At 45.2% G+C, this 144,179-nt stretch overlaps 2 protein-coding genes across 5 annotated transcripts; one reads left to right on the forward strand and one right to left on the reverse strand.

The window, feature by feature from the left end:
- Nucleotides 1-21,132: 21,132 nt before the first annotated feature.
- PAPLN (papilin, proteoglycan like sulfated glycoprotein) lies at nt 21,133-49,182 on the forward strand (the record flags this gene model as incomplete). The annotated part of the gene is made up of 27 exons (XM_080707423.1): nt 21,133-21,186; nt 28,705-28,820; nt 29,579-29,639; nt 29,725-29,827; nt 32,380-32,510; nt 33,662-33,785; nt 34,250-34,330; nt 34,419-34,591; nt 34,696-34,819; nt 35,186-35,312; nt 35,549-35,614; nt 36,021-36,228; nt 36,609-36,794; nt 36,961-37,102; nt 39,524-39,595; nt 39,768-40,029; nt 40,912-41,032; nt 41,318-41,456; nt 42,281-42,716; nt 43,060-43,197; nt 43,292-43,401; nt 43,523-43,676; nt 44,225-44,362; nt 44,554-44,681; nt 44,780-44,888; nt 46,864-47,030; nt 49,007-49,182. The coding sequence occupies 27 exons, from the start codon at nt 21,133-21,135 to the stop codon at nt 49,180-49,182; spliced, it is 3,846 nt and encodes a 1,281-aa protein (XP_080563549.1).
- A 3,691-nt stretch (nt 49,183-52,873) lies between these two features.
- On the reverse strand, nt 52,874-108,345 carry NUMB (NUMB endocytic adaptor protein; the record flags this gene model as incomplete). 4 transcript variants are annotated; one of them, XM_080707360.1, is made up of 10 exons in its annotated part: nt 108,131-108,345; nt 95,617-95,691; nt 89,199-89,231; nt 73,089-73,163; nt 68,028-68,168; nt 62,292-62,496; nt 60,757-61,050; nt 58,489-58,638; nt 55,526-55,672; nt 52,874-53,601 (listed from the first exon to the last, which is right to left on the reverse strand). In XM_080707360.1, exons 1-10 carry the CDS (start codon nt 108,254-108,256, stop codon nt 52,874-52,876), a joined length of 1,974 nt encoding a protein of 657 aa, XP_080563486.1. In that variant the 5' UTR covers nt 108,257-108,345. The 4 variants fall into 4 exon arrangements, with proteins under 4 accessions (XP_080563486.1, XP_080563487.1, XP_080563488.1 ...); XM_080707361.1 differs by lacking the exon at nt 89,199-89,231; XM_080707362.1 differs by lacking the exon at nt 55,526-55,672.
- Nucleotides 108,346-144,179: the final 35,834 nt, after the last annotated feature.

Consider the following 144,179-nt stretch of genomic DNA (forward strand, 5'->3'; position numbering starts at 1 on the left):
TTGCCTTTGATTTTAAAAGAATGTGCACAAAAATGGGCCCTAACACAGCTGGCTGGGATCCCAGAAAGAAGTTCTGTTCTGGCACGCCTTTATAACTTAGGGGTTCTTTTCCATTTCTTATTAGTGTATTAGTAAAAAATATCAGTGTTCCAAAATAAACATTTTTATTTTAAAAAATGCTTGAAAAGAAATAGGGCCAAGGGAGAGAAAAAGAACCAAACTGTTTATAGACACACATAAGCAAACTGAAAGGAAACCAAAACAGAGTGCTGGCAAAAAGAATTAAGCCAGATGTGCAGCTCAAACCCAGATTTTATTTATTTATTTATTTATTTATTTTTTTTTTTTTTGGTGGTACTGGGGGCGGAACCCAGAAGCTTTCTACCTCCGGGCTATACTCCCAGACCTTTTTTATATTTTATTTGGAAACAGGGTCTCACTAAGTTGCTGAGAGCCTCACTGAGTAGCTGAGGCTGGCTTCGAACCTGTGCGATCCTCCTGTCTCAGCCTCCCAAGCGCGGGGATTACAAGCGTGCGCCACCACGCCCGGCCAAACCCAGATTTTAAACCAGGTGCTCAAAACCAAAAGAGAATTCCTGAGAAAAGACACCAACCAGGACTTCAGAGAACATGTCAGTTCTGTACAGAGCAGCGTGCCTCCAGGGGATGGCGTCCTGCACCAGAAAGGACTCCCTAGAAAGGCCTTTTACAGTCCAAGAGGGACAGGAGGTTCTTTATTAAGGCGATCTTATAATCAGACTAGACACAAATGCGGACAAATGAACCCAGCAGGTCAGAAAAGGGCAGCCCTGAAGGCAGAGAGCTCACGGCCGCTTGCACCTGGATCCACCTCCCCACAGGCACTTCAGCCCCCTGCTTTGCTTTCCTTCCCTTCCCTCCCTTCCTCCTTTCCCTCTTTCTCTTCGTTTTAGAACTTGGATTGAACCCAGGGACATTCTACCTCTGAGCTACACCCCCCAGCCCTACTTTATTTTTTATTTTGAAACAGGGCCTCACTGAGTTGCAGAGGGCCTCTCAAACTGCTGAGGCTGGCTGAAACCCCGATCCCCCTGTCACAGCCTCCCAGGTACTGGAATTTCGTAGGTCTGTGCCACTACATCCAGCTAAAAGACAGGATTTTTTTTTTTCTTGCGGCCCTGGGAATGGAACCCAGGGACATTCTATCTCCAAGCAACACCCCCAGCCCTATTTCTTATTCTTTATTCTTTTTTTTTTTTTTTTTTTTTGTGGTACTGGGAGTGGAACCCAGAGGCTTTCTACCTCCGGGCTATACTCCCAGACCTATTTTATATTTTGTTTGGAAACAGGGTCTCACTAAGTTGCTGAGAGCCTCACTCAGTAGCTGAGGCTGGCTTTGAACCTGTGCGATCCTCCTGTCTCAGCCTCCCAAGCGCGGGGATTACAAGCGTGCACCACCACGCCTGGCTTATTCTTTATCTTGAAACAGGGTCTCACTGAGTTGCAAAGAGCCTCACTAAACAGCTGAGGCTGTCCACAAACTGCGATCCTCCTATCTCAGCCTCCCAAATGCTGGGATTACAAGCGTGTGCCACTACGCCTGGCTCTAAAAGACAAGATATTAAAAGATAAAATCAGAAGGTTACATAGGTTGTTTTAAGCAATTACTCTTGACCACAAAGATCAGTAAGAAGGTTGGTATCAGTCTGTAGTTGAGCAGGTTGCCGGGCGTGGTATAATCCCAGTACTACGGAGGCTGAAACAAAAGGATTGCAGATTTGAGCCCAGCCTGAGAAACCTTGAGAGACCCTGTTTCAAAAAATAATAATAATAAAATTTAAAGGACCAGGGGTATAGCTTGGAGGTAGACTACCGTTGGTTCAATCTCCTAGTGCATGTTAAGCACGCTCTACCACTGAGCGGCACCCATGGCCACGGCATCTGAATTTCACCCCTCTGTGCAGTGGCTCCCTCAGGGACGGCGCACGGCCTCTCGGATCTCTGAATAGGAAACTGTACCCAGGTTTGCAGAGATTTTGTGCGCTAAGAAACTTGACTTGCCAGGTTATGGTTGGTTTTTCTGTTCACTAACTGGAGTTATCTTCTTCTGGTTTTCCATTTGAGGGAGATAGTGAAGTGATGGGAATAGAGAGGTTGTAAATTAATGACTTTGAAGTTTTTTCAAACAATAGATTTGAATTTCTAAATGATGGCATAGATCAGGTTTAACTGTATTGATTTTGAATTCAAGCTAATACAAATCTGAAAGATTTCTAAAAATTTCCTTTCATCTGTCATAAAACAGCACCGACCTTGCTTGCCTAGTGGGCTGACCTGTTTAGCTGGTGTGGGCTGGTCAGACGTGACGTGACCTCCTCAGGTGCTGGCATGGCTGGCGTCTTCAGGGCCTCCTTCCGCCTAGTGGGAGCCTTGCTTATCACGCTTCCCACGACACCTGGCTGGAGGTCAGCAGGCTCCTGCCGGGCTGTGCAGTGCCCCAGGGAGAGGGGCAGGCCTCGCTCTGCCCTGGGGAGCCTGCACAGGCCCCGCAGTCTGGGGTCCTGGGAGGGGCATCTGCTTCGCTCTGCTCTGGGCAGAGCTGGGCCAGGGCCTCACATTTTGTCTGTGGCTTCTCTGGTTCTCGGGTTGCTTCCGTGGCTTCCAGACACCAATTCCATGGATAGATGTTAAGGGTCTTCAGCCTTTGTAGCTGATGGTGAAGTCGGCCTGCCTGGGCTAATGCGCTGGGCTAAGGGCTCAGGCCTTTTGCACTGGCCATGCAGGGCACTGCCCTCTAGCCAGGACTCCCTTTCCATGTCAGATAGGTGCAGAGGCGCCTGCCCGGAAGCAGACAGGGACGTGGGGCCTCTGCCCGTCTCCATGTGCCAATTATCCTTTGAAGTACAGTTTTCTTTTTCTTTTCTTTTTCATTTTTCTTTTTTCTCTTCCTTCCTTCCTTCTTTCCTTCCTTCCTTCCTTCCTTCTTTTCTTTCTTCTTTCTTCTTTCTTCATTTCAGTACTGGGAGTGGAACCCAGGGGCATTCGACCTCCGAGCTACACACCAGCCCTATTTTTTTATTCTTTACTTTGAAACAGGGTTTCACTGAGTTGCAGAGGGCCTAAGTAGCTGAGGCTGTCAGCGAACCGCGATCCTCCTGTCTCAGCCTCCTAAATGCTGGGATTACAAGCGTGCGCCACCATGCTCGGCTGAAGGACAGTTTTCTAGCTGGCAAGAATTAGAAATCCCCCTTTCCCTTCTTGTACTACACAGACATGTTATGACTGTATGACTTTTACCATTAAAGATTCACAATGAGACATCAGCTTCACCAAGGTGCACAGGGCAGTAGATGATTTTTATCATGAGTTAGTATTTCCCTTGATGTGTGTGTGTGTGTGTGTGTGTGTGTGTGTGTGTGTGTGATGGTGAATGTTGTTGTTGTTGTTGTTGTTGTTGTTTTGGTGGTACTGGGGTTCCTGGAAGCCTTTCTACCTCCGGGCTACACTCCCTGACCTATTTTTACATTTTTATTTAGAAACAGGGTCTCCTAAGCCAGCGCTCGTGGCTGGCTTCAAACCTACGCGATCCTCCTGTCTCTGCCTCCCAAGCGCGGGGATTACAAGCGTGCGCCAACACGCCCGGCATGTGACGGTGAATATTGAACCCAGGACCTTGCACATGTGAGGCAAGAGCTGCATCCCCAGTTTACATAAATTGATTTTTTTTTGTGTGTGTGGTACTGGGGATGGAACCCAGGGGTATTCTACCTCTGAGCTACACCCCAGCCCTATTTTTATTTTTTATTTTGAAACAGGATCTCACTGAGTTGCAGAGGGCCTCACTAAGTAGCTGAGGTTGGCCATGAACCCAGCCTCCTGTCTCAGCCTCTCAAGTACTGGGATTACAAGCATGCGCCACCACACCTGGCTGATTTGTGTGTGTGTGTGTGTGTGTGTGTGTGTGTGTGTGTGTTTGGTACTGGAGGTGGAACCCAGGGGCATTTTACCTCCAAGCTACATCCTCAACCCTATTTTTTTTTTTTTTTGAAACAGGTTGTCACTAAGTTGCAGAGGACCTAGCTAAGTAGCTGAAGCTGTCACTAAACCCATGATCCTCTGTCTGAACCTCCCAAGTACTGGGATTACAAGTGTGCACACCACTGATTTTTGTTTTTAAATAGAAACAGGCTCAGCTGGGCACAGTGGCACATGCCTGTAATCCCAGTACTTGGGAGACAGAGACTGAGACAGGAGGATGACAGGTTTGAGGCCAGCCTCAGCAACTTGGGAGGCCCTCTGCAATTTAACGAGACCCTCAGTAACTTACCGAGACACCCTGTTTCAAAATCAAAAATAAAAGGGGTAGGGAGTTAGCGGGTGTGGTGGTACACACTTGTAATCCCAGGGCTTGGGAGGCTGAGACAGGAGGATTGCACAGGTTCAAAGCCAGCCTCAGCTACTTAGTGAGGCTCTCAGCAACTTAGTGAGACCCTGATTCCAAATAAAATATAAAATAGGTCTGGGAGTATAGCCCAGAGATAGAAAAGCCCCTGAGTTCCACCCCTAGTACCACAAAAAAGGGGGGACTGAGGGTGTAGCTGGGAGGTAGAATGCCCCTGGGTTCAGTCCCCAGGGTAACACACACACACACACACACACACACACACACACACACACACGCTCTTACTCAGAGAGGCCCACTCCAAGTCTTGGGTGGCACCTAGTACCAGGGTCTGGGGGCTGCACCACAGACTAGCAGGGGAGGCAACCATTCCTCTCTGAGTCTGCCAGCCCCTGGCACTGCTCCACATTCCTAGCTGTAGGTTGGAAGGGGAGGCCCCACTCCCTCCGTGGGCCGGGACCCTGGAACTGGAGACAAGTCTGGCCCCAGCTCGTCCCTGGGAACTGGGCCAACCCGAATCTTCCCGCCCCTCCCCGCAGGCCCAGCTCCAGCACAGGCTCTCACCTTCCAGACCCTTCCTCTGCCAGATCATTTCGCCCCAGAGTCGGAGCAGGGCCAGGGACCTGGCCCATGCCTCCATTTCCCTGAAGTTCAACATTCCTGCATCCCCATGCCCACCCTCAGAGAGCCTGGCCTTTGTCTGGCTCTCAGGACGGGAAGCTGGCAGAGGAAAACATCCCTTTGGTCCCAAGTGCAGGCAGACCAAGGGGTGAGCCTGCCTGGCCGCAGCCTTGGCCTTCAGAGGCCCTGTTCCGGAGGCGTGGGTGGCCCGGCCCAGCCTCCTGGGATCTGCTCCATGCTTTAATGAATGGGGGAGGGTCTGCAGGAGGGGACTTCTACGGGGAAGGTGGAAATAGCGTGGGAACAGGTTTTGAGTAAGAACAAACATTAACCGGTATGTTCCCATGTTTACAGGGCCGTGCTGGGGGATGCAGCCCGTCTCATGGAAGAGACCCTGTGTTTATAAACAGGCGGTCAGGATGGAACCCAGACAAAAGTCCTCCTGCAGGGCACAGTAGGACATCTTGAGAAATACACAGATTTGTGTCGGGTCAACGTTACTGCACTGAATACACAAAAAATTGGGGCTAATGTGATTTTTTTGTCGTCACTGGAGATGGACTCGGGCATTTTACCTCTGAGCTACACTCCCAGGCCTATTTTTATTCTTTATTTTGAAACAGGGTCTCACTAAGTTACAGAGTGTCCTCACTAAGTATCTGAGGCTGGCCAAGAACCTGCCATCTTCCTGTCTCAGCCTCCCAAGTACTGGGATTACAAGTGTATGCCACCATGCCCTGCTGCTAATGTGATTCTTAATAATACTTACCTCTCCTTGAACAAGAAAGAGCCCCAGAGGAACACCCTTGTTCCCTGAAGCTCATGTGTATTGAGCATTCACTATTAATATGTCCCTGACACTGCTAAGCCCGTCACAGTGGCCTCTCCGGTGGACCTCAGCCACCCTGTAAGTGGTGTGGTTAGACTCTTCTTTTTTTCTTTTTTGTACCAAGGATGGAACCCAGGGACATTCTACCTTTGATGTAGACCTCCCCCACCCCAGCCCTTTTATTCTTTTTCTTTTTCTTTTTTCTTTCTTTCTATCTTTCTTTCTTTCTCTTTCTTTTCTTTTCTTCTTCTTTTTTTTTTTTTTTCATGGTACTGGGGATGGAATCCAGGGGCATTCTACTTCTTTTTTTTTTTTTTTTGTGCACTGTATTCATACATCATAGTGGGATACAAACTTTTGTAGACATACATGCACACATCGCCCAGTCAGCCCCCACCCGATCCCCACCCCATTCTCTCCCCATCCCTCCCTCCCATGCTTGGCTTAGTGGTTGACATCTAGTATTATAGCAATTTATCCAAAATTAAAAATGATAATCTCACATAACAGTTTCATTTGTCTGATACCAAGCTTTTGATGACTTAAAGATGACATTTCAATATTTCTTTTTGCTTTCTTTCTTACCAGAGAATATTTTTTTTCTATTTTTTTTTAGGTGAAACTATCATATATTTATATATTTATTTTTCAGAATAAAACTCTATCCTAATATGGAATATGGACTCTAGATACCAAAAACAATCTTGAAAAAGAACAAAGCTAGAAGATATATATTTTCTGATTTCAAACCATATAAAGCTACAATAATTGAAACAGTGTAGTACTATTCTAAAGGCAGATATATAAACCATTGGAGTTAAATAAAAGCCTAGAGCTAAATTCTTCCCTATATTGTCAAGTTATTTTTGACAAGGTTTCCACGAACATTTGGTGGTAGAAATAATAATATTTTAACTAAATATTGTTGAAACATAATAATTACATGGAAAAGAATAAAGTTGGACCCTTACCTAATCCCATATACAAATATTAACTCAAAATAGATAAAAGACCTAAATATAAATCTTAAGACTATAAACTTTTAGGAGAAAATCTGGGTCATAAAACCTCACAACACTGAAATTGGCAGTGATTTCTTGGATATGATTTCAATGGCACAGGCAACAGAAGAGTATACAAACTCCCTAAAAAATAAAAAATATTGTATATCCAAAGACAATGTAAACAGAGTTAACAGTTACTAATAGAATGGGATAAAATATTTCCAAATGCTATATCTGAAGGTATATTAATATTCCAACTAGAAATCCTAAAAATTAACAACAATAAAGGCAAACAATACCATTTAGAGATAGGCAAAAGACTAACATAAGTAATGAATCTCCACAGATAACCAATCTTAGTTGACTGTTGGATGGAAAATCTTGTTTCTCTGGTTCTGGTGTGTGTTACCTATTTCTTCTTTGTAGTTAATCTCTTTGAGTATTTTCTCTAGTGCTGGTTTTGAAGACAAAAATTCCTTCAGTTTCTGTTTGTCATGGAAGCTTCTTATTTCTCCATCTAATTTGATAGAAAGTTTTGCTGGGTAGGAAATTTTTGGCTGGAAGTTGTTTTCTTTCAGAGTTTGGAATATGTTACTCCAAGCCCTTCTGGCTCTCATGACTTGGTTTGGGAAGTCTGGAGTGATTCTAATTGGCTTGCCTCTGAATGTCACTTGGCCCTTTGTTTTTGTTGCCTTTAAGATTCTCTGCTTGGCTTCCACATTGGTCATTTTGACAATTATGTGGTGTGGGGATCCTCTTCTCCGATCCTGTCTAAAGGGAGTTTTATAAGTTTCCTGGACCTGTGTATCGACCTCTTGCTCTATGTTTGGAAAATTTTCTGCTTTTACTTCCTTAAAGAGATTGTTGATCCCTTTGGTTTCACTTTCTTTTCCCTCCTCTATTCCAATTATTCTTAGGTTAGCTCTCTTAAAATGGGCCCATATTTCTTCAATGTCAGATTCCTGCTGTCGGATATTTTTTCCTAGATTAGAAACTATGCGTTTATTTTTGGAATGATCATCTTCTAAGAGCGAGATTCTGTTCTCCATGTGGTCTAATCGGTTGTTTGTGCTTTGAATTGAGTCCTTTACTTCATTAATTGCATCCTTTATCTCTTTTTGGCTCTCTCTGAGTTCTTTTCGAAGCACCTCTATTATTTCTACAGTTATTTTCCTGATTTGATCTTCTAGAAATCTCTGATTTTCTGTTTTATCGGGTTCTGATGTTGTGGGGTTGTGGGCATTCATTGCTCCAGTATTATTCCTCTTTCCCATGATTTCGGATGTTTGTGCCTTCTCTGGGTTCTTCCTTTGGGTCACTATGACTTCACTTAAGGTGTTCTGGATCTCGAGTCAGTAGTATCTCAGACTCCACTACTCCTTTACTGGGTTTTATCACAGAGTCTCCGACCCAGAGAGTCGATAGAGGCTGCTTTAGACTGTGGGGGGTGCCAGGTTGCACGTTCTCCTATGGTGTGATATCTCTGCCACCGCCCCTCCCCCACCGGGTCAAGTCCCAGGGAGTACAGTACTGGGATTTCTCCTCTGTGGCCCGCAATTTGACTCACTGTTCTTGAGTACACAGATGTAGCTATACTGGATTCGGTGAATTCTCTGCTGCTGCCGCCGGTGGCAATATGGCGCTGCTGCCACGCCCTCGGCCGTGAGACTGGCGTATTTCTTCTTGGTTTTGATTTCCACTCTGAATCCCTGTAACGTGTGCTGAGCTCAGCCACTGGGAGCTTTAGATTTTACCTGCGGCGAGAAATCCCGCCTGGCTGTTCTACAGCGGCTCACCTCGGCTTGCTGTAGCCGTCCGGTGAAGTCGCCGCTGCCGCCGGCAGTATGGCGCTGCTGCTGCGTCCTCGGGCGTGAGGCCGGTTATCTCCTCTGTGGCTCTGAGCTCTGTTCTCAGTCCGCTTTCTCTCTGGAGCCTGGTGATTTTTTTGTTTCTCTGGTGATGGTGTTTTCTGGCTATGAAAGGCGCTGATTTTGTGGTAATGGAGATTGGTTGTTAGCGGGGCTCTTAAGCCCCGCTTTTCTCGGTCGCCATCTTCCCGGAAGTCCGGCATTCTACTTCTGAGCTACACCCCAGCCTTATTTTTTATTCTTTCTTTTGTGTGTGTGTGTGTGTGTGTGTGTGTGTGTGTGTGTGTGGTACTGGGGGTGGAACCCAGAGGCTTTCTACCTCCGGGCTATACTCCCAGCCCTATTTTTTTATATTTTATTTGAAAACAGGGCATCACTAAGCAGCTGAGGCTGGCTTCGAACCTGCGCGATCCTCCTGTCTCAGCCTCCCAAACACAGGGATTACAAGCGTGCGCCACCACGCCCGGCTTTTCTTTATTTTGAAACAGGGTCTCACTAAGTTACAGAGGGCCTCACTAAGTAGCTGAGGCTGGCTGCAAACCTGCTGTCCTGTCTGAGCCTCCCCAGCACTGGGATTACAGGGTGTGCCACCATGCCCAGCTCAGTTTAGTAACTTCTGATATGTGAAAATTTTTCTGTCCTGAAACACACTTGGCCCCAAGAGTTTCTGATGAGAGGTCAGGATCTGGATACAGTCATTCCCCCTTATTTAAGGAGTTATGTCCAAGACCCCTCAGAGGCTGCCTGAAATCACTGATAGTTCCAAACCTTACACGTACTGTGTTTCCCCTCTACATAAAGACATAGGATGAGCCGGGTGTGGTGGTGCACGCTTGTAATCCCCGCGCTTGGAAGGCAGAGACAGGAGGATCGCGCAGGTTCGAAGCCAGCCGCGCGCGCTGGCTTAGGAGACCCTGTTTCCAAAATGAAAATGTAAAAATAGGTCTGGGAGTGTAGCCCGGAGGTAGAAGGGCTTCCAGGAACCCCAGTACCACAAAACAAAACAAAAAAAAAGACATAGGATGAAGTTTAATTAGCAATTAAAATAGATAAATTATAACAATATACTGCAATAACAGTTAACCTTTAAGCTGATGAATTATTTGTAGAATTTTCAGCACACTTGACTGCTGGTATCTGAAACTATGGAAAAGGAAGCTGAGGATAAGGGAGACTAGTATATATAATGGGAAAAATTGTAAAAATAAAGGGTTTAGACCTAGGGTTTTTTGTTTGTTTGTTTGTTTTTATTGTTGTTTTTTGTTTGTTTTGTTTGGCACTAGGGATGGAACCCAGGGGCTTTTCTACTTCCGGGCTCTACTCCCAGACCTATTTTATATTTTATTTGGAAACAGGGTCTCACTAAGTTGCTGAGAGCCTCACTCAGTAGCTGAGGCTGGCTTCGAACCCGTGCGATCCTCCTGTCTCAGCCTCCCAAGCGCGGGGATTACAAGCGTGCGCCACCACGCCCGGCTAGATCTGTGTGTGTGGTGGTGCTGTGGATGAACCTACGAGCATTCTGTCTCCAAGCCTCACTCTCAGCCTTTTTTTATTTATTTACTTTTATTTTGAGACAGAGGGTCACTAAGGTTCTGAGAGTCTTGCCTCATTCCATAGGCTGTTCTTGAACCTGAGATCCTCCCGTCTCAGCCTCCCAAGTATTGGGATTACAGGTGTGTGCCACGGCTCCAGGCGTCCCTATATTTCTAAGCGGCATTATAGTCTGAAATAGGAAATACAGGGCTGGTATATTGCTCAGTGGTAGATGCATGAGGCCCTGGGTTCTATCCCCTGCACAGCAAAAATAAATTAATTAAATAAATAAAACAGGAGCCCGAGATCACAGGCCTCAACATTACAAATGTTAAGAAAGCATCACCCCCCAAAAAAGCAACAAATTTAAAAAAACCCCATGGCATTCTTTCCTTTGGTTGAGTTGGTTTGGGAAGTCTGAGAATGGCGAGGCTCCAGGGCTGGCTCTGGTAGCCCCTCAGCCCTCGGCGCCAGGCGGGCTCACCAGGCGGACGCCTCTCAGCCTAACTGAGGTGGCAGAGTGGTGCCGGGTGGAGGAGGCAGAGACCAGGAGGAAGGGCTCCCTGGCACCAACACACAAGCCTCTCCCTGGGCCTGAGGCCGGGGTGCAGGACCCACACCAAGAGACTCTGTAACGCCTGGGGCACCGAAGCCCCAGAGCAGCCGTGGCTCTGGAGGCCGGGCACCCGCCCACCCTGAGCCCCAGACGGCCGAGCCGCACCTGTGGGCTGGCACCGGCCCCTCGCCCCGCGCCACCCCTCTTGGCTAAGGGATTCCAGGACGCAGCCTCACGGCCCGGTGGCCCAGTGTGTGCGTGTGCGAGTGTGTCTGAGTGTGTGCGTGTGCACGTGTTACGGTTTGAATGGTGGGGGTTCTTTTTCTTATTCGACTAAAGTTTGTTGAATAGAAAAATGAAAACTAACAGGCAGCTCAGTGCAGCTTTAACAAATCTTTATTACAAAATTAGCAAATAGAGCAGTAGGAAATAGAGAAGAGAAGGAAAAAGCAGCATGCTGACCCGCATGCTGGGGAGCCCGAAAATGGAACTCCAGCCCCTTTTGGGGACCCCAACCTTTAAACAGATTTTGTGTCGGTATCTTTCTCATCAGCATTACCAAGGCAGTGGGCTAGTTACTTATTCCTCAGCCAGGTGGTGCCTCTTTGTCTCTGGACAGTGCACTTACTAAGTGCAAGTATCAAGAATCTACCTGGCCCTCGGCTCTATTGTATTGGGCAGTATTAGTTGCTCATCAACTAGGGTGCTTTGAAGCCGCACACAAAGTTTGCCTTTCCTATGCCCAGGCCGGATCACAGAGGAGAGGAGGTAAACAGAGGCACTGGTTCCCTCTATTGTAGTTTTAGAGCTAAAGGCTTCCATTGACTCTAAGGCCTTTACTATAGGTTAATCATTAGAAGGAAGGGCAAGGACTGAGAGGAACTCTGCACTGTAATAGCTGCAGCCCCCTCCTGGCCTGAGCACCTGCACAGCACCTAGGCTCTGGAAATTATCAAAGCAGTTTTCCAGTACCGGCACATTAACACATTTTGATGCCTCTTCCCAATACTTCCTCCCCCGTGGAAGGAAAGGCGTCACTCTGGGGGGGAGCCCGTCAGCATGGTGTCAGGAGAGCGCCTCGCCCTCACAGCCTCCCAGGGCAGCCTCGGGCCTCCACTGCCCTCCAGCAGCCTCGCCTCCTCCTGGTGCCCTCTCCTGGGATCTGAATTGAAGCGGGGCAGAAGGGGTAGGTCCACACGAGGTCCAAGGTCACGGAGGGGCCATCCCAGGCATCCTGTTCTTTCTCTCTGGCTGGCCCTCTTGTCTGTGGGAAGGAGAGTGACATTTCTGTGTCGGCTTCGAGGCTAAAACTCCCCTCCAAAAGTTGGGTGGTTGATTTTATGATAGTCATTTGCCAGACATACTGAGCACTGAGCAGATGTGGTGGTCCACACTTATAATTCCAGTACTTGAGAGGCTGAGATAAGAGAATCCCAGGTTTGAGACCAGCCTCAGAAACTTAGCGACATCCTCAGCAACTTAGGGAGACCCTGTTTCAACATAAAAACATTTAAAAAGTGCTGAGGATTGGGCATGGCGGTGCACGCTTGTATTCCCAGCATTTGGGAGGCTGAGACAAGAGGATCGCAGTTCATGGACACCCTCAGGTACTACTTACTGAGGCCCTTTGCAACTCAGTGAGACCCTGTTTCAAAATAAAAAATAGGGCTTGGGGTGTTGTTCAGAGCTAGAAAGCCCTGGGTTCCATCCCCAACACCAAAAAGAAAAAAGAAGAAAAAGAAAAAGAAAGAAAGAAAGAAAAGTGCTGAGGCGGAATAAGGGTCAAAGTAGCAACCAGCCGAGGGCAGAGCTGCCCCTCCAGTTCCTTCCCCAGCTTCTTTCTTTCTTTTCTTTCCTTGTTTCTTTCTCTCTTTCTTTTGTAGTTCTAGGGATTGACCTAAGGTAGTACTAAGGACGTTCTGCCTCCAAGCCACACCCCCAGCCCTATTTTATCTATTATGGTTTTTTGGGGGTCTTTTGTGTATGTGGTACTGGGGTTCCTGGAAACCCTTCTTCCTCTGGGCTACACTCCCAGACCTATTTTATATATATATATATATTTTTTTTTTCTTTTCTTTTCATAAATATTTATTGCACATATTACAGACATGCAGTTTATGTCACAGAGAAGAAATTTTAAGACTTATTTTAGGTAAAAGTTTAAGACATTTATGGTAAATAAGAATGCAGACTATTAGGACAATTTTTCATTATTTTCCCCAGAGGAGCTCTCAGCCTTTATTGTAAAATTATTTCCAGAAAGATATCATGTTATTAATAGGGAAATTTAATTATAGAACTTAAAATTGCTGGAAGGTATTAATCTCTATGATTTTTTTTTTTTTTTTTTTTTTTTGGTGGTACTGGGATTCCTGGAAACCCTTCTACTTCCGGGCTACACTCCCAGACCTATTTTTTTTTATACTTTTAAAATTTGGAAACAGGGTCTCTTAAGCCGACATGGCTGGATTCGAACTTGTGCAATCCTCTTGTTTCTGCCTCCCAAGTGCAGGGATTACAGCGTGGGCCACCACGCCCAGCAATCTCCATGATTTTTATTTCAACATAGAAAGCCATAATAATCGAATAGGAATATGACTCAACAATGAATTGATCAATTTCTTGAAAATATACGTTTTGAATGCTGCACAGGGGCAGATCAACACTTGTGTTGAACACAAACAGTGAACAGTAACTTTAGTTGGTCAAATCCAAAATTAGTTTTCCAGCGACACATAAAGTTAGTTGAGAGTAGCCAGTATTCGGCCACACAGTGAGGTGTGTGTGCTCCATCCGCTTCTGTTACTATGGCCTGTCTGCAAACCAGGCGCACAAAACATGCCGAGGAAGTTAAGTCGGCTTGCCAATAACTAATGGAGGTGTTTGGAGAAAGTCAAAGCAGTAGCAATATATTTTCCTAGAGAGTGTTAGAATGTTTTCTTGAATCTAAAGCAGGATATATATATATATATATATATATATATATATATATATATATTTTTTTTTTTTTTTTTTTTTAAATTTGGAAACAGGGTCTCTTAAGCTAGCGCGGCTGGCTTCGAACCAGTGCAGTCCTCCTGTCTCCACCTCCCAGCGCGGGGATTACAAGGGTGCGCCACCACGCCCGGCTATTTTCTCTATTTTGAAACAGGGTCTCACTTGGTTGCTGAGCGTCTCACTACTTGCTGAGGCTGTCTCCCAGTGTGCGATTCTCCTGTACCGGATGACAGGCGCGGCGTCCCCCCTTGCCCGGCCTTCCTTCTCCAGCTTCCGAGTGACTGCACAAAGTCGCTGCTCAGTCTATGCTGGGATTACCCTTTGTAAATCAGAAACAGTGTAAGTGGGGAATGCATGTCACACCCCAGCCTCAGCCATGGTGCACCGTGCAGCGGCTGCTCCCGGCAACACATCCTAGCCAGGGCAAAGACCCAAATTCAAAGTGCTTTTTTTTACTGAATTCGTCTCTATTGCTTTCACATTTTACATCATTATAAGGTTGAAAAATTCTAAGTTGAACCATGGTAAATTGGGAATCATCTGTATTATGGGAAACTGAGATATCTCACAGGAGGGACATTTGAATATTCAGATTACAAAACTGGGTTTGGGCTGAATTAACACGTAGGCAGGACTGCAAGCCCTTACCAAAGTGGAAACTCTCCCAGGAGGCGATGATCTGGGAGAGGCAGGTGCCTGGTCACCGGCCTTTGCCTCCATCAGACCTGCCCTCCCCAGCAGTGCCTTCTCCAGAGCGGGCTGTTAAACAGTCATCGCCACCACAGAGCGGGCACTCAGATGTCAAGAAGCGAGTGCACGGATGACCACCACCGCAAAAAGAAGGAAGCAGCGAAGTCCATTTCAATGAGGTTCTGTAATCCAGTACTTGGGAGGCTGAGATAGGAGGATCACAGGTTTGAGGACAAGGACAGCCTCAGCGAGCACTGAGACTTTCACTTGGCGAGACCCTGTTTCAAAATAAGGGCTGGGGTGTAGTTTGGAGGTAAAACCCCCCTGGGTTCAACCCCAGTACCAAACAAGCAAAACAAGAGTTCAAAAGCCGGGCATGGCGGAGCATGCTTGTAATCCCAGCATTCAGTAGGCTAAGACAGGAGGATCGTGGTTCGCGGACAGCCTCAGCTACTTAGGCCCTTTGCAACTCAGTGAGACCTGGTTTCAAAATAAAGAATAAAATATAGGGCAGGGGGTGTAGTTTGGAGGTCAAATGCCCCTAGGTTTGATCCCTAGACCCGCAAAACAAAAACAAAACAAAACAAAAAAAACAAGAGTTCAACAAATATCACGTGCTGGGCACCGCAGGGAAATAGCGGGCCTTCGTTTTTTCGGGGTAGCCCGGCCTCTGAACTTCCCACTGGAGAAACCTGCCAATTCTTGTTTCTCTGGGTCTGGCCATGGCTGGTGGGCCTGGCTGGGGACCTAGGCTGCCCCGGGGCCCTGCCTGCATGCTCTGCCTCCTGGCAGACTTGAGACGCTCACAGGCAAACGTGCTCTGTGAGGTTTGGGTCTACAAAGATCAAGGTTTTTCCTGGGAATGGCATGGGTCAACATTTCCTAAAAGTGATGGCGGCAGTAGCCCAGTATCCAGTAGAAACCAGAACTGTTCCTGGCTATAACATAGCCAGGAGATCCGGTCCATTCATTTCCCTGCTCAATCCTCCCGCCTTCCCGTGTATTCTGGGAGCCACCGAGGTCCTTCCTCCAAGCAACTTTTCTGTTTAAGTTCACTAGTTTGCAACTAAGAACGCTGTGGGTCAGTTCAAGTCCTTTGAGCAGCAGATGCTAAGACGGGATGAGATGTGCCCGAGACGGAGAGGGAGGAAGCCCAGGAAGATAATCACAGAGGGGACTGTGCAGGGAGCCTGGGGCTGTGAAGAGAGCCAGGACCGGTGGGCTGCCCCCAGTGCTCTCCAGAGCCACACTGTAAACCTCTAGCACAGGATCTAACAACAGAAAAAACAGATTGCTGCCCTGGCAAACTTCAGGTTTAGAGGGAGAAAGAGAGACCAATGAGTGACATGAGGCCAAGCCCTGGCCCCGGGGGAGCTCAGAGGCAGAGGTAAGGGAAGGCTTCCTGGAGGAGGTGCATCTGGGAGCCCTGGGGTTTTCTCTCTCTCCCCCTTCCTGAGCCTTCCATCCCAACCCAACTGAGCAAAGACATCTGGCCTTTATTTATTAGCCTTGTCCCTTGGTCTGCAGACATGTAGAGAGTTAGTGGAAACATGGAGCAGAGAGAACTAGCTTTAATGTCAGGTGTGGTGGCGCATGCTTGTAATTCCAGCATTTGGGAGGCTGAGACCAGAGGATCACGGTTCATGGACAGCCTCAGCTACTTAGTGAGGCCCTCTGCAACCAGTGAGGCCCTGTTTCAAAATAAAGAATAAAAAACAGGGCTAAGGGCTTAGCTTGGAGGTAGAATGCCCCTGGGTTCCATCCCCAGTACCCCCCAAAAAAAGAACTAGCCTTAATTCAGCACCTAGTAGGAGCTTTATGGAAGCCCACCCTCTGTGTGAGGCTCATTTGCACAAGTTGTGTCTTAAGGAGCTGGCAAGTTCACACACAGTAAGAAGCAGAGCAGGTGTCCATCCCAGGCCTTTCTGCCTCCCAGGCAGCCCCAGCTCCCAAATGGAAGGGGTCTCTGGTGCTGCCAGGGAGTGGCGGAGCCAGTGCAGAGGGGAATTACAGCAGGAAGGAAGGCTTTACATGTTCTTCTGAAATCTTTCCAAAATGACCACATTTTTGTGCTCCAATTGTGCACTGGGCTCTGTGCACCTCGTGTCTGTCTGGAGGGGGCAGAGAACAGGGGGAATTCTTGCCCAAACCAGTGATTTCCGCCTGCCTGCCCCTCAGCCCTGCCTGCGGGTTCTGCCCCCCAATCTCAGGGCCTGGCAGCTGGGAGGGGAGTGAGAAGACAGGATGGACGGCAGAACTGAGCAGACCCACAGGATGAACTGAGCCGGAGCTCCCCGGCCCTGCAGTGGGAGCAGCATTTTCCAAGCTCAAAAAAGTCCAAGTGCGAGTTGGCGGGTGCTTGTAATCCCAGTATGCCCGATCGCGGTTTGCGACAGCCTCAGCTACTTAGTGAGGCCCGTTGCAACTCGGTGGAACCCCTAAAAATAGGGCTGAAAGCCGGGCGTGGTGGCGCACGCTTGTAATCCCAGCATTCGGGAGGCTGAAACCCGGAGGATTGGGGTTCGCGGATAGCCTCAGCTACTTAGTGAAGCCCTCTGCAACTCAGTGAGACCTGGTTTCTAAATAAAGAATTATAAAAAAAAAAAGGGCAGGGGGTGTAGGTCGGAGGTAGAATGCCCCTGAGTTCCATCCCCAACCCCCCACACACATACACACACACACACACACACACACACACACACACACACACAAAATTGGGCTGAGGGTGTGGCTCAGAGGTAGAATGCCCCTGGGTTCCATCCACAGTACCGAAAAAAAAAAAAAAGTACCAGCTTAGGGGTGCAGGGAAGGGAGGAGGACTCTTTGAACGCAAGAGACCGCTTTTATTTTCTGGAGAGGCTCTGGATAACCGAGGCACTTTCTCTGCCGAGCACTCACAGGGCTCCGTTCGCGCTGCCTTCCTCGGGCGAAGGGCAGGAAAGGGCCTGGGCAAAGAGCTTTACTTTTTCTTGAGCCCGAGTTAGTCTGCGCGAGGGGCCCGGCTGCGAGCCGCTAGACTTTCCCCCCAGCCCTTCAGCAAAGAGCAGAGGGCAGAGGAGGAGGAGGAGGGACCGGCTTCGTGAGCTCCCCACCTCCCACCTGCCCAGGGCCATTCACCTAGGGAAGGTGAATTCCTATTTCAGAAAGGGAATGGCGGGCCAGGAGTGCCTTGGTTGAGAAAAAGGACAACCAGGAAAGAACTGAAATTTACCACCTTTTTTTGAGTCTCTACCTTGATGTGGGCAGGTACCCTGGGCACAGGGGATGGGGAGGCTGGTGTTACCTTGACGGCTGGGTCAGGGCGAGAGTCCCACTGTGCGTGCGAGGTGCCCCAGAGCTACAGCGGAAAGGGACGGAGACGGGGGAGCGGGGCGGGGGCGAGACTGCTTGGGGTGGTGTGCGCAAGGATTCAAATTAAAAAATAGCGCTGGCTGGGGTGTAGCTTGGAGGGAGATTTCCTCCGGGTGCAATCCCTGCCACACAGTGTGTGTAAATGGTGAGCTCTGACCAGGGTTTTGAGAGGTGAGCCGCGGGTTAGGTCTGGGAGGCTGCCTTCGAGGCTGGGCGGGGTGGAGCCCAGAGGCCGGGGGGGGGGCGCGGGGGCGGGGCAGCGAGGGGCCGAGGCCAGGCCGGGCCGGGCAGGGGCGTGGGATCGCGGGGCGGAGGGCGAGCCCCGCCTGGGCAGGGACCCGGTGGGCGGGGGCTCGGCGTCGCGGGCCTCCCGGGCCTCCCGGCGCCGTGGGCGGGGAGGAGCCGGGCCGGGCGCGCAGCCCGGCGAGCTCGGGCGCGGGGACCTCGGCGGGCCGGGAGACAGGTAGGCAGGTGGGTCTGCGGTGGCCGGGGCCGGGCGTCTTGCTCGGCCCTCCCTCCTTCCCCGCGGGTCCCCTCGGGCTCGGGCGCTTGGGGGGGGGCGAGGGCGCGTGGGGTCGGGGCGCCGAGCACCCGTGGGCGCTGGGGAGGTCGAGGAGCAGCGGGGTGGCCAGACCCGGTGCCCGAGTCCACGATCGCTCATCACCACCAGGAGAAAAGGCACTTTCGGGCTCCTGGGACTTCGGAATTGCAGGTGTGGGGGTCGCCGCCCGACGTAGTCGCGCAGCGGGGCCGGCAGGGCAGCGTTAGAAGTCGGACTCGTCCTGTCCGCTCACCTGCCCGCTGCGCTCGCGGCCCGGGCTCCAGGGAGCACCCGCTGCAGGGAGCACCCGCTGCAGGGAGCTCGCGGCCCGGGCTCCAGGGAGCACCCGATGCAGGGAGGACCGGCTGCACGGAGCTCGCGGCCCGGGCTCCAGGGAGAACCCGCTGCAGGGAGCTCGCGGCCGGGACCCCAGGGAGCACCCGATGCAGGGAGCTCGCGGCCCGGGCTCCAGGGAGCACCGGATGCAGGGAGCATCGGCTGCACGGAGCTCGCGGCCCGGGCTCCAGGGAGCATCGGCTGCAGGGAGCACCCGCTGCAGGGAGCTCGCGGCCCGGGCTCCAGGGAGCACCCGCTGCAGGGAGCTCGCGGCCCGGGCTCCAGGGAGCACCCGATGCAGGGAGCATCGCGACCCGGGCTCCAGGGAGCACCCGCTGCAGGGAGCACCCGCTGCAGGGAGCATCGCGCCGCCCGCAGCCCCAGAAGGAGGCATCCCCGGAGCCCAGGCGGCGCCAGCCACCGCCTCCCCGCCAGCCTCAGGAATCTCGGATTTGATTATGAAAATAATGACTAGGTGAATCAAGGTGCCAAATTAACAAGCACCTGCGGCGATAACTGCGCTCGGGTGAATGTTGCCAAGCTTGGCTCAAGTATGCTGGTTTTTATCCAAAACTGAAGTCATTTTATATTTTAAAATAAAGAACATTGGTAGAATTACAGACTTTAAAATTCAAACATATAAGCCAGGACTTGTTTAATGATGTGTAGCAACCAGCACACATGGTTTAAGTCATTCCCTGACTCCGTGGGCCTACACATGAGCGTGCACACCGGACATATCTGCCACACGGCACACGCCAGGCTGTCCTGCACACGCATACACCGCACAGGCCGGGCCACATGATGTGTACTGTGCGTATGCACCCCAGCACTCACCGTGCAAACCTCACTGGGGACTCTCGTGTGTGCATGTGGGTAATTGAAACTGCAGAGAAAGGCTCATCTGGATTTAAAATAGGGTTCGGTTTCCTTTAGGGGGTGCTGGGGATTGAACCCAGGACCTTGCACATGCTAAGCAACCCCCTACTACTGAACTACATCCCAGGCCCTACTAGTTTGAAAGTTGTTGAATTGTAGAACTATATTCAGAGACTTTTTAAAAATCTATTTTTAGTGATTAAAAAACTGATTTACAGGACTGGGATGTAGCTCAGTGGCAAAGCGCTTGCCTGTCAAGTGCACCACTCTGGGTTCGATCCCCAGTCCAGAAAGAAAGAAAAAAGCCCCTTTAAAAAAACTGATGTACAAATCTACTAATTTTTATCAGTTGTTTTTAAATTACCAGTGTACTTGCTTTTTTTTTTTTTTTTTTTTTGCGGGTCTGGGGATGGAACCCAGGGGCATTCGACCTCCAAGCTACACCCCCTGCCCTATTTTTTATTCTTTATTTTGAAACAGGGTCTTACTAAGTTGCAGAGGGCCTCACTAAGTAGCTGAGGCTGTTCATGAACTGTGATCCTCTGGTCTCAGCCTCCTGAATCCAGGCATTACAAGCGTGCGCCGCCACGCCCGGCGAGTGCTTGCATTTTAAAAAGGAATCTCTTGCTGAATTTAGAAGTGAGCTTCTGCCGAGCACGCTGATGCTCACCTGCAATCCCAGGACTTGGGAGGCTGAAGCAGGATTGCAGATGAAAGGACAGCCCCAGCAAGTAGTGAGACTCATCAATCTACAAGACTGTTTCAAAAAAATAAAAATAAGCCGGGCGTGGTGGTGCACGCTTGTAATTTGGAGGCTGAGACTGGAGGATCATGGTTGGCGGACAGCCTCAGCTCCTTAGTGAGGCCTTCTGCAACTTAGTGAGATCCTGTTTAAAAATAAAGAATAAAAAATAGGGCAGGGGGTATAGCTGGGAGGTCAACTACCCCTGGGTTTCATCCCCAGACCCGCAAAAAATAAAATAAAATAAAATAAAATAAAATAGGGCTGGGGGTGTAGCTTGGATCTAGAATGCCCTTGGGCTCGATCTCTAGCACTGAAAAAAAAAAAAAGAGTGATTACTTCTATTCTGAATTTCCTGTTTTTCAACATAGCAGTATATTTATTTATTTATTTATTTATTTATTTATTTATTTATTTTTGTGGGTGTGGGGATGGAACCCAGGGGCATTCGACCTCCGAGCTACACCCCCTGCCCTATTTTTTAGTTCTTTATTTTGAAACCGGGTCTCACTGAGTTGCAGAGGGCCTCACTTAGTAGCTGAGGCTGTCTGCGAACCGTGATCCTCCGGTCTCAGCCTCCCAAATGCTGGGATTACAAGCGTGCGCCACCACTCCCGGCTTCTATAGCAGTATTTTTAATTGCCTTGTTTTTTCTGTGGAAACCTGAAACAAGCTGTTCCTGAACATGTCCCGTTGCTGGCGCCTTCTCCCCAGCCTGTGTGCTGGTTACCTGGCGCAGGGGCAGGTCGCCTGGTCACCCAGGGCCACCGGCTCTGACCTGCTCTGACCTCTGTGCAGGTGGAGATGCGGCTGCTCCTACTCCTGCCCCTGCTGCTGGCCCTGGAGCCTGGGTGGTCGGTGAGTGCCCACACTGTCCCGGAGGACCCTGCCCTGGGGGGAAGGAGGGCTGGAGCTCAGGGTGACAGTGACATCCCCAGGAGAGGGAGCCGGCTGGGGAAGCTGGGATAAGAGGAGCCCGCTTCCCCTCTGCCCCACCCTCAGCACCCTCATAAGGGGCTGGGACTTAGGAACTCCTGGCCAGGCTGTCAGGTAAAGGATGCAGGCCTGGCAGCTGGCCGCCTACCCCTCCTCTCAGAGGTCGTGGGCCCTCACTGATGCCAGGAAGGTCCGCCCGGGTGGAGTTCCAGGGCAGGAAGGCAGGCAGGGACAATGCTGGGGTCACAGGTGGGGGCAAGATGACTCAGCCCACAGGACACCTGCCCACCGGAACCCAGGCTGCTCGCCCCGCGCCGCCACTTGGCTCGGAGGTTTGGGTGACTGCTGCGTCCTTTCCCTTTGGTTAGCTCCTAAGCAGGATGTTCCACTGGAACCTTCTGGGCAGATGTTTGGTACCTGAAAGATGCTGTGTCTCTGCTGTCCAGTAGGTCCGTTGTGGCTACTGAATCCTTGAAATGTGGCCAATCCTACCGAGGAACTTTGGGATTCGATTTGATTTTTTTTTATTATGATTATCATTATTTTGCAACACTGGGGATTGCGCCCAGGGGCTTTCTACCACTGAGCTACACTCCAGCACCTTTTTTGTGGTACTAGGGATGGAACCCAGGGGATTTCTACCTCCAGGCTACATTCCCAGACCTATTTTTTTTTTTTTTAATTTGGAAACTAAGTTGCTGAGAGCCTCACTCAGTAGCTGAGGCTGGCTTTGAACCTGTGTGATCCTCCTGTCTTAGCCTCCCAAATGCGGGGATTACAACCATGTGCCACCACGCCTGGCTTTCTAGCCCCTTTTTAACTGTGATTTTAAAAAAAATTGTGTGGTACTGGAGATGGAACCCAGGGGCAACCTACCTCTGAGCTATACCCCCAGCCCTGATTTTTATTCTTTATTTTGAATCAGGGTCTCACTGAGTTGCAGAGGGCCTCACTAAATCTGATACTGTCCGTGAACCACACGATCCTCCTGTCTCAGCCTCCCAAATGCTGGGATTACAAGCATGTGCCAACATGCCTGGCCAATTTTTAAAATTTTTATTTTTGTACTGGGGATTGAACCCGGGGACATCCTACCTCCAAGATATACCCCCAGCACTTTTAACAATTTTTATTTTAAAACATGGTCTCAGTGGTGGTGCACGCTTGTAATCCCCACGCTTGGGAGGCTGAGACAGGAGGATCGCACGGGTTTGAAGCCAGCCTCAGCTACTTAGTGAGGCTCTCAGCAACTTAGTGAGACCCTGTTTCAAAAAAAAAAAAGGTCTGGGAGTATAGCCCAGAGGTAGAAAGCCTCTGGGTTCCACCCCCAGTACCACCAAAAACATGGTCTCAGTAACTTGCTGAGGCTGGCCTCAAGCCTGTGATCCTCCTGTCTTAATCTCCCAAGTACTAAAATTACAGATGTGCGCCGTTATACCTGGCTTGATTTTTATTAATTTTAGTAGCCACATGTGAGCTGGGTATGTTGGCACACACCTGTAATCTCAGTACTTGGGAGGTTGAGACAGGAGGATCACAGGTTCAAGGACGGTGTCAGTAATTTAGCAAGATTCTCAGCAACCTAGTGAGACCTTGTTTGAAAATAAAAAAGTACTGGAGCTATAGCTAGGAGATATAACACTCCTGGCTTCAATCCCTAGTAACACACACACACACACACACACACACACACACAGCCCTAGTGGCTAGTGACTATAGTATTAGACCATACAAACTTAAGAGAGTGGATACAGAGCCAGGTGTGGTGGTGCACGTTTGTAATCCCAGCATTCGGGAGGCTGAGACAGGAGGATCTCAGTTCGCGGACAACCTCAGCTACTTAGTAAGGCCTTCTGCAACTTAGTGAGGCCCTTTGCAACTCAGAATGTTTCAAAATAAAGAATAAAAATTAGGGCTGGGGGTGTAGCTCAGAGGTAGAATGTCCCTGAATTCTATTCCTGGTACTGCAAAGTATGTGTGTGTGTGTGTGTGTGTGTGTGTGTGTGTGTGTGTGTGTGTAAGAGAGAGAGAGAGAGAGAGAGAGAGAGAGAGAGAGAGAGAGGGAATATAGGAAGCTGACTGGCTGTCAGCTTGTCAGCTGTTTCATTAACAGGGGCCCCAGGACAGGGTTCACTGGAGAACATACTTGGGTCCTAAGGAAGTGCAGGGACCATCTAGATGCAGGCCCTACTGTTGCGGGGAAGAAGGTCTGCAGAGAGCTGGGTGCTGCCCTGGCTTGGTGCCAGGCAGAAGAGCAGCCCAGGCAGCCTGGAGACCACAGCCCTACCTCCCTGGTGAGGAGGAGGCACACAGAGAAATGAGGACCCCAGGAGAGGACCAAAGCTGCTGACTGGGGGGCTGCCGCCTCCACGGGACTGTGGGGGAGGTGGGAAGGGCAGACCTCCCAGAGCAGTGGGCAGCCACGGCCAGACGTCCTCATGTCCTGTCACCCCGCCAGCTTCCCATGTCACCTCTGCCGCCCTGTGGCCCAAACAAAACCCAGCGCCCAGGTTCCTCGGGGCACCTGGAGGCGTCTTCTGCTTCCTCCTGCTCCCTTGTGTCAGTCCTAAATGGGGCCGGGCTGGGAGCCCTTCTCCCCAGCCCTCTCCCTGTATGCTGGAGGGGCGTGGGCCAGGCTAGGGGTCCACTGTCCCCAGCACCCTGTGGGATCACGCTCAGTGCCACAGGATGAATGGACAAGTCAGGGCATGGGCCCATTCGCACCTCTCTCTCCGCCTCTCCCTTGCCCACGCGCCCTCGCGCACAGCCCATCAGAAGGCTCCTGAGCTCCAGGTGGCAGGTGCTGGGAGGCAGGAGGGGACGGGCCAGGTGAGGTGCGGTGCATCGGTTCCCCTGGCTTCACTCCCTCTGTACCCTGTGCTTGGGTGGCCACAGGAGCAAACGTGCCTAGGCCGGGGCTTTTCAGTGGCACCGTCGGTGGCGAGGGATGTGGATACAGCTACCAGGTTGGACACAGCATGCAGGCGGGTGTGTGCAAGGCGCCTCTCCAGCCCCCACTTCTCCTTGCTGGCCGCGAGGCGGCCCCCATGGCTGCACCAGCCTTTCCCAGGAAGGGTGGAAGTGGACATGGAGGCTCAAGTCGCCAGGCTAAGGAACTAGGACAGATGGCCACGGAGGCCTTGGGCAGACCAGGCCCAAGCCAGCCATTTCCTGACCTCACCTCTGGGGTGGTGAGGCTTGGAGTGTATGAGGGAAGATGTGGGGTCCCAGCCTGCACTGCCGGTCACCCCTGGAAAGCCGCCCCCACTGCACTGCACAAAAGCTTGCCTCTCTCTCTCTCTCTCTCCTTTCTTTGGTGATACTGGGATCGAACCTAGGGGCATTCTACCTCCAAGTTCACCCCTAACCCCTATTTTTTATTCTTTATTTTTTTTAGTGGTACTGGGGTTCCTGGAAGCCCTTCTACCTCCGGGCTACACTCCCATGGGCTACACTCCCAGACCTATTTTTTACCCTTTTTTTTTTTATATATGTGGAAACAGGGTCTCTTAAGCCAGCAAGGCTGGCTCCGAACCAGCGTGATCCTCCTGTCTCCGCCTCCCAAGCATGGGGATTACAAGTGTGCGCCACTGCGCCTGGCTGTTTTTTAATTTTTTTTTGAAGGGTCTCGCTAAGTTGCTGAAGGTCTCCACTGGCCTCGATCCTCCTGTCTCAGCCTCCCAAGCGCTAGGATGACAGGCGTGTGCCACCACACCAGGCAATTCTTTCTTTCTTTCTTTATTTTTTTGGTGGTACTGGGGTGGAACCCAGAGGCTTTCTACCTCTGGGCTATACTCCCAGACCTATTTATACTTTATTTGGAAACAGGGTCTCACTAAGTTGCTGAGAGCCTCACTAAGTAGCTGAGGCTGGCTTCGAACCTGTGAGATGCTCCTGTCTCAGCCTCCCAAGCGCGGGGATTACAAGTGTGCGCCACCACGCCTGGCCAATTCTTTACTTTGAAACAGGGTCTCACTGAGTTGCAAAGGGCTTCATTAAGTAGCTGAGGCTGGCCACCAACTGCTATCCTCCTGTCTCAGCCTCCCAAATACTTTCTTTTTGTTGGTACTGGAATGGAACCCAGAGGCATTCTACATCTGAGCTACACCCTCAGCCAGACTTTATTCTTTTATTTGAAATATGATTTCACTAGGTTGCAGCAGACCTCATTAAATTGCTGAAGCTGGCTGCAAAACTGAGATCCTCCTGTCTCAGCCTCCCACGCGGGCACCACCATGCTGGACTATAATAGCTTCCCTTTCAAAATAGAAACTGGATCAAGTAAAATCCATTTAAACTTCATTGAGAGACTGCTCTGATATTTTGGTTCACTGGTCTTAAAAGCTTGGAGGTCTTGTCTCAGCTGGAACTGAAGGAGTAGAGGTTTGACAGAGTGGAACGCAGACCTTTGGCCTAGCCAGCCCCCCTCTTGGTTTGGCGTGTGATTCAAGTTTAGTGTCATTTGCTCTGCTTCAGAGCTTTGGTCTGTTATAAAACAAGGGAACAGCGTTGGCACACGCGTATAATCCCAGGACTTGTGAGGCCGAAAAGGGAAGAGAGCAGGTTTGAGACCAGCCTCAGCAATGTAGTGAGACCCTGTTTCAAAATAAAATAAAGTTTAAAAAAGGGATAGGGATGTACCTTGATGGTAGAATGACCCTTGAGTCAATCCTCAGTACAAAAAACAAAAACAACAAAACAAAACAAAAACAACAACAAAAAAAAAACCCAAATAAACCTCCCTCCTCAGCTGTCCCCTTCCCCATGACACTGAAGGAGCCTCCAGCAGGAGGAAGAAGAGCTTGTTTTTCCATGTTACCAAATGCTTTCTTAAGGAAATGGGGTACTTCACCAGGTGTGGTGGTTACCTTTATAATCCCAGCATTTGGAGGGCTGAGACAGGAGGATTATGTTTTCAAGGCCAGCTTGAGCAATTTAGTAAGACCCTTTTTCAAAAGAAAATAAAAAATACAAAGGGTTGAGGGTGTAGCTTGGAGGTAGAATACTCTTGGATTCAATCCCCAGTACTAAAAAAAAAAAAAAAAAAAAAAAAAAGATTGGGGTGTATCCCCTTAAAGACTCTTACGTGGCGATGCTCTAAAATAAAGCCCTCTTCCCGCAAGTGGATCATGTACACCATCTGCGAAGCCAGGCTGAACCCCTGCCCGGCTCCTAACATCTGGTTTGGTTGTCCGCACAGAACCCCAGAGAGCAGAGCCTGGCGGGAGGGCCTGGAGGTGAGCAGCTGCTCCTCTGTGGCCAGCCGCAGTCCCCTCACTTTTCTTATGCAACGGGGATGAACTGGGTCATTCTGAGGATTAAGTGGGTATAGCTTGTGGACTTTTGATACCAGCTGCAAAATGTTAGATCTTTCTAGTGGGAACCCTTGTTTGATTATGTTACATTGTGTAGTCTCAGATGCCAGTCCTTCAGCAAGACAGACTCCCTCCCTCTCTCTACAAACACCTGGGGCTGTTCCTCCTTCTGTCTTTGCTTCCTTGTTTGAAGCCTCTATCCCCAAGATCCTTCACAGACTAAAAGGCTCCTGCACCTCCACCCAGCACATCTGTTTTCCAGCTGGCAGGAAGCAGAAAATGACAAACACACATGCAAGCTACCTCTTAAAGAGCTCATTGCTTGCACGGCACTGATGAGAACGCCTTGATAGTAGCTAAGCTGAGAGCACCGGGCCCAGCGTCAAGATTTCCCCAGATTCTTTTACAATGGGAGAAGGAGGAGGGGGGATTTTATCAGCTTGTCTGTCATTGCTACTAAAATGCTTGACAAGCACAACTTAGAGCAAGAAAAGTTCATTGGGCTCACGGTTAGAGAGGTTTCAACCTATGGCTGCCAGGCACCAAGGCAGGAACCACAGTGGAAAGAACAGCGGAGGAGCCAGTTCAGCTCGTGGTGGGGGAAGCGGGGGCGGGAAAGAGCTCCCAAGGCCACCCCCATCCACCTCCTCCAGCCCTGGTGACACAGGAGCTTCTCCGAGGAGACATTTTACATCTAAACCATGACGGGGCCGGGGTAGAGGCTGAGGTGCTCTTGGGAGGCTCTGCCACAGAGCAGCTGGAAGAGACTGCAGCCTCCCTGTCCCCCATACACAGAGGATTAGGTAAATCCCTAGTTTACTAGCCTGGAGATAGAGAAACTTGTGCAGTTGAGATCACCACACAGGGCAGAAGCAGGCGCCACAAGGGTTGCTGTGGCTCTTTTACTCAGGACCCTGGCAAAGCGCTTCACTGCCTAGGGCTGACTCTCCCCGCACAGCCGGATCCCCACCTGCTGGATATGCCAAGTTCTTCCTGCACTACTACCACTACCACTACCAACCTCCTCCTCCTCTTCCTCCTCCTCCTCCTCCACCGTCCTCCTTCTCCTTCTTCTCCTTCTCCTCCTTCTTCTTCTATACTGGGGGTGGAACCCAGAGGCTTTCTACCTCCAGGCTATACTCCCAGACCTATTTTATATTTTATTTGGAAACGGTCTCACTAAGTTGCTGAGAGCCTCACTCAGTAGCTGAGGCTGGCTTCGAACCTGTGCAATCCTCCCGTCTCAGCCTCCCAATCGCGGGGATTACAAGCGTGCGCCACCACGTCCAGCCTTCCTGCCCTTCTATATGTCCGTCTTAGATGGGTTCGCTCTCGTGACCCAGGGGCTCACTCAAGGGCATGTTTGTGGACATCTTGGCTCTCAACCCAGGCTTGCACTGCCAGGGTGTATCATCATCAGAGGAGAAAGCCCCCGACCCCCTCCTAAGGGTTCCCCACCACTGGGGGAAAACAGCAGGAGCTCAAGGGATGCCATAGGGCCAGGTGCAGTGGCGCAAGCCTGTAATCCCAGTACTTGGGAGGCTGAGGCAGGAGAATGGTGGGCTGGAGGCCAGCCTCAGTAATTTAGTGAGAGTCTGTTTCAAAATTAAAAAAAAAAAAATCAAAAGGGCTGGGGATGTAGCTCAGAGGTAGAATGCCCCTGAGTTTAACCCCCACCAGGGGTGGGGAAGAGAGAGAAAGAAAAAAGAGGCCGCCAGAGGTAGCTTTGCCAGATGAGAAAACTGCAGCTGGGGGAGCTTAAAGGTCTGTCCCCAAGCCATGCAGTTGTGTGCTCCTGGCCTCTGTCGGCTCCTTTCTACTCCTTTAGGGCCCCCTTCTCACATCACTGGCGCTGCTTCCCCCCTCCCGGGGGCGGGGGGGCCTCTTCCTTGCCACCCCATCCTCCCGGCACTCCTCTCCCACCCCCAGCTCCCAGCTCTTTATGGTGAAAGCTGGTTAGTTTGATAAGTGAGCACGGTGGGGCCCCTGGCAGTGTTGCTGTGTCCGGACGGGGGAGCTCTGGAAGGGAGAACCTTCCAGTGTTTCAGGGGGCCCTCGTGGGGGCTCCCAGCTCAGGCCCCAAGTGGGTGGCACTGCCTCACACAGCCCAGCGTGTCGTTTGCAGGCTCCCAAGGTGAGGCGGCAGAGTGCTACCTGGGGCCCCTGGGGCGAGTGGAGCCCCTGCAGCCGGACCTGCGGAACGGGCATCAGCTCCCGGGAGCGCCGCTGCTACTCCCAGAGGTAGGGAGGCTGGAGCGGGAGGCTGGCTGCTCTATGTGGGGCTAGGCCTCACGCCGCGGAGCGGCAGGTTCACTCTGGATGCAGTAATTTCCCACCTACTTACACTGATTCCAACCCTGAGCCCTGGTTTGCAGGAGCTGGAGCGGGTCTGCCTCCCCCACCCCTGAGCCTCCGGCCTGGCACGCAGTGCCCGGCGCGTGGCAGACGCCGTGGATTTGGGGGAAATGAATGAGTAATCTTCAACATGCAGTTCCTAATTTCCTGTGGTTTTCTTGCCCTCAGCTGCTTTTGTCAAAAGTTGATGGTCACGGTGTTGGGTGATTTATTCAACACTGCCTATGTGCCCGGCATGGGTTCTGTGGAGGGGATGGGGCAGGAGAGAAGGGGCATCTCCCACCACCCCTGGTTTGTGAACTCTCCTGAGAGCCTGCAGAGAGAGAGAGAGAGAGAGAGAGAGAGAGAGAGAGAGAGAGAGAGAGAGAGAGAACGAACTGGAGACAGACAGACAGACAGGGGACACAGACAGGTTCTATTGCTCCTCTCATTGCAGACCACCTGCACAGGCGGGTAAATTGCACCCACTGCCAAGGGCAGAAACCAGGTCTTCTCTGGGCATTTGCTTAAGAGGCTGGGCTGTCCCGATCACGCCCGCCCGAGGGGACCGTGCCGAGGCCCCCCGCCCCCCCCCGGGGAGCCCCAGGGGAGCGGGGCCCGCAGGGAGGAGGGGTGTGGGTCTTCCCGGCGCTCTTGCCCCGCAGGAGAGACGGCGGCGCCCGCTGCGTGGGCCCGGCCCGGAGCCACCGCACTTGCCGCACGGAGGTAAGGGCCCAGCGCGGCCCGCCGGGGCTCGGTCGTGGGGGGCGGGACCCCGCGGACCCCCGACCCGCCTTTCCTCCGCCCGCAGAGCTGCCCCGACGGCGCGCGGGACTTCAGGGCGGAGCAGTGCGCGGAGCTGGACGGCGCCGAGGTCCGCGGCCGGCGCCTGCGGTGGCTGCCCTACTACGCGGGTGAGCTCGGCCGGCCGCGGTGTAGACCCCAAGGCCCTCGCAGCGGCGCGGGGATGTCTCGAGGTCGTCGCCGCCTCCCCCACTGCACTTTCCTCAGTCCCAAAGCTACGGCCCAGGCCTGGAATCCCAGTACTTGGGAGGCAGAGACAGGACGGTCAGCGGTTCGAAGCCAGCCTCAGCAACTTAGTGAACCCCCCCAGTGACTTAGTGAGAACCTGTTTCAATATAAATAAGCCGGAGCCGGGCGCGGTGGCGCACGCCTGTAATCCAGCATTCGGGAGGCTGAGGCCGGAGGATCGCGGTTCGCGGACAGCCTCCGCTACTTAGTGAGACCCTCTGCAGCTCAGTGAGACCCGGTTCCAAAATAAAGAATAAAAAATTGGGTAGGGGGTGTAGCTTGAAGGTCGAATGCCTCTGGGTCCCATTCCCAGAACCGCAAAAATAAATAAATAAATAAATAAATAAATAAATAAAAATAGGGCTGGGGATATAGCTCGGAGTTAGAATGCTCCTGGGTTCCATCTCCAGGACTGCCAAAAAAAAAAAAAAATAGTAAAAAAAGTAAATCGGGCTTGGGGTGCACCTGTGAGGTAGACTGCCTCTGTGTTTAATCCCTAGCAAAAATTAATAATAACAACAACAACAACAATAATTTTTATATGTCCACATCATAGAAAAACTGGAGCACAGATAAAAGGCTAAAAAATGTGGTTTTGGGGGGACTTACCTTGTGGATAGTTGATTATGATCCTGTTAGCATTTCTGGGCTGTTTAAATAATGTGTACATAATATCTAGATATTAAGTACAATGAGAAGCCGGATGTGATGCTGCACTCCTATAATGCTTACATTTTTATTAGGAATCAATCCTGGGGCGATTTCTCAATACCAGGGCAGTATACTTGAGAGGCTGGGATAGGAGGACTGCAGGCTTAAGGACAGCCTCACCAAGTAGTGAGATTCTCATCAACCTAACGAGATCCTGTTTTCAAAATAAAAATAAAATAGGGCTGGGACTGTAGCTCAGAGGTAGAATGCCCCTGAGTTCAAATAAATACAAGAAAGAAGCCACCTCCCCACCCCTCTCACGGGCTCACTGTGAGCTCTTCATCCTCAGCCTTTCCACATTTTTCTGTGTGTACATATCTGTAAATATTACATAGTAACTCCCATTTAACTTTTTTCTTTGGGAATACTGGACCGAACCCAGGGCCTCGCACATGCCAGGCAAGCGCTGTATCACTCAGCTATATCCCAGCCCTTTTTATTCTTTTTTTTTTTTTTTTTTTTTTTTTTTTTTGGTGATACTGGGGATAGAACCCTTCTACCTCCGGGCTACACTCCCAGGCCATTTTTAAAATATATTTTTTATTTGGAAACAGGGTTTCTTAAGCCTGCGAGGCTGACTTCGAACCTGCAGGATCCTCCTGTCTCCGCCTCCCAAGCGTGGGGATTACAAGCGTGCGCCACCACGCCTGGCCGTCTATTGTGTGTGTGTGTGTGTGTGTGTGTGTGTGTGTGTGTGTGGTGGCACTGGGGATGGAACCCAGGGGCCTTCTACCTCCGGGATACACTCCCAGACCTATTTTATATTTTATTTGGAAACAGGGTCTCTTAAACCAGCTGAGGCTGGCTTTGAACCTGTGTGATCCTCCTGTCTCAGCCTCCCAAGCGCGGGGATTACAAGCGTGCACCACCACGCCTGGCTTTTTTTTTTTTTTTTTTTTTTTTAATGGTACTGGAGTAGGAACCCAGAGGCTTTCTACCTCCGGGCTATACTCCCAGACCTATTTTTAATATATTTTATTTGGAAACAGGGTCTTACTAAGTTGCTGAGAGCCTCACTAAATAGCTGAGGCTGGCTTCGAACCTGTGCGATCCTCCTGTCTCAGCCTCCCAAGTGCAGGGATTACAAATGTGCGCCACCACACCCGGCTCTATTTTTTTATCCTTTTATTTTTGAAACAGGGTCTCACTGAGTTGCAAACGGCCTCACTAAGTAGCTGAGGCTGTCTGCGAACCACGACCCTCATGTCTCAGCCTCCTAAATGCTGGGATTACAAGCGTGCACCACCACGCCCGACCTTTTTATTATATTTTGAGACAGGGTTGGTGAGACAGGATGGCATCCAACTTGCAATCCTTTTTGCCTCCGCCTCCCAAACAGCTGGGATTATAGGTGTGCACCACGGACCATGCCTGACTCCTAATCATCATTTTAACTGCATGGTTAACATGCTTGATGCTCTCCTGATAATTCAGAGTAGACTATTTTGAGTATAAATGAAACTGGGGTAGGCCTGGTCAAGTGTTCATCCCTCTCTCCCTTTATTCGGGGCTTCTCTTTGACTTGGTCCCCAGAGACTGGCAGCAGCTTCATGGAGAATGTGCCTTCTCCCTGGGATGGGGGTGGGGCTCTGTGCCACTGGGGGTGGGGGCTGCAGATAGGGCTTCTCTCCCAGCCACACCCCTGCTTCTGGCCCCTGCCTGTGCTTCCTGCTGCCCAGCTAGGCCTTGGCCTGGATCTCAGCTTTGCCTCCCCCACCCCCAGCCCCAAACAAGTGTGAGCTGAACTGCATTCCCAAGGGGGAGAACTTCTACTACAAGCACCGGGAAGCCGTGATAGATGGGACGCCCTGCGAGCCGGGCAAACAGGACGTCTGTGTGGAGGGCAGCTGCCGGGTGAGTTCTGACCCGCCCCTACCTCCCAGCCAGCTACAGGGGTCTCCCTGCCGCCTACCAGCAGCGCCAGGTGGCTGTCGGGAGCTTGATGTCCTCCCAAGTTACCAAGACACCAAACCCAGCTTCTGCAGTGCGACACAGCTGCCTCGGCTGCCTTCTGACCCTTACCTTTGATCTTTGAGAAGGCTCGCCTCATCAAATTCTAGGCTGCATGTTACAGGAACCCAGCTAAAACTGATTTACAGAGCCTGGCATGGTGGTGCACGCTTGTAATCCCAGCGTTCGGGAGGCTGAGACAGGAGGATCGCGGTTCATGAGCCTCAGCTACTTAGCGAGGCCCTCCGCAACTTAGTGAGACCCTGTTTCAAAATAAAGAATAAAAAATAGGGCTGGGATGTAGCTCAGAGGTCCAATGCCCCTGGGTTCCATCCTAGTACCACAAAACAACAACAACTAAACTGACTTAAACACCAATCCAAGCCCAGTGTGTGGTGTGTACTTGTGATTCCAGTACTTGGGAGGCTGAGATTGTGGATTGTAAATTCACTGACAGCCTCAGCAACCTAGTGAGGCCCTCCTTCAAAATAAAAAATAGAAAAAATAGGGCTGAGAGTGTAACTCAGAGGTAGAATGCTCCTGGGTCCAATCCCCAGTAACACACACACACACACACACACACACACACACACACACACACACTCCAGACATTAAGGGCAGGTGCGTAAGCCACAGGTGCTGCAGAGGGGCTGCTGGAAGCCTCTTCCATCTTCTTTCCAGTCCTTGGGTGCTGACCAGGATCAGGCAGGCTCTTCCCGCGAGGTGTGAAGAGGTGGCCCCGGCACCCCCAGGCCTCTGCTGTGCCACCTGCGAACCCTGATCCACTTGGAGGAAGGGGGCTAACCCCCCGAATTGCCCAATCCATGTCCGGGGTGCTCTTTCCAAACTCTGTGGGGATCGCTGGCCTCCAGGGGAAGGCCGATGTGGCAACCAGGGAGGGGCAGGCGCTGCGCCATCCATCCGAGGTGTGCCTGGCCACCTCTGGCTGCATACGGAGCGGTGGGCAGGGCAGGCCAGCGAGGGGTCCCGGGCGTCCCTGTCTCCCTCTGCTCTCACCTGTCTCACCTCATCTTTTTCTTATCCCTCCCTGGCAGACTGTTGGCTGTGACCACCAACTAGACTCATCCCAGCAGGAGGACAAGTGTCTGCAGTGTGGGGGTGACGGCACCACCTGCTACCCTGTTACAGGCACCTTTGATGCTAGTGACCTCGGCAGAGGTGGGGGCCCGGAGGGGGCTGCAGACAGCTCGGGCAGGGGGCTGTCCTTCCTGGGTGCTTACCTGTCTCCCTCTCTCGCCCTCGAGGCGCCCAGTGGGCCCACTGGCAGGGTCCTGTCTAATGGCTCCTCACAGGGGCCCTGTACCCGCACCAGTGAGGACCCTGGGCCACTTGTCCAGTCTAACCTCACACTGCGGCCTCCTGGATCCCTCCTGTCCCTCCCCGTCTCTTCCTGTCTCTCCTCCTCGCTCCTCCCTTGCGCTGGCTGCAAAGCCTCCCTGGGCCTCTGGCCTTCCTAAGCTTTGCCCTCAGCCAGGAACGCAGATCCCCAAGTAGCCTGGCCCTGCCCCTTCTGTGCTTGGTGGTGGGATTTAGGACCCCCAGGGACAGCTCCTTCCTGTGGTTGAGTGGCACTGGGGGGAGTAGTCTGCACACCCACACATCTGCCTTTCTGCCCCCATAAGGCTACCACCAGATCTTCATTGTCCCAGTGGGAGCCACCAGCATCCGCATCGAGGAGGCTGCTGCCAGTAGGAACTTCCTGGGTGAGGCAAGGGTTGGGGCACCTGGGGCCTGGGGTGCCGGGCAGGTGCCCCCTGCCTCCCGACTGACTAGGGCAGGTGTCCTGAGCAGCGGTAAAGAGTGTCCGCGGGGAGTACTACCTCAACGGGCACTGGACCATCGAGGCGGCCCAGGCCCTGCCGGTGGCCAGCACCATCCTGCATTACGAGCGGGGTGCAGAAGGGGATCTTGCCCCTGAGCGGCTGCAGGCCCGGGGCCCCACCTCGGAGCCGCTGGTCATCGAGGTGAGCAGGGTCCGGAGCACAGGGGTCGGGAAGCCCCCGAGCCCAAGGCTGGCTGGAGACATTGGGCGCGAGGCCTCACCCCAGCAAGGACCCTCTTCCCGCAGCTCCTCAGCCAAGAGCCCAACCCTGGAGTGCACTACGAGTACTACCTGCCCCTGGGCGGCCCCAGACTCGGCTTCAGCTGGAGCCACAGCTCCTGGAGCGACTGTAGCGCCCCGTGTGGCGGAGGTGAGCCAGGCGGCCCCGCGGGGCGGGGGGGGGGGGGCATGTGCCAACCACAGCCCTCTCCCCGCCATAACCCTGAAGGAGAAATCCCCCGTCATGGGGTCATTTTGGAGACAAGTGGGAATCTGGGGGACCCCACAAAGGACCTCGAACCTAAGCTAAGAGGGAGGACTTTCTGGAAGGCTGGCATCTCCTAGGAGACGGTATTCCATTGGGAGTGGAGGCTAAGGACCAGGGCTCTGACACTCACAGCTAAAATTCTTTGAGCCTCAGTTTCCTTGTCTGTAAATTGGGAGTGATGATAACACCTAGCCCGGAGGGTCGTTTGAGTCCTAATCGGGTTGACTGCCCTCCCCGCGCCCTGCGCAGGCCAGCAGACTCGCCAGGTGTTCTGCAGCATCGACAACGAGGTCTACCCAGACCACATGTGCCAGCGCCAGCCCCAGCCGGCTGCCCGCCGCTCCTGCAACCCTCACCCTTGCCCGGAGACCAAGCGGTGAGGCCCCGGCCAGTCCCCCTCCCTCGCCATGGGGAGGCCCAGAGCTTGGGTGGGAAGGGCGGGGTCTCCACGGTACTATAGGGCCCACCCAGCGCTCAGGAGGTCCAGGATGGGGGGATCCCCAAGGGCCCTGCCTGGGCCGGTGCAGGCTTGGCTCTGCGTCTGCAGAGGGATGAGGCAGGGTCTGGCCAAAGGGCCTGTGCGCATTGGCAATCCTTTGTTCGTGCACAAAGGATCTCTTACCTGCACCAGCCCGGAGAGTGGCGCCGAGCTGGGGCCCAGCGTGTGTGTGGGAACAGGTAACCCGGGCCTCGGGCCACACCCCACGTGCCTGGCCTTGGTGGCAGCTAGCCCACAAGACGGTGGCAGGCTTGGCTTCGCATGGGGTGTGGGGCTGCCCTTTCCTTTGGTCCTTCAACCCGGGCAACAGGCAGGGCCCTTCTGTGCATGGGGGAGCACAGCCTATAAAGAGATTCCCCACTTAAGCTTGGGTCCAGAGAGTGGAGTCTGTTTGGGGTGACTGGGTCAGAAGGCAACAGGAGCTTTGGGTGAGGACAGAAGCGCTGGGTGGTCTTCCTGTAGAACTCTGGCCCACCTGCACAGGCGGCTGCTGGGGGCCGTCGTGGGGTAGGGTGCCCAGTCTGCTGGGGTCTGTGAGGGCTGCTGCCGCAGGGCCAGCCTTACCCGGTTCCCACTCCTCTCCAGCTGGAAGGCAGGGCCGTGGACACCCTGCTCGGCCTCCTGCGGGGGCGGCTCCCAGTCCCGCTCAGTCTACTGTGTCTCCTCGGATGGGGCTGGAGGCGAGGAGGCTGCGGAGGAGGCTGCGTGCTTGGGCTTGCCTGCGAAGCCCCCTGCCACCCAGGCTTGCAACCTGCAGCGCTGCACGGGCTGGAACACGGAGCCCTGGGGAGAGGTTAGGCCTGGGCAGGGGGGCGGGCGGGCTGGGAGGCTCGGTGTCTGCTGTAGCGAGGGTCAGGAGCCTCACAGGTTGTCCTGGAAGCTGTGGCCAGGGCTGGGACTAGAAACAGGTTCTGCTAGAATCCCAAGGTGGGGCAGGAAAGACTTGGAGCATGTTTGGGGACAAGGGTGGGGCTGGCAGGGCTGAGCTGCTGGTTGCTTTCAGCACCTACATTGCTCAGGCTGCAAGGTCAGCTGTGTGACCCCAGAGGCTGACTCAGCCTCTCTGGGCCTGGGAGCCGGACACAGAGCAGGGTGCAGTCGGGCCTGCACACCAGGTTGGCAGGCCGGCCGCTGTCCTGCCCGCGGGGTCCTCTGACCTGCCTGTCCTTGCAGTGTTCTGTCACCTGCGGGGCCGGCATCCGGAGGCGCAGCGTTACTTGCCGGAGCAGCAACGAGGGGTCTCTGCTCAGCGCCTCCGCGTGCTCCATGGAGGACCGGCCAGCCCTCACTGAGCCCTGTGTGCGGGAGGCCTGCCCGCTCCTCGGTGACCAGGCCTGGCTTGTGGGTGCCTGGGGCCTAGTGAGTGCTGTTCCCCGTGTCCACTGCCTGCCCTGGCATCTTGGGCCCTGGCTCATGGCCGCCGTCCTGACCTGGGATCTGCAGTGCATGCCCCGCTGGCACCTTCCCTCCCCACGCACCCCATGCCCGCCTCGGCCTTAGGGGCCCTCTCCCCACTCCCCCCCAGTGCTCCAAGAGCTGCAGCTCGGGCACCCGGAGGCGACAGGTCATCTGTGCCCTCGGGCCACCCAGCCACTGCGAGCACCTGCAGCTGTCCAAGCCCGCGGAGGCCGAGTCCTGCAACACGCAGTCCTGCCATCTGCCCCCGGGTGAGCACGGGCGCCAGGGGACCCTCTCCCCCACTCCCGCAAAGCCTCCAGCCTGGGCCCTCTGCGGGTGCCAGCCCCCAGGCCCTTCCCCCGAAGCCTTTGCCAGCCCCACCTTCCTCCGTGAGAAGCAGGAGCGCCTCCCCCTGGAGCCTGGCCCCAGAATGTCGTCATGTCTGCGGTCCTCGGCTTACTTTTCTTGTGCTGTCAGGGTTGTGGACGGCTTGTTAGTCCTACTAGCTCTAAGCTTGTTGAGGGCTGGCTCCGTGTCCTCTTTACTCCTCCCTGTGCCCCGCTCAGAATGTACCTAGCACCAGGTAGGGACTCGGTGCTTGCGTGTTGAACGACTGACTGAGCCCCAGGGAAGTCTGTCCTCCACACTGCTGCAGCCTTTGCCGACCCCCTTCTTTTCATCCCCATCCTGCTGGAAAAGGAGCCTCCCAGGCATGAGGCCCTGCGGAAGGGAGGCCCGGAGGCCAGCATTTCCTGGCGTGTGCGTGTGAGCTGAGGAAGGCAGAGGCCATGGCTGAGCTCAGGGCGGGAGGAGGCAGCCTTCTGGTACTGCAGAAGTGCTAAGTGCTGAGACTCTATGAGTCTCTAAATTCTGGGATCCCTAGGTGGGGACAGCAGGACTCTGATGGAGGCATTTGTCGGGGGCTAAGAACCAGTGCCTCAGGCTGGGCAATCCCAGTACTTGGGACAATCCCAGTACTTGGGAGGCCGAGACCGGAGGATTGCAGGTTGCTGAGGGGTGCTGGGGTAGCTAGGTGGTAGAGTGCTTGCCTAGCGTGCATGAGGCCCTGGCTTCAGTCTCCAGTACTACACACACACACACACACACACACACACACACACACATCTGGCCAGCTGTGTGGCCCTCAGCACTGCTGTCCTCCGAGGTTGCCTGCCCATCTGCAGGGTTAATCACGGGAGAGCTAGAGTGACACCCTAAAAGCTGTTAGGGAGGACCAATTTGGCCCCTATCCTGAGGATCCTGGAAAAGTGGAGACAGATGGGATGCAGGGTCTGCGGGAGTGGACTGCAGCAGGAATTCCCCGTGCTAGGAAGGGCGGTGGGACCCGGCAAGCACGAGGCCCTGGGTTCCATCCCCAGCACACACACAAAAAGGGCCTTGAGAATGAAGGGCGGCGCTAGCCTGTGGGGGCTGCTGTCCAGGGCCCACGCTGAGCTGAAAATGTGGGAGGGAAGAGGCATGCCAGGGGGAGCCCACGGGCAGGACCAGCCAGCAGCCATGCCTTTAGATTTGAGGAGATCTAGGGATCTGGGAGAGCCAGCAGACATTCTCAGGCTGGGGACTGAGCACAGGGCCAGAGAGAATGTGGTGCTTCTCTGTGGGACAAGGCAGATCTGGGGAGATTTTTTTTTTTTTTTTTTCAGTACTGGGGATGGAACCCAGGGGCATTCTACCTCTGAGCTGCACCACCAGCCCTATTTTTTTTTTTTTTTTTGGTGGTACTGGGGTTCCTGGAAACCCTTCTACTTCTGGGCTACACTCCCAGACCTATTTTTATACATTTTTTATTTGGAAATAGGGTCTCAAGCCAGTGAGGCTGGCTTTGAACCTGCGCGATCCTCCTGTCTCCGCCTCCCAAGCGCGGGGATTACAAGCGTGCGCCACCACGCCCGGCCACCAGCCCTATTTTTTATTATTTTGAAACAGGGTCTCACTGAGTTATGAAGGGCCTCACTAAGTAGCTGAGGCTGGCTGTGAACCACAATCCGCCTGTCTCTTGGGAGGCTAAGACAGAGGGATCACAGGCTTGAGGCCAGCCTGAGTAATCTAGTGAAACCTTGATTCAAAATAAAGCCAGACCTCCCCTCCTTTGTGCCTGCATGGTGGTGCACACCTGTAATCCCAGTACTTGGGAGATTGAGACAGGAAGATCTCAGGTTCAAGAATAGCCTCAGCAACTTAGCCTTGTTTCAAAATAAAAAAATTTAAAAAATTAAATATGGTTGAGAGTATAGCTTCATGGGAGAGCACTTTGCCTAGCAGGGAGGAGGCCCTGAATTCAATCCCCAGCACTGGGAAGGAAAAAAAAATACTGTGGTGAACAGCCACTTGCCCGCAACTTAAATGCTATAATTAATGGGCTGCTCTTTTTCTTTTCTTTTCTTTCCGTTCTTTCTTGTACCAGGGATTGAATCCCCCCCTCTTACACACACACACACACACACACACACACACACACACACACACACACACACACACACACAAGAGGCTTAGGGATCTAACTCAGAGGTAGAGTGCCCCTGGGTTCAATCCCTAGTACAGTAAATAAATAAATAAATAAATAAATAAATAAATAAAACTATGTGGCATGTTTTTGGGGGATGCTAATTTTCTGTCTGGTCCTTTTTTCGCTGGACTCTCCTCCACACCCGTTGCCCTGTCCCCTGCAGAGGTCCCCAGTGTGCAGGACTCGCATACCCGCCCCAGGGACGCCCAGATGCCTTTGCGGGCCCCCGCCTCAGGTGAGAAGCTGGGCATCAGCCTCCCCTCCTTTGTGCCTGCATGGTGTCTGGAGATGGAGGGCAGAGGTGGGGCGGCCTATGGCCAAGGGCCCAGGGGAGTGGGGGATGTGCACACAGGTGGAGGAGAGGAGCCAGGTGGACGCAGCAGCGTGGCTTTGCCTTCCTTTTCCAGGCTCTAGAGACCAGCAGTGGGCTGCTCAGGAGCGACCCGGGGCCCGGAGCACCCCCAGGGGGGACCAGGTCTTACCCCTGTCAGCTCTGGGCCCGGCTCCCTCTCCACAGCAGTCCCCACCCTGGCTGTCCCCGCGGTCTGGCTCTGGGCCTCCTGACTGCAGACACAGCACCCACGGGTGCTGCCCCGATGGCCGCACCACGTCCCTTGGGCCTCGGTGGCAAGGCTGTCCCAGGGCCGGAGCCTCATGTCAGCAGAGCAGGTGGGTGCTGGAGGCGGCGCTTCTTCCTCCCCAGGTGTGGGGACAGGCTGGCAGCGCTCAGGGTTAGGACTTCTGAGGTTCTTCTCTGAGGCCCATGCGCCATCCAGCTGGGCTTCCTGCGCAGCCAGGACACCACTGCCTTCCCTGCAGTGTGTGGAGAGGTACCCGAGGCTCTGAGCAGGCATGAGGGGTGATTCTAGCTCTCAGCTCCAAAAGCTGGCAGTCCTCAGCAATCTCCTAACAATCCCATGCGCTCCAGCCTTGGGGAAAGGGCCGAGTCAGCCCCCAACGCACCCCTCCAGATCTCCTGCAGGGATGGGGGTGCCAAGTGCCCAGGATTTGGGGCCAGCAGCCTGGGGATGATTCCCAGCTCAGCCACCTATGAGCTAGCTGCATGACGGGCGACTGCAGCCCTCTGCTCTGTGATGACCGTGGGGTGGGCTCACAGGAGAGGCACAGGGAAGGGGCTTCGATCTCTTCCTCTTTTCACCTGGTGGCGGAGGAGAGGGAATGGCGGGCTCCCTTTGCTGCCTCCTCTCCCATCTCATTATTTTGCAAACGTTCCTGGGAACCTACTATGTGGGCGGCTCAGGTCGTGTCCCCTTCGGGTCTGGGGTGTGACGTGTAAGTCCAGCTGCAGTGTCCAGGGCTGCAGCCTCTGCTCACTGTAGCCGTCCCTGGCAGCTGCTACCTGGTGGTGGACGTGGGCAGAGACTGGTGCACACAGAAGGGCATGTCCCTGCAGGATGTGCCCTCTCCCACCTGGGGTCCCACCGGGTCAGCCCCAGGGCGGGGAGCCTCAGTCTGTCTCACTGCTAGAGGCTGGGGTCCTGGAAGGGGCTGGGGCTGGGCAGGGAGGAACGCCGTGTGTTGTCTGCCTAGGTACGGGTGCTGCCCTGATGGGGTGTCTGTGGCCGAGGGGCCCCAGCAGGCTGGCTGCGCAGCATCTCACAGCGGTGTTGGCACTGGGAGCAGGCCGGGGTCGCGGGCGGTGCCTTCCAGGGTAGGTGTCTGCTCAGTGCCCTTGACCCTGCAAGCCTGCTGGCCTGGGCCACCCTCTCTGGGACACGTGGCTTCAGGGGTGAGCTTGGCTCGAGGTTGGGGCTTCACCCCACCTCCTCCTGGCCTCCGATCTGCATCTGCACACGGGTTGTGCACCTCAAACTCTGCTGGGTCCCTCCCTGTTCATGCTGTCCTTCCCAGGCAGCCTGGGGGCTCCACCAAGAGCTAGGCCCATCCCCAACTTCCCAATCCTGGGCTTCCTCTCCAGGACCCCAAGGCCCAGCAGGCCCAACAGGCCCAGCAGGCCCAGGCCCAGCAGAACGAGCCCAGTGAGTGCCGGGGCTCCCAGTTCGGCTGTTGCTATGACAACGTGGCCTCGGCAGCTGGCCCACTGGGGGAAGGCTGTGTGGGCCAGCCGGGCTATGGTGAGCGCATACCCACTTTCATCCTCCCTGGAGGGTGGACTGTGGTTCCCACCCAGAGCCAGAGGCCTTCTGGTTGGCTCACGCGTTCATCTCTCCCACAATTGCCAAGTGCCTAGTAGATTACCGAGGCTAGAGGACGGTGCAGGGTTGTGCTGGTAGCCTACTGCTTGTGCCTCAGGCTTCCTGGCTGCTTTGGGTATTAGAAAAGGTTACAAGTAGGATCCCAAGAAAAAAGAAGGCCCATCCTGTGCCTGGGAGTCAGTCCCCCCGAAGCAGGCAGTGCCAGAGTAAGCGGTGCGGGGAGAGGCAAGAGTGTCCGGGCCCTGACTGGGATGTGGGTGGTCAGCGGGAGCAGAGTCCCGGGAGGCCCCTGAGGCTGGAGCAGAGGTGCACGGCTGGACCTGTGAGGAACCATCCTGGGGAGGTGAAGAGCCAGGCAGGCGGGTGGCCAGGACTCTGAAGAAGGCTGGGCACCTGGACAGGTAGCCATGGTTGCCCTGGAGCACAGAGATGGGCATCCGTGCTAGCCTGGAGGGCTGTTAGAAGTGGGGCCTGGAGGGGGTTTCAGAGGCGGGTGCAGGGTCCTGGGGACATGGTGGGCCCTAGCTGGGCATCCTCGCAGGCCCTTGGGGATGGGCGCAGCAAGGTCAAGCACTGGCTGCGGCGTGCGTGCGCCCAGGGAGCCCTAGGACCCTCCTGTGGGTGGCGGCTGCTGTGACCCCAGCCTGGGCAAGTCAGGACAGTGGACAGCCTCTGTGTCCTGTGGGGTCCAGGCAGGGCTGTAGCCGCCCTCCACAGCCTTGTGACGTGTCCCTCTCCCCCAGCCTACCCCGTGCGGTGCCTGCTGCCCAGTGCCCATGGCTCCTGTGCAGACTGGGCTGCCCGCTGGTACTTCATCGCCTCTGTGGGCCGGTGTAACCGCTTCTGGTATGGTGGCTGTCATGGCAATGCCAATAACTTTGCCTCGGAGCAGGAGTGCATGAGTAGCTGCCAGGAGTTCCAGCATGGGCCCCGCCGTCCCGAGCCTGGGGCCTCTGGCCAGAGCACTCACACGGGCGGTGGTGACAGCAGCTCTGGAGGCCAGCAGGAGGCTGCAGCCCCAAAGCCGCCTGCGCCTTCCGGTGGCCTCTGGTGGAGGGGGCGAGAGCCTGGGCCTGGGGAGGCCCCCCACATCCAGGTCTCTGAAGAACAGCCCAGGGGTCCTGAGCTGGCCCCCCGACTGGACGGAGACGCCCGACGGCCAGTGCCGCCCTACCACAGGTGACGCCCACTTCCTCCAGCCCAGGCCAGACTGGTCAGCTCGCTTTATTTCTTGCCCCTAACTTCTACTACCTGGACGGCCCTGCCTGGAGGGCCTGCTACCTTCATTCTGAGGGTGGGGAAGCTGAGGGTTCAGACAGGGAAATATTAATAAGGGATTTGGGAAAATTGAAAACAAAATTAAAAAGCCAAAATTTACAGGCCACAGGGGTCAAGTGTAGCTTGGGCTGGCATGAATGTGGCGTGCGGTCCCTCCCAGCAGGCAGGGAGGGAGACTGGGTGGACAAGCCCGTGACAAGGCCTCTGTCAGGTGCTGGAAGGTCCTCCCCTCCCCCCTCTGCAGGATCCACCTGGCAGGCTCAGGGCCCTCCCTGGTGCAGGTGGCCCCAGGGCAGCTGGTGCAGCTCTTCTGTCCCAGTGACACCTCCCTGGACCCCCAGGTTGGGTGGCAGAAGGATGGCCGGCCCATCTCCTCTGACAGGTGTGTGTAACAATGGGAGTCCTGTACATGGTACGTGGGCTCGGGAGTCGTGACCCTCAGGAGCCCAGAGCCCATGGCCCCTCCTCCCACTCAGGCACCAGCTGCAGTCAGATGGCTCCCTGGTTATCAGCCCCCTGCTGGCCGAGGACGCTGGCACCTACAGCTGTGGCCGGGACAACCAGCAGCTCCACCTGCGCATCGCAGGTCGTGGCCCGGTGGGCGGTGTGGGCCAGCTCCTCTGTGGCAGGACTGCCTGTGGCTCTGTCCCCCTCCATCCACTCCCCTCTCCCGCAGCTCACCCTGTGCTTCTCCTGGCTCGTGACAGGGGGAGACTTGGCGGTGCTGCCCGAGACTCAGCCGAGGCATTCTCCTCAGGCCGGGGACCCAGGCCGGGGCCACGGTCCTCGGGACCCTGGCCTAGGGGAGGAAGTCAGGGGGCTGGGGGCCGTCACCCCCTCACGCCCATGGCCTGCAACCAGGTAACAGCCTCTCCCACCCGAGGGCCGGCTGGGCCATGTCTGGGTGAGAGGAGGGCAGGGTGAGCAGGCCCCAGAGGAGAAGGTTAGAGCGGCATGGCCCCCAGCAATGCTGGGGATGGAGGGGACCCCTCCTGCCGCAGCTGGGAGCACAGGTCCACAGGCTGGGACTTGGGACTGGGGCAGGGAAGGGGCCCACTACTCCAGGCTCTGAGCCTGTGTCCTGGCAGAGGAGGGCCTCCAGCTGGCCTTGAGGAATGGTTGTCTACGGTGGGGATGTCTACAGCGGGGCTCAGGGCGTGCCCAGTGCAGAGCAGAGGGGTGGCAGATGGAGATGCTGGGGGTGGCGCTTAGTCGGCCATGAGGGAAAGAGCCTTGGGGTGGCTTTTAGACTTTACCCCCTTGTTGTTGGTGTCCTAAGCAGAACAGAGAGGTCATTCTAGAAAGCTGAATCCTGCTGGAGAGGGAAAGGGGGTCTATGCAGAGGTTCCCCATGGGCGTGGGAGGCAGTGGCGAGGGCCCCTCCTGGCTGTGGGTGGCTTGTTTTGCAGGCTGCGTCTGGACCGGACTCAGCCTGGGGTGGTGGACGCCAGTCCAGGCCAGCAGATCCAGTTGCCCTGCCGAGCTGAGGGCTTCCCGCACCCCACCATTGAGTGGCAGAGAGATGGGCAGCCCCTCTCCTCCCCCAGGTTCACTCAGCGCTCTGCCCTCCTGTTCTGACCCCAGGGGCTGGGGACACAGGGTTTCTGTGGTGGGTCAACATCTGGGTTTGTGGGTATGTCTGTGTGGGCTGCACGGCCTCTCACCCCAGGTCCCAGGCCCTCCCCTGTCCCCTGCTGGACCCCTGGGGCTGGAGCCAGCTGACTGTGTTGGTCCCCAGATACCAGCTGCAGCTTGATGGGTCTCTGGTCATCAGCCACGTGGCTGTGGAAGATGGCGGCTTCTACACCTGTGTTGCTTTCAACGGACAGGACCGAGACCAGCGCTGGGTCCAGCTCAGAGTTCTGGGTAAGGTGGCATTCCTGAGTGGGTCAAATGGCCTTGGAGGCCTGGCCCGCTGGGCAGGATCTGTGCGGTGTCTGACAGTGTTTCCTCCTTGTGCCCAGGGGAGCTGACAATCACAGGGTTGTCCCCTCCTGTGACCGTGCGGGAGGGTGACACGGCCAGGCTGCTGTGTGTGGTGGCAGGAGACAGTGTGAACATCAGATGGTCCAGGTAAAGCTCTGTCCCCGGCCTGACGGCCTCAGGTGCAGCTGGGCCATCTTCCTGCCAGGGATGCCATCTGCTCCCCCATGCCTTCTTCTACTCTGGCCTCCAGTCCTGGTGCTGTGGGCAGGCTGCAGCACTGGCAACTGCACACCGAGCCCCCGGCACAGCTTGCTTTCCCATTGGCTGGTTATGCCAGGGAATCTTAACCTGGGCGTCATTGATGTTTTGGACCAGTAAGTGTCAGGACTTGATTAGATTCTTGGGATTCTGGTGATGTCCCAGGAGCTTTAGAGGAGGTTTGCCCCAAGGGCGCCCCCCAGAGGAGGGTGAGGTGCTGGGGGTCTCGGGGAGTCCTGGGAGGGCAGAGGAGGTGACCTTGGCTGGGACTTAAGGGCTGAGGAGGGGAAGGAAGCCCTGGATGAGAAGCAGCACGTTCCAAAGGTGAGTGTTTTAGAGGATGTGGGGACAGGAGAGGTCAGAGGTCATCCGTCTGTGCGGCCTTGATGCAAGGGGCTTCGGTGCTCGCTCTGTGTGTCCCTGTGCGGCACAGCTGTCCACCCTGGCTGTCTCCGCCTTGGGGGCGCTGCCCTGGCCAAGGCCACCACCGGCCTCCCTGCTCCCAACACCACAGGCCGCACTCAGGCCCACGTGACCTGCAGCGGTTGCTCTGCTGACCGCTCTCTGCTGGCGTGTTCCAAGCGCTGGTCTGGTGGTCTCGCTCTGACTTCACCTTGGACAACCTTGGAGGGGTGCCCTTGCTGGGGCCCCTTGTGCTGATGCACAACTGGTTAGGACTTTAAAACCTGACACTTCCTGGCATCTCACAGGCATCCCAGATTCAAAATGACGGAACACAACCTCAGCCTTCAGCCCTCAGCCCTGCCTGGGCCTCCCTGGGTGGGAGGAGCCAAGCCGCCAAGCCTGACTGCTTCCGGCTCTCACCTCCCATCTTCTGAGCCTCACCCTGTACTTCACGGAGTCATCTCCCCTGTGTGCACCAGGTGGCAGCCGCTGCCCCTTGGTCTTCTCTAAGCCGCCCTGGTCGTCCCTGCTGCGTAGTTCAAAGCCCTCGGCCACTCCCATGGGCCAGTCCCCTGCTGGCTGGCGCCTGCCCCAGCTGGTGGACACTGCTTCCCTGGCCTTTTTTTTTTTTTGCAGGTCTGGGGATGAAACCCAAGGGCATTCTACCTCTGAGCTACAGTCCCTGCCCTATTTTTTATTCTTTATTTTGAAACCGGGTCTCACTGAGTTGCAAAGGGCCTAAGTAGCTGAGGCTGTCTGAGAAACGCGATCCTCCTGTCTCAGCCTTCCAAATGCTGGGATTACAAGCCTGTGCCTCCACGCCTGGCTCCTGGCCCTCTCTTTGTTCTGCCTGTTGCTTTCCTTCAAGCTCCAAAGTTCCCACATCCTCCCTCTCCCTTGGGTCAGGTCTCAGCTAGCCATCTTCCTTAGGGAAGACTCCCCGGAATGCCTGCAGCCCCTTCCTGGTGCTCACTGAACACGGGGCCTGGTGCCTTTGTCAGTGAAAAGCCAGAGAGGGATTCCTTTATGGACAGAGGCAAATTTTCAATTTTAATTTTAATTTTTTTGTGGTACTGGAGATTGAACCCAGGGGCATTCTTCCTTTGAGCCCCATTTTATTTTTTGTTTTGAAACAAGGACTAAGTTGCAGAGGGCCTACATTGCTGAGGCTGGCTGTGAACTGCGATCCTCCTGTCTCAGCCTCCCAAGTACTGGATTACAGGTGTGCAGCACCACACCTGGCTAATAGAGGTGAATTTACAGTGCCTCACTTGCGTTGTTTCACTCTGATAATGCCCTCTTAACTTTTTGGTGTGCCTGACCCCCTCTTCCTTGAGGAGAGGATCATCTGCCCTCAAGGGGACAGAGGGTTGGCTGTGGAATGGCCTTGTTTCCCTCCTTTCCCCATCTCCCAGCCCTCTTGGGCCTGATGGCTCTCCCAACGTCTTCCTCCCTCCAGGAACGGGCTGCCAGTGCAGGCCGACGGCCACCGCGTGCACCAGTCCCCAGACGGCACGCTCCTGATCCACAACTCGCAAGCCAGGGACGAGGGCTCCTACACATGCAGTGCCTACCGCGGGAGCCAGGCCGTCAGCCGCAGCACCGAGGTGAAGGTGGCCCCGTCAGGTAAGGCTGGAGGTGGAAGGAGGCTGCTCCGCAGTTGAGTTCAAGTCCTGATACGCTCTGCCAGTTTCTGGGACTGTGACTTGGATGAGGGACTTACGCTTCCTGAGCCCCTTCCCCTCTCAGCGAGGTGGCCCCACCCCGAGGCTGGGCCCTGGTGAAGGCTGGAGATGTGTTAAGTTCTTTCATTCAGACTTACCAATGTTATTCTGAAAACTGAGATTGGCTGGAATTTCATTATAACACTTCAGGCAGATAGACCACTAAAATTTGCCCATTCTAATCAGGGTAGCGAACACAAGTGTCTCTGACCACGTGAGCGTGTACTCCAGAACAGAGAGGGCGGCTCATCACTGGTTTACAAGTGAGACAGGTACCTAGGGAGCTTAAGGGCTGTTTCTACTGGTCAGCCAGCAAGTGAGTAGCCCAGATGGAACTAGAACCCAGGTCCTTTTGAGTGTGTGTGTGTATGGGGTACTGGGGATTGAACTCAGGAGCAGTCAGTCCACCTGTGAGCCACACCCCAGCCCTTTTTTTAATTTGGAAACAGGTTCTCACTAGGTTGTTGAGTCTCACTATATTGCTAAGGCTGTCTTTGAACCTCCAATCCTTTTTTTTGTGTGTGTGTGGTACTGGGGGTGGAACCCAGCAGCTTTTCTACCTCTGGGCTACAATCCCAGGACTATTTTATACTTTATTTGGAAACAGGGTCTCACTAAGTTGCTGAGAGTCTCAGTAGCTGAGGCTGGCTTTGAACCCGTGCGATCCTCCTGTCTCAGCCTCCCAAGCACGGGGATTATAAACATGAGTCACCAACCAAAAAAAAAAAAAAAAAAAAAAAAGTCATTGTTATGAGCAGCTCTCAGTGTTAGGGAGGTAAAGTGAGGTTTGTTCTCGAGAGGGTGCTCCAACCACCATTAGCAAGACATTTCCTGTCACCTTGTCAAATAGCATTGCTAAGCCAGGCTTGGTGGTACAGTCTTGTACTCCCAGTACTTGGGAGGCTGAGACAGGAGGATCGCAGGTTCAAGGACAGCCTCAACAAGTAGTGAGTCTTTCATCAACCTAGCAAGTCCCTGTTTCAAAATAAAAATGAAATAAAGCTGGGCGTGGTGGTGCACACTTGTAATTCCAGTACTTGGGAGGCTGAGATAGGAGGGAGGATCCATGTTTGAAGCCAGCCTCAACTACTTAGCGAAGCCCTTCACAACATAGTGAGACCCTGTTTCAAAATAAAGAATAAAAATAGGGCTGACTGGGGGTATAGCTTGGAGGTAGAATGCCCCTGGGTTCAATCCTCAGTACCATGATAAATACCCATTGCTTTCTCTGTGAGCAGAAAACTGGAAATATAGGAAACTAGGCAACTGAGACAAGCAGGGGGAAAATAAATGACATAGATATTTTATTGTTATATAGGTTTAATAACATATCCCTAATCTAATATATACGGTACATGTTGAATATTACATCATATATATCTATTATATACTCTTTGCAGGGCTAGGGACTGAACCCAGGGCCTCATACATGCTGATCAAGTAACGGAGCTATACTCTCAGCCCTAAATGAAGACACGGAAGGCCTTTGGGAGGTCGGGGACCCCGCAAAGAGAAGACAGTGCAGCTCTGCTTGGCACAAATTTTATTTAGGGCTGGTCCGACCCACTCTTCCTCCCAATCTGGAGGCCGAGCAGCTGTCATTCAGCTCTCCAGCTCTTGTTAGCGAGGGCAGGGAGAGTACAAGTACTTAGTGAAGGAGCAGTCAGTCATCCAGTTGATAAGTACTTGGGAGTCTGGGGAGGGCTGTGCACTGGGCTGAGGACACACAGCAGAATACCAGGACCACTGCCTGCTGACGAGTGGTAAAAAAAAAAACTGGGTGGAAACCAAATCCCCCGAGCTTGTCCACACAGCAGCTGAGACTGCGGCAGGCGTCCCGCACAGCTGCCTCACCCCTCACCCTGTGTTCTTTTGCAGCACCAGCAGCCCAGCCCTGGGACCCCAGCAGGGAGTGCATCGACCAGCCAGAGCTGGCCAACTGTGACCTGATCCTGCAAGCCCAGCTCTGCGGCAACGAGTACTACTCCAGCTTCTGCTGCGCCAGCTGTTCCCGAGCCCAGCCACAGGCTCAGCCCATCTGGCAGCAGGGATGAAGGCTAGCTCCAGCCCCAGCTCTGAACAGTTCTCTGTGGAGAAGGGCACGGACTCCACCTCCTCCCTCTGGCTGGCCGCGGGCCTCATCTTCTGGAGACACTGGCCCTTTCAAAACCCCAGCCAGTGTTGAGCGGCACGCAGCAGCCGCAGGCCAGCCTCCTCTGCAGTTCTCCTAGTGCCTGTCTCTGAGGTGACTGCGGCTGCTGCTGGGTTGTCAAGAGGAATCATCTTGTAGGACAAGCTTTCCTTTACAACTTCCCTTTGTGATTTCTGTTCCAGGTTGAGGATCCCTTATCTGAAATGTTTGGAACCAGAAGTGTTTGACTTTTGGAGTTTTGCAGATTTTGTAACATTTACAGACTTTACCAGTTGAGCATCCCTAATCCTGAAGTCTGAAACATTAGGCAGTAATGTAACCTGGTGATTTCATTAGGGATGTACAAAGCATCCATTCACTGCATTTTTTTTTTTTTTTAAATTTTTGGTGGTACTGGGTTCCTGGAAGCCCTTCTACCTCCGGGATACACTCTCAGACCTATTTTTTATTTTTGGAAACGGGTCTCCTAAGCCAGCATGCGCGGCTGGCTTTGAACCTGCCAATCCTCCTGTCTCCGCCTCCCAAGTGCAGGGATTACAAGCGTGAGCCACCACTTTTAAAGCGCACTCAGGGCTCTCACTTGATGTAAAGCTGGGCAGAGAGGTGCAAAATAATCTCAAAGTTAGCACCTGCCTTGCAAGGGGGATGCCGACTCCTGCCGCGTCAGGGAAGCATTCTGTGGGAGATCAGGTCTTATCTGGGGTCAAAGGGTGTCCGCTGCTCCAGCACCTCCATCTGTTTAGGTGGTACAGCACTCAGCTTCAGATGCCATTTGCACAGAGGGCCAACAGCATCACGCTCATGACAGATCTTAGCAAAGTGGAACATAAAGCTTCAGTATAGGGATTTGGGATGAGACCACAGCATTACCATCTGAGCGTGGGGGAACTGGAAAGGCTCCGTACTTCAATGGGAGCGGAGCCCCACGGCACGCCTGAGGCTGACGCAGAAACCTGGACGGGAAGGTAAAGCTGACTGGCCTCCATGAGGAGCTCCTTTTCTTTGAGTAGGAACTGGTGATGCAGAATGTCTGCTGCCAGAGAGATCAGACTATTGTTAAAAACAGCATTAGCAGGATGTAGGGCAGTGGGTGGGGTGAGGGCAATGTAGTGACAGGGAAATGTTTTCAGACATGGGTTGAGTTGGAGGAAGTCATTCTTCATCTCTCAGAATCGAATTCCTCAATGTTGAAACAAGAGGCCCGGGTTCAATGAGCTTCCACGTCCCTTCCCACTTTAAAATTCTATAAATCTCTCAGACAATTGCCTAGTAACAAAGGTTACTCTTGGGAACAGGAAAGACAGGCCTCACAAAGACCAAAGCTCTGAGAGAGAACTTTTATTACCAACACACTGGCAAACTATTGTGGGTGAGTGATACTTCTCTTTCTCTCGTTCATCAGAAGAAACATGGGCCGGGGCAGAAGTTCTCTCTTTCCAGTAAGAAAATATTGAGAAGCATTCCTTTTTACTTACCATGGCGGGTTCTGCTATAGAGATAGGAAAATAAAGTCCATATTCTTGGATTCCCAAGTTTACTATGAACCCAGAATTTAGCCCAAGTAGCATATCCACTTCAGAAGGCACACCAGGCTAGTTACTAGCTCTTTGCACTTATTCCTTCTTAGAACTAGTCACAGAACAGTGGGTAGGTTTATAGGTGAGGGTCAAACTCGTTTTAGACTTCTTCCATCTTGGGAGCTTAAAAAAAAAAAAAAAACCCAAACCCCTGAATCTACGGTTCCTCCACATCCCTCTCCCACTGAAATTTTGATTTAGTCGATCTTAAATGCTGGGCACCAGGATCTGCTTTTTTTTGGGGGGGACACTGGGGACCTCATCTATGTTAAGCAGTTTTCTATTACTGAGCTACACTCTTAGCTCTGGGCATTATGATTTTACAAACTCCCCTGGTGATTCTAATATGCAGACAAAGTTGAAGGGCACCACCCTGGCCCTGAGGTGGGCTGAGAGTGCCTCTCCAGCCAGCTCCCAAGTGAACGTCTGTGCTGCTATTCCAGACAATACTTTGCAGCAAAAATCTGACTTCGGGCTTTGATCCTGAGTACATTCCTAAAATATGAATGAAAATTGAATTTTAAGAAGATAATAGTCCCAATAAAAGATCATGTAGCAATTAAACTAGGACAGCAGATGAGTGTAGAGAGAATAAGAGCAAAAAGAATGAAAAGTAAACTCAGTTGTAAATAAGAGGGAAAAAAACAGCCCTTCATGGGCAAAAACTTCTACCACGAACATTTATTTTGTTAAAGCAGATTATAAATTCTCATCAGTACAAATATATATATATATATGTATATATAACTTACATTTGATTGTAAGGCCAACGTTCAAAAGTAAAAAATGAGATGGGATCTCATGTTGTTACCGAGGTCAAGTGGCTGCAACTGGCAATGGGATGCGCTGCTCACAGGGCGGGGCACACAAGTGATAAGCCAGAATCCCCATCCCACAACACCGTGAGGACAAAACTAACAACAACAAAACCCCACGAAGACCCACATTACACGCCAACACAGTAACCTGCGTTCCCTCCTGTGGATATGATTGTGTACTGCCACCGTAGTGTTAAAACACAGATTAACATAAGGAAATTGCAACAATATAGAAAAGATAATACATATTCTCTTTAGAGCATATTTAGATTGATTCCATTAAAATAATGACATTAGAATTTCAACATAGGTTCAAAACCAGGACAGTACTGCTCTTTCATTTCCTTATTTAAAACTACAACCTAGTGACTGTGTTGGTCGAAGGCATGATTGTGGCTGCGCTCTGCTACTCAGTGAGCGAGAGCGAGCTAGGGACCCGCCTGCAGCTCCAACCCCTCCTCTTGGCTTCAGTAGCATCGGTGATAAATCAATCTTATGTACAATTTCTTACAACTAACCTTTTTACTTTTGGCAAGATTACTTACAACTCATACAACTTTTTAATATTGAGAACTATTTAAAATATTCTAAATGCATAAAAATATTTTGGCTTTTTTGATATATATATATATATATATATATATTTACTTATAATATTTATTCTGTTACTCAAAATGGAAGCTCAACTTTACCCCCAAAATATACTCTGCTGAGCGGTTGCTGATGTGCCCTCCTGGGAATTCTGGCAGCACAGTCTGCCTCTTCCTGGCCTGGGCACACCCACTCTGCTCTGGATCATTAAGACAGGCCAGCAATGGGAGATGGAAGGTGAACGGCCTGAAAAGTAGAGGGAGACTGTTTTGCTTTTATTCGAGTAGATGTGCTTTACATACAGACTCCTGTTAGGATTCTTCTGCCTCTCTGTTGCCAGAGACTTGTAAGGGGTGGGGAGGAGGGGTTCCGGAGGACACTTCCTGACTCCTTTAGCTGAGCCGCAGGGCAGTCTTCGCTAGGAGTGGTTTCCCTGCTTCTTTACACATCACCTCTCACTGCGCTCCGTGCCTGGACTTGTTCCTTGGGACCCTCGGGGTTAGTGGAAAGTGTACTGGTCAGGAATACAAAATCCTCTTTGCTCTTTTGACCTCCAATCCCTGCCTTTACCTAAGTATAGACAAAACACATAAGCCACAGAGATTGCTTAAAGTTCTATTTCAAATGTCTTCTGTAAGTCACTGGAGAAAGGGTTGGTAGGGGAGGGATTAGTACGCTGCTTGGACTTGCTTTCTAATGCAGCCCACTGGGCTTCGAAAGGATCCACCGGGCAGGAGCCTGCAGGAACCTCTGTGTGCTTGCCTCCTGAGGCCAGCCTGCCATCATCTACACCATTGAAAGCTGCAGAACCGTTGAGGTGCTGAGCAGGAGGCTTAAAGAAGGGGCTGGCGGCAGCACTGCCTGCCTCATACTGAGGGAATGTCTGCTGTTTGACCAGGCTGGGCGACTGCTGGGGGTGCGCAGCCTGAGGCTGGCCTGCAGTGCCAAACACGTTGGCTACCATCTGGGAGGGGGTGATGCCCACTACAGGCACGTTGTGGGCTGGATAGGGCATCCCGTTGGCCACAGGGTAGGACTGGGTGGGGACAAAGGCTGGCTGCAGGGGTGGGACCACACCCACGGGCACTGGCTGAGAGGCGAGGAATGCACTCCCTTGGAAAGGAGCTGTTGACTGGGAGATGGCCGTGGGCAGAGGCGGCTGGAGAGCGGGCTGGAGAGCGGGCTGCAGAGGGGCAGCGGAGGCCTGGGGCTGCGGGGCCCGGACACTCTTGGACACTTCTTCTAGCCAGCGGTCAGCCTCGGAGGGAGTGCGCCTATGGCCAGCCTGGAAGAGACGTGGAGAAGCAGCACCGGAAGACTGGCCCCACTCAGTCCCTGGGGTGAAGAGATGGAGGGAGAGAAAAACCAAGAGTTACTGGCCTCTTTCCTTACCTTAGAACCTGGGTAATTTGATTGATTCTAATATGTGGAACAAGTGTCCCTAATGGGACATTTTGTGGTTCTCTTAGGTTGGAGGAAAGCATCTATTACTAGCTGTAAAGATGTGGTGATAGGACAGAGAACCTGGCAGACCTGCTGCTGTCTCAGCCATGAGGAGGAGCTACTTAGATGCAGCTCAAATGCAGGCACCGAGCGCTGGCTGCTGGCACAAACCCTCCCTGCTACTATGGCTCATCCATGGCCCAGAACTACCTTGCACCTGCTCTAGAGCAAAGGGCTTCGGGGAGCCATCTCTGCTCTGATAGGGCAAAAAGAACCCATCAGTGACCTGGCCAAAGCTGCTCATTCCTGACAGGTTCAGGCATATGTGGTCTTTCTGGTGAAAAATTATTACAGTTTTAAAACTTTTTTGTTTTATAGTGAATAGATGTTCATTATGAGAAACTGGTAAATATAGGAAGGCAAAGTACTTTGTGTAGGCCTGCCATAGCAGGAGGTGGGCTCCCTCTTCCTACAGGCATGTCTGCACAGGGACAACTCCTGGAGTGGGGCTCAGGAATCTGTGTGGGTTTTTTGTGGTGCTGGGGAACGAACCCAGGGGCATTATACCTCCTAGTTACACCTCAGCCCTGCTTTTTATTCTTTATTCCTTATTTTTACTTATTTTTTTGCGGTACTGGGAATGGAACCCAGAGGCAATGTACCTCCGAGCTACACTCCCAGCCCTATTTTCTAGTCTTTTTTATATTTTTTATTTTATTTTTTGCAGGTTTGAGGATGAAACCCAGGGGCATTTGACCTCTGAGCTATACCCCCTGCCCTATTTTTTATTCTTTGTTTTGAAACAGGGTCTAAGTTGCAGAGGGCCTAAGTAGCTGAGGCTGGCCATGAACCACGATCCTCTGGTCTTAGCCTCCCAAATGCCTGGCTTGTCTATTTTATTTTTTGAAACAGGGTCTCACTGAGTTGCAAGGAGCCTCGCTAAGTAGCTGAGGCTGTCTGTGAACTGTGATCCTCCAGTTTCTGCCACCCAAATGCTAGGATTACAAGCATGCACCACCATACCCAGCCTTATTCTTTATTTCTGAAATAGGGTCTCAGTACGTTGTGAAGGGCCTCGCTAAGTAGCTGAGGCTGGCTGCAAATCTGTGATCCTTCTTCTCAGCCTCCCAAGTACTGGGATTATAAGGGTTCACCACCTCACCTGGCTAGAATATATATTTTATAAAAGCTCTGTGGAGGTGCGTGTGATGATACACCCTTGTAATCCTAGTGCTTGGGAGGCTGAGACAGGAGGACTGCAGGTTTGAGGACAGCTTTGGAAGTAGTGAGACTCTCATGAGTCTAGTGAGACCCTATTAAAAAAAAAATAGGGCTGGGGGTGTGGCTCAGAGGTAGAATGTCCAGGGGCTTAATCCCCAGTACCAGTAAGTAAGTAAGTAAGTAAGTAAGTAAGTAAGTAAGTAAGTAAGTAAGTAAGTAAGTTCTGTGGGTGGTTCAGTTCTACTGTCCTAAGAACTACCAGTCTAACCTCTTTCCCCCCCTTCCTACTTCATTGTTTTTCTGTGTGTCTGTGTGGTAGTAGAGGACTGAATCCAAGGGTGGTCTACTACCACTGAGCTACACCTCTGTCTCTATTTTATTCTTTATTTTGAAACAGGATCGTGCAAAGTTACTGGGAGCTGGCTCCAAACCTGTGATCCTCCTGTCTAAGCCTCTAAGTTCTGAGATTACTTCCAGGAGGGAACACACTTTCCCTAAAAGGATTCTTCCTTAGTTATCACTTGCCTAACTGATTTCAGAACCAGGGCCACATCTCTGTTCCCAGCATCCTCACCACCATCTGTGGCCACCTTACCCGGATGTGTGGCTGCAATTTCCTTGTTAGCAGCATCAGGGGCATGAGCCCAAGGGTTGGTTTCACGCACAGGCATTGCTACTGATGCTAGAGCAGTATGGGCTGGCTTAGCAGCAAGCACATGGAAGGCTGAGTCAGTGCCATTAGCTACAATGGGAGCAGACAACATCAATGGAGTTAATTCATGCACGGTGTACTAGTGACCCCACAAGGCTGGGGCAGCCAGGCCAATGTACAATATTGGTGGACAGACAAGACAGAACAGTTGATGTTGGGATTATCATGCTATCTTTCAATGCATACACATATCTTTGGGCAAAGAAGAAATCAGAGGTTGTAATTAAAACAGCCAGGCATAGTGGCGCACGCTTGTAATCCCCGCACTTGGGAGGCAGAGACAGGAAGATCGCGCAGGTTCGAAGTCAGCCATGCTGGCTTAAGAGACCCTGTTTCCAAATAAAAGATATAAAATAGGTCTGGGAGTGTAGCCTGGAGGTAGAAGGGCTTCCAGGAACCCCAGTACCACAAAAAACAAAACAAAACAAAAGTCAGTGTTCAGAGAAAATATATGCATGGACAAAGGGGAAATGAAGCCTATTAAACAATTTCAAACTAACTTGAACAGAGCTGCTCTTATGAGCAGCAAAAAAATACTCCAGATAGAACTTAGCCCATGGTTTAATAAAGTAGAAAAGCATTTCCCTCTTCTATACTTTCCCAAAAGGTCAAAATATGCCCATAGCAATAATGGGTTAAATATAATGATTCCTTAGTGTGTGCTGGGCACTAGGCTGACAGTATTTTACGTGCATCAACTTACTTCATTCTCTCAAAACCCCCATAAAGCTGGCACAGCAGTACCTCTGGGTGATGAGTTCCCAGAGTTCCCCAGATGCTCAAACCTCAGCACCATACCCTATATATACTGGTTTTTCCCAGACACACATACATACTTCTGATAAAGTTTAGCTTATTAATTAGGCACACTGGGAGATTAATAAAATAATACAGAAGAATAATTAATATGACATATTATACTAAATAGTATATGAAACTTATAGATTGTTTATTTTTGGAATTTCCCACTTAATATTTTGCCTATGGATAACTGAAACCTCAGAGAGAGGAACCCGAATAAGGGGAGACTACTATATTATTCCCACCTAACAGATGAGAAATCAAACTTGCCATGGGTTTTCACTTGACTAATTTGCTACATATCCCTTTGGAGAGCTCCTCCCCGTAGTGTTCATAATGCTTCAAAATGGCTTTACTCTTTCCTTGTATTTCCTTATTAAAATCTCCCAACCCCCGCTCCTTTTACTCCAAATGACCTACACCAGTTTCTACTCCTTACTGCAGCTTTAGGATGGAGCAGACAACCATCTTCCCCTGCCCTACAATACGAACCACCTCTTGGGACTGGGCGCTCATCTTGCGGTGCTCGCACTCTTTACGCAGGTCTGCCTGAGCCGTCTTACCTATCCACTGGGAGCACCCTGAGGGAGGGAAAGGACTCTCAACTCAATTCCGTATGCCCACTGCCTTGTAAGCAGGCAAGGGCAAGAGAATGTAATGGCTACTGCATTCAGAAGGATATGAAATTAAACCTTGGCTATAATTTGGGCAATTTACTTAACTTCTCTGAGCCTCATTTTTCTTATCTGTAACACCTACCTCAAGAGAATGTAGTAAGATAATGTATAAATACCACAATGCAGCAGGCACTGTGTTAAGTGCTATTACTGTTCTTATTGTTGCTAGTATTATTATTATTATTATTATTATGGAGCCCATGGGCATTCTACCTCTGAGCTATACCCCTAGCCCTTTTTTTATTCTTTATTTTGAAACAGGGTCTCACTGAGTTGCAAAGGGCCTAAGTAGCTGAGGCTGGCCAAAGACCGTGATCTCCTGTCTCAGCCTCTCAAATGCTGGGATTACAAGCGTGTGCCACCATGCCCAGCTTATTGCTAGTATTAAAAATGTTTGTTAGATGAAAAGAAAACCCATTTGAAGACATGGAAAGCACATAACTATAAAGGTTTATTTGGGAGGGAGGAGAGAGGGGGGAGGGAAAGGAAAAAACTGATTCCTGGAGTCAAAAATATGTAGTAGCTTCCTCCCACAGGAGTAGGGTACTATCTCCAGGGAGAAACTTTCTGAGCTTTGTCTCTAAAGAAATGGAGAAAAGCCAATTATAGGTGCTCAATTTTAGAAGTCTGTAATTTAAGTTACAAAAATTCTTTGTTGACCTCTGAGCTAATAGTGACTTAATTCTGAAATGGCAACTATTATCTGAAACAAACAAAAAAACTTATAGTAGCTCTTCAATGCCACAAAGGCAAATTCTAGGACACTTGCTAAAGAAGTTGAAATAACTAGAGAGCCCAAAGAATTGCCTCTCTTGCTATGAGCTTTTGCGACAAAGCAGAGACCAGGGACCCAGGTCCTCTCAACCCTGGTGCCAGTGACATTAGGGTGGACGATCCTGTTGTGGACGCTGTCCTGTGTGCTTGTTTGGCAATATTCCTGGATTCTCCCAGATACCAGAAAATACCCTTCCCTCCATACAAAGAATTCCAAATTTTCCCAGAGGGGCAAAATTGCCCCTGGTTGAGAACCACTATGCTCAAAAAAGGATAACTGTTTTTATCCTGATAACTGTTGCTTCTGGAAAACTGGCTGAATATTCTGGCCCTTAACAGTAAAAGTGGCAAATAAAGTAGTGCGTTATAGAAACTCCTAAAAGAAGGGGATGAAAGACAGGCCGTACATGCAACATGAAGAACACAGACATCTCAGGGAGCAGGAGGAGAACAGAGCAGACGCTGTCCAGCAGGGCAATCAGCGGACCTCAGATGCCAGCAGCGGCCTGGCCAGCTGGGAAGCGAGGGGCTTAGTGAGCAGCATACTAAGAAGGCTATTTAAAGCCAACAACTGAGCAGGTCGGGGGTACCAACCTTGGAAGGCAGGAGACTGCGGGGCCACCGCTGTCACTGGCTTGGTCATCGGAGCGGATGAGAAGGGGTCCTCAGAGGGCGTGCTGAAGGCGTTGGTGATCTGGGAGCACAGGGAGCTGATGCTCTCGGCCTCCCCTTCCACCTCTGGCACTGGAAGGAAAGCAGAAATGGTTGCAGACAGAAAAAGAGGATAATCCCAAAACGTGTCAGTCTGATACAAGCTGGCATTTTATACTGTATCTCTTATTTGTGGAAGGAAAAGTCTTGCTTAACTGATGGGGATACAAAAGCAGCTTCATAAAATCACCATTTCACTGGCTTTTTAGAGGGGAGAGTACAAATGTCAACTCGGGTACTACGGTGCATCTTTCCTTGCAAACCCTCAAATTTCTTCATTACCTCTTTTGGTGACATGGATAGGAATTTGTGCTATCTTCTTGTGCCAAGGTGTTCAGCTAAATCTATCTCTCTGGGAGTCAGCTGTGACCTGTCTGCTCTTCCACCAGAGCCCAATGCTGGGTCTGAGTTAAGCTCTGGAGCCATAATGAATTCTATCAGAAAAATGGGGTAAGTTCTGGGGCATCAGTGGATGCTCTGTAATAAACTAGGATGCTGTCAGCACTCTCATTTTTCTCCAAAGTTACTAATACCAAGTATATGAACTATCATAGCAAGACAAAGTGAACTGAAGCTAGGACGAGAGGAGAGAGAGAAGAGAGAAGGAAAGGGGGAGAGAGGGAAAAGAGAGGGGGAGGAGAGGAGAGAGGAGGGAGGGAGAGAGGAAAGGGGAGAAGAAAAAGAGGGAGAGAGAGTGTGTGTTAGTTTCGTGTGTGTGTGTTTTACTGGGGATTGAACCCAGGGACATTCTATCTTTGAGCTATACCCCCAGCTGTTTTATCTTTTGTTTTGAAACAGAGTCTTGCTAGGCTGCTGAGAGGCTCAATAAGTTGCTGAGGTAGGTCTTGAACCTGTGATCCTCTTGTCTCAGCCTCCTAAGTACTGGTATTACAGGCATAAACCATCCTGGCTGAGACTTTATTATTAATATTGATTCTGGGATACTTTTCTATCACTGAGGAAGGTAGTTATGTGTGGGAAACCTTTATAAAAAGGAAAGTAGTTTTTGTTCCCCATCTGCCCTAGAGGGAGACTGAAATGAGGTACTTGAAAGTCTTGTTTTTTAAAGACATTGAAAGCTGAAAAGACCCTCAGTGATCACTAGTCCAACTGGTCTTTCGGTCTAGTTTCATCTGTCAAAAGAATTTGGCTGGGTAACACACACTTGTAATCCCAGCATTCAGGAGGCGGCGACCAGGGGATCTCAGTTCGAGACAGCCTCGACAGGATCTGAGCGAGATCCTTCTCAATGCAGTGATACCCTGTCTCAAAAAATAAAAAGACTAGAAAATAGGATTGGGGGTGTAGCTCGAAGGGGTAATGCCCCTGGAGTCCATCCCCAGTACCACAAGAAAAAAAAAAAAAAAAGAATTTAACTCTGTACTTTTATACTACGATCAGTGGCAATGCCTACTGAGACGGAGTGTCCTCCTATTCTGTTATAGCAACAGCTTGACTCACAGAAGTAAAACAGGCTTCAATAAAAGCACCGACTAGGCCTCACACTTTAGCTCTGGATCATATGATGAGGACAGAGTCTAGGGGGCTGTCTCAGGTGAACAGAGACCTCACAAAGGCCTGTGTGGCAGTTCTGAAAGGTAATGAAGAAATGTGAGCAAGGCCACTAATCTCTGATGAACAACAACCTTCGATTTATACAAGAGACCCATTTAGAGTGTCCTCCCTGTGGAGCTGACCAGCCACAAGGACAATGGACACTTGTCCATTTCTTCTGGCACATCTGCCTGTAGTGCTACTTAACTGTGTGTTATTTCTAAAACCTCGTTAATTAATTCCCTCCTGGGTCCCAAGTGGCGGAACAAGAATGGAAACTCAAAACCCTTGATGTTTGGAATCAGAGGTAGTACACTTCCATCAGGACGAACCACAGACCTGTGGCTCAGGCCAGAAATGCCATCATGGCTGTTACCTATGCACTGAAGAGAAATTAACAATGTATGTCTCTTTCACGGACTTTAGTTTTCTCCCATAGGAAATGACATAAGATATACCCATCAACCAGGGGGGAGGGGGAGAGAGGAAGGGAGAAGGAAAGGGAGGGGCAGGAGGAAGATCGGGTGGGGTGCTAGTTTAGTGGAACTTGTGCCACACAAAAAGAGCATCCAATGAGTCTGGTTCACACCATATTACCTGCATTTTTTATGGGGAAATCAGTCTTCCTTTGCATGGTGGAGGGCAACTCATTGATGCGTAGGGAGAGTTGGCGTTTAAATGGTGACATCTTCTGGCTAAGAGCAGGAAATCCTCGGAAGGAACCTTGGCGAGCAAGCTGTTCAATGGGTGCGTGCCGGCGTGGGATGGCATGAGGATTGTTCATCTCCAGAGAGGCGGAGGCATCCGAAGTGGGAGAGGTGGGAGAGGACGGGGATGAGGCAGTGTTGCTAGGGGCCACGGAGGAACCAATGACTGTCTTATCTGCTTCAGCTCAAGACAATGAGAGAGAAAGAGGACCTTAATGACAGTGGCAGTGGCACCCACACACAGCACTGGTGGGCTTCCCCAGCCCCTCCCTGCGCCCCCTCCCTATAGAGGTGCTGAGATTGACACTGGTGTTCCCACAAAGGTAGAGATAAAGTCAATGGAAGTGATCCCTTCATTGACCCTCACCTCCCTGGCTCTGCGGGAGTTTCTCCTCCATTATCTGAAGTCCCTCTGTTTTGCCCGATTACTCCCTAGCTTCAATATATGACCAAAAAGATATGACCCTTTACTTTGTGTGACTAGCTAATCTCATTTAACATAATGTTCTCCAGGCCATTTTTGTGTGTGTGTGTGTGTGTGTGTGTGGTACTGGGAATTGAACCTAGGAATATTCTACCTCCTAGCTTTACCTCCAGCCTTTTTATTTTTTATTTTTTGAAACAGGGTCTTATTAGGTTGCTAAGAGTCTTGCCACTTGAGATCCCCAAACTTGCAATCCTTCTGTCTCAGCCTCCCAAGTATTGGGATTAATGGTGTTTACTACCACACCTGGCTTTATATTTAAGTGTTTATAGATGTCTCATATCTGGGACAAAATGATTAAAGGAAATGCTTTCGAGGCCGGGTGTATAGCTCAGTGGTAGAGTGCTTGCCTAGGGTATTTGAAGCCCTGGGCTCAATCCCCAGCACCAAAAAGAAAAAAAGAAAGAAAGCTTTAAGTCTAAAAAATCACTAAATAATAGATATTCAGATAAAAATTTCTAGTAAAGATAGCATGACTTTTTTTGTTTGTTTTTGAGAAGGGAGTCTCACTGTGTTGCTCAGACTAGTGTTGAATTCCTAGGCTCAAGTGACCCTCCTACCTCAGCTTCCTGAGTAGCTGGACTACAGGCATGCACCACCATACCCAGCTGGTATGTTTGTTATTATTCTTTGACATCCTGGCACAAATGTTTATGAGAAATTAAAAAAAAATCCACTATCAGCCAAGTACATTGAGATTCTAAGCACTGGGATACAAGTGTACTGTGATTACAAGTATGTGCCACCGTGCCTAGTAGGTTCTCTTTTGGGATGTGTGTGCTGGGGATTGAACCCAGGGCTTCAAACATGCCAGGCAAGCATCCCCCCACTGAGTCATCCCAGGGTTCTCTTTGACTGTGAGAAAACTTGTCTCTGAAAGCTCCAAACAGCCTTTTGAGAAAGACGGTATTAAATACACAAGGTAACAGAACAGACTGTACCTTTCTTGGCATCTTGCATTTGTTTCATGATCTCCTCTCTTTCTGCTTGTTCAGTGGCAGTTGTCACACGGAACGACCCTTCCCTTGTAAAAGTGGTCCGGCTAGCATCAAAGGTCGCCGTCACCCCACACTCCTTCTCGCGCTTCTGCTTACGCTCCAAACAGGCTGCAAAAGCACAGCCTACTGCGTGGCTCAATCTTTCACCCTGCAGAGCAGAAGGTTTTAAGTTTTTTAGAGTTACAGTACCAACAATTACATGCAAATATGTTTTTATTACTAGCCAAAATGTTGCAAAATCCAGCTTAAAATAAAATTTAATGTTAGTGATAAATTAATTTAAATTAGTAAATTAATTAATTAACTAACTAACTAACTAATTAATTAATTAATTTTTGTGGTACCAGGATGGAACCCAGGGGCATTGTACCACCAAGCTACATCCCTAGCCCTCTTTTTTGGTCATTTTATTTCTTTATTTTTTCTTTTCTTCTTCTTCTTTTATTATTATTATTTTTTTTGGTGGTACTGGGGTTCCTGGAAGCCCTTCTACCTCTGGGCTACACTCCCAGACCTATTTTTACATTTTTTTATTTGGAAACAGGGTCTCCTAAGCTAGTGCGCGCGGCTGGCTTCGAACCTGCGTGATCCTCCTGTCTCTGCCTCCCAAGTGCGGAGATTACAAGTGTGCGCCACCACGCCCGGCTGGTCGTTTCATTTCTGAAACAGGGTCTCACTGAGTTGCGAAGGGCCTCGCAAAGTAGCTGAGGCTGTTCACAAACCGTGATCCTACAGTATCCGCCTTCCGAATGCTGGGGTTACAAACGTGCACCACAACGCCCGGCTTGTAAAACTATTTTAGATAGTGTGCCTTGGTCAAAGTGATTGTCAGCAACCGGTGCTCTTGTGGACAGCCATGGGAGCTCCAGAGCACTAAGGTGCCTGTCAATGTCAGCCCTGGCCAGCAGCTTTGGACATGCTGCTCAAGGTTCTGAGCCTCAGCTGTCCTTTATGGAACAGTGTGATCATTTACTAGCATTTCTAAGAAACCACTGGAGAGGCAGGAAACATTTCAGGAGTTTAAATACATTGTTAAAATGTCTAGGGAAGTAGCTGGGTATGCTGGTGCACACTTGTAATCCCAGTACTTGGGAGGGTGAAACAGGAGGATTGCAGGTTCAAGGACAGCCTCAGCAAGTAGTGAGACTCTCATCAACTCAGTCAGACCCTGTTTTAAAATAAAAAAAAAATGGGCTGGGTGGGGGTATGGCTTGGAGGTAGAATGTTCTTGGGTTCAATCCCCAGTGACATTGACACACACACACACACACACACACACACACACACACACACACACACACACCCTTAGGGGGAAAAAAGGTACAATTCTGATATATGCACAAAACTCCTGAATGAAGGGAGTGGGAGGAAAGCTTGGCTCCCTGCCTCCTCTGAGTGCGCCTTTTACGCACCTTCCCAGGGAAGCGTGTTCCGAGTGGGGTGTGGATGAAGCAAGTGTTCGGATGACTGTAAGTCATTCTACTTACAAATGGAACCCCATACATCACATTGGCTGATGTGTGGAAAGAGAAGGGAGCTTACACAAATTGCTTTATAGACACTCTGAAATACCTAGAGCCAATTAACAAATTCAGTGGATTATTTTTACCAGGGTTATCTGTATTTTAAGCCATATCTCTAATTGTACAATAAAGAGGTTTATGTTTTTTTTTTTTTTTTTTAAGAGGGTACTAGGGATTTAATCCACGGGCTTTCTACCTTTGAACTATATGTCAAACTTCTCTACTTTTTTTTTTTTTTTTTGAAACAGAGTCTCGCTAAATTGCTGGCTTTGAACCTGTGATCCTACTGTCTAAGCCTCACAAGTATTGAGATTACTGGCATGTGCCAACATGCCCGGCTTTTGTGTTTTCTTAAAATCATGCCATGTAGGTAGGTGGTCCTACATATGTCTGTGAGCAAGTCTTTTCAATTGGATTTTACATGCCAATATCAATTATCAGGTGAGGCAACGTGGCCAGGCATGGTGGTGCATGCTTGTAATCCCAGTACTTATGAGGCTGAGACAAGAGGTTGTAGGTTTGAGGCCAGCCTTAGTAATTTAGGGAGCCCCTTAGCAACTTAGCAAAACCCTGTTTCAAAAAAATAAGAAAAAAATAGTTGGAGGTATAGCTCTAGGTGGAATGTCCCTGAAAAATAATAAGAAAAAATGGAGAGGTAATATTTATTTCCCTAAGACTTTACATGACCGTAAGCCTTTTTTTTTTTTTTTTTTTTTTTGGTGGTAATGGGAATGGAACCCAGGGGCATTCTACCTCTGAGCTACACCTCCAGCCCAATTTTTATTCTTTATTTTGAAACAGGGTCTCACTAAGTTACTGAGGTTCTCACTAAATAGTTGAGGCTGTCTGTGAACCTGTGATCTTCCTGTGTGAGCCTCCCAAGTGCTGGGATTGTAAGTGTCTGTGACTACACCCAGCTCTATCCGTCTTTTTTGTGTGTGATGCTGGGGATTGAACCCAGGGATATTCTACCTCTAAGCTACACCGATTTTTTTATTCTTTATTTTGAAACAGGGTCTCACTGAGTTGGTGGAGGGCCTCATTAAGTAGCTAAGTCTGGCTGCAATCCTGGATCCTCCTGTTTTAGCCTCTCAGGAACTGGGATTAGAAGTGTGTGCCACCATACCCGGGTAAATTTTTTTTTTTTTTTTTGGGGTCTGGGGATGGAACCCAGGGGCATTTGACCTCCGAACTACACCCCCTGCCCTATTTTTTATTCTTTATTTTGAAACCGGGTCTCATTGAGTTGCAGAGGGTCCGCGAACTGCAATCCTCCAGGTCTCAGCCTCCCGAATGCTGGGATTACTAAGCATGTGCCACCACGCCCGGCTCCCGGGTAAATTTTTTAAAATAAGCAATTAAAGTTCTTTTTTTTTTTTTTCTCCTTCTCAGTGCTGGGGATTGAATCTAGGGCCTTGTGCATGCTAGCCAAGTGTTCTACACTGAGCCACATCTCCAGGCCAGAAGTTCTTTTTTAAATGATTTAGTGCTTTGTTATATAAAATGATATTTCACAGATTTGATACCTTTGCCATTGACTAGTTCTCTTGATAATTTTATTCTGTGCAGATACACATAAACACAAGTTTTATTTATTTTTTGCGGTATTGGGAATGGAACCCAGGGGCATTCTACCTCCAAGCTATACCACCAACCCTACTTTTTTAGTCTTTATTTTTAAATAGGGTCTCACTGAGTTGCAAAGGGCCTCACTAATAGCTGAGGCTGGCCAAGAACCCAGATCCTCCTGTCTCAGGCTCCCAAATGCTGGGATTACGTGTGTGCCACCATGCCTGGCTTAAACACAAGTTTTAGATGAAAAAATTTCAGTTTCTTCCTCCATTAAGTACAGTAAGCACCCTCTCCATGGAGGCAATTTTGTTTTACTTCTCAATTACAAAAATGACTCTAATAATAGCCATAACAAAACAAAAAAGGCAGCTCTTACCTATAAATACTCATTCAATAAAACTATAAGTAAGCTTAAGAGCTGGTTACTTACATCCTTTCTCCTGAAAAACAGCAATTGTAACAATGGCAGTAACAATAGTACTTAGATTTTATTTACTGTGCTTTACTATGCTCCAGCAGACTTTTCTGTTTTGTGGTACTGGGGATGAGAACCAGGGGCATTCTACCTCTGAGCTACACTGCCAGATCTATTTTATTTTTATTTTTTTTGTTTTGAAACTAGGTCTTATTAGGTTGCTGAAAATCTCAGCGGCTGGTCTCAAACTTGTGATCCTCCTGTTTCAGCCTCCCCCAAACTGGAATCACAGGTGTGTGCACCACGCCTGGCTGTCTCAGAGTTCCTGAGAAGCAACTTCATCTCCCCTACTACCAACAGCATCATCTGGGAACTGGTAACAAATGAAAGTTCTGAGCTCCACCCCAGACCCAGCGAAGGAGAAGCTCTGGGGATGTGGCCTCGCCCTCAGTGATTCTGACATAGCTGAACCACTGACCTGGGAGATCCAAATAGCCTGCAAGCCATGATTTGACAAAGTGAGTTTTAAATTTATACCGGAAACCCCTGAATTCTAAATTTTATAAACGTAGATATAGCAAAAAAACCCCACAGTCATTGTGACTTTCTTAGGGGATGAAAGAGGAAGAAAGAGTAGTTCTTTTAACTCACATTTCAAAGCACCTTAGCTTTGACAGTATTAGCTACACTCTTTGGAGTAGGTACTGTAAGCCAGAACCTATAATATGCTTATAATCATCTAATTTATACTTTACAAGAGTTATTTCCCATTATAGAAGTGGATAGTAAGACTTAGAGAATGTTAAGTAATTGGCCCCACAAGTAGTAAGAACTAGAACTTGACCCCAGATCTGACTCAGGGCCTGAGGCTCTTGACATTTATTTATATCACTGTGTGGCCACACCACTTCTCTTCCTTGTTAAACTACCTCCAGAGCTTTACTGAGGTGTAGCCCTCACAAATGCCTTATTTTGTCTGGACTTCTTTCTTTCTGTGTGGTACTGGTGATGAAGCCCAGGGGTTTCCTACCTCTCAGTTACACTCTCAGACCTTTTTTGTTGTTTCCTAATTTCAAAGCAGGATCTCACTAAGCTGCTGAGGCTAGCTTGAACCTGCAATCCTTCTGTTTCAGTCTCTCAATTTCTGGGATTAAGGGCATATACCACCACGCTTGGGCTGTCTGAACTTTAAAAAACTCAGAAACTATACGCTCAATGCAGTAAGATCATTATCATCTAAAAGACTTGTCTTTCATATAGGAATATTGTGTAATTCCTATGAAAGATGAAATTACTCTCTGTTTTTAAACACAAATAACTATTTTTGCTGAGGGTGCAGCTCAATGGTAGAGCATTAGCCTAGCAAGTGCAAGGTCCTGGGTTGGATCGTTAGCACCACAAAAATTTTCTTTTTTCTACCATGCGATAATCTCAATATCAAGCAATAGCTCAATCTATCATAATCTAGTATTTCTCTCTCTATATATTTTTGGTACTGGGGACTGAACTCAGAGATTCATTCATGCATGCTAGGTAAGTACTCTATTGATGAGCCCTATTTTTTTTGTGTGTGTGTTTTTTGTTTTTTTTTTTGTGGTACTGAGGGTGAAACCCAGGGGCTTTTCTACCTCTGGGCTACACTCCCAGACCTATTTTATACTTTACTTGGAAACAGGGTCTCACTCAGTAGCTGAGGCTGGCTTTGAACCTGCGATCCTCCTGTCTCAGCCTCCAAGCACAGGGATTACAAGCACGCGTCACTAAGCCCGGCTGTCCTCTACTGTTTTTAATTAATTGAAAATAAACTCTATTCTTTCATGTGTGTAGCCTCTTTGCTAGTAAATGAACCCCTAAAAATACTTCCATTAGAAAAAGTTCCAACTAAAGTAGAGTAACCACCGTCACCAGGGCTTTCCCCCCCTTCCTTCCTTTCTGCTGGTGGGATGGAACCCACAGCCTCCCACCTGCTAAGGAGTTCTACACCTCAGCTCACCAGGGCAGTTTTCCTTTCCTTTAATGACCTTGGATCTAAGCCAGTTGTTTTGCTCTATGAATTGTAACTCACAGGTCACACTAGTTGAATAAAAAAAGCAAAGTCTTAGGTACAGTGGAAACTGTTTGGATGAGGTGACCTGGAAGGAGCACAACAGGATGCACTGCTGGACTCACCGTGTCTTTGACGGCCATGAAGCAGTGACAGATCCAGCGCCGAGTGGTGCCATCACGACATATGTAAGAGAAGGCTCTATCGAAGTTCCTATCGGGGGCACAGAAAGATACTTTCTCTATTGTCTGGTCAACTATGAGGTCCTAGAAAATGGGAAGCATAAAGGAAGAGAGGATTTATAAAGTTATTCTCAGAATAAGCACAGGATGTTCATTAGAACCCCGACACTGGATGCAGTTAGGCCAGGGCATAGGTAGATCTGGGACCGGTAGTTTGAATACTGAGAGTCTGACGTAGGAGAACATCACCTTGCTCAGATGGCTCCCTCACTCTGACCACATGTATGCTTTTTTTCTTTTGGTGGTACTAGGGATTGAATCCGGGGCTTCATACTTGATAGGCAAACATTCTACCACTGTGCTACAGCACTCCTTTTTTTTTTTTTTTTAAGGTACTAAGGATTGAATCCAGGGGCATGCTACCTCTGAGCTACACCCCTAGTCCTATTTTATTTTATTTTATTGAGGTACTGGGGGTGGAACCCAGGGGCATTCTACATTTGAGCTATACCCCAAGTCCTATTTTTTATCCTTTATTTTCAAACAGGGTCTCACTGAGCTGCAAAGGGCCTCATCAAGTAGCTGAGGCTGTCTGCAAACTGTGATCCTCCTGTCTCACTCCAAAATGCTGGGATTACAAGCATGTGCCATCATGCCCGACCCTATTTTATTTTTATTTTGGAACAGTCTTGCTAAGTTGATGAGAATCTCACTATTTGTTGAGGCTGAGACACTCCTGTCTCAGCCTCCCAAGTACTAGGATTACAGGTCTGTGCCACCATGACTGCCTTGTTTTAAAAATCTTCTCAGCTAATTCCAACATGCAGGTCATCTCCAGTTTGGGTCTGTATTATTTTCTGTGAGAATGAGTCACATTTTCCTGTTCTTTGTATGCTGAGTAGTTTTGCACTGCACTGCAAACACTGTGTCTATCAGACCTGGAGAGTCTAGATACTGTCGTATTCCTAGGATATATTATGTTTTTTATTTTAGCAGATAGTCAATTTGATTATACTCAAATGAATAACTCCACCTTTTGGACAGTAGCTAAAGTCAGTTTTTATATTGTTAGCTGTACTATTTGGGTCTAGTTTACACCTGCATGGGCAAGGACTCAGATTTCCCCTCTCACTTTCCAGTGGCTGTTGGTTCTTTAAAGCCTGTGTTCTGGCTTTTTAAAGTTTTCAATTGGGGTTCTGTCTACTCTGTATGATAATAAAGACTCGTGCCTGTCCGCAGGGTTGACACTCTGAAATGAGAAATCACCTAGTGCCATTTCCTTCTCCCAAGTATCAATTTCCCTCCAGAATCTGCCTGATTTGGGTTATTCTCTAGTCCCGTCATATAAAGGGTTATACAAGACATGGTGGTACACTCCTGCAATCCAAGTACTTGGAAGGCTGAGATGTGAGGATTGAGGGTTTGAGGACAGCCTTAGCAACTTAGTGAGACCCTCTGCAATTTAGTGAGACTCTGTTTCAAAATAAAAAATAAAATAGGGCTGGGAGAGTAGCTCAGGTCAGAATGCTCCAGGGTTCTATCCCTAGTGCCACAAAAAGAAGAAAAAAAGAAAAAAACTAGGTTGTTTTGTTCAGACTTTATAATTATTTGCATGAAGGTATCAGTCTAACAGAAGCTTTACAGAACTTTTTTTTAGAAGTGAAACACGCCAGGCATGGTGGCACACGCTTGTAATCCCCACGCTTGGGAGGCTGAGACAGGAGGATCACACAGGTTCGAAGCCAGCTCAGCTACTTAGTGAGGCGCTCAGCAACTTAGTGAGACCCTGTTTCCAAATAAAATATAAGATAGGGCTGGGAGTATAGCCTGGAGGTAGAAAGCTTTTTTTTTTTTTTTTTTTTTTTTTTTTTGGTGGTACTGGTTCCACCCCCAGTAACACCAAAAAAAAAAAAAAAGTGAAAATATTTTTTAAAAAGTTATTTTTCCAAGAGGATCACAGGTTTGTGGCCAGCCTCAGCTACTTAGGCTCTCTGCAACTTAGTGAGAACCTGTTTCTAAATAAAGAATAAAAAATAGGGCTAGGGTATAGCTTGGAGGTAGAATGCCCCTGGGTTTAATCCCAAGAACTATACAAAAAAAGATGTTTCTTTCTTAGTAATATAACTTTCCTTTTCTATCCATGTTTTAATTAATTCATCCCATTTTAATTAATTTGTCCTCTTTTACTATGATTTTAAGTAGAACAAAATATATTTTTACTATTAAGTAGAAACAAGGTAGACCTGGGTGGGGAAATGAATAGTGAGGCAATTTGATAGTTTCTTCCTCTAAGATTAGGGACCTAGAGTTCTGGATTCTGTATCAAGGTAAATTTGTGCAGATCATGACATAACCTTATCACAAACACTCATGGACCACTGTACTGGTCCCTGTTTATAGCTAAATATAAAGGTGGAATGATGGTTCCAAGGGTCACAAAGTCTTAAGTATCACTCAATGAGGACAGAACTAAATTAATAAGTGCAAATGCCATTAAGTAGCCACCAGGGGGCAACGTCAATGCCCAATTATAGTATAAAACAAATACAAAGCCTTCAAGCGCAACAAATTTCATCCCAAACACCAATGAGAACAATACAAACTCTTAAAAATAACCAACCTAAGCCGAGTATGGTGGTGCACCCTTGTAATCCTAGTACTTGGGAGGCTGAAACAGGAGGACTGTGGTTTGCAGATAGCTTCAGCTACTTAGTGAAGTCCTCTGCAACTTAGTGAGACCATGTTTCAAAATAAAGACTAAAAAATAGGGCCAGGGGTAGAGCTTGGAGGTAGAATGCCCCTGGGTTCAATCCTCAGGACTGGAAAAAAAAAAAAAAAGGAAATACATATATTTTAGTGGTACAAACACCCCTTTAAAAAAAAAAAAACTGTACTTTAGGTACACACACACACACAAAAGACCTAACTAAAAGTGATCATTGTTTCAAAAAGTGGTATGATAAAATTTAAGATTATTGCTTCTCTTGAACTTAAAAAAAAGAAAAAAGGCCTATAAGCTGGGCATGGTGGTACATGCTTGTAATCTCAGTATTTGGGAGGCTGAGATGGGAGGATCAGGGTTTGCAGACAGCCTCAGCTACTAAGGCTCTTTGCAACTCAGTGAGACCCTGTTTCAAAAAATAAACAAGAAAAAATAGGGCTGAGGGTGTGGCTCGGAGGTAGAATGCCTCTGAGTTCCATCCCCAGTACCACACACACACACACACACACACACACACACACACACACACACACACCCTAGAATAAAGTCAAAGGGTGACAATACAGCAGGATTAAATCACAAAGTTTATCAGGCAAATTTCCTATCAAAAGTGTTCTTTACTTGCCAGACCTTCTCCCCTACTAGTGAAACTTGAAATTTTTTGAAAATTGTCATCTTGTTAAACTTTGCTGATTTTAGATCTCTTAGGATTTTTTTTTTTTTTTTGGGGGTGGTACTGGGGTTCCTGGAAACCCTTCTACCTCCGGGTAACACTCCCAGACCTATTTTTTGTATTTTAATTTGGAAACAGGGTCTGTTAAACCAGCAAGGCTGGCTTCGAACCTGCGCGATCCTCCTGTCTCCGCCTCCCAAGCGTGGTGGCGGGGATTACAAGCGTGCACCACCAGGCCCGGCGGCTCTTAGGAAATTTAAACTAATGACTAGATGCACTTATTGTATGGTTTCTAGGTACAGAATCTGTGTTTCTATTCTTATTTTGTCAGTGAGGATCACTTTCTCTTAAATGTAAATGACTCTTGTTTGGATCCTAAGTAGAAGCTAACCAAAGAGCCATTCACTAGTACTTACTAAAATTTACTTAAATTTGGGGTTGTCAGTTAAATAGCAGGTTAATAAGATTACCTAGGAGCATTCTATCTCTGAGTTATGCCCCCAGCCCTATTTTATTTCTTCTTCTTCTTCTTCTTCTTCTTCTTCTTCTTCTTCTTCTTCTTCTTATTATTATTATTATTATTATTATTTATTATGTGTGTGTGTGGTAACGGGGGTTGAGCCCAGGGGCATGCTATCTCTGTTTTCTTAAGGAACAAAAAGAAATTTCAGATGTCTTTTGTAGTAGTAGTAGTAGTAGTAGTAGTAGTAGTAGTAGTAGTAGTGATTGAACCCAGGTGCATTCTGTCTGAGCTGCACCACCAGCCTTTTTTTTCTTTTTTAGGTATTGGGGGTGGAACCAAGAGGCCTTATATTTTATTTCTTCTTTGGAAACAGAGTCTAAGTTGTTGAGAGCTTCACTCACTACATTGTTGAGACTGACTATGAACCTGTGATCCTCCTGTTTCAGCCTCCTAAGTACTGGGACTACAGGTGTGTGTCACCACACCTAGCTCCCATCAGCCCCTTTAAAAATTTTGAAACAGAGTCTCACTAAGTTGTTGAGATTGGCGATCCTCCTGTCTCCGCCTCCCAAAAGCGGGAATTACAAGCGTACGCCACCATGCCTGACCTAATTTTTTTTTTTTTTTTTTAGTTATGGTAAAAGATGTGTCATATTTTATATTTGTGGGATACAACTTTTTATTTTCTGTGGTACTGGGGATTAAACCCAGGGGCATTCTACCTCTACGTAGAGGAGTTATACCCCTAGTCCTACTTTTTATTCTTATTTTGAAACTGGGTCTCAGTCAATTGTGGAGGGCCTTCCAAGATTTGGGATTACAAGTATGCACCACCACGCCCAGTGAGATGGAAGTTTTAAAATATGTAAAGAGAAAAACCAGAACTCATCTTGGCATTAAATGCTAATGTCTTCTACTTTAAACATGATATGTCATGTAGAACAAAATGTTGGGAGAATTGTATTTTTTATAAGGTAAATGAGTAACTTACTTGGGTTTCTTGAACATTAAGTCTTTCAAAAGACTGTAGTATGGATGAAGTAGAGAATATAAAGTGATTATATCAGCTTAATGGCATTATAATTGATCATTGGGGATTAAAAAAAATCACACAGGCAATCACATTTCAGCTTATGAAAAGCTTACCTTAGTTTTTTCATCTACCACTCGGAGTCCATCTGCGGACACCCACAGGACTGCCTTCACTGCTTTCTTTCCAGTCTTTTAAGAGAAACCAAAGGGAGGGGGAGAGAAAACACATGCGTAATATTAAAAAAGGGGCATCTTCCACAGAAAACACTGACTTATACCTTCCAAAAGTCACAAATACAGATGAAGTCCAAGTTCAGGAGGGGTACCCAAAGCCAGATACTCAAACTAAACTGCAGAAACATTCAGAAAGAACAATCAAGGCCATTATTTTAGAAACTTAATGCAAAACAATAAGACAAAATTAAGTAAGGGGGAAGGGACAGATGGATTCAAAACCAAGATATCACATTCCATAGAGAGTAAAGAACACATAACTAGATTCTTCACTCATTTAAAAAAATCAACCAAGAAAACCAAGAGTCAGATTCATAAGGAGTTACACCACAAGTAGCGTCTACAAGTGTATTTAGAGTAGGAAGTAAACGATGAGTCTAAATTGAGATGCTGCCCATCCCACGATCCCAGTGTGTGTAGGAAGATCCTTGATCACCTGAAATTTTCATGTTAAAATGGCAGAAGTCTTTATTACTCTGTCAATAATCCTTAAAAATACTGTTTTTCAAGATTAACAAGAACTGGTTTAGATTTTAATTTGGCATTAAATGTACACAAATACTTGGGGAGTATAGAAAAATTTAAGATTATCAAGAAAATAATTTTCAGCCAGGCGTGGTGGTGCAGGCTTAGAATTCCAGTACTTGGGAGGCTGAGACAGGAGGATCACAGGTTCAAAGCCAGCCTCGGCAATGTAGGGAGGCTCTCAGCAACCTAGTGAGACCCTGTTTCCAAATAAAGAAATTAAAAAATTGGGTTGGGGTGTAGTTTGGAGGTAAGATGCTTCTGGGTTCAATCCCTAGTATAAAAAAAAAGAAAATAATTTTCTTATAGCATGAATATTTGTTTTTATTGTCTGAGAAGACTCTGGCACATAAAAATCACATGAGAATAAGTTGATATTTGACTTCCCTTAGGATGGAATGCAACAGTAACTTAATAATACCCTTTCTTCTTATCTATTCCAAGGACACCAGCAAAATAAAACAAAAGCATGACAAAAGCTAAGAATAGGTACCAGATTATAAAAGTAGAGACTGAAGGGAATCTGGTGTTTAGTTTGGAGCAGCAGGTTCTAGAAGGGACAGATGAGAACAACCGAACGGTCTGCCATTCTCCTCTCCATGTGTCCAGGCCCAGGAATCCCTGACATGGGAGGCATGGTCTGTTTAAACAAACTGTTGCGATGTACTTCAGAGGTTCATCATCTCCACCACCACCATACATCTAAAGACCACTCAAAATCTGTTAGCCAGTGGAACTACTTGAAGAACTTATAGTCCACTGAGAGGCGACACTCAGATAAGCTGACAAAACAATAATACAGTGTTAAGTGCTAGAACAGAGCTGAAAACAAAGCCCAACGATGCCAGAAAGGAGGTACAGTCAAATCTATTTGTAGAACTGGGGAGCACTATACCAATATGGTGGAACTGGGATCTGAAATAATTTTCTTGATGTCATAGGGTGGAGCTAGGGAGGCCGAGAAGTAGCAGAGGCAGTGGAAATGCCAGACAGAAGAAATAGCAATACAAGCCAAGGAGGCAAACAACATGTACATCTGGGCTCTGTAAATATTTCAGTGGCATGAAAGCAGGATGAGTGAGTGAGGAGCAATGGGAGAAATGCAGCAGGAAAGACCTGGAGTGCCTCTAAGATCTTAACTCTGCTGAACCAGAGGCTACTGAAGGAACCTACGCACAGTGAAACAGATTAGCATCTTTCCAACAACTCAGGCAGAAGACTACTTCTGCCTGAAAGACTACTTTCTGCTGAAAGAGACCGACACGATGCAGGATGACCACATGATCGTGTGTGAGAAAAACAGGGCTGAATTCTCTTGGCTGATGTACACGGAGAGGCAAAGGCTCTTAATAAATATGAGGGGGGATTTGGGCATTTCTCTTGGGTTTCTTGCTTGGGTAAGTAGGCGGAGAGGGTACCAACAACTAGGGGAATAGAAGGAAAAGCAAGTGTTTTTTTTTTTTTTGGTAGTACTGGGGATGAAACCCAGGGGTATTCTACCTCCAAGCTTCACCCCCAGCCCTGTTTTTTTTTTATTCTTTATTTTGAAGTAGGGTCTCACTGAGTTGCAAAGGGCCTCACTAAGTAGGTGAGGCTGGTCTTAAATTGCGATTCTCTGGTATCAGCCTCCCAAATGCTGGGATTACAAGTGTGCACAACCATGCCCAGCTTCTGAGGTGGATCTTGACCCTGTGGCCTTCCTGTTTCAGCCTCCCAAGTATTGGGGTTCCAAGCCTGTGCCACCAAGCCCAGCTCCAGTATATTCTATTAATAATAATTTCAAGGTTAGATGTAGAATTCACATAGACTAATGACAGTCTTATGAAAATTTAACAATAAAAATAAGATTGCTAATTATTCAAAGCAAGAAAATGGATTTCACATGGATAGAACGTTAATAACTTAAAATTTAGACTAGGGAAATCTGAGAAGGATCAAGCTAGCCTATAAGTAAAAAAAGACAAATGAAAGTTTAGTTTAACTTGCAGATAACTGCTCTAAATATCCAGCTTAGAATTTAAAAATTACTGTCTGCCTTAAGCTTTCATTGTGAGTAAATATAAATCAATACAGGGATTAAGCAGTCTCTAACAGAGGAGAAAATGATAGCAGGTAGTGAATCTATTAAAAATTATAAGTTGGAGCCGGACGTGGTGGTGCATGCTTGTAATCCCAGCATTCAGGAGGCTGAGACAGGAGGATCGTAGTTCGCAGGCAGCCTCAGCTACTTAGTGAGGCCCTCTGCAACTCAGTGAGACCCGGTTTCAAAATAAATAATAATAAAAAAATAGGGCAAGGGGTAGCTCGGAGGTCAAATGCCCCTGGGTTCCATCCCCAGACCTGCAAAAAAAAAAAAAAAAAAAAAAAAAATTACAAGTAGAAAACACGAAGGTAATCTTAATGTGAAAAAACTGGTGAAGGAACATAAAATGTTACCAAAATGACACAGAAACCATAACTTAAGCTCAGAGCACTGTAAGATCATTTTCTCCCAAATATAAAAGCTGTCCACAAAGCCGGGCATGGTGGCACACGCTTGTAATCCCAGCATTCGGGAGGCTGAGACCGGAGGATCATGGTTTGCAGACAGCCTCAGCTACTTAGTGAGGCCCTCTGCAACTCAGTGAGACCCTGTTTCAAAATAAAGAAAAAATGGGCAGGGAGTGTAGCTTGGAGGTCGAATGCCCCTGGGTTCCACCCCTAGACATGAAAAAAAAAAATGCTGTCCACAGTAAAATGCAACAGAAGTAACCAATAAAGAACTGCTATCTACCTGTCTATCTCCAGAGTATGATCTGTTTAGTAGCAGCTACTTATAAAAAAATGGAAAAAGATGAAGATGACTATTTGGTGATGTTCTTGGTGGAGTGCAAGACCCTCACATTGCTCTCATTTGCACACTGATATTATCCTAGGGAGAAATGTGCTGGAACTGGAGGGGAGTTCAAAGCTGTGGCTGGCAGGCTTTTCCGAGGGCCAGGTGGCAGATACCTGGGGCCTTGTGGCTCCTGTATTCTCCACGGGGCCACACAGCTCACTGTGTGTAAACTGCACAACTCACTGTGGCCCACAAGCAGCCAGAGATGGCAGGAAGTAAACAAGGGGGATGGCTTTGTTTCAATAATATTTTATTTTCAAAAAATAAATACGGGGCCATAGTAAGCCAACTTCTGATATAAATCAATATTATCTCTAGAAAGGAATCAGTAATTAGTTTTAGACAGACACTTCATTATACTGAAATACTAGATCTGTTTGGAACTGTACCCCTGAATTCTGCCCCCATTTTTGATGAACATATTTATACCTAATCTATTATGTTAAACTATGACTCATATCTTAGATACTGTCCAAATCTAAAATTCTTTGATTCCCAAGATCACTAATAAGACATGTAATTAAGCTGGGCATGGTGGTGCATGCATATAATTTCAGTACGTGGGAGGCTGAGACAGGAGGATCTCAGGTTTGAAGCCAGCCTTGGCAACTTAGCATGGCACTATGCAACTTAGTAAGATCCTGTTTCCAAATAAGAAATAAAGTCGGGTTGGGGGTATAATTTGGAGGTAAAATGCCTCTGGATTCAATTCCTAGTACCAAAAAAAGACATGCAATTAATGAATATAAATAAGAGTGATATTTAGAGGCAAAACAGTTCTGCTGGGCATATGATAGGTAAGAGCAAAAAAGTTAAGCAGATACTCTAATGTAAACCAAAGCAAAGAAATGCTAGAGACAGAAGAACGTATAATTTGGTATACCTATGAAATATTCAGAAGCAACAGCATCAAACAGACTAATTTGGGCAGGAGGAACCAAGCAAGTCACTCTTTGTGAGCAAAAATGACTTGCATTTCTACTGTGCAAAGTTCTTTTAGCTACAAACCAAAGGTCTTCAAAGGTACTCAGTGTGTAAAGAATTGCGGGTCAGTCTGTCACACCTACACAGAGATAAACTAGTCATTAAAGTGGTAACAATTTATTAGCCAGGCAACTGTGAGACAGTGAGCCTTGTAAGAAATGAACAAGAGACTGCTTTTACAGAAATTTTGCTTATTTATTTATTGCGGTAGCAGGGATGTAACCCATGGGCACTGTACCTCTGAGCCACACCCCAGCCCTATTTCGTCTCAGGGTCTCGCTGAGTTGTGAAGGGCCTAAGTAGCTGAGGCTGTCCATGAACTGTGATCCTCTGGTCTCCACTTCCCAAATGCTAGGATTACAAGTGTGCATCACCACACCCGGCCTTCATTTTTATTTTAAATTTAAAGAGAAAGAGGCCTTGGAGTCTACATATAATTTGTTATTTGAATTTCTGAACAGAAAGATGTAATTAATTAATACAATAAATATTCCCCAAAGCAGTGAAGAAACAGAAACTTTTTTCAGCCATCTCTAATGGCTGCTTCATTAAAAGTACAGTAGCTTTGTCGGGCGTGGTGGCGCACGCTTGTAATCCCCGCGCTTGGGAGGCAGAGACAGGAGGACTGCACATGTGCGAAGCTAGTTGTGCTGGCTTAAGAGACCCTGTTTCCAAATAAAAATATGAAATAGGTCTGGGAGTATAGCCCAGAGGTAGAAGGGTTTCCTGGAACCCCAGCACACCCCCCCCCAAAAAAAGTACAGTAGCTTTTAGAAACAAAAGTATATTAATTATTTCGTTTGGGACACTCAAGTAAAATACTTCATTTTCTTAAATGAGAGGGGCACTTAAAGGCTTTTGGAAATAAGGATGACAGCATATCATAAGGCACACTATTTTAGGAGGCAATTTAGACCTTCTAGTTTGCTAGATCACTTTAATTGGGGGGGGGGGGCTAGGGATTATTCTAATAGTGGGCTCGCATTTCAGCATTTCACGTACAGACAATTGCTAAGGTGAAGTTCCACATTCAACCTGTCCAAACTCAAATTCATCAAACCCTTCTCACAACGAATGCCTCCACCAGTCCCTCAGCTTTCCTACCTGCAACTCGAATCTCACCTTCTGTTTTCTGTTCCTCAGCCCCAGGTTAGATGATGGAACGAGCGTGGAGCATGTTCTCTTATCCCATGCCCTTTGGTCTAAGATCTTTCTCCTCTGACTTACTCTAACAGCACTCCCAATTTCAGAGTTTGGCCTTGGATGTCATCACCTAAAATCTTCTAACACATCTTCTCACATTCATTCTTTTTTCTTTGGTGGTACTGGGGCTTTAGCAGCACCTGTTATTGTTAAACGATCTGGTAGCCATTTCTTTAATAGTGCCTGCCCTTGCCCTACAGGGTGAACTTGAGAACAGTACATTTGTGGTTTGTTCATTTACTCAACCACTAAACTCCGATACTGTGGAGCAGCCACTAAGGACCACATACTATTCTAGCAGTGAAGACGAAGCAGTGAAAAAATAAGTGAAGGTCCCTATCCTCAGAGAATTTATGCTTTAGGAGAAGAGATAAGATAGATGGGGATGACAAATGATGACTCGAGAAATAAAGCCAGGAAGGGGAGTAAGGAGTGTGGACCTATGGAGAAGGGCGGTGCTGGATTTTAAGAGTTGTCAGTAAGCCTCACTGAGACAGGCTTTGATTAGAGCGACGAGGAAGTGGGCCACACACACATCTGATGATGTCCCAGATCAGAGGTTAGAGTGAGCACAAAGGCCCTGAAGTGGAAGCACACTTGGTGTGTTTAGGAATTAGCAAGAATGTTAATGGGGCTGGACATAGAGGGCAAGAGGGGGAGTACGACCAGGTAAGGCAGGAAAAAGGAGAGGTAATTCGTGCATAGCGCCCTACGAGGCTCAAAGACAGTGGTTTATATAGGGCAGAAAGCCATAGAGGATCTGGGCAATGAAACACCACAATCACACTTCTGGCTTAAAAAGATCACTCAGGCTGATATCTTTTTTTTTTTTTTTTGTGGTACTGGGGGTGGAACCCAGAGGCTTTCTACCTCCGGGCTATACTCCCAGACCTTTTTTATATTTTATTTGGAAACAGGGTCTCACTAAGTTGCTGAGAGCCTCATTAAGTAGCTGAGGCTGGCTTTGAACCTGCACGATCCTCCTGTCTCAGCCTCCCCAGTGCGGGGATTACAAGCATGCCCCACCATGCCCGGCTATCAGGCTGATATCTTGAGAAGAGATAAAGAGGATGACCACAATGGGAGCAAGGAAGTAAGATACTACTGTGATGATACAGGGAAAGGAGATGTATCGGGCAGCTTGTATAGCTTGTATCGGGCAGTAATGTTACTGAGAATTGATTAGGTTCTTGAAGGCTGCAGCAGACAGGTACTGATGAAGGACTGGGTATAATGTAGAAGAGAAAAAAGGGAGCCAGTTCATCCAGGATTTTTGGATCGAACATATGGACAGGCAGAGCTGCTATGTACTGAGGTGGGGAGGACCGGCGGGGACTAGTTTTGGGGAAAAGGCTCAGGAATTTAGACTGTGATATGTTGAACTGTGAGATATGTCTGAGAGCTCAAAGTTCAAGTGACTAATGCAGGTAATGATTGCTGTACTTATCTACAGCAGGAGGCTGTTTTGTACACTGCTTTTGTTAACTCATTTAATCTTCACGGTAATCACTGAGGTAGGTATTAGTCACAAAGCTTCTAAGTGCCTGGACTAGGGTTAAACTGAAGTAATCTGACTCCAGAGTCTGTGCCCTTGATTCATGTGCCATATTGTTTCTATGATGGAAACACCACTATGGAGTTCAGAGATGTCTGGAGATATACATTTCAAAACCACCAGCATACATATGGTATTTAAAGTCATGACACTGGGTGAAATCATCAGGGGAGTGCTGTAGGAAGAGGAGTCCACAGACTGGGAAGAAGGCAGTGCTAAAGGGAAAACCAGGAGATTACCATCTCTGAACTGTACATTTCAAAGAGTAGCAATGGTGACAAGACAGCATGAGCAGGATGACAGGTTCACTGGATAGTAATATAAAGGAAGACTTGCTGGAGGGGAAAGTGTGCAGTGACTAAACGGGATCAGTAAAAGAAGGATGGGAGGAACTGAGGGCAGCAACAAGAAACTTCTTTTTTAAAAAGTTTGTTTTTTTGCCGGGTGTGGTGGCGCACCCTTGTAATCCCCACACTTGGGAGGCAGAGACAGGAGGATCGCGCAGGTTCGAAGCCAGCCGTGCTGGCTTAAGAGACCCTGTTTCCAAATAAAAATATAAAATAGGTCTGGGAGTGTAGCCCGGAGGTAGAAGGGCTTCCAGGAACCCTAGTACCACCAAAAAATAAAATAAAAAATAAAAATAAAAAGTTTGTTTTTATGATGACACACCAGAAAAAGCCAAATATGGATGAGAGTGGATAGCATTCATAGAATAAGAGCTGAAATAGTCAGAATATAGTGGAGAGTTGGCTCCAGCTGGGCCCCGCGCATCCCTGGAGCAGAGGATAAGAGGATGCAGGCACGGCTGCAGGCAGGTAGGTGCGTGTGGAGGACTTTCTTCCACTGGTTTTCTCGGTGAAGTAGGAAGCAAGCTGAAGGAGACTAGAACAAGAAAAACTAGAGGGGTAAAGAAAAAGCAGGAGAATGCAAAACTCATCTAAAAACAAAAGAGCAATTGGACTAGAAAAATATACTGTCTTACTTATCTCTTTGTACGTGATAGTGTAGTCCCTGGCATGTTTTAGGTACTGAGACTTGAGGCCCAAGTTGTCATGAACACAGCAAAAAAGGATAGCTTTGAAAGTGAATGACTTTTTTTTAAATCTACAAAAAGGTCAGTGACCAAGACTTTAACATTACACACACACACACACACACACACACTCTGAACATCTTCTGATTACTCCAGTCTTTGTTGTCCTCCCAGGAATTTGTCATCATATACTTCAAAAGAAAAAAAACAAATTGTAAAAAGATCCATTCAGCAAAATAGAAGGTAAAATTTATTCAAAGAAGGTCATGGAATTTAGAAGCAAGAAGGAAGAGAGGAGAAAAGGCAGCAGCTATTTTGTTACTTTTAAGAAAAGGATCCAGCATGTATCCTTTTCTTAAGCACTAAGCACAAGTTCTCATACAGGAGAGAGGTTTAGGAAATCTAAAAGAACATATAGATGTGAATACACTGACCCAAGAGAGTTCATAAATACCACAAAAGGGCTTACAGTCAAGAATCAGGTGAAAACAACATAACCATCTGCTACTTTTCAACCATACATTCTTTATAACTTAGCCATTCCTAGTGGTGCCATTTAACAATTTAAAAGCATAAAAACTTAAAAAATATATTTGGCAGTACATTAACAGGATCTGTTAGAACAAATATTGTAATAGTTTTAGTAATTTTTATACAGGTACAAGTAAATGACGAAATAGCCCAGGGAGGCGTTCACAAAGTCAAATACCTAAGGTTAAAGGGAGGTAATTAAGGAGAGGCAGGCTGTGTGCAGGCAGAGCCTGGCAACACACGGGCACAGCTGCTACTTGGCTCACACCACTTTGGCCTCACAGAAAGCATGCTATTTGGCCATATTTTCTAATTCTTAAGGTAGATCCTAGTTTTTTATGTGAAAGTTCTCCATGTTTAAAATACTTGCAAATAGCTGGCATGGTGGTACACGCTTGTAATCCCCGCGCTTGGGAGGCTGAGACAGGAGGATCGCACGGGTTCGAAGCCAGCCTCAGCTACTTAGTGAGGCTCTCGGCAACTTAGTGAGACCCTGTTTCCAAATAAAATATAAAATAGGTCTGGGAGTGTAGCCCGGAGGTAGAAAGCCCCTGGGTTCCACCCCCAGTACCACAAAAAAAGAAAAAAAAAAAAAAAACAACAGTTGAGAGCACACCTGGATTTCCTAAGACTGATCAACTTCATGTGGCTAGTTTGGAAAATGTTAACGCGGCCCTTTCTGCTTTTTCCTTTTAGATGCTATAACAAGCCGGGTGGCGGCGCACGCCTGCAATCCCAGCATTCCGGAGGCTGAGACAGGAGGATCGCGGTTTGCAGACAGCCTCAGCTACTGAGTGAGGCCCTCTGCAACTCAGTGAGACCCTGTTTCAAAATAAAGAATAAAAAAATAGGGCAGGGTTTGTGGCTCAGAGATTGAATGCCCCTGTCTTCCATTCCCAGACCATAAAAAGAAAAGAAAGAAAGAAAAGAAAAGATGTCTATAATACAACTCCATAGCAGATCTGACTTGGAGGCAATGCTCCCAACAGTAGGTAAGGTAGGAAGGAGGAAATCAGAGTGCTTAGGTTCAGGAGGTGACGTAGGGAAAATTCAAAATCAGGACTAACAGTTCTTTCATTTATCTACTTTTCCACACTGAGAACAAAACCCAGGGGTATTCAACCTCTTAGCTTTAACAACTGTTTCTTCCTTCCTTCCTTTCTCTCTTTCTTTCTTTCTTTTTGCAGTACTGATGTTGGAACCCAAGGGCATTCTACACCCCCAGCTCTATTTTTTATTCTTTATTTTGAAACAGGGTCTCACTGAGTTGCAAAGGGCCTCACTAAGTAGCTGAGGCTGTCCGCAAACCGCGATCCTCCTGTCTCAGCCTCCTGAATGCTGGGATTACAAGCCTGCGCCACCACGCCCGGCTTCACTTCCTACTTTCATGTAAGTGTGTATGGTGGACATGTTTCTTGATTACTGTTGTTCTGTATACCCTGGACTACTAAACCACACAGATTAAAAGACAAAGCACCAACAGTTATGAAGAATCATACTGGATAAAAACTCCCTGTCAGCCGGGCGTGGTGGCGCACGCTTGTAATCCCCGCGCTTGGGAGGCAGAGACAGGAGGATTGCGCAGGTTCAGAGCCAGCCACGCTCGCTGGCTTAGGAGACCCTGTTTCCAAATAAAAATGTAAAAATAGGTCTGGGAGTGTAGCCTGGAGGTAGAAGGGCTTCCAGGAACCCCAGTACCACCACAAAAAAAAAAAAAAAAACAAAACCTCCCTGTCATAAATACTATTCCATGAGAAAAGAATTCACGTTTAGCTCTTATCAAATCCCAGCTGATCTAGCAAACTCAACAAATCTCATTTCTTCATTAGACTATTTCTCGCAGACTAGCATGGGGTGAACTGAATGGTGGCAACAAATTGAAAAGGCTTCAAACTAAAAAAAATTTCATTTAAAAGCACAGTCTTGGGATGGGGGATTCTTAGTTCAAAAGAAGAACTCTGGCCTAGCATGTACCCTGGGTTTGATTCTCAGCACTGCAAAACAACAAAAACAACAAACACTAACAAAATCATATTCCTTGTGAAGTTCTGAATAATGCTTTCTCTCTCCCTTTTTCAAAATTCTTTGACACTCTTAATCACAATTTAAAAAAATATGCATTAGAGCCGGGGGTGGTGGCGCACGCTTGTAATCCCCACACTTGGGAGGCTGAGACTGGAGGATCGCACAGGTTCGAAGCCAGCCTCAGCTACTTAGTGAGGCTCTCAGCAACTTAGTGAGACTCTGTTTCCAAATAAAATATAAAATAGGTCTGGGAGTATAGCACCACAAAAAAAAAAAAAAAAAAGCATTAGAAAATACTTGCCCTTCAATAAAAATAAAATTTCCCCTAATAACTTCAGAAAAAAAATTCTTTTTTTTTTTTTTTTTTTTTTGCGGGTCTGGGGATGGAACTCAGGGGTATTTGACCTCTGAGCTACACCCCCTGCCCTATTTTTTTATTGTTTATTTTGAAACCGGGTCTCACTGAGTTGCAGAGGGCCTCATTAAGCAGCTGAGGCTGTCCGCAAACTGCGATCCTCCAGGTCTCAGCCTCCCGAATGCTGGGATTACAAGCGTGTGTCACCACGCCCGGCTAAGAAAAAAATTCTGATAGTCACATTTGTTCAAGGATGCCATTATGGGATCTCTTAGTATCTCTAAGGAGACACTGTGGGCCTCAAACTCACTAGTCAGCATCTCCAAACTAAAAAAAAAGTGTGAACTACTGACAAAGATTTTTTTTTGAGGGTGTGGGGATGGAACCTCCAATCTATACTCCTACCCCTATTTTCTATTCTTTATTTTGAAACAGGGTCTCACTGAGTTGCAAAGGGCCTCACTAAGTAGCTGAGGCTGTCTTCAAACTCTGATCCTCTTGCCTCAGCCTCCCAAATGCTGGGATTATAAGTGTGGGCCACTACACCTGGCTGATTTTTTTTTCCCCCAAGAAGGGGCAGAGCACTCCATTAAGAGGTATGAGTACAATGCACCAAAAAAAAAAAAAAAGTATAAAACATAAGCTGGGTACGGTGGCCCACACTTGTAATCTCGGTACTTGGGAGGCTAACAGGAGGATCTCAGATTTGAGGATAACCTCAGCAAGCAGTGAGACTCTCAGCAATGAGGGGAGACCCTGCCGGGCGTGGTGGCGCACGCTTGTAATCCCAGCATTCGGGAGGCAGAGACCGGAGGATTGTGGTTCGTGGACAGCCTCAGCTACTCAGTGAGGCTCTCTTCAACTTAGTGAGACCGTTTCAAAATAAAGAATAAAAAATGGGGCAGGGGGTGTAGCTTGGAGGTCAAACACCCCTGGGTTCCATCCCTAGACCTGCAAAAATAAAAATAAAAATATGGTTGGGAGTGTAGCTCAGAGTTGGAATGCCCCTGGGTTCAATCCTCAGTCACACACACACACACACACACACACACACACTAAATTTGCTTTTATTTTTGTTAGAAAACAAGGCTATTTTGCTAGAAATGCCTGGTGCTGCCACAGTTAATAGCAGAATATTTATGAAAGTTGAGCAAAGTTGGTCCCAAGATAGCACAACCTAACCAATGTGATGAAAAAAAAAATAAAATAAATGTCTTATAAAAAGAAAAAAACAAAAAACAAGCCTGGCAGCGCAAAGCCGGCATGGTGGTGAATATTTGTAATCCCAGTAGAACTTGGGAGGCTGAATAAGAGGATCACAGGTTCAAAGTCAGTCTTAAGAACTGAATAAGATCCCGTTTCCAAATAAAAAATAAAATAGGCTTGGGGGTATAGCTCAGAAACAGAAGGCCCCTGGGCTCCATACTCAGTACTACCAAAAGAGAGAGAGAGAGAAGGCGTGACTGTATAGCATGGTGATTAAGAACATGGCTCTGGAGTCAGATTATCTGGAAACTTCTACCACTTCTAGATCTGTGAACTCAGGCATGTCACTTGATCTCTCAATTTCCGCACTCTGTAAGTAATGAAGAATATTAATTTTGGGTTACTTAATGATTAAATGAGATGACTCAGTTTTCTTTCTTTCACCTCATAAATTCATCACATAACAAAAATGCAGTGCAAACAGCTAAAGAGCACAGAGTAACCCAGTTCAGGCGCAGCTTGACCCCGTTCTATACAGCAATGTATATGGCCATCTTGAGGTTGATTCTGAAGAACTGTCTTTGTTCTCTAACACTGTTATAATCTTTGAAAATATGTACTTTTAACATTGCTTTTTCTGTACACCAATATTTTCTTTCTTTTTTGTGGTATTGGGGATTGAACTTTGGGGCATTCTACCTCTGAGCTATACCTCTAGCTCTGTATTTTAGTTTTATTTTGAAACAGGGACTCTAATGAGTCTTACGAGTCTCACTTGCTGAGGCTATCTTTGAATCTGTGATCCTCCTGTCTCCGCCTCCCAACTGCTGAGATTACAAGCGTGTACCACCATGTCCGGCAACACAAATATTTTCTACAATCTAAACATGCTTATTTTAACTATAGTAGAGCCATTAAATTCCTTGGAAGATAATTAAAAATTTTATGATAATTGTAGTGATGTGGAATTGCTTTTAGAAATTCTGCTTGGTTGAGCCGGGCGTGGTGGCGCATGCTTGTAATCCCAGCATTGGGGAGACTGAGACTGAAGGATCGTGGTTCGCCAACAGCCTCAGCTTAGTGAGGCCCTACACAACTGAGTGAGACCCTGTTTCAAAAAAATAACAAAAAAGGCTGGGTGTGGTAGCACACGCTTGTAATCCCCACGCTTGGGAGGCGGAGACAGGAGGATCGCGCAGGTTCCTAGTCAGCCTCGCTGGCTTAAGAGACCCTGTTTCCAAATAAATAGAAAAAGGTCTGTGAGTGTAGCCCAGAGGGAGAAGGGCTTCCAGGAACCCCAGTACCACCAAAAATAAAAAATAAAAAAGAATAAAAAACAGGGCAGGAGGTGTAGCTTGGAAGTCAAATGCCCTTGGGTTCCATCCCCAGGCCCGCCAAAAAAAAAAAAAAAAAAGAAATTCTACTTGGAACAGAATACTACACAAAACTGACAATTATAAATTTTCTTAATAACATGATGCCAATTTATAATGCTGCAAATATCTGCAGAATTATAGATATGAATCCTATACATAAAATACACGCAGAAAAATATATCTACTTTCATTTGCAGTGCTGGAGATCAAGCCCAGAGCCTCATGCATGCTAAGTAAGTGCTTGACTGCTGAGCTACAACTCTAGCCCTGTATCCTATATTGTAAGAACCTGTTAATTTCACTCAGACTCAAACTGTCTACTAAAAATTTTATTGTGACCTATGGGTAAATTATTTGATTTTTTGTTTCAGTGTGACATCAGTGATTGAATTAGACCATTAGATCTAAAATACTTTATTTACTGTACTTGTATAAAAGTGGCCTAAGCTAGAATAAGAAAATTTAAAAATGAGTTACAGCTAAAAATTTAATTGAGAAAGAAATGGAAATTATTTGTTCGTTAGAAGAGATTCCTAAAATAACTACTCAGTAGAAAAACAATTGTGACAGAATTTTTATACTCACATAAACTTTCAGTAACTTATACTCAGCTATTTAATGATAGCATTGTCCTCTCATACTCTCAGTCTTAATTACTTTATAGTACCTTTTCAAAACTAAACAATGATAAATGAACACAAAAATGTTATAAATGTATTTACCTATTTGCATACTGGCATACCATGTACTTCTTTTTTATTTTACTTTTTGCATATTGGGAATAAAACTCAGGGCAGGGTATCACGCATACTAGACAAGTGCTCTACTACTGAGCTACATCAAGGCTATATATATATATATATATATTTTTTTTTTTGGGTGATACTGGGGGTAGAACTCAGGGGCTTTTCTACCTCCAGCCTATACTTCCAGACCTATTTTATACTTTATTTGGAGACAGAGTCTAAGTTGCTGAGAGTCTCACTAAATAGCTGAGGCTGGCTTTGAACCTATGCGATCCTCCTGTCTCAGCCTCCCAAGGGCTGGGATATTCAAGCATGTACCTCCATGCCCAGCTGAGCCCTTGTTTTTTTTTTTTTTTGTGGTACTGGGGTTCCTGGAAGCCCTTCTACCTCCGGGCTACACTCCCAGACCTATTTTATACTTTTTATTTGGAAATAGGGTCTTTCAAGCCAGCGCAGCTGACTTCGAACCTGCACGATCCTCCTGTCTCAGCCTCCCAAGCGCGGAGATTAGAAGCATGTGCTGCCACGCCCGGCTAAGCCCTTGTATTTTTAACTTAAAAAAGCTTAAATTATTATTTTTTTTGGGGGGAGGGGCGGGTCTGGGGATGGAATCCAGAGGCATTCTACCTCTGAGCTACACCTCCTGCCCTATTTTTTTATTCTTTTATTTTTATTTTTATTTTTATTTTTTTGGTGGTACTGAGGATGGAACCCAGGGGCCTTCTATATCCGGTCTACACTCCCAGACCTATTTTATATTCTATTTAGAAACAGGGTTTCTTAAGCCAGCTGAGGCTGGCTTTGAACCTGCACAATTTTCCTGTTTCAGCCTCCCAAGCGCAGGGATTACAAGCGTGCGCCACCATGCCCGGCTTTATTCCTGATTTTGAAACAGGGTCTCACTGAGTTGCAGAGGGCCTCAGTAAGTAGCTGAGGCTGTTCGTGTGAACTGCGATCCTCTTGTCTCAGCCTCTTGAATGCTGGGATTACAAGCGTGTGACCACACCTAGCTAAAGCTTTATTCTTAAAAGTGTCTACATAAAGAACATTCCATATGAGATATTTAGTAGACTAATAATTAAGATGGATTTTCTACAATTAGCAGCCCAGATTAAAAATTATAACAGGATCATCCAGATAAGTTTATATACTTTTATTTGAAATTTACCCTTAGATTGAAAGTTATACATTGAATGTAAAATTAGATATCTTAACTTTTCACTTGAGTTTAATATTTCTTCCAATTTCTATTAATACTGGGTGTTAAATAAACCTACCTGTTTGAAATATAGCTGGCATACTAATATTATACAGTTTTACAAAATCAATTGAAATTTATTTAATAGTATTGAGATAACTTTTTTTAATTACTCGATTCACTTATTGGACTTCTCTAGAAATAATTAGATTTAGTATCAAAAGGCACACAGAAAATACAGTAGATAGCAACTATCTAATTCATTAATTTTCATACACAGTCAAATTATACTCCTCTTGTTAAAAAAAAAAAGTCAGTGCTATACTAGGGGTGTAACTCCTTATAAAGCAAGCAGGAATGTGGTATCAAACTTACTTTTCCAAAGAAGCCTTTGAAGAACTTCCTTTCCTGGAGGAACAGGGGGACAAGTCGAGTGCTATTATTGTATGGGCTAAATATCCTAGAGTTTACATCAATAAGCATCTACAGAAGTAGGGGAAGGGCGGAGTGGGAGGAGGAGTGGGAGTGAGAGCTTTAGAGTCATCCATAGCAGGAGTGACAGGGGAGAGGAAGGGTGCATGAAAATGCAGGGAAACACACTGGATGGCCTAAGAATCCACGGAGAGAGAAGAAACCAGACCCTGTATTCATGCAGGCCAAGTAGTTAATTTAGTAATCTCTATTTAGATTTAAAACAGAGATTATTCAAATTTGGCAGCAGAAAAAAGATGAAGACATACTGGTTTGGTATGATTTTTTTGCATTTTAAGTTCATAATAGTGAATGGTAAATAGAAGACTGGTTCTATATACATTTTTCGATTTAAGTCAGTAGTGCTGGGTGCAGTGACCTCTACTCTCAGTGCTTAGGAAGCTGAGACAGGAGGATTATAGGCTGAAGGCCAGGACAGGGTAATTTGGTGAGATGCTGTTTCCAAACAAAAAACAAAAAGGGCTAGGGCTAGAGCAGTGGTGGCCAGGTACAACGGCTGTGCCTTTAGGGCCAGCTACTTGGGAGGCTGTGGAAAGAGGATCATTTGAGTCTAGGGGTTTAGCACCAGCTTGGACGATATAGAAAGACCTTTTTTTCTTTTCTTTTTTTTTTTTTTTTAAATTAAATGCCTTTATTGTGGCCGTCTTTTTTTTTTTTTTTTTTTTTTTAGTGGTACTGGGGGTGGAATCCAGGGGCTTTCTACCTCTTGGCTATACTCCCAGACCTATTTTATACTTTACTTGGAAACAGTGTCTAAGTTGCTGAGAGCCTCACTCAGTAGCTGAGGCTGGCTTCGAACCTGTGCTATCCTCCTGTCTCAGCCTCCCAAAGCACGGGGATTACAGGCGTGCGCCACCATGCCTGGCTTACTTTTTTCTTAACAAAATAAAATAAAATTAGTGGTCCACTATATAGATGTTGTCAATTAAAAATCAGGCCACCAAATAACCACATAAAACCGTTATCAAGGTAGGGATGCAATTGTGCAGCAATCACATTCCTGGCTGAGGCTAAACACATGGAGAATGTATAGAAAGGAGGCCATACCGGCCTGAGCCTGGAGTTGCACATGTATTACAGGATATTAAAAAAGGCACCACAAGCCAGGCGTGATGGCACACGCTTGTAATCCCAGCCTTTGGGAGGCTCAGACAGGATGATTGTGGTTCACGGACAGCCTCAGCTACTAATTACTTGAGGCCCTTTGCAACTCAGTGAAACCCTGCTTCAAAATAAAGAATAAAAAATAGGGATGGGGGTATAGCTTGAAGGCAGAATGTCCCTGGGTTCCATCCCCAGTGCTGTAAAACAAACAAACAAAAAAACCAAAACAAACAAAAAGGCACCATAGGGGCATGGATGTAGTACAGTAGTAGAGCACTCGTGTATCATGTGTAAGGCCCCTGGGTTTGATCCCCAGCACTGAGTGGAAATAAAAATAGTAACAATTAAGCCGGGCATGGTGGCACACACTTGTAATCCCAGCATTTGGGAGGCTGAGACAGGAGGATATGGGTTTGCAGATGGTCTCTGCTATTTAGTTGAGACCCTTTGCAACTCCGTGAGACCCTGTTTCAAAATAAAGATAAAAAATATAGCCGGGCGTGGTGGCGCACGCTTGTAATCCCCGCGCTTGGGAGGCAGAGACAGGAGGATCGCGCAGGTTCGAAGCCAGCCGCACGCGCTGGCTTAGGAGACCCTGTTTCCAAAATGAAAATGTAAAAATAGGTCTGGGAGTGTAGCCCAGAGGTAGAAGGGCTTCCAGGAACCCCAGTACCACAAAAAAAAAAAAAAAAAAAAATTGATCAATTCCCTGATACACATGGAGAAATAACAGATATGTTCTCTCCCAGATTAAAAAAATAATCTTCTATGAAGAATACAAGGCTAATGTTTGCACTAGAGTTGAGGAAACATATCTGAAAATCAAATCATGTCTACAGATCACAAACAAAATTTAAGGAATAGTTTTTGTTTCCTTTTAAATGCTGTTGTTTTCAAATAAAAAAATCTGCACTGGTATTTATAAGTATATGATTTTGAAACTGTCTGGATAAGAGAAGCTTAGCTATGTATGGTTTTGCCATCAAATTCAAGTACCACTTATGAAAACTGGAAACTAAACTCTGAACGACTTATGCACAGTAGACAGGTTCTAACTCTTCCAATCTATCTTAACTTTACTAGTTTACCTACCTTTAGTCTTTATATGACTATCAATATTTATTGCTGAGTAATGTATAGGAAGAGACAACTACTGAAATTTTATTCTCACATAATTTAAAAACCCATTCAATGTTCTCAAACACTGAACATTTTTTCATCCTAAATTTTCAAAGTCACAAATAGCATCAAGTATTTTCACAAATTATTTTTATTTTAAGCAGGAAAAATAACAATGTAATTAAGGTAGTTATCAGAGTAAGACTAAAAATTATGTCTGCTGCCAAATTTGGTGACCCTAGTTTAGTTAGACTATGAGTAACCGTCAGCCTTTAAGGATGCAGCCAAAGTTAAAATTCACCATTCCTGAAGGATGGGGAGGTGAGGAAAGGAATCTTGTTAATATTTAATTTAGCACCTAGAAAAGCCTTTTGTTAAACATGAAGTTTCCATTTCTTATAAAAGACCCCAAATGTTAATGAAAAAAGTTGATGTGCAAAATACATAATGACAATTGTTAGAGAATAATATTGTTTTTAAAAAACAATTATGTTATGATTCTTTTACCTGCTAAAACAAGAACATATATTAAAACAAATGTATCAAATAGTGAATAAAAAACCAACATATTAGAAACTGGTAGTATAATGGAACTAGTCTAAAACCAAGACAAACAGGGAGAGACATTTAAGAGACAATGGGAAGAAATGACCCTAAAAAATGAAGGGCATTTTGGGCCAGGGCGAAACAAGAGATCCAGAGGCCTGACACAATACTTATAAAAGTGACTGATAAATGACAACATTTCTCACCCTCCAACTGAGTGTGCTATACAGACAACTAAATGGGCAACAGCCATTCCTGTCTCTTATACTATATAAGCACTATACTAGATAATCAGTTAAATTATGTCACAAAGTAAATAAGTTGAAAATAACTGCAACTAACTTTATGCATAAGATCATAATAATTTTAAAATATATTTATTTTGTTTAGTGATGGTGTTTTTTCATTTGAGAATATCAAATATGCAGATGACTTCCAAATGAAGTTAAAGTAATTCTAAATTATAAGGGACTAGCTGCCTGTGGTAGCACACTCTTACAATCTAAGTACTCAGGAAACTGAGACAGGAGGACTATAGGTATGAAACTAGCATGTGGCAACTTATGGATACGCTGTTTCAAAATAAAAAAAAGTAAAAAAAATAATAAAGAGCTGAAGGTATAGCTCAGATGTAGAGCCTGCCTGAGTTCAATCCTCAGTATAACAAAAAGAAAATAAAAAGAAAAGGATTACTTTTGGAGTAAATCTCACATACATTCAGTTCTAGCTGTAAATATCTTCTTCCTCAATTCCCCACTAACAAACTAGAAATGTAATTGATAAATGACTTGATAAATTTAAATTGATAAATTTAAGTCAGGTGTGGTGGCGCACGCTTGTAATCCCAGCACTTGGGAGGCTGAGACAGGAGGATGGCATAGTCCAAAGCCAGCCTCAGCTACTTAGTAAGGCTATCAGCAACTTAGTGAGACCCTGTTTCCAAATAAATTATAAAATAGGGCTGGGGGTGTAGCCCAGAGGTAGAAAGCCCCTGGGTTCTATCCCCCAGTACCACCAAAAAAAAAAAAAAAAATTGATAAATTTAAAAAGCACTAACTAGAAATGTTAAGTTTTAGCTGGGTGTGTGATGGCACATGCTTGTAATTCCAGTACTTAGGAGGCTGAGACAAGAGGAGCACAGATTTCTCAGCCACAGCAACTTAGAGAGGCACTCTGTAACTTAGTGAGATGGTGTTCCAAAATAATAAAAAACAGGGCAACAGGGCTGGGGTATAGCTCAGAGGTAGAATGCACCTGGGTTCAATCCCCAGTAGCACTACCACCAAAAGAAAAAAGAAAAAAAAGGCAAGTAATTGCATTATTTAAATAAATGTTTAGCCAGGCATGGTGGCACATGCTTCTAACCCCAGTACTTGAGAGACTGAGATAGGAGGATCACAGGTTCATGGTCATCCTCAGCAACTTAGTGAGAGTCTATTTCAAAATAAAGAATAAAAAATAGGGCTGGGAAGCCTGGCGTGGGGTGGCGCACACTTATAATCCCAGCATTAGAGAGGCTGAGACTAGAGGATCGCAGTTTGCGGACAGCCTCAGCTACTTTGTGAGGCCCTTTGCAACTCAGTGGGACCCTGTTTCAAAATAAAGAATAAAAAATAGGGCAGGAGGTGTAGCTCAGAGGTCTAATCCCCCTGGGTTCCATCCCCAGACCCGCAAAAAAAAAGAAAGAAAGAAAGAAAGAAAGAAAGAAAGAAAGAAAGAAAGAAAGGAAGGAAGGAAGGAAGGAAGGAAGGAAGAAAGAAAGACAGACCGGGTTGGGGGTGTAGCTCAGAGGTAGAATGTCCCTGGGTTCAATCCCCAGTACTGCAAAAAATAAAAAATAAATAAAAATTTAAAAATGTTCTTAGCTAAATTCATCCTGTTTATTCTTCTAGAAGAACTAAGAATTATTTTGTAAATAATAAATTAAAATTTTGTTTCTCTTTCGAACTGCCTGTGGTATTTGGTATATATGAATTTGTGTGTGTGTGTCTGTACTGTCATTTAGTTCTTTGTATACACAATCAGTTATTTCTCTTCACCTTTCCTGTTTACAACAGATTCAGGCATCCATTCCAAAATCTATCTCTTTGAGGTATTTTTAAATTTTACATATTTGTATATTTTAAATAGAGGAATTATAAATAAGAGATAATATAGACTATACCGATAAGCAGAAACGTTTTAGTTATTAAGCAAATTAAGAAAAACAAACATTCATTAGTAGCCAAAACTGTGGCAGCCCAGCATATGCAAACCCAGAGCGACATGTATCTAACACTGTCTGGGGCAAGGCAGGCAGAAGTAGTGCTTAACGCCTTCACAGAGCAGCAGGGGAGGCCTCGTGGGAGGGAAAGAAGGTTGTGAAGAGCTTTCAGAATGGACAGAACATTCTTCAAGCCTACTGGAAATATGAAATTGCACTTTCATCTGAACCTTTATAAACTGTGAACCCATTCTCTTTTTATTAAATACACAGGCATGTGCCTGGGATGTGTTCTATGGCATAACAGGCAAAGGAAATATTATTTATCCCAGAAAGGGGTTCTCCATTCCCAGTGTGCTAAAATTTATGCAAAAGTCAGCAGAAACAAACTGTTTTGTTAGAGGGGTGTAGAGAAGAAAACATAGGAGTAGTAGTCAAGATAATAATGAGAAATCTCCTGAAAAGTAAACCTCATCAGGCATCAACACTGATATCTCTATTTTCTTCTTTTTCCTGGAAAACTATTTCTTGTAGTAGATTTAAGATCAGTAGTATATAACCCAGTTATCACAGGTTAGGATGTCAACTGTAACAGTTTTAAACTGGTTTTAGAATATTGTCCTTCTATCAGATTTTTTTTTTTTTTTTTGTGGTACTGGGGATGGAACCCAGGGGCCTTCTACCTCTAAGCTACACTCCCAGACCTATTTTATATTTTATTTGGAAACAGAGTCTCACTAAGTTACTGAGAGCCTCTAAGCTGTTGAGGCTGGCTTTGAACCTGCTATGATCCTCCTGCCTCAGCCTCCCAAGTACTGGGATTACAAGCGTGCACCACCACACCTGGCTCTTCTATCAGACTTTATACCACTTGTTTCACTAATTATAATAAATCAAAAGTACACTTTGAGTAATGTTTGGCTGGTCTTTATCATTTCTGCCTTTGGATGGACAACATGATTGCTCTTTTTCTTGTGTGTGTGTTACTAGGAATTGAACCTAGGGGCATTTTACCTCCAAGCTACATCCATAGCCCTATTTTTCATTCTTTATTTTGAAACAGGGTCTCACTAAGTTGTGGAGGGCTTCACTAAGTAGCTAAGGCCGGCTGCAAACCTGTGATCCTCCTGTCTCAGCCTCCCAAGTACTGGAATTACTAGCGTGCACCACCATGCCAGGCTAAATGTTCTTTTTAAGAAAGCCCATAGCTTTTGCCTTAAGAGAAGTATAGTTTTTACTGGACACTGGGTTACTAAAATTTGCTGACACAATCTTGTAAGAATATATTAACAAAATATAGATCAATACTGGCAACCATCAAATACATACAGCTTTTAATCTTTTCACAGCATCTTCACAGACGTGCATTCCTCTGGACTCATCAACTTCTACATGGCCAAGGTACTGTGGAAAGAAGAAAAAAAGCATGATTGCTATGTTCATTCAACAGTTTCTATATGGTAGGTATTAAATGGCAGAAAATGGAAATTCCTGCATTCAAGATTCAAGAGACAGTCATTGTAGAAAAGATAACCTTTTTTTTTTTTTTGGCAGTACTGCTGGGATTACAAGTGTGAGCCACCATGCCCGGCTGAAAGATAATCTTATTTTACATACCCTCAGTGTCTTCACAGAAATGAGATCTAGAATAACACCTGTCTTAAAATCTAACAAGTACCTCTGGTCCCAAGCATTTCAGATAGGGGATATTCAACCTGCACCAGAATCACAGCTCACAGAAGGCAAGTTTGGAACTTGCTGCCTGAGACCTAACATGATTACCCTACTATGCAAAGGTTAAAGACAAAGGGATAGTCCTCCTAGGTAAGACAGAGTGAGATTTTATCATGCTACTAAGAATGGCATGCAATTTTAAACTTATGAGATTTTATTTCTGGAATTCTCCATTAATATTTTAGGACTGTGGTTGAGTGGGGATAACTTAAACTGCAGAAAGTTAAACCTCAGATAAGTGGGAGACTATTATATTCACTATGTGCTGGGCGCTGTCCTAAGCATTGTATATATTAACTCATTTAATCTCAACTGCCAGTGGTCACTACTGTTTGTTCCTTTTAGGAGGCACAGAGAAAGTATTTTGCTCAAGCTCACAAAGCCAGAAAATTGTAAATCAGGGATTAGATTCCTAATTTTTTCTGTATTTTGCTTCTACTTAATTGACAAATAATTGAGAACAACACAATTTTTCATCAGGGAAATATGCCTATAAAGAAAAAATAGCCAGGCATGGTAAGCTCAGGAGATTACTGAGAACTGCTTAAGCCCAGTGGTTTGAGATCAGCCTGGGCAACACAGTAAGGTCCTGTCTCAAAAACAAAAGAATAGAAAAGGAAAAATAGATGGAATTGGTTGCATGAGCAAAGCAAGAGAATAGAACAATTGAAAAATACTTTGATATTCTTGCCCTTAATGCTGAGATGAGATATCAGTAATTTTAAAATAAGGAGTAGCTAAGCGTGGTGGCGCACACTTGTAATTCCAGCATTTGGGAGGCTGAGACAGGAGGATCATAGTTCATGGATAGCTTCAGCTACTTAGTGAGGCCCTCTGCAACTTAGTGAGACCTTGCTTCAAAATAAAGAATAAGCCGGGCGTGGTGGCGCACGCTTGTAATCCCCGCGCTTGGGAGGCTGAGACAGGAGGATCGCGCAGGTTCGAAGCCAGCCGGTTCGAAGCCAGCCTTGCTGGCTTAAGAGACCCTGTTTCCAAATAAAAAAATATAAAATAGGTCTGGGAGTGTAGCCCGGAGGTAGAAGGGTTCCATTCCCAGTGCCACCAAACAAACAAAAAAAAAGAATAAAAAATAGGGCTGTTGGTGTCACTCAGAGGTAGAATCCCCCTGGTTCAATCCCCAGTAACGCACAAAAAAAAAAAAAAAAGAAAAGAAGAAATGGATGCATGGACTATATACAAACATCTGAGCTCCAGAAAGTTCTGTGTTTGACAAGCTACACTCTGAAGGCCATTTGTTAGGCACTTACTAATCATGCAACACTGCTAGGTGCTTTACATATATTGACTCATTTAATTATTGAAACAACACTTCCAAGTTATAAGATAGTTAAACAATTTCCCCCAGGTCGTACAGTCAATGCGACAAGATGAAAAACAAAACTTGAGACAGAAGTTCAAGATAAAAATTAGAAAGATAAGGGTCAGTATAGCCCACGTGTTTAAGGATAAAAGCTATGGGAAGTTTAAAGTAAAAAACTTGTAAAACCCCACTTTTGCTTCGAGTTTCCTGTTTAATGAGTGCTCACTGTCAAGTACACACTTGACACTCTGCATGTATTTTTTTCCACTTAATCCCCTAGGATGCAGAGACAATTAATATCTCCATTTAGAAAATAAGGAAATATAGGTACAGAAAGTTAATTTATCCAAGCTCATTCAGCTAGTGAAAGCACAAACCCAAGCAAACAGACCCAAACATAGTGCTCGTCTGTTGGATTTTCATTTCTACTCATTACTATCTTTCTAATACTGAATAACTATATGAAACCATTGTGGTCGGAAACAAAATAAGGCATCGATCATAAAGATCATAAACTAAGGTCAAGTGGCGGGCATGGTGGCGCACGCTTGTCATCCCAGTACTTGGGGGGCTGAGACAGGCGGATCACAGTTTGCAGCCAGCCTCAGCTACTTAGTGAGGCCCTGCACAACTTAGTGACACCCCATTTCAAAATAAAGAATGAGAAATGGAGCTGAAGGTATAGCTTGGAGGTAGAATGCCCCTGGGTTCAATCCCCAGTACCAAAAATAAAAACAGCAAGAATGTTCACCTTTTAGGAAGTGAAATAATACATTATCTATAGTTTGAGGCTTAAAGAATATAACCTCTTTTGGGCAAGTCTGGAAAATATGAAATCTAAAAAGATATAAATATTCATATGTTCTATTTCGGATTCTCATGTCCAATGGATTCTGGCGACAAATTCCGTTAGTTAAATGCTTACTTTCTATCTAGATCCAGATTAATTCTATTCAATTAATCTTACAAAAACACTGGTCTTACAAAAGAGGAAAAGGGGTAAAGCAGTGTTTCTACAATTCAACATCACTAACCCTATGCATGGATATTTAGCACATACAAGGCTATCAAATTTTGGAAAACTTAAAAATGATATAAAAATGTTTTGTATCAATAAAAAGGATACTAGTAAAATATTTAATATTGTGGGTGTTAAGCTTGATATGGATAGCTTGAACTTTAAGACAGATTTCTATGCTGTATCATCTTTCTTTTTTCTACTAAATTAGAAAATTCAAAATGAACTCAATATTATAGGTTGTAAGACACATCAACTATTTAATGGCTCTACTAGTTTAAGATGTTTGTTTAGATTGAACTTAGAACCAGAAATAACAGTGTATCTTGTTACTGAAAACTACTCTTCACCACTAAATCAGATAGCATAGCCATGGGCATATTATACCAAATTCTAGAAAAGTATATTTGACAGCTGGACAATAATGATGAATAAATTTTTAAATAATGCTTAGGTTAAATTCAGCTCTAAAAAGCATTTCTTCATTTTCTGTTGACATTTGGCTGCTTTAAAAAAGCCTAATTTTTGGCTGGGTGTGGTGGTGCACACTTGTAATCCCTGTGCTTTGGGAGGCGGAGACAGGAGAATCGCGCAGGTTCAAAGCCAGCCGCGCTGGCTTAAGAGACCCTGTTTCCAAATAAAAAAAATATAAAATAGGTCTGGGAGTGTAGCCCGGAGGTAGAAGGGCTTCCAGGAGCCCCAGTACCACACACACAAAAAAATAACAATAATAAAAATAAATAAAAAGCCTAATTTTTAAAATATTTATTAGTGAATTTTAATTATACATCATTATGAGGTACAAGATGGTAGAGGCATATATGCACACATCATTCATTTAGCCCTCTCCAACTCTCACCCAATTCCCCTCCTTCCTGAGTCTTAGTGACTGACTTTGATATGTTTGTGAATGTACATCATGCATATTAGAGGGCTTAATTGCTTTGTCCAATCAGTAAAGAAAATCAAGTATTGGGAAAAACAGAATCTCAGCAATTGAGGTACATGTGATATAGACGTAGCTTGGTTTATTTATTCACCTACTGAAGGACACCTGGTTGCTTCTAAGTCTGGCAATTATGAATAAAGATGCTGTAAATGTTAATTTTCAGGTTTTTATGAGGATGTAAGTTTTTAAACTCATTTGGGTTGAGCATGATTGCTGGATTATATTAGCAAGAGTTTGCTTAGTTTTGTAAGAAACTGCCAACTGTCTTACAAAATGGCTGTGCAATTTTGCATTACCACATGCAAAAAGTGAAAGTTTTCTGTTGCTTTACATCTTTGCCAGAATTTGGTACGTTAGTGTTTTGGATTTTGGCATTCTAACAGCTGTATGAACCATTATATTTTAATTTGTGCATACTTTTTTTTTTCCCTTTCTGGTTACTTTTAAGATTTTCTTAGTATTTGGCAATCATTTGTGTGTCTGTGTAATATATTCATTTCTTACATCAGTCTTATTGGAATATATACTGTATGACTTATTAGTTTAAAATGTATAATAGTTTTTGGTATCTTACATAATAACTTTCAAAATTCCTAGTAAAAAATATAAAACATAAAATTTACCGCTTTAATCTTTTTCTTTTCTTTCTTTTTTTGTGGTACTGGGGATTGAACCCAAGGGCATTCTACTTCTGAGATACATCCCTAGCCCTATTTTTTAATTCCTTATTTTGAAACAGGATCTCACTAAGTTATAGAGGGCCTCCTTAAGTCACTGGGCCTGGCTTTAAACCTGTGATCTTCCTGTCTCAGCCTTCCAAGTACTGGAATTACAGGTGTACCATGCCCATCTACTAAATTTTGAATTGAGAAGTGTGGGTCTTCCAACTTTGCTTCCACTGAAAGTTCTCTTTCTCCTAGGCCTACTAATATGGTAAACTCTATTACCAATTTCCTAGTACTGAACACTTGTGAATTCTTGAATTAAACTTTACTTTGTTCTTTAGTGTGCTTTCACATCTCATTTGTTACTGTGGGGGGGTTTCTGGGGTTCCTGGAAACCCTTTTACCTCCGGGCTATACTCCCAGACCTATTTTTATATTTTTTTATTTGGAAACAGGGTCTCCTAAGCCAGTGAGACTGGCTTCTAACCTTCAAGATCCTCCTGTCTCCGCCTCCCAAGACCAGGGATTACAAGCGTGTGCCACCACTCCCGGCTTGTTACTATTTTTATGGCTACTGTTTCATATATAGTCACAAGTGAAACTTAAGGTTTCTTTTTGTCTATGGTTTTCTTTTTCTGTTATCTATGGTAGATTGTTGTATCAGGTTTTATTAATGCCATAAAACTTTAAAAACCATCCATTTTCTCTATATATTCTCATATAGTTATTATTATTATTTTTGGTGGTACTGGGGGTAGAACCCAGGGGCTTTCTAGCTCCGGGCTATACTCCCAGACCTATTTTATATTTTATTTGGAAACAGAGTCTCACTAAGTTGCTGAGAGCCTCACTGAGTAGCTGAGGCTGGCTTCAAACCTGTGCAATCCTCCTGGTCAGCCTCCCAAGCACGGGGATTACAAGTGTGCGCCACCACGCCCGGCTATATTCTCATATAGTTAAATGCCAGAGGAATTATTCTTTGAGAGTTTGAAATAACTGACTTGAGAAACCATTGGTACTCAGTCCTATTAGAGAAACTTTTTTTTTTTTTTGCGGGTTTGGGGATGGAACCCAGAGGCATTTGACCTCTGACCTACACCCCCTGCCCAATTTCTTATTCTTTATTTTTAAACAGGGTCTCACTGAGTCGCAGAGGGCCTCACTAAGTAGCTGAGGCTGTCCGCGAATCGCTCTCCTCCAGTCTCAGCCTCCCAAATGCTGGGATTACAAGCGTGCGCCACCATGCCCAGTTTAGAGAAACTTTCTGTTTAGCACCTTTCTCTAGTGTTTTCATGGTTAGGGTCTATATTCAAATTTTATTTTTTCAGCTTTAGTCAGTTTTAATAATTTGTATTTTCCTGCAACATTCATAGTTTGTTAAATTTTCAAAATTATCAGCATAAATTCCAAAGTACTCACATAACTTAATTTCTTTGGGTCTGGTCAGGTCTCCCTACTTTCTTATTTCCTATGTATGTATGTATGTATGTATGTATGTATGTATGTATGTGTTCATACATGCACACACACACAATCACCTGTGTTTTGTCTTCGTTAAGGTTTATTTATGTCACTAATTTCAAGTTACTCAATCTCTGTGTTTTGCTTTGTATTAAGAATAAAATTACAGCCAGACGTGGTGGCGCATGCTTGTAATCCCTTGTAATTTGGGAGACTGAGACAGAAGGATCGGGCATGAGGACAGCCTAAGATAACTACTTAGTGAGGCCCTTTGCAACTCAGTGAGACCCTGTTTCAAAATAAAGAATAAAAAAGTGCTGGGGGTGTAGCTTGGAGGAAGAAGGCCCCTGGGTTGCATTCCCCATACTGCAATAAATAAATAAATAAATAAATAAATAAATAAATAAATAAAATTACAAAGTAGGCATCTACAATATCTGAGTTACCTTTAGGTTCTGAGGAACAAATACAAGTTTCTAAAAATTTCCAATGATTTTCATTCTATCAATTACTTTAATAAATTCAAATTGGTCACATATGACTATTCAAGCCAAAAACAAGCAAAAAGGCTTCACAGAAAGCAGAAAACAAAAATATTTTACATATAGATTGATCCTTGGTTAGATTATAAATTTTAGAAATGTGAAGATGAAAATCAGCCTGTGTCTTATTAGACTATGAGAAAAACATGCTATTGAAATAAACATTACTAAAAAGGTCTCTTTCTCCTCTGAGACACTATCTCACTGAAGAATTGCATCTGACTTATGCTTTAATGCCTAAAATATTTGACACTGGGACTTCATTGTCCGTATGCCTTTTCTAAACTCCCTCTGAGTAAGGGACTTTAGAAAAACCACTATGTGGAATTTCATTCTTGAATGAATTAGACCATTTTCTCCTTTCTTGAAAAAATTATTTATAAAATAGATCTCCTACCCCTACTTTGGTAATGTTGTCCAGGAGAAAAAACACAGAGCTCTGATGTGACAGACTGTACAGTCAGCAGTTCCCAGCATTAACAAAAGCAACATCATAGTCATTAATTTACAGGGAGCCATAAGGCATCTTATCACATGTACATAGTATGCAGATGTGCAGAACATAATATCAAAACCTGTTTAGTACCTTTAACCAAAGACAAAGGTTAAACCAAATTAAAATAGCCTACTCTTTAGCTTACATTTGGAGCACAATGCCTTCTGAATAAATCATGTGACATAAGCAGAAGTATTAAATCTAATCATACAAGTTCAGAACTACGAAAAAAAAATCTTAGAGAGGGCCAAAATCCTTCACTTTTTCTTTCTTTCTTTTTTTTTTTGCGGGTCTGGGGATGGAACCCAGGGGCATTTGACCATGAGCTACACCCCCTGCCCCATTTTTTATTCTTTATTTTGAAACAGGGTCTCACTAAGTTGCAGAGGGCCTCACTAAGTAGCTGAGGCTGTCCGCGAACTGCGATCCCCGGTCTCAGCCTTCCGAATGCTGGATTACAAGCATGTGCCACCCGGCTCAAAAACTTTCACTTTTCAAATGCTATACTAGGTGTCAAAGAAGTGAAGTGATTTAGACAATGGGCAAATCAATAGCGCCAAGAATAAAACTCTGGTCTTCTGATTTCTAGAGCTACCTTCTTTCAATCACTGTGTACTATCTGTAACTCTGTTTAAGCAAATCTGTAACTCCTTTTTTTTTGGTACTGGGGTTCCTGGAAGCCCTTCTACCTCCGAGCTACACTCCCAGACCTATTTTTACATTTTTATTTGGAAACAGGGTCTCCTAAGCCAGCACGTGCAGCTGGCTTCGAATCTGCACGATCCTCCTCCCAAGCGCGGGGATTACAAGCGTGCGCCACCACACCCGGCAGTAACTCTTCTATTTAAGGAATGGCTTATAGTTAACTGTTCTTACACACATTAATTTAATATTATTCTTTGTGTGTGGGGAGGTACTGGGGATTGAACCCAAGGGCATTCTACCCCTGACCTATATCCGTAGCCCTATTTTATTCCTTATTTTGAAACAGGGTCTTACTAAGTTGTGGAGGGCCTCACTAAGTAGCTGAAGCTGGCCGTGAACCTGCGATCCTCCTGTCTCAGCCTCCCAAGTACTAAAATCACAAGTGTGCACCACCACGCCTGGCTATTCTTTTTTTTTTTTAAAGTGGTCAATTGATAGTATCCATTTTGGTAATGTTGCTGCTGGCTAAAGTGGGCCTGATTTTCCTCATAGCTCAGTATTTCCTTCATAAACTGCTACTCAAACAGTAGATACACAGAAATATTATCGCTAGCAAATGAAGACAAACTACTGAATGAGGCCCTTTGCAACTCAGTGAGACCCTGTTTCAAAATAAAGAGTAAAAAATAGGGATGGGGGTGTAGCTTGGAGGTAGAATGCGCCTGAGTTCCATCCCCAGTACTAAAAAAATAAAGAACAAAAACAAAAAGCGATGGGGGAGCCAGGCGTGGTGGTGCATGGCTGTAATCCAGTACTTTGGAGGCTGAGACAGGAGGATTGCGGTGGCCCTCCACAACTCAGACCTTGTTTTAAAACAAAGAGGAAGCCGGATGTGGTGGCACATGCTTGTAATCCCAGCATTTGGGAGGCTAAGACAGGAGGATTGTGGTGCATGGACAGCCTCAGCTACTACTTAGTGAGGCCCTTTGCAACTCAGCGAGACCCTGTTACAAAATAAAAAAAAAATAAAAAAATAGGGCTGGGGGGTGTAGCTCGGAGGTAGAATGCCCTGGGGTTCCATCCTCAGTACTGGGGGAAAAAAAAAGAAAAAAAGAAAAAAAGGCAATGGGGGAGCTGGGCATGGTGATGCAAGCTTGTAATCCCAGTACCTGTGAAGCTAAAACGAGGATCACGTTTCGCAGACAGCCTCAGCTACTTAGTGAGGCCATCTGCAACTCAGTGAGACCCTGTTTCAAAATATAGAATAATTTTTTTTTTAATTTTTTGGTACTGGGGATTGAACACAGGGCATTCTACCTCTGAGCCCTATTTTTTATTCTTTATTTTGAAACAGGGTCTCACTAAGTTGCAAAGGGCCTAAGTAGTTGAGGCTAGCCACAAATTTGTGATCCTCCTGTCTCAGCCTCCCAAGTACTGGGATTACAAGCGTGATCCACCATGCCTAGCTTAATATTAACATTTTAAAATATTTAGTAGGCAACTACAGATAAATTTTTACTGTGCTATTTTATTTTGCAGTATTTATTTATTGATTGATTGATTGACTTTGCGGGTCTGGAAATGGAACCCAGAGGCATTTAACCTCCAAGCTATATCCCCTTGCCCTACTTTTTATTATTTTGAATTAAGGTCTCACTAAGTTGCGGAGGGTCTCACTCCGCAGACAGCTGAGGCTGTCTGCAAACCGCGATCCTCTGGTCTCAGCCTCCCAAATACTGGTATTACAAGCATGCGCCACCGTGCCCGGCATTTTGCAGTATTTATATACTATTTCTATTTTTGCAGTACAAGGGATTGAACCTAGGGACATTCCACCTTTGAGCTACACCTCCAGCCCATTTTTTTTAATACTTTATTTTGAAATAGGGTCTTACTAAGTTATGCAGAGCCTCACTAAGTAGCTGAGGCTGGCCATGAACCTGCGATTCTTCTCTTTCAGCCTCCCATGTACTGGGATTAAAAGAATGTGCCACTATGCCCAGCGCTACTATTTTAATTAATGAAATATACTCGTGTGTGTGTGTGTGTGTGTGTGTGTGTGTGTGTGTGTGTGTGAGAATGGGGATTGAACCTAGGAACATTCTACTTCATAGCTAGCTACACCCCAGCCCTATTGTATTTTTATTTTCAAACTGTCTCACAAGGTTGATGAGAGTCTCACTATTTGCTAAGACTGTCCTTGAACCTGTGATCCTCCTGTCTTAGCCTCCCAAGTGCTAGAATTACAAGCATGTACCAATATGCCCAGCAAACATATTGTTCAAAACATCAGTACTAGCCAGGCGTGGTGGCACAGTTTTGTAATCCCAGCATTCAGGTAGCTGAAACAGGAAGATTGCGGTTCAAGGTCAGCACCAGCTACTTAGTGAGGTCCCTTGCAACTCAGTGAGACCCTATTTCAAAATAAAAAATAAAAAAATAGGGCTGGGGGTGTAGCTTGGAGGTAGAATGCCCCTGGGTTCCATCCCCAGTACTAAAAAAAAAAAAAAATAAAAAAAAAAAAATCAGTACTCAAAATTTTTGGTCTCAGAACCCCATTACATTGAGAACCCCAAAGAATTTTTGTTTATGTCAGTTATAGCTTTGTGTGTGTGTGTGTCTGTGTGTGGTCCTGATGATGGAACCCAAAGGCATTCTACCTCCAAGCTACACCCCCAGCCCTATTTTTAATTTTTTTGTGTGTGGTACTGGGCATGGAATCCAGGGGCATTCTACCTCCGAGCTACACCCCCAGCCCTATTTTTTATTCTATTTTTTGCGGGTCTGGGGATGGAACCCAGGGGCATTCACCTCTGAGCTACACCCCCCTGCCCTATTTCTTATTCTTTATTTTGAAACTGGGTCTCGAGCCGGGCGTGGTGGTGCACGCTTGTGATCCCAGCATTCGGGAGGCTGAGACCTGGAGGATAGCGGTTCGCGGACAGCCTCAGCTACTTAGTGAGGCCCTCTGCAACTCAGTGAGACCCGGTTTCAAAATAAAGAATAAAAAATAGGGCAGGGGGTGTAGCCCGGAGGTCAAATGCCCCTGGGTTCCATCCCAGACCCGCAAAAAAAAAAAAAAAAAAAAAAAAAAAAAAGAAACTGGGTCTCACTGAGTTGCAGAGGGCCTCACTAAGTAGCTGAGGCTGTCCACGAACCGCGATCCTTCAGTCTCAGCCTCCCAAATGCTGGGATTACAAGTGTGCACCACCACTCCTGGCTTATTCTTTATTTTGAAACAAGGTCTCACCAAGTTGCAAAGGGCCTTACTAAGTAGTAGCTGAGGCTATCCTCAAACCACGGTCCTCCTGTATCAGTCTCCCAAATGCTGAGATTACAAGTGTGCCCCACCATGCTTGGCCTCAATTATACCTATTAATAATTACTACACTACAACTGAAAACTAGAAACTTTTCTTAAAGTTTTAAATTTATTTTACGATAATGATAATAAACCCTATTATGTGCTAACATAAGTAACATTTTTTTTTTTGTGGTGGTACTGGGGTTCCTGGAAGCCCTTCTACCTCCGAGCTACACTCCCAGACCTATTTTTATATTTTTATTTGAAAACAGGGTCTCTTAAGACGGCGAGACTGGCTTCGAACCTGCGCGATCCTCCTGTCTCCGTCTCCTAAGCCCAGGGATTACAAGCGTGTACCACCACGCCCGGCCATAAGTAACTTTTTTTTTGTGGGTCTGGGGATGGAACCTACGGGCATTTGACCTCCGAGCTACACCCCCTTCCCTATTTTATATTCTTTATCGAGCTACACCCCCTTCCCTATTTTATATTCTTTATTTTGAATCTGAGTCTCATTGAGTTGCAAAGGGCCTCACTAAGTAGCTGCGGCTGTTCGTGAACTGTGATCCTCCGGTCTCAGCATCCCAAATGCTGGGATTACAAGCGTGCGCCACCACATCCAGCCGTAAGTAACATTTTTAATGAAAAAAAAAATAACTTTTTCATAACAAAAAATGTACTGAGAAGAGTGGTAATTTTGCCATGTTTTTAAAAATCTTTTTAGAGCTGGGTGTGGTGGCACACGCTTGTAATCCCAGCATTTGGGAGGCTGAGACAGGAGGATCGCGGTTTGCGGACAGCCTCAGCTACTTAGTGAGGCCCTCTGCAACTCAGTGAGACCTGGTTTCAAAATAGAGAATAAAAAAGCCAGGTGTGGCGGCGCACGCTTGTAATCCCCACGCTTGGGAGGCTGAGACAGAAGGATCGCACGGGTTCGAAGCCAGCCTCAGCTACTCAGTGAGGCTCTCAGCAACTTAGTGAGACCCTGTTTCCAAATAAAATATTAAAAAGGTCTGGGAGTATAGCCCAGAGGTAGAAAGCCTCTGGGTTCCACCCCCGGTACAATATAGTACAAAATCTTATTTATTTATTTAGTACTCGGGAATCTACCTCTGAGCTATATCCCCAGTCTTATTTTATTCTTTTATTTTGAAACAGGGTCTCACTAAGTTGTGGAGGGCCTCACTAAGTAGCTGAGGCTGGCCACGAATTTGTAATCCTCCTGCCTCAGACTCCCAAGTACCAGGAGTATAAGTGTGCACCACTACACCCACCTACAAATTCTTATTTAAATATAAAAATCAAATGCCAGCCATGGTGGTGCACGCTTGTAATCCCTGTGCTTGGGAGGCTGAGACAGGAGGATCACGCAGGTTTGAAGTCAGACGCGCTGGCTTAAGGGACCCTGTTTCAAAAAAATAAAATAGGTCTGGGAGTGTAGCCCGAAGGTAGAAGGGCTTCCAGGAACCCCAGTACCACCAAAAAATAAATAAATAAGTAAATAAATAAATTTAATTTAATTTTAAAAATAAATAAATATAAAAATCATAATTGTAATTTGCTTTATCATTTAATTTCACCACTGAAGCATAATATGAAGGGATTATCTTTGGAAGGTTCTCTTTTAATTGTCCTAATTATTAACAGGATTTCACATACAATAGGCTGTCAGTTCTTTTTCACATATTTATAGACGCATTCATTTTTACCTTAACTGGGAAGCTACATTTTCCAGTGCGAACCCCTTCTTCATCTGTCTGCCATTGATGTGGACGACTGGCCTCTGGAACATAAACATCTTTCTTTCTCCTAAAACTTTGCCGTAGTTTGTTCATTTTAATTTTTACAACCTGCAGAAAGAGTAAAAGAAATATAAAAAAGTATTATCTCCTATATATTTAATTTTTTTTTTTTTTTTTTTTTTTTTTTTGGTGGTACTGGGGTTCCTGGAAGCCTTTCTACCTCCGGGCTACACTCCCAGACCTATTTTTACATTTTTATTTGGAAACAGGGTCTCCTAAGCCAGAGTGCGCGGTTGGCTTCAAACCTGCGCGATCCTCCTGTCTCTGCCTCCCAAGCGCGGGGATTACAAGCATGCGCCACCACGCCCGGCCTATATATTTAAATTTTAGATTACCAAACCAGTAAAAAACTAACATCTCAAATTAAAGGTTTGGATTAAAGGAAAATGAGCAATTAGTACACTCCTTAGAGTGACACTAATTTAAAGCAAAAAAAAAAAAAAGAGTAATTTTACTTTCTGAAAAAATAACTATAGTAGTACTTACAAAAACCACAACAATCCAAGAATGGTGGCACATGCCTATAATTCCATTACTTGAGAGTTTGAGACAAGGAAGATTGAAGATTTGAACCCAGCCCCAGAAACTTGGTGAGACCTTGTTTCAAAATAAAAAAATTAGCTGGGCATGGTGGCGCATGCTTGTAATCCCAGTATTTGGGAGGCTGGGACAGGAGGATCTGGGTTTGTGGCCAGCCTCAGCTACTTAGTGAGGTGAGGCCTTCCACAACTTAGAAAGACCCTGTTCAAAATAAAAATAAGGCTGAGACAGGAGGATCACGCAGGTTCAAAGCCAGCCTCAGCTGGCTTAAGAGACCCTGTTTCCAAATAAAATATAAAATAGGTCTGGGAGTATAGCCCGGGGGTAGAAGGGTTCCATCTCCAGTACCATAAATAAATAAATAAATAAATAAATAAATAAATAAATAAATAAATAAATAAATAGCTGAGGGGTGTAGCTCGAAAGTAAAATACCCCTGGGTTCAATCCCCAGTACCACAAAAAATAAAAATAAATTAAAAATTGGGTTGGGAGTGTAGCTCAGAGGTATAATGCCCTTGGGTTCAATCCCCAATAACAACAAAAACCACAATAATTTATTGTAGGATTTGACATATTACTCTAAGAACTCTCCCACATTTTAACTATAATAAAGCAGTAAGAAATTCTCCCTACTGATCTACTTCTCAAACTTTCTGAATATGAAACTTGTAAATGGCTGGGCATGGTGGCCCACGTTTGTAATTCCCCGCGCTTGGGAGGCGGAGATAGGAGGATCGCGTAGGTTCCAAGCCAGCCGCGCTGGCATAAGAGACCCTGTTTCAAAAATATAAAATAGGTCTGGGAGTGTAGCCCAGAGGTAGAAGGGCTTTTAGGAACCCCAGTACCACCAAAACCAAACCAAAACAAAACAAAACTTGTAAATGTAGGCCAAATTAAGCTGGACATGGTAGTCCATACCTGTAATCTAGTACTTAGGGTGAGATAGGATTGCAGGTTCAAGGTCAGCCTCAGCAACTTAACAAGACTAAGCAACTTAGCAAGACCCTGTTTGAAAATAAAAAATAAAACAGGACTGGGATTATAGTTCAGAGGTAGAATGCCCCAGGGTTCGTTCTCTCTCCCTCCCTTTCTCTCTCCCTCCCTTTCTCTCTCCCTCCCTTTCTCTCTCTCTCTCTCTCTCTCTCTCTCTCTCTCTCTCTCTCTCTCTCTCTCTCTCACACACACACACACACACAAACACACACACACACACACTTATAGATCATTAACAATTTCTGGAAAAAAATACAGAAAATTTTCATACTTATCAAGAGGAAAGTCACTGTGAAACACGGATTAAAACTTGTTGATCTTTTTGGCTTACTATTAGCACACACTAGGCAAAGCAGCAACTACATCTTTATAAAAAATTTTTTTCGCTGGGTATGGTGGCACACACTTGTAATCCCTGCGCTTGGGAGGCAGAGACAGGAGGATCGTGCAGGTTCGAAGCCAGCCGCGCTGGCTTAAGAGACCCTGTTTCCAAAACTAAAAAAATAGGGGGAGTGTAGCCCGGATATAGAAGGGCTTCCAGGAACCCCAGTACCACAAAAAAAAAAAAAAAAATTTCACCCTCCCACACACAGTATTGGGGAATGAATCCAAGCCAACAGGACATGCTAAGCCAACACTTTAGCACCAGGATATGTGTGTATGCGCATGCATGATATACTGGGGATTGAACTAGGGGTATTCTATTTCTCAGTAATACTACCAGTCCTATTTTACTTTTCATTTTTGAAACACTGTCTTGCTAAGTTGCTGAGGTCTTCGCTAAGTACTGAAGCTGGACTCAAACCTGCGATCCCCTTGTCTCAGTCTCCCAAGTACTAAAATTACAGATGTGCACTATCACACCTGCCTCCTATCCCTTTTTAAATTTTACTTTGAGACAGAGTTACTAAGTTGCCCATGCTATCACTGAACTCTCTAGCCTAACCCTTCTGTGAAGCTGGTATTATAGGCAAGTGCCATTGTACCCAGCCTGCAATCATCTTTTTACAAAAGATGTTTTATTTTTCTTTTTTGCAGTTCTGGGGATGGAACGCAGGGGCATTCTACCTCCGAGCTATACCACCAGCCCTATTTTTTATTCTCTATTTTGAAACAGGGTCTTACTAAGTTGCAGAGGGCTTCACTAAGTAGCTGAGGCTGGCTGCAAACCTGTGATCCTCCTGTCTTAGCCTCCCAAGTACTGATATTACAAGTGTGCGCCACCATGCCTAGCTAAAAGATATTTTATTGAAGAGGAATAAAATAAAACTTTGTTTAAACACTTAAATAAAAAAAGTTCTACTAGAACTAAATTAATCTGAAGGAGAAATTCCTTATAAGCAGTATGACAACAAAACATATTTTCGTGCATATGATTATAGTAATCTAACAAAAACAAGATAATGGTCTAAGCTTCATAATTAACTCTGTAAATTAAAAAGTGTTAAACTATGATCAGTTCTTGGTTTTGTTATTGGCAGAGGCATCTTTACAGCTAGGCACCGTAGCATAGGCCTGTAATCCTAGCTACTCTTGAGACTGAGGTAGGAACATCCAAAGTTTGAGACCCGCCTGGGAAACTTAGTGAGACCTTGTCTCAAGACAAAACCTTGGGCATGTAGCCGAGTGGTAGAGAACTTGTCTTTCATATGCTGGCCTGGGTTCAACCCAATACCACATAACCAAAAAAACAACAAAAACAAGCCGCCCAGCATTCAGGAGGCTGAGACCAGAGGATCACAGTTCACAAACAGCCTCAGCTACTTAGCAAGGCCCTTTGCAAATTAGTGAGACCCTGTTTCCAAATAAAGAATACAAAATAGGGCTGGGGGTGTAACTCAAAGGTAGAATGTTTCCAACAGAGGTCATTCATTCTAACCTGTTCTCCTGACTAGCTCCCGAAAACATATCAGACCAAATAACTACTCTACTAAAAATCCTCCGAATGCTGCAGGGCGTGGCGGTGGATGCTTGTAATCCCAGCGCTTCGGAGGCTGAGACAGGAGGATCACATAGGTTCGAAGCCAGCCTCAGCTACTTAGTGAGGCCCTCAGCAACTTAGTGACACCCTGTTTCCAAGTAAAGTATAAAACAAGTCTGGAAGTATAGCCTGGAGGTAGAAAGCCCCTGGGTTCCACCTCTAATACCCCCCCCCTCACACACACACACACAGTCCTCCAAATGCTTCACATCACCTTCAAGGTAACAGTCCAAACTGCTCAGCATGGCAGACACAGTCCTGTCATCTGGCTTCTCCCACCAGTCCTCATTCACATGCTAACCTCCAGCTACACATGCAATTATTCTAACAAAACACATCCTCTTTCTTGGTGCCTCTGTATGGGTTTCTCCATTTACTTGGAAATAAATAATTTTCTATGTTTGCCTCTGGTTGAAGTCTACTCAATTCTAGAAGTCACCTCAGGAGTTAACCTTTTTAGGAAGCTAGCATTATTTTTCTGACAAGCTCCACCTCGGCCAGGGTTAGATCCTTCCATTTCATATGACCCCCATTAACGCTCTGCTGACCTCCCTTACGGTGCTCATCAATCCTGAGTGCAATCTCTTCTTGCTCAATGCCAGGCTCTATCTTGTTAGTTTAAATAGATCTCTGAATCCCAGCACAGTGCCTATCATACACAGCATACCTTAAATGTGAAAAAACGAGGCCAGATGTGGTGGCACATGCTTAAAATCCCAGCACTTGAGACCCCAGACAGGAGGATCATAGGCTCACGGCCAGCCTCAGCTACTTAGTGAGGCCTTGATTCTGAAAAAATCTAAAATAAAATAGGGATAGGGTGTACTCTGGAGGTAGAATACCTCTGGGTTTAATTCCCAATTCAAAATAAAAAAAAGTGAAGAAATGGAAGATAAACAGATCATCACAGCAAAGGCTGCTGTTTAGGCTGAGTCTAGAAACCAGGAATCACCAGTGCTGGGTGAGACTGGAGCTGTAATTGCAGTCCAACTGTCCAGTGACAAAAGAACCAATTTGACAACTTCCCTTGAGGAGGACCCAACCACTGTTTAGTAGATCTAAGTTTATTTGCTCTTCAGGCAATTATTTATTGTTGGACCATTCTGTTGGTGAAGAGAACTAAAAATGTCAACCAATTTGGGGTCTAAATATCTTGTCACTTTCAGTACTCAAATGGCTTGCTATCAACATTTTTGTAGAGTATGACATATCATTGATTTTTGAGTTGTGCTTTAAGTAAGCCTAGGATTCCAGCAGCTACTGGTTGCTTTAAGAAAAAAAAAAAAAAAAAGTTGAAGACTGGACATAGCTCCCAAGAGAGGCTTCGGGTACCTACCACAGTTCCAAAGAGACAAACTCCATGTTATCTAATTTATATGTTGGGGTCCCATGTAAAGTTTAAGGAAATGGTTTCATGTCTAAAAATTTTTTGAAAATCAGTGATGTAATAGTTCTAAGATAAACTTTGTAAAATAAACATATATAATTAAGATATGTTACCCACTACTTTTTCCTTTTACCTCCAAGCTACATCCCCAGCCCTTTTTATTTTTTGTTTTGAAAGAGGGTCTCACTAGGTTGCTGAGGCTGGTCTTGGACCTGTGATTCTCCTGTCTCGGCCTTCTAAGTACTGGATTACATGTGTGTACCACCATGCCTGGCTTGCTTGTTACTTCTTTTTTTTTTTTTTTTTTTTTTTTTTGTGGGTCTGGGGATGGAACCCAGGGGCATTCGACATCTGATATACACCCCCTGCCCTATTTTTTATTCTTTATTTTGAAACCAGTCTCACTGAGTTGCAAGGGCCTAAGTTGCTGAGGCTGTCTGTGAACTGTAATCCTCCAGTCACAGCCTCCCGAATGCTGGGATTACAAGTGTGCACCACCACATCCGGCTGCTTGCTACTTCTTTATGAATAACCACAACTGGCCTAAGTCCTGGTTTAACATAGGTACACACACACACACACACACACACACACACATCAACATATTTTATATATTTTCAGTATAAAAACTGAGAACAAACAAGCTTATTTCGTCCTTCAGACTTAAAAAAAGAAAAACAGATTCAGGTGTGGTGGTGTACTTGGGAGTCTGAGACAGAAGGATTACAGGTTCAAAGCCAGCTATGGCCACTTAGCAAGACCATGTTTCCAAATAAGAAATAAAATCGGGTTGGGGTATAACTTGGAGGTAGAATGCCTCTGGGTTCAATCCTCAGCACCACACACACACACACACACACACACACACACACACACACACAGTCTTTCTAGTAGCATTTTCATTTTCAAAAGTCACTAGATATAATTAATAGTCAAATTCAGAAAATCTTTTATTCTTAAGTGTTCTACAAAACTAGAAACCATGACTCCAGCTCTCTCTTGTACATGTCTTTCCTCCCTGGATTCCCCCCACACACACACCCCTTAACTCCTCTGGGTTACCTTCTTTATCTCTACTTTGTCTATTTTGAGAGCCTCCTCTATTCTCGCATGCCCACTGAGAGCATTCCCTATATACCTCATTCTGTGTTCTTACTTACACTATCAATAAACAAAACTTTCACCCTAAGTATGATTTCTTCCATTTATGCTTTTAGGTCTTGCTCTCTTACTTAATTTCTCTACTTGGGCACACTGGTATTACTTCAAATACATTAACTTAAATCAGCACTTCTTGCCTTCCATCCCTGAAGTCCTCCCCTCTTATAGTAAAAGCAGAGTTACTCTGTTACTGGCCCTATGGTTAATGGTAATGGATACAGAAATCAGTAAGACTTCCTTGCCTTTAGATGGGTTTCTCCCTCATAAAAGGTTAATTTTTACATAGTGCGGTGAATATAATAATAGCACCATATGCAAAATGCTCTGGAAACAATTTAGATTCAGGATATGTTTCCTATAGGAGATACTGCCTGAGTTAAATTTCAAAGGAAGAACCAAAATTAGCCACATACAGTGGGGGATAGGTGAAAAAAGATGTTTCATGTAGAGGTAGCAACATCAACAAAAGTACAGATACAGAAGAGCCAATTTAGGTGGTGATAAAATTAGAAGAGTGGAGATGAGGCTGGAGAAGAGTCGAGGCTCAGGTCCTAGAAGGAGCTGAGCTTTACAGAAAACCAGAAGCATTTAAAGGTTGAAAGCATAGCTGCGCGTGGTCCTCATGCTCGTCATCCCAGCATTTGGGAGGCTGAGACAGGAGGATCAGTTTGTGGATTACGGTTCGTGGACAGCCTCAGCTACTTAGGCTCTTTGCAACTCAGTGAGACCCTGTTTCAAATAAATAAATAATGATGATGATGATAGGGCTGGAGGTGTAGCTTGAAGCTAGAATGCTCCTGGGTTCTATCCCCAGTACTGCAAAAAAAAAAAAAAAAAAAAAAAGTTTAAGCCACCACTGATGTGGCCAGAGTTACAATTTAGGATAATCACTCTGGTGGCAGTTTGCAAAACAAACCTGAGGGTGAAGATTGAAGATGACTTTGAAGTTTTTTAATCTAGGCAAGTTATGATGAAGACTTGAATCAGGTCAATGATGGTGGCCTTAGTGGGAAAAATGGGGCTGAAATACAGCAGTCCAGCAAGAGTAAGAACTGAGCCAACTTGATGTAACTGTGCTTCAGGACCCTCCCCCACCACGAGGATGAGAAGACTAACCAATAATTAACTGCACTGTTTGCGTCAGGAAATTATTGTGAACTAATTTATCTAGGCAAACAGTTTTTGCATCAGAACAACAGCTATTCTACCAGGATAACACAGAAAACTCTTCTCTTGCTCTATCTCAATGAAAGCTAAACTAAATTATCAAATTTAATCATTCTGACATTAAAGTAGAATATATTACATAAGTATTAAGTATTCCATTTAAAAATTTTCTTTCTTTTTTTATAAATAAAATTTGTGTTTTGAAAACAGAGCATGAGGCCGGGTGTGGTGGCGCAAGCTTGTAATCCCCGCGCTTGGGAGGCAGAGGCAGGAGGATCGCGCAGGTTCGAAGCCAGCCGCACGCGCTGGCTTAGGAGACCCTGTTTCCAAATAAAAATGTAAAAATAGGTCTGGGAGTATAGCCCGGAGGTAGAAGGGCTTCCAGGAACCCCAGTACCACCAAAAAAAAAAAAAAAAAAAAAAGAAAGAAAGAAAACATAGCATGAATATTAAATACACCAAAATTATTATTTTTTTTGGGGGGTGGTACTGGGGTTCCTAGAAGCCCTTCTACCTCCAGGCTACATTCCCAGACCTATTTTATATTTTTTTATTTGGAAACAAGCGTGCGCCACCATGCCCGGCTACACCAAAATTAATGCCTGCTTTCTCTGTCATGGTAGACTTCCTTTAAGTACTGGGGATTTGAACCCAGAGGTGTTCTCCCTCCAAGTTGGCCCTACCCCTATTTTATTTCTTATTTTGAAACAGGATCTCACTGAGATATGGCTCAGTGTTAAGGCTGACTTCAAACCTGTTATCCTTCAGCCCTGTTATCCTTGGAGGATAACTTCCAAGTACTATACCAAGCTGATTTCTATTATTTCTTCTGATATGCTTGCTTTCAAGATTTTGTTTTAAACTTTTTTTTTAGATTGGTGCATTGTAGTCATACATCTTAATGGTGTACAAGATGGGAGAGGCATACATGCACACATCACTCATTTAGCCCTTCCCCAATTCCCTCCCCTCCTCTTGCTTTCAAGATTTAGAGTGAAGAAAAAAAAAATTTGATTTGATCAAGTTAAGGGGGAAAAAAGTAAGGAATCCAAGACTCTCATCATAGTCAACGGACTAGAAATAAATCGACCTCTTAATCAATGAATCCTAAAAATTCTGGGTAAGAGCCAGGGGCCCTGGTGGCACAGGCTTGTAATCCCAGTAGTTGGGAGGCTAAGACAGGAGGATAATAGGTTCAAAGCCAGCCTTGGCAATTAGCAAGGCTCTCAGAAACCTAGTGAGATCCTGTTTTCAAATACAGAATTGGCGCCAGGCGTGGTGGCGCACGCTTCTAATCCCCACACTTGGGAGGCGGAGACAGGAGGATCGTGCAGGTTCGAAGCTAGCTGCTCTGGCTTAAGAGACCCTGTTTCCAAATAAAAATATAAAAAATAGGTCTGGGAGTGTAGCCCGTGTAGCCCGGAGGTAGAAGAAGGGCTTACAGGAACACCAAAAACAAAACAAAACAAAAACAAAAACAAATACAGAATTGGGCTGAGTGTGTGTGTGTGTGTGTGTGTGTGTGTGTGTGTGTGTATGTGTGTGTGTGTGTAGCTTGGAAGTAGAATACCTCTGAGTTCAATTCTCAGTTAAAAAAAAAACTGGATAAGATTAGATATTTTGTCTGACAAGAAACAATTTATAGCTAATAAACTGTATCATTGGTTCAGTATTTCACCTAAGCACTGAGCAAAATAAATAGTGACAAAGTACAGTTCTATCACCAACAGCTAAATAAATGTCTAATAGTTAACTTAGAGGACTAATAAAATTCACTGTAGAAGTTCATAGTTTTCTGATATAAGTCCATTTATCATGGAAAGGTAGAGAAAACAAAGGATTGATATGTTTTTTAAATTCTACTTCTCAGCTGGGAGTGGTGGCGCATGCTTGTAATCCCTGAATTTGGGAGACTGAGATGGGAGGATCCAAGCTTGTGGCAGCCTCAGCTACTTAGTGAGGCCCTTTGCAACTCAGTGAGACCCTGTTTCAAAATAAAAAGTAAAAAATAGGGCTGGGGGTGTAGCTCGGAGGTAGAATGCCGCTGGGTTCCATCCCCAGTACCACACACACACACACACACACACACACACACACACACACACAATCTACTTCTCAAAGAAAATGTGCAGTCAGCTCCCATATAAATGTAGTTTTTTTTGGTAAATATGAAATTTATTTATACTTCAGATTAACTTTTTTTAAAAAAAATAGGCTACATATGTTAGGGTATCCTGAGTACCATCTTGCCTTATTTCAAAAAAGTCTACCATCTACAGTGTTTCCAAGGAAAAAAAATTTAAAAAGAAATTATTCTAAAATTTTAACAGCTATGACTAAAACTTGCTTTGCTTCATCATCTCTAAGCCAGATATTTAAAAACAAGTCTCAGCTAGGTGGTGGCACATGCTTGTAATTCCAGTACTTAGGAGGTTGAAATGGAAAGATCGCAGATTCAAAGCCAGGCTCAGCAAAGTTAGGGAGACCCTGTTTCCAAATAAAAAATAGAATAGGTCTGGGGCTGTGGCCCAGAAGTAGAAGGCCCCTGGGTTCCACCCCAAGCACCACAAAAACAAAACGCATCTGGGCGTGGTGGCGCACGCTTGTAATCCCAGCATTTGGGAGGTTGGGACCTGAGGATCACGGTTTGTGGACAGCCTCAGCTACTTGGTGAGGCCCTCCGCAACTTAGTGAGACCCCGTTTCAAAAAAAAAAAAAAAAAAAAGAATAAAAAATAGGGCAGGGCGTGTAGCTCCAAGGGTGAGTGTTCCTGGGTTTCATCCCCGACCCGCAAACAAACAACAACAACAAACAAAAAAAACCTCCAAGTTCTGGCTGTCTACAGATTGGTAGTTGAGAATAGAACAGTTCTGGTCTGGATGGCTCCAGTCCTCCAGCAGCATATTCCTCAGGCCTGATTACCATGAGATCACATGCTCTCCATCAGGGACCAAAGTACACACCCTACGGGTTCTTTAGGTTCAGCAACCCGTTAAGGCAGGGACAAGTCTGAATGTGTATTTTGGGGTCAGATTTTTCATCAGAATTTCAAAGGATTCTGTAGCCTCAAAACGTTTACCACTGATTTAAACAGTATTCCAGATTCATATCTGACTTTAATTTTAGGTTTCTGCCTTATGAATTTTCATTTTCCTACTTATTTTGCCCATAAAATTCAACTTTTGTTTTTTGATGCAGGGCTTTCCTATTCATTCCTTAAAGAAAATAATGGAAAGTTAGAACTTCTTAAAATAAGAAAGGACCCTATCTACTTAAAACTGCAGTCAAAGGCAGTCTCAAAAGGCGAACCTATAGCTATTTACGGGGCTAGCTCGGTGGTAGAACACTTGCTTGGTATGCAAGAGGCCCTGCAACCCTGAACACCACCCAAAAAAGAAGAAAGAAAAAAAAAGCTTTTAACTTTTAATTTTTATTCTCTATTTTGAAACAGGGTCTTACTAAGCTTTGGAGGGCCTCATAAGTAGCTGAGGCTGGCTATGAATCTCTGATCCTTCCCCTCTCAGCTTCCCAAGTACTGAGATTACAAACATACGCTGCCATATCATGCCTGGCTAAAAGCTGCTTTTTTTTTTTAAAGAGTTCTCTTCTGAGGATTTTTCCTGTTTTTACAAAACTGATTTTATCTTTTAGTTGGTCATTTGACTTTCAATTGAGAAAACAATTGGTGAACTGAATTTGTGAATCAGCAATACCTACTTTTTAAGTCATGCTAAGATTTGATGAATAAAAATACACTTGGCCGCCAGGCGTGGTGGCGCACACTTGTAATCCCGCGCTTGGGAGGTGGAGGCAAGGAGGATCGCGCAGGTTCGAAGCCAGCCTCGCTGGCTTGAGACCCTGTTTCCAAGCCGGGGGTGGTGGTGCACGCTTGTAATCCCCGCGCTTGGGAGGCTGAGACAGGTGGATTGCGCAGGTTTGAAGCCAGCCTCAGCTACTTAGTGAGGCTCTCAGCAACTTAGCGAGACCCTGTTTCCAAATAAAATATAAAATGGGTCTGGGAGTATAGCCCGGAGGTAGAAAGCCTGTTTCCATATTTTAAAAATATATAAAAATAGGTCTGGGAGTGTAGCCCGGAGGTAGAAGGGCTTCCAGGAACCCCAGTACCACCAATAATAATAATAATAATAATAATAATAATAATAATAATAATAATAATAATAATAATACACATGGCCATCATTCTGAACCACACAAAATACAAATACACTGACTGACTTCATTAGGATCAGGATCATAATACTTCAAGAATTCAACCTTTACTTATGGAACAAAATAATTTTGTTCGGATATAGCAAGGACTGATTTAGCAAGGAACATCTTGATGAAAAAGGGCAGAATTACTGAGAATGCTACCCTACTTTTTACACTGACTTTCCTCCTCTAAGCATCTGTCAAGTGTGGGATGAGAAAAAGGTGTTGGAATCTGGAAAGGCAGACTGGAATAAAAATATATTTGGTTCCAAGAATGAGAGATGGGGGAGGGAGGGAGAGAGAGAGAGGAAGAGAAGAGAAAAGAAGCCAAGCCACTGGAAAAAGTAAAAAAGAAATTGTTCAAAACAGCTCTGCTCCCCTTCACTGAAAAATAACTTGGCAAATTATCTACACACATCTCTTCAATTTTTTAACCTTCACTAATCTTGTTAAATTTCCCCTCTAATCAGAGGTGACTCTCCTCTGATTTAAGTCACCAACAATACACTTCTGAAATATATCTTAAATCTGTCCAAAGCTCTTATTTCCACCACCGAAACACCATAGTCCAAGCCAACTTCATCTCTTATCTGGGCTAGTACAAACCATCAACTAGAATTTATGTCCATTTCTTCTATTGTCCCTCTCTGTTCAACTGTGTAGAAAGTAACCAGTGTAATCTTTAAAAATATATAAAATGGATCATGATCGTGCTTAATAGTTACAAGGCTTTCTAATGAACCTTCAAATTAAATCCACATTATCAGCATCTGGCAAGTTAGTATAGCATAATAGTTCACACTGTTTAAAAAGTGCTTGAGCTGGGCATGGGGCAAGCCCATAATCTCAGTACTTATGAGGGCGAGACAGGAAGATCACAGGTTTAAGGAAAGTCTGAGCAAGTAGTGAGATTCTCATCAACTTAGCGAGGCCCTGTTTCAAAATAAAAATAAAATAGAGCTGGGGGTGTAGCTCAAAGGTAGAATGCCTCTGGATTCAACACACACACACACACACACACACACACACACACACACACACACACTCACTCTCTCTCTCTCTCTCCCCCTCCCTCCCTCCCTCCTCTCTCTCTCTCTCTCTCTCTCTCTCTGGGAATGTTAGTATGTTAAGGTATGGCCCTACCTGACTCCCTTATCTTAAAAGTCACTCTCCCTTACTCTATGATCTTTCAGTTCAAGCTTTTCCAGTTTGGGCCTGCTATTTCCTTCTCCTTGAAATGTTTTTCCCCAGATCCTTCAAGTGCATCTATGTCCCACTCACATTTCAAGACTAAACCTAAATGCTACCTCGATAAGACTGTCGTTTTCCACTTTCTAAACAACATCCTCTGTAATTCTTTATTACATTAGCCTTTTCATTTCCTTCAGAGTTTTTATTTTATAATTACCGTTTAGATTCATTGGTTAAACTCTTCCTTGAACATTATCAGATGCCTCAGGATGCATTCAATAAATTCTCGTGTGTGTGTGTGTGTGTGTGTGTGTGTGTGTGTGTGTATGAGAGAGACAGACAGGAGCATTCTACCTCTGAGATACACTCATAGCCTTATTATATTATTTGGAAACAAGATATTACTACGTTATTCAGGGCCATGCTAAAAAGCTGAGGGTGGCCTTGAACCTGTGATCCTTCTGTCTCAGCCTCCCAAGTACTGGGGCTATAGGTTTGTACCACCATGCCTTTATCTTTTATTAACGTAGGAATCACTGGTTTCTGTTCTTTCTATGAAAATAATCTTAATAGAAGTATATAAGTCCCCTCACTAAAAAGATGAATAATGGGTCACTAATATAAATATGGCACAGCCTGTGCTAAGATTTATTATAACTACACACTTCTCTTAGTTATTATTTAATTAACACTCTGTGTCCCTAGGTACTGTCGTAAGTGCTAGAAAAACAAGAACGAGAAAATTAAAGTACTTCCTTAAGGCTGGGCATGTAGTTTCATGGTAAGAGTACTTGTATAATAGCATATGCATGACTCTGGGTTCAATACCCAGTAATGCAAAACAAACAAATATATATATGTATGTATATATCTTCCTTAAAGATCTTAAATATATATCTTCCTTAAAGTTATACATTTCATCAAAGTCAATACCCCATCAATTGCAACATTCATAATTACTTTATATTCTACTCAGGAAGAAAAAAATGGTGCAAAATTTTTAATTGTTAATTATGAAATATCAATAGTAAACTGGACGTGGTGGCACACGCCTATAATCCTAGTACTTGAAAGGCTGACAAATACTGCAGGCTCAAGGCCAGTCTCAACAACTTAGTGAGACCCTATTTCAGAATGAAAAAATATAAAAAGGCTAGCAGTATAGTTGGAGGTAGAATGCCCCTGGGTTCCATCCCCAGCACCACTCAAAAAGAAATGTCAGGAGTACACTCCCAGACCTATTTCATATTTTTATTTGGAAACAGGGTCTCTTAAGTCAGCATGGCTGGCTTCGAACCTGCGCGATCCTCCTGTCTCCGCCTCCCACATGCGGGGATTACAAGCGTGCACCACCACTCCCAGTTTATTTATTTTTACGGTACTGGGGATGGAACCCAGGGGCATTCTACCTCCAGCTATACCCCCAGTCCTATTTTTTATTCTTTATTTTGAAACAGGGTCTCACTGAGTTGCAAAGGGCTTCCCTAGTAGCTGAGGCTGTTTGTGAACCGTGATCCTCCAGTCTCAGCCTTCCAAATGCTGGGATTACAAGCGTGTGCCCATGCCGGGCTTTCAAGTGATGTTAAAACATGGGAAAAAAGGAAAAGAGCAAGAGGAGAAACAGAAAAAGAAAAAGAAGACTCCCATTTTATTATTAACAGAAAATCAGCTCTCCAGGAGCCTCAGTGTCTCAAGATATGAAACACTGTTATCCCCTTGTTATCAGGAAGGGGAGAGAAAGCCACTGCAGAGGGGTCACAGAGCATCTTTGCTTTCCTATTGTTTCATTAGCCCTTATACCTTTGCCCATCCATTTATCTCTAGCTTTTCTATATCCCTCTTTTTAGATGTTTCTTGTTTACAGCCCGTAGTTAAAGCCTGCCTTTGCTATTCAAATAGAAAGTTTTAGAGTTTTTTGATTTTTTTTTTTTTTTTTTTTTTTTTTTTTTTTTTTGCGGTACTGGGGATGGAACCCAGGGGAATTCTACCTCCGAGGTACACCCCCAGCCCTATTTTTTATTCTTTATTTTGAAACAGGGTCTCACTGAGTTGCAAAAGGCCTAACTAAGTAGTAGCTGAGGCTGTCCGCAAACCACAATCCTCCTGTCTCAGTCTCCCAAATGTTGGGATTACAAAGTGTGTGCCACCATGCCGGGCTGAAAGTTTTATTTTTATTTACTTGTGTGTGTGTGTGTGTGTGTGTGTGTGTGTGTGTGTGTGTTACTGGGAGTGTAACCCAGGGGCTTATCTACTTCGAGGCTATACTCTTAGACCTATTATATACTTTATTTGGAAACAGGGTCTCACTAAGTTGCTGAGAGCCTAAGTAGCTAAGGCTGGCTTCGAACCTGTGCGATCCTCCTGTCTCAGGCTCCCAAGCATTGGGATTATAAGTGTGCACCACCACGCCCCGCAAGTTTTGGGTTTTTATAAAGGTGAATTAAGTCAGGCATGAAGGTACTTAGTATTTAGTGTGTGTGGTACTGGGGATCGAACCAGGATCTTTCTACCTCCAAGACTATCTTCTCTCTCTTTTTTTTTTTTTTTTTTTTTTTTTTTTTTTGTGGTACTGGGGATGGAACCCAGGGGCATTCTACCTTCGAGCTACACCCCAGCCCTATTTTTTATTCTTTATTTTGAAACAGGGTCTCACTGATTTGCAACTGTCAACCAAACACGATCCTCCTGTCTCGGCCTCCCAATCCTGGGACCCCAGGCTAGTCCTGTTTTTTCTTTATTTTGAACCAAGATCTCACTAAGCTGCAGGGGGTCTCACTAAGTAGCAGAGGCTGTCTATAAACCGTAATCCTCTTGTTTCAGCTTCCCAAATTCTGGGATTACAAGAATGCACCACCATGCCCAGGTTTATTTTGAAACAGGGCCTCAATAAGTTGCCCCCCTCACTAAATAGCAGAGGATGTCTGCGAACCTGTGATGCTCCTGTCTCAGACTCCCAGGTACTGAGATTACAAACCTATACCACCATGCCCATACCCAGCTATGAAATACTTTTAATTGCCTCAAATGTTTCTATTAACACAGTGTGGTGGTGCAGGCTTGTAATCTCAGTACTTGGGAGGCTGAGACAGGAGGATTGCACAGGTTCAAAGCCAGCCTCAGCTACTTAGTGAGGTTCTCAGCAAATTAGTGAGACTCTGTTTCCAAATAAAATATAAAATAGGCCTGGGAGTATAGCCCAGAGGTAGAAAGCCTCTGGGTTCCATTCCCAGTATAACACACACACACACACACACACACACACACACACACACACACACACACGTTTAAGAGACAAGGTGTGGTGGTGCACACTTATAATCCCAGCATTTGGGAGGGTGAGACAGGAGGATTGTGGTTTGCAGACAGCCTCAGCTACTTAGGGAGGCTCTTTGCAACTCAGTGATACCCTGTTTCAAAATAAAGAATAAAAAATAGGGCTGGGGGTGAAGCTGGGAGGTAGAATGCCACTGGGTTCAATCCCCAGTACTGAAAAACAAAACCAAAAAGAAAAGAAGGACTGAGGTTAGCTCAGTAGGTTCTATATCCAGTACCCCTCCAAAGAAAAAGGAAGGAAGGAAGGAAGGAAGGAAGGAAGGAAGGAGGAAAGAAAGGGAGGAGCGAGGGAGGAAGGGAGGGAGAGAGGAAGGAAGGAAGGAAAAAAGAAAAGATCAGCTGTGCGTGGTAGTGCACACTTGTAATCCCAGCATTTGAGAGGCTGAGACTGTGGCTCATGGACAGTCTCAGGTACTTAGTGAGACAATCCATAACTTAGTGAGGCCCTGTTTCAAAATAAAAATAAAAAAAAGAATAAAAAATAGGGTAAGGGGTGTAGCTTGGAGGTAGAATGCCCCTGGGTTCAATCTCTAGCACCATAAACAAAAAAAGAATGAGAGCAATAAAGCCACTTTCAGGTACAAATCTAAGAGTTTACTACAGAAAATTTCATTAAAAGAGACCCTAAGAGAAGCAAAAGAATACAAAGTTGAAGCTGACATCAAATTTAGAGGCGCATGGTCACCATTCTCTGCTCCACAGACTGCAGAGCAGAAAAGCCGACTGACAGAATTAGATCTACAAAGGAGGAGTATGGCCAAGGTCCTCATGGCACTGGGAACTGCTGGTTCTAACAGCTTCCGAAGACTAAGAAATTCTGTCCTGGAGAAGTGAGACACCTCAGTGTCCTTATATTAAACTGTCTTTCATGTGTATAGAAGGCCATTAATTAAACAAATAGATCACATAAAAAACAGGGAAAACCAAAATCAAGCACTGGCTCTTTAAATATTTATAAATGTGTATTATATACAACAAAACATATACATACATGTTCTAGTAAGAATGATAAAGGAAAAAAGGCACAAAAATTCTTAAGATTAAAAAGAAATGCCGGGCGTGGTGGCGCATGCTTGTAATCCCTGAGCTTGGGAGGCGGAGACAAGAGGATCGCGCTGGCTTAAGAGACCCTGTTTCCACATAGTTAAAAAATAAGTCTGGGAGTGTATCCCGAGGGAGTGTATCTCGGAGGTAGAATGGCTTCCAGGAACCCCAGTACCACCAAAAAAAAAATAATAATAAATAAATTAATTAATTAAATAAAATAAAAATAAATATATAGAGAGCAGAAATTTTAAAGACAATAAAAGAATGTTTTGAAGCCAGACACTGTGGCACATGCCTGCAATCCTGGTACTTGGGAGGCTGAGACAGAGGACAGCAGGTTCAAGGACAGTCTCAGCAACTTATGGAAACTCTATTTTGAAATAAAAAATTAAATAGGGCTGGGGGTATAGCTCAAAGGTAGAATGTCCCTAGGCTCAATCTCCAGTACCAAACAACAATAAAAACAGAATACATTGACTGTACGCTAAACATTTTTAAATCTCAGATAAAACAAATGAATTCCTAAAAAAAGAAACTTTTAAAAACTGTCCCTAAATTGGGCGTGGTGGCACACGCTTGTAATCCCCACGCTTGGGAGGCTAAAACAGGAAGATCACACAGGTTCGAAGCCAGCCTCAGCTACTTAGTAAGGCTTTCAGCAACTTAGCGAGACCGTTTCCAAATAAAATATAAAAAAGGTCTAGGAGTATAACCCGGAGGTAGAAAGCCTCTGGATTCTACCCCTAATACCACCAAATAAATAAATAAATAAATAAATAAATAAATAAATAAATAAATATAAAATAAATAAATAAATAAAAACTGTCCCTAAGTAAAGCCATTTAGAAAACTGAATATATATCTTCCCCCAGAAATCTTAAGCCTATACCACCAAAAAATACTAAGCTAAGCCTAGGCAGTTGAAAAGCTCAACTATACTTTTTTTTTGAGGATTTAAAGAAGTTTATTAGAAAGAGAGAAATACAGAAAATAGAAATACAGCTCCATACCAAACTGGCATGGAGGGGTGATTCGAAATGAATACACCCTCAACTATACTTTAAGTAACAGGTTATTCCAGTCCTAAATAAATCCTTTGAGGGTGGAGGAATTAGTTCCCAACTCAATCTTTGAGGCTGGCATAATCTGGCTTGGATACCAAAACCAAATAAGGACAACATAAAAAAAAATTATGGGATATAATTACCAATGAACACAGATATAAAAATCATGTGCAAAATGAACTAAATCCACTACATGTGAAAAATAAAGAGTGTCATGACAAAGTTGAGTTTATTCCAGAGATGCAAAGGTAACTCAACATCAGAAAATTTACAGATGTCATTTTCTACATTAATAGGAGGAACACCAGACGCTCATCTCAAATGCAGAAAAAGCATCTGATGAAATTTAATGTTTGCTCTTCATACGCAAAAATATATTAGTGCACATGCAGACACACACACACACACACACACACACACACACACTCTATACCACTGTTCATTTTGTGTGAGACGGTCTCGTTATACTGCCTAGGCTGGTCTCAAATACCTGGGTCCAAGAAATCCTCACACCTCAGGTTCACAAATAATGAGACTGCAGGTGCAAGCCATCACTTCTGGCTCTGCAACACTATTCTTAATGGTGAAACATAAGACACAATTCCTTTAAAAAATTAAGTGCAACATAAGTCCTGCTAGTACATTAAGGCAAGAAAAAGAAATTAAATGTGTAAGCACTGGAGCCGGACGTGGTGGAGCATGTTTGTAATCCCTGCACTTGGGAGGTTGAGACAGGAGGATAGTGCAGGTTCAAAGCCAGCCTCCTCTGGCTTAAGAGACACTGTTTCCAAATAAAAAATATAAAATAGGTCTGAGAGTATAGCCTGGAGGTAGAAGGCCCCTGGATTTCATCCCTAGTACCACCAAAAAAAAGTGTAAGCACTAGAAAGAATCTTCATTCACAATAATTTAACTGATCATATACAAAACTCAAAACCATTCATAAATTACTAGAATAAAATAATAAAGATATATATATATATATATATATATATATATATATGACTGGGGGTGGAACCCAGAGGTATTCTATCTGAACGACAACTCCAGCCCTACTTTTTATTCTTTATTTTGAAACAGGATCTCACTGAGTTGTAAAGGGCCTCACTAAGGATGTATTTATATGTTTTAAAGGGTCCTATTAGAGCCGGGCGTGGTAGCACATGCTTGTAATCCAGCGCTTGGGAGGCTGAGACAGGAGATTCGAAACCAGCCTAAACTACTTAAGAGTAAGGCTCTCAGCAACTTAGTGAGACCCTGTCTCCAAATAAAGTATAAAATAGGTCTGGGAGTATAGCGTGGAGGTAGAAAAGCCCCTGTGTTCTACCCCCAGTACCACAAAAATAAATAAATAAATGGTCATATTAGCAAATAGAAAATGGAAAGAAAAAGGAAAAAACATATCACTTAAAACATTAATAACAAGATAAGGTACCTAATAATTAAATCTAAGAAGATGTAAGATCTTTAGCCAAGTGTGATCGCACATACTTGAAAACTCAGTACTTGGGAGGTTTAGATGGGAGGATTGCAGGTTCAAGGACAAGGACAGCCTCAGCAACTACTGAGATTATCATCAACCTAGCAAGACTCTATTTCAAAATAAAAATAAAAATAGGGCTGGGGGTGTAGCTCAGAGGCAGAATGCCCCAGGTTCAATTCCCAGTAGTACCACTACCACAAAAAAAAAAAGAGCGAGACTTTTATGGTGCTCACTTCTGCAACACATATACTAAAATTGGAACAATACAAAGATTAGCATGGTCCCTGAACAAAGATGAAATTAGTGAAGCATTACATATTTAAAGAGAGCGATATCTTTAGATGGGGGGACTTCACTAAAAGATACCTTAAAATATATCAAATACATTTTTAAGATATTAAAAAATATATAAAATATATATATTATTTTTTCAGGGTCTCTTAAGACAGTGTGGCTGGCTTCGAACCCGCGCGATCCTCCTGCCTCCACCTCCCAAGCACGGGGATTACAAACATGCGCCACCACGCCCGGCTATTCTTTATTTTTGAAACAGGTCTCATTAAGTTGCAGAGGGCCTCACTAAGTAGCTGAAGCTGTTCGTGAACCGTGATCATCTGGTCTTAACCTCCCAAATGCTGGGATTACAAGCATGTGCCACCACGCCTGGCTAAATTTTTGCCAGGCGTGGTGGCGCACATTTGTAATCCCCATGGTTGGGAGGCAGAGACAGGAGGATCGCGCAGGTTCGAAGTCAGCCATGCTGGCTTAAGAGACCCTGTTTCCAAATAAAAATATAAAAAAATAAATCTGGAAGTGTAGCCCAGAAGGTAGAAGGGCTTCTAGGAACCTCAGTACCTCCAATACATACATACATACATACATATTTTTTAAAAAACAGGCCAGGCATGGTGGTGCACGTTTGTAATCCCAGCATTTGGGAGGTTGAGACAGGAGGACTGGGGTTCACAGACAGCCTCAGCTGCTTAGTGAGGCCCTTTGCAACTCAGTGAGACCCTATTTCCAAAAATAGAAAAGAAAAGAAAAGCAGAAAGAAGTACTATGATCAAGGATAGGAAGGCTCACTGCCATAAAATAAAGAGAACAGATTTGTTGCGTGCATAGATGAAAAGCTATAGAGATCCTGGACTCATATACAAGGCAAGTTGTATGCTTTTAAGTTCTTACAAATTTGATTCATATTATTTCCCATTCATGAGTATTGGCAGTTGGTATAAACCATTTGTGGATATTTCAGCAATTGGTATAAACTTACTTATCAGCCACTAATCACAGGTATTTTACTTTAATTAACCTGCAGTAAAAATTGACATAGCACTTTAGATATCTGACATTTACAATAAGCAAGTATAGCAGAGTTCTAGTTGATGTGATACGGTGCTCCTGGTTCAAAGGCCAGCGTGCTTTTACACTCCCCATAGTAAATTCTGATAACCACTTTTACAAGGGATAGAACGTTGCCAACATTTTACAGAATATATAGGATTTTGTTCTTAGGAATCATCTGTCAACACTGTTAAAACACCACCTCCCTAAAGACACCTGAAAATGCAGATATTTATTCTAAAATTGTGCTGTAAAGGGGAAAACAGACTAAATAAATTTATAATACAGTGATCCTGTTATGCTCGAAGGGTGTGTCTAGTGGACCTATCTGTGATTTTTATGTATCAGACCCTTGTACAGGTGAGACCTAAAAGCAGTTTCCAAATTTGCTTATAATACAACTTTATAAAAATGAGTAAATTTCTTTAGGTCTAAGTTATTTAATAAAAATTGGTTTGGTTTATGTAAGTTCTTTGATACTCTACACTGCTACTAAACTGTATTCTATTTAAATTTTCTAACAGAATTAGAAATAATGGTTATTTGCTTTACTAGTTGCTAAGAGATAATAATACTGGTTGATATTTATTGAATGCTCACTATGTGTCAGATACTATATTAAACCGTTTAAACTTAACAACAATTCTATCAGATACCCCCATTTTATATATAGGAAAACTGAAGTACAAAGAGTGAAGAAACTTTCCCAATGTCACACGAGTAAAATCTTAAGAGATTCATACCTAGGAAGTCTGTCTTCAGAGCCCAAACCCCTTAGTTACTATATTTTGCTGTTTTTCACAGTATTTAAACGATAAATAAATATATTACAAAGGGCAAAAAAATCTGCATTAAAAATTATCTATAAGAGGCAATTATCTGTAAAAGGCAATATTAATACCAACACAACTTATCATAGGTTGATACTTATTTCAAAGTGTCAGGGCCATAATGAATAGTTTTGAAGTTGGACAGACCTGGCTCTGAATCTTGGCTGAGCGCTTTACAAGCTGTGCAACTTTGGACAAGTTTCGTAACTTCACCAAGCCTCAGTTTCCTCATCTGTAAAATGAGAATAATCGTTATCTCACAAAATTGTTGTTAGTAACATAATTATTGCTGCATTAGACTGATATGATAATGTCAAACAAAACATAGGAGCACAAGATAAAAAGAGAAGGAGACGCTCAATCTTCTCCCAGAAAACAAGACTAACTTATTATAATGACATAATAATCACTCCAAGTCACTGCGGCACTAAGATCCACATGCTGATCTGGAACCACAGTCTCTTAATATGCAACAAAAAAATTCCCCTAGATAAAAGCTGACGGCATAGAGGTAAATCATCTTTGAAACAAAATACTGTATGTACACAGAAAAAGAAACAAATGGAGCAGGGCGTGGTGGCACACCCTTGTAATCCCGGAGCTTGGGAGGCGGAGATAGGAGGATCACACAGGTTCGAAGTCAGCCACGCTGGCTTAAGAGACCCTGTTTCCAAATAAAAGTATAAAAATAGGTCTGGGAGGGTAGCCCAGAGGTAGAAGGACTTCCAGGAACCCCAGTACCACCAAAAAATAAAAATTTAAAAAAAGAAACAAATGGTAAGACATTGTTATTCACTCAGCGCAACTCCCACAAACCCCATCCATACACATTCCTTCTAAGTCTAACAGTATTCAAGGGGCCTAGAAGAGGAAGAGCTGTGTCAAAAAGGGTCGATTCCAGCTGGGCGTGGTGACGCATGCTTGTAATCCCAGCATTCAGGAGGCTGAAACAGAGGATCACTGTTCACGGACAGCCTCAGCTACTTACTGAGGCCCTTTGCACTGTGAGACCCTGTTTCAAATTAAAGAATAAAATATAGGGCTGGGGGTGTAGCTCAGATGTAGAATGTCCCTGGGTTCTATCCCTAGTACTGGGGGAAAAAAAATTGTGAGTTCTTGGCACTGGTAGGGAGCAATCTATATAAAAGAAAAACAGAAAGAAGAGTGGAAAATAGACCCAAGGGTACTGGAATACAAGGGAAACTTACTCTGAACCACCTAGAGTAGCTCCATTATTTAATTCCACAATCTTAGCTTTAATTCTCTTTTCACATTACCTAAAAACTTCCACTTATTTTCTTGTAGCACACAGTGTTTAAAAAAAAAAAAAACTTGGCATAGAATTTTTTTTCTGTATTTCCTCTCCCAAAGAAAATATATGGCTGGTATAGAGTAAAAACTATAGAATTATAGTTACAGAACTGGGACTGACTGAAACGTCCATAAATGAAAAGTGATTCAAAAGAAAATCAGTATATTAAAGAATTTGGTTTATGGAAAACCTGACACAAGCAACACTAAGCTATGAAATGATGTTCCAGGCTAAAAACAAGACAATTCGGACCAACTACTTATAGAGCATCTACCATATTGCTATATAATCACAACACTTAGTGCTGGGCTTGAATCTGAGTGTCCCCCAAAAGCTCATTGGTCAAGGCTTGGTTTCCAAGGCAGCAGTGTTCAGAGGTGGGGCTTTGGGAGGTGAATGGATCCTGAGGGCTCTATTCTCATCAATGGACCAATGCAGTCATGAATTCCATGCAGTCATGAATTCGTAATTAATGGGCGTGGCGCCTACCTGGAAGAAGTAGGTCCTTAGAGGCACATCCTTGAATGCTACATTTATCCTTTCCCCTTCCTGTTCCCCCCTCCCCCCAGGCTGCCATGACCTGATAGCAGATATGTTCTACCTTGCCACAGGCCTAAGTGCAATGCAGCCAGGTGACAATTAACTAAAACCTCTCAAACCAAGAGTCAAAACAGATCTTTCCTACTTTTAAGCTGATTTTCTCAGGTATTTGAAATAGCAATACAAAGCTGACTAACACACTTAGTATTAGGAAAGGTAAAAAATCACTAAGCTCTAGGTTTTCATAATCAAAGAAAGAATATTTTAAAAACTATGATGAAACACTGTCAATACTTTAAGAAAGGCAAAAATTTCTATAAAACTTGACAAGAGTTGAGGTTATTGAGCTACACAAAATGAGGAAAGATTTTATAGAAAATGTAACATTTAAAAAATAGGATTAGTTGGGCGTGGTGGCTCATGTTTGTAATCCCAGTACTTGAGAGGCTGAAAACAGGAGGATTTAAGATTCAGGGACAGACTCTGCAAAATAGTGAGACTCTTATCAACCTAGTGAGATCCTGTTTCAAAAATAAAAATAAAATAGGGCCTTAGGTATAGCTTGGAGGTAACAAAAATAAGAAAGTTGGATTATAACAACCCTAATTTCTGAATATAAAAACAAATTAAGCCAAAAAACCTTTCTTTTTTATAATGAGGTATATGTCACCTATCAGTTACTATTAAGATGGAAAGTGGAAAAAGAAAATGTACTAAACAAGAATATTTGCAAAAAGAAGTTTTTGCAATAACAATAACAACTATGTTGCCACTTATCTTCAAATACTACATTAGGATTTTATACTAAGAAACCTAAAAAATTAAGAGGAACATTTGAAATAAGTAAGACTCATTCATTTAATAATGAGCCCTGGTTTTAATCTACTGTATCACAAAATAAGTGAATAAATGGTAAGTCTGAATCATAAATATAGAAATTGGCACAGAATATATCTTGACCCAAAATATTAGTTCCCTGCCTTTCCTCCTCCCTGGTCCAGGTAAGTTACACTGCTGGCAGTCCTTACACACTGTTGCTTTTACTCACATTCTTTCCTCTACCCAGAATGCTATTATTTGCCATCTCTCTCATCCTCAAATCCTACCTCTTGTCAAAGTAATATGCAAATGCCACCTTTGCTATTTCCCCTGCTGTTTCAACTCTAAGTCACTTAACTCTCTGATATATTAGGGTTATTTTCAACTACATACTTTAGGAAGGATAACAAGTTGATTTGTCTTCATTTCTCATACCACACATATCAAAGTTGTGCACACAGCAAGCACTCGAATATGTGAAAAGTAAATAGCAGTATTTTAGATCTTTCATTACCATGAAGAGGGATTATGTTCATTCATATGTGGCATTTTATTAGTGAAAAAAGTTAACTTGTTACTAATGCTATCTTCAATCAAATAAACTTCAACACTGGGCGTGGATGGCTCATGCTTGTAATCCCAGCACTTGGGAGGTTGACACAGGAGGATCGCACAGGTTCAAGGCCAGCCTCAGCTACTTAGTAAGGCTCTCAGCAACTTAGTGAGACCCTGTTTCCAAATAGATCTGGGAGTATAGCCCGGAGGTAGAAAGCCCCTGGATTCCACCCCCAGTACTACCAAAAAAAAAAAAAAAAAAAAAACTCTTCATTAACATATAATAACTCATAACTATTCAATAATATTTCTATCATACCTGCAGTAGTGTGTGTGTGTGTGTGTGTGTGTGTGTGTGTGTGTGTGTGTGTGAGAGAGAGAGAGAGAGAGAGAGAGAGAGAGAGAGAGAGAGAGAAGAGAAAGAGAAAGAACAGGCTTCCTGGTTCACACTGTCTATTCCCTGACCTACTTCTCCAAAGATCTCTGGTTTCCTGTTAGTGGATAATGATTTAGAAACCAAGATAGGGGCATAAAGTGAGTTATTACAGGTTTGGAAGTAATTGCTTGTATGTCCTTTTGGCGAACAAAGCTGAAATATACGTTCATATATATGCACATATGTGTGCATATGTACACATGTCTATAGAAGAAATATATGTTAGGCCAGGCGTGGTGGCACACACTTGTAATCCCTGTGCTTGGGAGGCTGAGACACAAGGATCACACAGGTTTGAAGCCAGTCTCAGCTACTTAATGAGATTCTCAGCAACGTAGTGAGACCCTGTTTCCAAATAAAGTATAAAATAGGTCTGGGAGTATAGCCCAGAGGTAGAAAAGACCCTGGGTTCCACCTCCAGTAACACACACACACACACAAAGAAATATATGTTACTGTAAACACGCATGTATGTATATTTACTAGTCTTCATATAAATTATTTTTTTTAATCTTTATTTGAAGACAGGGTCTCACTAAGTTGTGGCGGGCCCCACTAAATCACTGAGTTTGGGCGCTAACCTGCTATCCTCCTGCCTCAGCCTCCTAAGTACTGGGATTACAGGCATACACCCTGACACCTGGCTACCAATTCAAATCTATCATCCCAGGTTCATTTTAGCATTTCCTCTTTTTTGGAGAATTGGAAGTATTACTTGGGATTAAACCCAAGGATGTTCTGCCTCTGAGTTACACTCCCAGTTTTATTTATTTATTATTTCAAAACAATCTTTTTTTTTTTTTTTGGCGGTACTAGAGATGGAACCCAGGGGCATTCTACCTCTGAGCTATACCCCCAACCCAACATTTTTATTCTTTATTTTGAAACAGGGTCTCACTGAATTGCAAAGAACCTCACTAAGTAGCAGAGGCTGTCTGTGAACCCTGTTCCTCGTGTCTCAGCCTCCCAAATGCTAGGATTACAAGCTTGCGCCATCATGCCTGGCTTTCAAAACAGAATCTAAGTTGCTGACAGCCTCACTAAATTGCCAAGGCTAGCCTTGAACCTGAGACCCTCCTTCTGTCTTGGCCTCCCAAGTACTGGGATTACTGTGACTGTGTAGCCTTTCCTCTTTTCCACATTTAAAACTCCCTTCTTCAAAAATGAAAAACCTGGTTCCTTTATCTTCAATACACTTACTCATTTGTTCAATCCTAAATTTGCCATAAATTTCAAAATTGCTAAACCATACCATTACAAAAACTGGCCTACGCACCAGGGTTTGTTATTGTTTATAGTTCTGTTTATCTCAAGCCTGAGAGTATGCTATGATCAAAATTTACTTTGGCCGGGCGTGGTGGCGCACGCTTGTAATCCCCGTGCTTGGGAGGCGGAGACAGGAGGATCATGCAGGTTCGAAGCCAGCCGCGCTGGTGTAAGAGACCCTGTTTCAAAAATATAAAATAGGTCTGGGACTGTAGCCTGGAGGTAGAAGGGGTTCCAGGAACCCCAGTACCACAAAAATAAAAAAATAAAAAAATTTTACTTTGGTTACTTATCTTTCCCCTTCAGTGTGGTTAGGTTATTTTTCTGAAATATAGTTAGGTTTGTTTCTATTTTATTTTCGGGTTTTATCCCTATCTTTTTTTTTTTTTTTTTTTTTTTGTGGGTCTGGGGATGGAACCCAGGGGCATTCTACCTCTGAGCTATACTCTCTGCCCTATTTTTTATTCTTTATTTTTGGAAGACCTAAGTAGCTGAGGCTGTCCGCGAAACACAATCCTCCAATCTCAGCCTCCCGCATGCTGGGATTACAAGCATGTGCCACCACGCCTGGCTTTTTATCCCTATCTTGATTGATTGATTTTATTTCTCTGATTCCATTTTTATAAGCATTTCAGCAACTTAATGAGGCCCTCTGCACCTTAGTGAGATCCTGTTTCAAAATAAAGAATAAAAAATAGGGCTGGGGACATAACTTGGAGGTAGAATGCCCCTGAATTCAATCCCCAATTCTCAAAAAAAAAAAAAAAGAATATCTACAAAAACTATAGATCATATCATACCTAATTGTGAGAAACTAGAAGTTATCCTCATAAGATCAGGAACAAAGCAAAGATATTGTCTCCAAATAAATAAAGTTGGGCCTTGTTGTGTACACTTGTAATCCCAGTGCTTGGGAGGCTGAGACAGGAGGATCACACAGGTTCTAAGCCGGCTTAGATCTTGTTTCCAAATATAGTATAAAAATAAGTCTGGGAGTAGAGCCCAGAGGTACAAAAGCCCCTGGGTTCCACCCCCAGCAACACACACACACACACAAATAAATAAAAAGGGCTGGGGGTATAGTTTAGTGAACTGGGTTCAATCTCAGTCCTGCAAAACAAATAAACAAAATAATTATTTTAAAATTAAAATCTAAAGAGACAAATTAAATTTTTTTTTTTTTTTTTGGTGGTACTGGGGTTGGAGCCCAGAGGCTTTCTACCTCCGGGCTATACTCCCAGACCTTTTTCTTTTATATATTTTTAAAATTTGGAAACAGGGTCTCACTAAGTTGCTGAAAGCCTCACTTAGTAGCTGAGGCTGGCTTCGAACCCGTGCGATCCTCCTGTCTCAGCCTCCCAAGCCCGGGGATTACAAGCGTGCGCCAACACGCCCGGCCAAATTAATTTTTTTTAAAAGTATGAAGACCTGTTTGCTATGAAAGTTCCTGCTAGTGGTACCAAGCTGTTAGAAATGGGGTGAAAGGCTGGGCATGGTAGCTCACACTTGTAATCCCAGCATTCAGGAGGCTGAGACTGGAGAATCATGGTTCGCAGACAGCCTCAGCTACTTAGTGAGGCCCTCTACAACTTAGTGAGACTCTGTTTCAAAATAAAGAATAAAAAATAGGGCAGGGGGTGTACCTCGGAGGTCTAATGCCCCTGGGTTCCATCCCTAGACCTGAAAAAGAAAAAAGAAAAAAAAAGAAATGGGGGAAGATCCCAGCAAGAACTTGTGACCCTTCTTGGCTCACATAGACAGTAAGCTGGAAGTTTATTTTAAAAGCCTTTATTAGGTTAGGAGCCATAATATATAAGTATTGGTGAAGAAAAGGATAATTTAAGTAGGATTGCCATATTGACACTGAAAAACACCTAGGTTGGTTTTTTTGGAGGGTTTTTTTTTTTTTTTTTTTTTTTACTTTCTATTAAAGAGTAACTGTAAATATTAAAACTGAATACCCAACCTTTGTTCTTTCACTCACTCCCCCATACCCCAGAATGAGTACATGGGCTTAAACTGTTAATTTTATGATGTAATCCCAGTACTTGGGAGGCTGAGACGGGAGGATCAGAAGTTTGAGGTCAGCCTCAGCAACTTAGTAAGACCCTTAGCAAACTTTGAAGACTTGGTTTCAAAACAAAAGCATAAAGCTGAATGTGGTGGCACAAGGCTTGTAATCCTAGTACTTGGGAGGCTGAGACAGAAGGATCACAGGTTCAAGAACAGCCTCAGTAAGTAGTGAGACTGTCATCCATCTAGGGAGACCCTGTTTCCAAATTAAAAAAATAGGGCTGGGGGTATAATTCAGAGGTAGAATGCCCCTGGGCCCAATCCCTAGCCCACCCCCCCACCCCGAAAATAAAGCCTTTTTTTTTTTTTAATCCCCCTCCTTAATGTAGGGAACTCTCTTAGGGTCATTATTGATATCAAGGATGGAGTTAATTTTGAATACCACTCCATGAATATATTTGAATCTATTAACAGACTACTATCACATTACTAGCTCTAGAATGAGCCAGGGCTTACAAAGGTGTCCTCGTCCTTTGGACTCTTCAGATGGAACTAAATTAGAATTGAACTAACAGATGGAAGGTGTGTGGGCCATGTTAGCTACCTTGTAATACTCAAGTGCTTTAGATATAAAGAGAAAAAAAGATCTTTCATGGCTCTTGATTTATGTTTTTGGTTCTGAAAATGATCTTTCTCTCTCCTTACTGTATCAGCTAACTTTATAATGTTAAGTCAAGGAGTAAATATATTTTAAAAAATACACTAAGAGCTAGGAAATTGTTAATTGATGAAGATGAGGGGATTTTTTTTTTTCTATGTAGCTCATAGGTTTTGACACTCATGTATATAAGATCCTTTTCTTATTTAAATTTTGTTTTTTTCTACTGCTTTTTTCTGGCTGCTTGCGGGGGGACTTTTCTTTAAAAAATAAGTCTAGCAGTACACTTATTTTAATTCTTAAGTAAAGAATATGAGTTAATTTCTGCCTTTTTCTGTAATCTAGAATATATCTGCAATTTTATGTATTTCTAACATTGGTAGAAGTAAACTTATAGAAATATATAAAATGGTGCAAAATGGTAAAGTAGATGCCAGTATATTTTATAGCAACATGAGTTTTGGTCATAATACATTATTTTTTATGTAATTTATTTCTAGTGAGGTTAGATGTTTGTAAATTAACATTTCCTTTTGGATTTGTCAAAATTCTTAGAATTTTCTGGATGACAAATCCTGTTAATGTAGTTGTTTCAGCCTTTCTTTGAACACTAGTCTTAGACATAAGGAATATTAATCTTTGAGGAAACTTTTACATGACATGAAATAAATTATGGGGATCAATGTGTATTTTCATTTTTAATCCTTAGTAATATCTTATTTACTAAGGATTAAAAATGGAAAAACTGGCCGGGCGTGGTGGTGCACGCTTGTAATCCCCGCGTTTGGGAGGCGGAGACAGGAGGATCGCTGGCTTAAGAGACCCTGTTTCCAAATAAAAATATAAAAATAGGTCTGGGAGTGTAGCCCAGAGGTAGAAGGGTTCCATCCCCATTACCATAAAAAAAAAAAGAAAAACTGGGTTCTCAGACCTGCAGTAGAGAAACAACACTGATTTTTAAAAGATATAGTATCTTAATTCTGTATAAATAACTTATTCTAATAAACTTCAAATTTGTTTTCTGGTATAATATAGTCATTGTAAATTTCAAGTTACTTCTGACTTAAAGAGAAAACATTCTCACAAAGAAGTTATATTTTTTTTACAAGGAAAGGGTTTTCTCAAATTTTGATTTTAGTGGTAAGACCAAATTCTAAACAAAACCTTTGTGAGTTGATAGATACTGAAGTTCTTTATAGTCTTAAGACTTCACTATGTAGAACAAATTTTTTAGTTAGAATTTTCTTTATTTGTATTGTCTTTTGTTTTTCTATCAGAATTTTTTCTATAAGAATTTCCTAGTAGCATTTGGTTAACACTTAGGGATTTTCTCCTATACCAGGCAGCAAAAGACAGAGTTATTCAGAATCTTTTTTCTTTGTGGTATGTGCTTACCAGGCAGAGTAGCCACTGTATTCCAGTAGGAGGACCTATTGCCAAAACACCCACTAGAGCAGAAAACTGACCTACTTAATGCCGACAAGTTAAAAAAAAATCTGGAATTGTAGCAGCATTGGATCAACTTCTTCCTTCTCTTGTGGTGGAGGGGATGGTGATCAAAAAAAGTAGACAGGAAAGGGTACCAAACTGCTGCGAGGGATTAGGTAACATAGTAGATGAATATTTAATTACCTGCAACTGGTTTGATTAAAGACTAATCATTTGATGTAATTTAAAAGCCTCTAAATTGCTGCAGTTCTTGTTAAATAACTTTAGGCTTAAAAAAAAAAAAATAAAAGGCCGGGCCTGGTGACGCACTCTTGTAATCCTTGGGCTTGGGAAGCTGAGACAGGAGGATCGCACAGGTTCAAAGCCAGCCTCAGCTACTTAGGCTCTCAGCAACTTAGTGAGACCCTGTTTCCAAATAAAATATAAAATAGATCTGGAAGTATAGCCCGAAGGTAGAAAGCCCCTGGGTTCTACCCTAAGTACCAACAAAAATAAATAGCCCAACACACTGGGTATGGTGGTGTACACTTGTAATCCTAGTACTTGGGAGGCTGAAACAGAAGGATCACACATTTGAGGACAGCCCCAGCAACTCACAAGACCCTCAGTGACTTAGTGAGACCCTGTTTCAAAATAAAAAATAAAAGGACTAGGGTATAGCCTGGAGGTATAATGCCCCTGGGTTCAATCCCCAATACCACCTAAACAAAATCATAGCATAGTGGATTCCTAGAACTTCATGATGATAATCTAGAAGAGCCCACGACTTAAGGTTGTCAGTAAGCATTTCATAAACATTTATTGTAGAGTATAGTAACTTTATTTTTTTGTGTGTGCGGTTCTGGGGAATGAACCCAGGGGCATTTTGCTTCCAAGGGTTCACAACAGGGTCTTGTGGAAGGCCTTACTAAGTGACTAAGGCTGGCCATGAACCTGCGATTCTCCTGTCTTAGCCTCCCAAGTATTGGAATTAAAAGCGTGCACCACCATGCCTGGCTGGTAACTTTGTTTTAAAATAACCTTTCAGCCTGGTAGCCTGGTATGGTGGCACATGCTTGTAATCCCAGCATTTGGGAGGCTGGGACTGGAAGATTGTGGTTTGTGGATAGCCTCAGGTATTTAGTGAGGCCCTCTGCAACTTAGACCCTGTTTCAAAATAAAGAATAAAAAATATGGCAGGAGGTATAGCTCGGAGGTCGAATGCCCCTGAGTTCCATCTCCAGACCCGAAAAACAAAAAACAAAAAACTTTTAATTCACTATTTTGTCAGTGTATTGTACTTCAGAATTTAGGTAGTTAAACAAAAATGCATTGTTGGAATACTTATTTGTACCAAGTAGTTATAGGCCTTAACTTTATTAAGCTCATTATTTCTACTGTTGTCTAGTTTTTAACTATTCTCAGCATTACTAGCATCCAAGTTTTAGAGCTATGCCTTTTTTTTTTTTGGTAGTTCTGGGGATGGAACCCCATTCTACCTCTGAGCTAAGCCCCCAGCCCTATTTTTTATTCTTTTATTTTGAAACAGGGTCTCACGAAGTTGCAGAAGTCCTCACTAAGTAGCTGATGCTGTCTATGAACTGCAGTCCTCCAGTCTCAGTCTCCCAAATGCTGGGATTACAAGCATGTGGCACCTCGCTCAGCTCTAGAGCTGTGCCATTAAATACAGATACCACTAGCCCTATGTGTCTATTTAAATTTAAATTAATTAAGTTTTAATTAATTTAAATAGATTAAATTTAAATTAATTAAAATTAAAATTAAATTGAAACCAGTTTATCAGACTAGCCACAAGTGCTAGCTATGCTCACTAACTTGTAGCAATCATACTAGACAACACAAATATAGACCATTTTCATCATTGTAGAACATTCCGCCGGGCGTGGTGGCGCACGCTTGTAATCCCCGCGCTTGGGAGGCGGAGACAGGAGGATCGCGCAGGTTCGAAGCCAGCTGCGCGCGCTGGCTTAGGAGACCCTGTTCCTAAATAAAAATATAAAAATAGGTCTGGGAGTGTAGCTCAGAGGTAGAAGGGCTTCCAGGAACCCCAGTACCACCAAAAAAAAAAAAAAAAAAAAAAACCAACAAAAAAAACATTCCATTGGATAGGACTGCTTTAAAGGCTGCTACACTCTGTCATACTTTACTTCAGGTTTTTTCTTTTTCCTTTTTTTTTTTTTTTTTAATCTTGGCACTGTTGACATTTTGGGCCAGATAATTCTTTGTTATAGGACTATCCTTTTAAAATATTTAGCATCATCTCTGACCTCTACCCACTAGATATCAGTAGAATCTTCCCAGTTAAGGCAACAAAAAATGTTTGTGAGCACTGTCATGTGTTAGTAAGCTTTCTATTATAACAGACACCTGAGGTAATCACCACTAAGAAAGAAAGTCTATTTTGGCTCACAGTTTTGGAGATTTCAGTCCACAACTGATTGGTTCCATTGCTTCGGGCCTGGGATGAGGCAGCACATCACGATGGCAGTACATGGAAAAACCACTCACCTTTGGCAAGAAGAGAAAAAGAAAGGAAAAGGAAGGGGCTGGAGTCCCGTCCTTTTTTTTTTTTTTTTTCCAAGCACTGGAGCATTGTACAGGAGCATTGTGCCTTCAAGCTATACCCTCAGCCCTATTTTTTGTTCTTTATTTTATTTTAGTATTATTATTTTTGGTGGTACTGGGGTTCCTGGAAACCCTTCTACCTCCAGTCTACACTCATAGACCTATTTTATACTTTTTTATTTGGAAACAGGGTCTCTTAAGCCTGAGCGGCTGGCTTTGAACCTACATTATCCTCCTATCTCTGCCTCCCAAGTGTGGGGATTACAAGCGTGCGCCACCACGCCAGGCTTTATTCTTTATTTTGAAACAAGGTCTCACTGAGTTGCAAAGGGCCTCACTAAGTAGTAGCTGAAGCTGTCTGTGAACCTTGATCCTTCCTCTCTCAGCCTCCCAAATGCTGGGATTACAAGCGCGTACCACCGTGCCTGGCTCTATATCTACTTTAGCTGCATAAAAAGCTTAATGGCTTTCAACAGTTCAGAGTTGGTGGTCTGGCAGTTTGGCTTGACCTAGCTGGTCTCTGTGGTCTGTTGGTGATTTGACCGGGGCTAAATTATGTAGAATAGCCTTACTCACGTGTGGGTTGTTTGGCACGTTTTGACCCATGTAGGGGCTGGGGAGGGGCTTCTTTTCTAGATGAGCTCTCTAACAGGTTCATTCATTTGATGATTTCAGAGTTCTAAAGTCAGGGGAGAACTCTGCTGTATGAAATTTTCTAATGTCCTATCGTTCAAAGCAAGTTGCACAATCAAACCCAAATTTAGGGGGTGGACATGATTTTATTTCTTGATAGGAAGAGTAATAAAGTCCCATTTTAAGAGGTTGTACATAAGGAATATGAGGAATTATTGTGGCCAGTTTTGACACAATCTACTGTATTCTGAATCTTACAGTCCTTTGTTCCAATGACCATCTTGTTTTTTTTTTTTTTATGTTCATTGTTGTTGTTTTTAAAACACTATAGTTACAACTTTACCCTTCCTCCTTTTTAGTGTTCTTGGTCTTTCTGGTGGTCTATTTCATTCGTGTTTATTTTCTTTCTTTATGGATAGCTTTTCCTCTTTTTTTAGTGTGAGTCTGTTGATAGTGAGGCTTTGAACCTATGCGATCCTCCTGTCTCAGCCTCCCAAGTGTGGGGATTACAAGCGTGCGCCACCACGCCCGGCATCACTTTTCCTCTTTTTTAGTGTGAGTCTGTTGATAGTGAGGCTTCGAACCTGTGAGATCTTCCTATCTCAGCCTCCCAAGCACTGGCGTCCCCATTTTGTTCTGAGATTCTAGATACTGGTGTGTTAAATCTTTCTCTGACCCATATATCTCTCATACTCTTTTCTGTATTTTCCATCTTTTTCTTTTTTCTCTGCTTCATCTGGATATTTAGTACTGGCCTGTTTTTCAGTTAATTTAATATACAGTCTATTGTTAAAAGTATGTTATAGCCGGGCGTGGTGGCGCACGCTTGTAATCCCTGCACTTGGGAGGCGGAGACAGGAGGATCGATCAGGTTTGAAGCCAGCCGCACTTGTTTAAGAGGCCCTGTTTCCAAATAAAAATATATATTAAAAAGAATATAGGTCTGGGAATGTAGCCTGGAAGTAGAAGGGTTTCCAGGAACCCCAGTACCACCAAAAAAAACAAAAACAAAAAACATGTTATATTGCTAATTGTAGATATGTTTTAGTTATAAAATTTCAATTTAATTCTCTTTTGCTTGTTTTATATATTTTAGTTCTCTAGTGAAATTCTTATTTTGTCATACATTTTCATGAACTTATTAGAATCAAAGCTATTTCTGTCTGTTTACTTTTTTTTTTTTTTTTTTTTGGTGGTACTGGGGTTCCTGGAAGCCCTTCTACCTCCGGGCTACACTCCCAGACCTATTTTATATTTTTGAAACAGGGTCTCTTACGCCAGCACGGCTGGCTTCGAACCTGTGCGATCCTCCTGTCTCCGCCTCCCAAGCGCGGGGATTACAAGCGTGCGCCACCACGCCCGGCTTGTCTGTTTACTTTTTAAAATACTTTTATTAGAGCATTGTAATTATATATCATAGTGAGATTCAAAGTAATACAAATATACATGCATATATCACTTGGTAAATTTCCCTCCATACATGTTACTAAGATTGGAATGAAACTTTCTTGTATGGACGTAACCTTATTTGAACTCTTCTCTTCCTAAACAGTCATTTTCCCCTTTCCAACGCTCTCTTAATTTCCTTCTACTATTCTACTGTTTTTCTCCTTATTTGACTGAAGGCCTTTTTGCTGCCTCTTGTTTTAGCTTCCACATATGAGAGAAAACATAGGACCTCTTGGCTTCCTGATTGGCTCATCTCACATAATATTCTCTAGCTGCATCCATGTTGCTGCAGATGACATCGTTTTGGTCTTTATTGCTGAGTAAACTCCATTGTGTATATATACTATATTTTTGTTATCCATTTTCTGTTGATGAACACCTAGGTTGGTTCTATAATTTGGCTATTGTGAATTATGCACCTGTAGCCGGGCATGGTAGCGCACACTTGTAATCCCAGCTTTGGGGAGGCTGAGACAGGAGGATCGTGGTTCACAGACAGCCTCAGCTACTTAGTGAGGCCCTCTGC

The sequence above is a fragment of the Muscardinus avellanarius genome (assembly GCF_963383645.1).
Source record: "Muscardinus avellanarius genome assembly, chromosome: 12".
Classification (NCBI taxonomy): domain Eukaryota; kingdom Metazoa; phylum Chordata; class Mammalia; order Rodentia; family Gliridae; genus Muscardinus; species Muscardinus avellanarius.